Below are 144,179 nucleotides of genomic sequence, written 5' to 3'. Positions count from 1 at the left end.
AGAAGGGTTTTATCACAGTACCTTTTTTCCTTGTGAGGAAAAGTAGAGAGGGTACAATAAATTAGAAGATTGCTTGCCCTACTGAAATGTTTAGTAGAATCAATGGGAAATTGTAGAACACTCAGGATTTTTGTAATCATGTGTGGGATTTGATGCGTTTGCTTCATTTTCTGTATGCTTACTTATAAAAATTTAGTTATTTCTTTTATTTTATGATGGAGATGTAAGTTTGCATGTTCTAATAGAAAAGAAATTTCTATATACCAGAAAAACTGATTACAGAATGGTTTATAGAATGACTATGAAACTAATTACGGAGCAGTTTTTACATTTTTGCAGCCAGAAGGTGACCAAAAGTACTTTGAAAAATGTCATTTGGAAGGAGTCAAGTAATATTTTATTGAGTCTTCAAATTATAAAATATTATTTAGATGTTAAACCTAAACTTTTATACTTTTGTATAAACATAATTGTATACATACATACATCCCTAGGAAAGCAATTTATTTTGGTGTGGTTTTACTGGTATAGACTCATAAGTGTGTGTCATAACTGCTTTCATATATATATGTACATATATGTATAAATATTTAGTATTTCCCCAGCATACTTTGGACAATTTATTGATATCTTAAAGGTTTAGTTCTGTCATTTGGGGTGCATTGGTGAGGAGTACCAGAAATTCCTGTCCTTCCTTCTGTCAAGGATCACAAAAATCTTTTTACTTTTAATTTTTTTTAAATGAATTACCCTGAGGTACAGTTACAGATTTACAAACTTTTGTGCTTACATTTCAGTCATACAATGATGGAGTACCCATCCCTCCACCAGTGCCCATTCTTCACCACCAATGGTCCCAATATCCTCCCCATCTCCCCATCCTCTACCCCCCGTCTCTGTGGCAGGCACATTCCCTTTTACTCTCTCTCTCCTTTAGGGTGTTGTGGTCTGCAATGCAGGTATTAAGTGTTCATCATGTTCTGTCTATAGTCTACTTTCAGCATTCATCTTCCATCCCTAGCAGGTCCCTCAAGCACCCTTTACTTGGTTGTCCCTTCTCTATCTGAGCTGCTTTTTCCCCCAGCATGTGAGGCTGGCTTCCAAGCTGGAATCACAAAAATATTAATGGAAGCATATATAGTCTATAATGTTGATATGTTGAATACTGTACAAATGCACAGCTATTTTTAAAAATTTACTTTGCATGTATGATCTTATTTACCTCGTTTACCATCTCTATGAAGATGTGATTATTGTCAACATGCCAACATGAAGAGAAATAGACATGGATTGATGGCATGAATTATGCAAGACCTCTCAGTTGGCAAGTGATGGAACCAGGTAATTCCAACTCTCAAGTAACTATACTGTACATCTGACCATTACTCATGTTTTTTCATGGTGTATCTTATCTTGCTATGACTTGAGAATCCCACTGGGCATGTAATTTGTCATACCTATAGTCACTCTTGAAAATTGTATAAACATTTATTTACAGCATAACATTATAAACACAGTCTGGAAGACCTGGACAGGAACTCTGTAATCTATCCAACTCACTGCCTTTCTTACAAAACTGAAGCAAGATTGTGACTTCTCTTCTTGCTCTCTATTTTAGGCCATCCTAACTGTATCTATGGATTTTGTATTCTAGAAAATGTTTAACAATTCACTACATTATTTAATTTAAATACCCTGATCTAAATCAAAATAGAAGGAAGCTTAAAATAATCAGCATTATTTGCACTGCTGGTTTTACATAAGTATCTGCCCCCATTTCTTATTTCTTAACTGCCTTCTCGAAAATTTTTCTTACCATTGCAGGAATCACTATGTTTCCTTTCTGAGAACATTTCACCGATTTTATGCTTGAAGAAATCATCATAAATCTCTATTGTGTTAACAAGAGTATTCTCAGAGTTTGGTAGATGATCAAAACAGCATTTTTTGAAGAGTAAGAGAATAAAAATTTTTTTAAAAAGGAAGAAAATAAAATAATAAATGGCAGCTAGTCATAAATAAAACAGAATAATGATAAATGAATAACACAGTTATTATGATTATGCCTTCATCCTGGACTCTTGCTCCACTTCCTTCTAAATCTCTGCTTTTAATTTGCAAGAAGATCATCAACCAACACAACAAAATGACCATGTGAATTAAGTAAATGTGGGTACTGGGTGGTTGATATGGAGCTCTCAATGAATAGCTCCAACAAATTTAACTTGTCTGGCTCTTTTACAATAATATTTCTCTGAAGTCATTTGTGTTAATGAATGAATCTAAGATCTACGTAACATCACTGCATTTAGTTAATTTTCTCAATAGGGTTATTCATCACAAGTATTGTTTGTAGATTGTTACATGTATATATGATGTCCTCTTTTATATAATTCTTTAATTTAAATGGTAGACATTTGGTTCTGTCATTTTAATTTCATACATAATAGAATCATCCATTTTCTCCTGGCATGAAGATGAGGAAAAAGGAGAATGCGAATGTAGTGTGAACCATGACTATTTAGGTTTTTCCTTTGGTTATTGTTATTGATGTCCAAATCTTTTATCTAGGGTGTATGTGTCTAATCTCTGGAAGGTTACCCTAGGATGATATGGAAGAGACAAGTCACTGCTCTTGTCCTGTAGATTAATACAGGGCACATGAAGCAATTCCTTTTACTTCTTTTTGAGATGCCTGTTTTACATGATGCTCTGTTGCCAGGTACAGGATAAAACCATAACTAGATCTTTTTGAAGGAACTAGGATGAAATCATTCTTTAAAGAAAAATATGTGGTTTAGTAAGATATGAACATACATAAAATACACTGAGATTTTATAATTACCCCCAAAATTATTAGCTGGACTCAAATCGACTTTTGATTTTGAAATTCTTATTTTCATTCAGAGATTTCCTCTCAGAACTGTGGCATATGGGGCATTTGATTTTTATCTTTATAACAAATAACAGTGGACTGTTATTTGAGAAGCACATGGCTTGAAAAAAAAATGGATACGACAAAACCCAATTCCACTGTGACTGAATTTGTGTTCCTGGGGCTCTCATCTCAGCCAAGGACACGGCTCATTCTTTTTATTATGTTCTTATTCTTTTATTTACTAACGGTGGCTGGGAATATTATTATCATCACTGTTATCCAGATAGAGCCTCGTCTTCAAACTCCCATGTATTTCTTCCTTACTAATTTATCCTTCTTGGATATCTGCTATACTTCCACCAATGTCCCACAAATGCTGTACAATTTGGTGGGGAAAAAGACCATCCCATTTTCCAGCTGTGCTACACAGATGTATTTCTCCCTCTCCTTTGGTATGATTGAATGCGTTCTCCTGGGTGTCATGGCTTATGACAGATATGTAGCCATTTGCCATCCCCTCCACTACACTGTTATTATGGACAGAAGCACCTGTGTGCATTTGGCAGCTGTTTCTTGGGCCAGTAGCTTCCTGAGTTCTATGGTTATCAATGTCCTCACCTTGACTTTGCCTTACTGTGGACCCAATGTTCTGAATCATTTTTTTTGTGAGGTACCTTCAGTTCTGAGGTTGGCTTGCACAGACACCTCATTCACGGAGATGGTCGTTTTTATCTTCAGTATCATCATTGTCTTCATTCCTTTCCTTCTCATTGTCATTTCTTATGCTCGAATCCTTCTCTCAGTGCTCAGGATGCGGTCTGCCTCGGGGAGGTATAAAGCACTGTCCACCTGTGCTTCCCATTTGACAGTGGTGGCCTTATTCTATGGAACTGCTATCTTCATGTACATGAGACCTCAGTCAAAGTCCTCGAGGGCTGGAGGCAAGATCATTGCAGTGTTCTACACTGTGATCACTCCCATGCTCAATCCCTTGATCTATAGTCTAAGGAACCAGGATGTGAAAGGAGCTTTAAGGAGAGCCATAACAAAACAGAGGACATGACAGCTACTGATAGACCCAGGTTGACTGTAATTAGAAATCACTGACTTTTGAACTTGATGTGGCAGTGCAAAAATAATTTCATCTCTTAATATCTGCCTATCCATTTAAAATAGTCACAGAAAAACAAATGGCACCTTAATACAGCTGCCAATTCAGTAGCAAATATCTCTAATAAAGGACAAACAAGAGACTTAATGTATAAATCAACCCAATAGTCAGTTGTGACTACTGTTTTCTTCTGTCATGAAAAGTCTTTCTTCTTTAAAATTGCTCTAACTGAAATGGTTTGAAATTATATCAGAAAAAAAGACATTTTACTGATGCAGGGAGCATCTAGAGAATTTGTTAAAGAGAAATATTTGGGCTGGGGACTTGGGTCACACCCAGTGATGCTCTGGGGCTACTCACAGCTCTTCACTCAGGAATTACTCCTGGTAGTACTTAGAGGAACATATAGATGTCATGGATTGAACCTGGGTTAGTCAAGTACAGTCAATCACCTTCCCACATGTACTATTACTTCAGCCCCAGCCTTCTTAAATTCTAACTCAAAATAGAATTTCAAGTGAAGATTTTTTTTTCTTTTTGGGTCACACCTGGTGATGCACAGTGGTTACTCCTGGCTCTACACTCAGGAATTACCCCTGGCGGTTCTCAGGGGACCAAATGGGATGCTGGGTACTGAACCCGAGTCAGCCGCGTGCAAGGAAAATGCCCTACCTGCTGTGCTATTGCTCCAGCCCCAAGTGAAGAATTCTTGTATGAAACATTTATACCTATCTTAATCTTGCAGTTTCTAAGAACACAGATTCCTTCATCATTTAATTCGTTGTCCACATCTTTACACACAAGGCTGCTTTGCAATAAATCTCTCATAATATAACCATTAAAATTTCATCAGAATGGCACCCTTCCCCCAAATCATGGTGTATTGTATTGAGATTTTGCATTGGATCAATAAATCTAATTTAATCCAATCACAATTTTTTTCTGGTGGTTATAGCATGTGTGTGTGGAGACAAGGATGAGAAGTATGTGGTTTGGTTAAATCTGCATTTATTACTATATGTTTTTGAGTTACTATAGAAAATTATATTAAGTAAAATGAAATTATTCTTTCTTCATAATTTTATAAGCATACAATTTTAAATATAAATATGTATAATTCTATTGATAAATTCATGATACATATAGTAAAGATGACAATTTTTAAGAGGAGTGGCAGATCTTTTGAGGAAGAAACCTATGAATAGGATGCAGAAAAGAAGTAGAGCAAGGGTTGAGAAGAGAATGTTGGTGGCAAGTTATGATCAAGATCATGGAGGTGAAAGGGAGTTAGGAGGTAAGAGGGAATTAAGGAGCCTAGTGAGATGAAGAGTATCAGGCAGTGATGCTCAGGAGGCAGCATCAGTCAGACCATATAAAATAGATTTTACTGTACCAAAGATGATAATATGTACACAGAAAATTATGTGTGTATACTACAAATGTGCATAAGCCAATCAAATTCCTGTCTTTTGAAGCTTTTCAGTGGTTAATATCTTTGAAAAAAGGCATTATTATTTGCGTGAAAAGAATAATGGTCTATAATTTACTAGACTCATCACATTTAAAATTTAGCTGGTATTATATAAATTTATTTAGAGATAAACTTTTATAAAATGATTTTTACTTGCTCATTTTAGAGTATAACAACAAGCATTTAATTCAACTTTGGATTTATTGAACAACCAAAAATGCATCCTTTACTTCTACTTAAATATAAAGGTTTTAATATACATATATGTATATTCATTAATCAGGCATTTTGATAGACTAGGTGGAGTCTATCACAGTTTAAAGTGGAGAAAAACAAGACAAGATGAATTTGTGACATAGAAATAAACTTGATGATAGTATGCTAAGTGAAATAATTCAGAAGAGACAAATTCGGTATAACCTCAGGTACATGTGGAATTCTGAAAACCAATGAAAATTAAGAAACTCTCCAGCAACTGAGATCAAAAGTTCAAAAATAATTAATTTAGTTTTATTTGTGGGCCGTAGCCAGCAGTGCAACAGAGATACTTCTGACTGTGCTTCAGATTGCTCCTGGCAGTCCCAGGTGTTATACTAAGGTCAGCTTCATTCAAGACTAGTGTTTTAACCTGTGTCCTCTCTCTCTAGGTCTATATCTTATTCACAATTAAATGATTGTAGACTGGAGAACATGCAGAGAGGAGATATAGCCTCTGTTCATTCGCCACAGCAGAGCAGGGCTAGTAGGACTATTCCTCAAGAAGGATTGAAAACTATAGCCAAAAGTATGAATGGAGACCCTTGGCATCCAAGGAAAAGACTGGGAAAGAGAAAGGAAAAACACATCGGGGGGAATTTTGGGAGGTAGTACAACATAGAACAACTAATCCTGCTAAAATGACATTACAACCCTGCGAATATTCATCACAGAGAGTAATTCAGCTGTATGTTTCTTCGGGTTTCACAGATAGAAGGTTTTTTTTTGAACTGCAAGGATATCAACATATGAGTTTGACCAAGATTCTGATGCTCACCCTTTTGAAGAGTAGACAGAGAAACCAACGGAATTCAGTGACTGAAACTTACGGAAGATAGACAAAACAGGTTTCAGCCATGCTCACATACTTTGTTAGTAGCAGGCCGGCTACTACTTCTTAAATCTTTGACTTTACGTAGCTCCATTAGTGGCAGCAGTTCTAGAGAAATAAAAAAGTAGCCAAAGCACATATGCTGCCTGAGCCATGTGCTACCTGTGCCCATGTGTTGCTGCAGAGCACATGTGGTGCCTGAGAGGTGTCTCAATCGCATCTCCTCTCTTGAGATGTGGACTTTCATATTTTCATATTTAATGTTGGGATGTGTACATTCTCTTTACTCTAGAGAAACCCACATTTTTTTCTTTTTGCTTTCTGGGTCACACCGGGCAATGCACAGGGGTTACTCCTGGCTCATGCACTCAGGAATAACTCCTGGTGGTGCTCCTGGGACCATATGCGATGCTGGGAATCAAACCTAGGTCGGCCGCATGCAAGGCAAACACTCTACCGCTGTGCTATCGCTCCAGCCCCCACATTCTTTTGTAAGCACATTATGTCTCTGTGCTTCTCTCCATCCCTCTCTCTCTCACTCTCTGTCTTTGTCTCTGTCTCTCTCTCTATGTCCCATGCACAAAACTTCCAAATAAAAGCTGCTTTAACTTTAAAGACAGTTAACAAGAGAAAATCTTCTTGTTACCAAGCTTGTACCTTAAGTGATTCATACAGTTACAATCTGGTATGTGTGTTGGGTTTATTGCTTATATTCCAAAATATATGAACAATAAATTCTGAGATTATTAATTTGATATATAGCCCCAAACCTCATGTGTTTAACTTAATTTTCTCTGACTTCTTTCAGGTTAGAGAAAATTTCATCATCTGAGCTTTCATTTCTCATGACCCTGGCCAAAAAGTATGTTTCAGAGTGGTTGTTGATTTTCCTTTCAAGTCCTATCTGTTTTCAAATGATGTGTGAAGCCAATTTTAACTTAAAATCTAATGCATCTTCTTTCAAAAATATAATCTATGCTTCCTTCAGATCATAGATTGTAGGATTGTAGAACACCCTACACAAATTAAGTTCACTAAGTAAGGTAGGTACTATTTATTGTAAACTTACTTGCATTTTATATGTCTTGGTGCCATCCATCTATCACTGTCATATACCTGTGATAATAATAGATAAACATCTTTAAATAATTATTGGGATTTTCTTCCAATGAGTTTTTTAAATGCACCTTTCACATCCTTGTTGCGTAAACTGTAGATCAAAGGATTCAACATGGGAATGATAATAGTGTAGAACACAGATGCCCACTTGTCTTGGTCCAGGGAGTAGCTGGAGGTTGGCCTGAGATACATGAACATAACTGTGCCATAGAACAGGGTGACACCAGTCAGGTGAGACCCACAGGTGGAAAATGCCTTTAGGCGACCTTCTGCTGAGCGCATACGGATGATTGCGACGAGGATAAATGCATAGGAGATGAAGATAATAAGGATGGTGCTGAATTCGATGAAACCACACAGGCTAAAGAGCAATATCTCGCTGATGTAGGTGTCCGAGCAAGAGAGGGCCAAGAGCGGTGGTATTTCACAGAAGAAGTGGTTGATGATGTTGGAACCACAGTAACTCAAACTGAAGGTGAGGGATGTATGGGCTACTAAACTCACCAGACCAGCTAAGTATGAGCCCAACATGAGAGCCCAGCAGACGCGCTTGGACATGAGCGTGCTATAGTGGAGGGGCCGACAGATGGCCACGAAACGGTCATAGGCCATAGCAGCCAGGACATAGCACTCAGCATCGACAAAACCAACAAAAAAAGCAAACTGGGTGGCACAACTGGAGAAAGAGATGACTTTGCGTGTTGTCAGGAAGTCAGCCAGCATCCTGGGAGCAATGGCTGAGGAGTAGCCCAGGTCGACAAAAGAGAGGTTGCAGAGGAAAAAGTACATGGGTGTGTGGAGCTGAGTGTCTGTTATGATCAGGATAATCATGCCAACATTCCCCACGACGTTGATCAGGTAGACGAGGAGGAAGACCACAAAGAAGATGATCTGTAGCTGAGGGTCTTGAGTGATACCCATAAAGATAAATTCAGTCACCACCGAGTGGTTTTCTTTATTCATCTTTTCAATGTGTGTGCTGGAATTTGCTTTATTGCTTGGAGTTATTCCTAAAGATCCTCAGAGTAACGATTCTGTGACCAATAGAGTAACTCAAATGATCCTGGTGAAGGTGATGGTGGTCCTGTGTTCTCTCCAGATAGCCAGTTCAAACAGAAGATATCTCCGGGATGATGAGCTCTATTTCTAAGATGTCTGTGGTACTCTGAGGTTTTAATCACATGTTTGAGCTGATCTGTGCAATTATTTATTGTACTAATTGATTAAAAAGGGCAATGGTCATTGTCTTTTTTTTTCTATCTAAAACATAGAAAATACAAATACAGATTATGAGTACATTAATTTCATTGCATGGAAGTGCAGATTGGAAAAAAAAATCCCCAAGGTTTGTAGTTCATAACTCATTACCACACACATACAGAAAAGGAAAAATTGGAGAATATGGTAAATAATTGAGAAGGAAGTATGTAAAAAGTACTTTGGAGGTATGTAGGGGTCACACCTAACATTGCTCAGAGTTTTGACCTGATTCTGAGCTCAAGTATCATTCCATGCTTGTGGGATCAGATGGGGTTCTGGACACTGAACCCAGGTTGGTCACTTACAAGGCAAACTACACTTTCAAAATTAAAGAGCTACTGAGTTTTAAGTATATGACAAAACTTTGGGTGCTTTCAAATTATATAATTTCTCCACAAATCTATGATGGAGGTGACCCCAATGATGTCTATCCTATGTCTATGAAAGTTAAGGTTAAATTTTTTTTCTTTATTTAATGTAGAAATACTTCTATTTATTCAACCATTGATTAATCTGATTGAATTGGGCATGAACTTCACAAGGCTAAATTCAATGACCTCAACAAAGTCAACAGCCAGTAAGTAACACAGTTTGTCTGTCTGACTCTAGGGTTTATTTCACTTTGTTTTCTTCCGTGTACATGTAGAAAATTTTTATTTGATACAGGTTTTATCTTTGTTCTGGCTTTTCTTTTATTCTGTCTTGACTATCATGCATGGAATTTCTTATTTTTAGAAATAACCAGAATGAAGCATGAGGTGTTAATAAGGTAAAGACACAGCTTTGTGTGCCTTTGGACAATTCTAATGCCTAGCCAACAGGTTTATCTATAACTTGGCTCAGAGTTAAGATTCAACATATTTTACTCAAGGAAAATTTTAAAAATGTTATTCATCTCTGTGGTTACACAGAAACATGAATTTATTTATTTATTTATTTTTGCTGCTTGGATAGGGACTGGGCCTCTTCCACCCAGATTCCCCATTTTCCAGTAACTAGGCAGTCACACCCAGAAACTGCCCCCGGCACAGTGTAATCCCATCATGGGCCAACATCCAGACTATAAAACCAAGCTCCCAGAAGCATAGCCATCTAATACATCTAAGACATATAATTATATCCTAGTTCTCCCTCTTGGAGAACCTGAGAAGCTACCGAGAGTCTATTGCCTGCTTGGGAGAACGTAGCAAGCTTTCTGTATAAAGTAACAGTATGGGAGACTAACACCCAAGAGTAGTAGAGATAAGGACCAGGAGGTCTGCTCCACGGCTTGGAAACCAGACTCACATGCTGGAGGAAAAGGCAGCTCAGATAGAGAAGGGAACACCAAGTAAAGGATATTGGGAGGACCCATTAGGGTTGAAAGACGCATGCTGAAAGTAGACTATAGACCAAACAAGATGGCCAGTCAATACCTCTATTGCAAACTACAACACCCAAAAGTAGATAGATCAAAAGGGAATTCTCTGCTGCAGAAGTGGGGTGGGGTGGTGGGGGATGGTGTGTGGGTGGTGGGAGGGATACTGGGAACATTGGTGGAGGAGAATGGGCACTGGTGAAGGGATGGGTAAATGATAATTGTATGACTAAAATGCAAACACAAAAGTTTGTAAATTTGTAACTGTACCTCACAGTGATTCACTAATAAAAACTTTAAAAAGAACTTTAAGAAAGCAGTATTTCTAACTTATTCATTTTCTTAGGATATAATTCACTAAACAAAGAGGAAGGTCCAATCAAGAATAATTAGTATGCATATTTGCCCAGGAGTTTACAATTTACAAAGTACTTACATTTACTCCTACTCAATGCATTCTTAATATGTTGTGATTGTGTGATTCATTTCATACAACAAGCCAATTAGGAACCAGAATAAAATACAAACACTGGAGAAATTATTAACAAAAATATTTAGGACAAAGATCACGGTGCTTGTCTTGTATATAGATGACCCCAGTTTGATCCCGGGCACTGAAAAGCTCCCCTGCAAACTACCAGGAATGACCCCTGAGCACAAAATCATGAGTAAGCCTTGAGCCTTGATAGGTGTAATTCAGCCTCTCAATAAAACATAGAATCTAAATATATTTATCATAAAGAATTTGTTCTCAATACATAGTTTTAAGACTCAATATTAATCAATCAAATATCACAAAAGAGTGAACCAGAGATTTGAACTAATTCTTCAACTAAGGATATATATTCATTTCAAATTCAGACATGAATTCGCGTATCATTTGTGGTAGCACCGCAGCACTGTCGTCCCATTGTTCATGGATTTGCTCAAGCAGGCACCAGCAACATCTCTATTGTGAGACTTGTTACTGTTTTTGGCATATCAAATACACCACGGGTAACTTTCCAGGCTCTGCCATGTGGGAGGGATACTCTTGGTAGCTTGCTGGGCTCTCTCTAAGAGGGATGGATGGAGGAATAAAACCCGGGTCAGCCATATACAAGGCAAATGCCCTACCTGCTGTGCTATCATTCCAGTCCATTTCTGGTAGGGGCATAAAAATAAAAACAACAACAAAATAAAGTCACACAACTATTAGCATGGTTAAAACTAGAAGAAACAAACCATAGAAAAATCTCAGCATAGAAGAGACAAACTGTAGAAAAAAGTCACAAAGAAGTTGAGCATTTGGAAATCTCAGCACTGGAGCAATGTAAAATATTATAAATACTTTGACAAAGCACTTTGGCAGTATGAAATTAAACACACACACACACACACAAACACACATGCACATGCATACTCCTTATCTACCTGTCTCTTCAGTTATTCAAGAATCTCCTGGCACTATCACGCAGACCTTCATAGGTGATAGGATAAATTATGAAATTTATATATTTTATAAATTTGTTATTATTATATTTCATATAATTCACATATTAAATTAATCACTGTATCACTGTTATCCCATTGCTCATTGATTTGCTAGAGCAGGAACCAGTAACGTCTGCATTGTGAGACTTGTGACTATTTTTGGCATATCAAATACAGAGCTTGCCAGGCTCTGCCATGTGGGCAAGATACTCTCGGTAGCCTGCCAGGCTCTCTGAGAGGGACAGAGGAATAGAATCTGGGTCAGCTGCATACAAGACAAATGCCCTACCCCCTGTGCTGTTGCTATGGTATATGAAATTAATACTAAATGAAATAATACTATTTCATACTATAATATATATTCATATATTTCATTGAGAAATCGTATTACTTCATTTTGCCTTCATGTGACCGACTTGGATTCAGTTCCTCCATCCCTTGTTGTTAACAGTAACAACAAGTCTCACAATGGAAACATTACTGGTGCCCACTCGAGCAAATCGATGAGCAACGGGATAACAGTGATATAGGGATAGTGATACAATTCTAGGAAATGAAATAATGCAATTGATATCAAGGACATTATGGATGAATAAAGAATCTTTTATGCATATCAAAACAAGGAGATATATAAAAATAGGTTTAAAAAGAAGACTATACATTCTATAATTACATTTGTGAAAATTGAAAATAACTCTAGATGATCAAGACTGATAGAGTGCAGGCTGATGACCTGGTTAGTGGTATACAGGAAAGGGAGACCAAAAGAGAGAGACTTTTAAGGGGCATAAGAAAACTTTCTAGGACGGTGGGTCAGTTTACTATGTTGTTATAATGACTTCTCAGAATACATTAAAATCTAACATTTTATACCTTAGTATGCTAAATCTATTATATATCAACTGGGCCGCAATAACTAAAATTGGTTTGAAAGGAAGAAAAGTACTTGCTCCTGTCCTGTTCATCTTATTTTCCCTACATGTGAATTCACACATAATTGCATAAGTTATATTGACAGAGAAGCAAAAACTTAGGCTGAGAGGATTTGCGAAGTCCACCAGTGACTTAGCAGAATATCAGCATCTGAATCTGAAAGAACCAATTTAATTTCTTTCTTATTTTGGGGGGGTCACACCCAGCGATGCTCAGGAGTTACTCCTGGCTTTACACTCAGGAATTACTCCTGGCGGTGTTTGGGGGACCATATGGGATGCCGGGGATCGAACCCGGGTCGGCCGCGTGCAAGGCAAAAGCCCTACCCACTGTGCTATAGCTCCGGCCCCCCAATTTATTTATTTATTTATTTATTTATTTATTTATTTATTTATTTATGTACTTATTTATTTGTGGTTATTTCTTGATTTTATTTTAAAACAAGGTAGGGATTTTTTTTCAGTTGAATTAGAAAATTTGAGATATAAAACATATATATACTTACATATATTTAAAGAATCTATTTCAATTTAGTATAGCATAAAATTATTTAAAATTAATGGAATGTATAAAATAAGAATATGAAATCTAGCTTAAGGAACATCAAATTAAGTATAATGAATATCATTTGTGTTACTTGTTTATGCATTACAAAAATGACTTTGACAATCAAATTTGGCACTACCCATGTTACACATAATAGATTCTGACATTGATTCATAAATGGCCAATCTACATTAAAATATCAATTAATTCAGTAATGGTAAATATCATTTAGTATTCTTCTTACTATTATTATTTTATAATTATTAAAAGTAAATTTTCTTTTGGCCAGGGATATGACATTACATATGACATTTATATATAAATCCCTCAGATTACTTATGAAGTCTTTTCTGGAAAGTGTTATTTATTTATTTATTTTTTAAATTTATTTATTTTTAATTAGAGAATCACCGTGAGGGTACAGTTACAGATTTATACACTTTTGTGCTTATACATCCCTCATACAAAGTTCGGGAACCCATCCCTTCACCAGTGCCCATTCTCCACCACCCGTAAACCCAGCGTCCCTCCCACCCTCCCCAATCCCATCTCCCCCCCACCCCACCCTGCCACTGTGGCAGGGCATTCCCTTCTGTTCTCTCTCTATTTAGCTTCTACGGCCCGCAATAAAGGTGTTGAGTGGACCGGCCCCCCAATTTAATTTCTATGGTACTCTGTCCTTCCATCCCCCTCTCCCTACTGCACATGGGAATCTGAAAATAAACTACAATGAAAAATAGAAAAGGTTCATCCTAGTTGCTCTCATTTTAATTTTTTCCCCCTGCTGTAGCGAGTGAAAGCAATTTTGCTGTTGAAACGGAAAGACTTGCTCCGTCCATCTACAGGGCATTGCTGATAAGAGAATGGTCCCGGGGATCAAGCTTGAAAATGCCGGCGTGAAACCCCACCGTGGTGGTCACAGAACTCTGTGATGCCTGAGAAGAACACAGAAACAGCTCATTCCATCCAGAAATGAGGACAGAGCTGCAGCTCAGCACATGCTGATTAACTCTCTTCAGTCCATTCAAAAATGTCATTGGCCTTCTCAGGCTCTTCACGGAAATCAAAGAAACAGAAATCTTCCCAGTTTCTATGAGGCAACCATTACCCTGATGCAAATGGAAAACGGAGACATCACTAAAGAAAGAAATCTATAAGACCTGTATACCTGATGAACATGGATGCAAAGATACTCAAAACAAACCAAATTCAACAGTACATCAAGATCCACCAAATAATCATAGACAACAACTAAATAAGATTCATCCCAGGGATGGCAAAGATGATTTGCAATATACATTCCAGCCAACAGAACACAATCATGTTAATACGGAGAAAATAAAAATCTTATATTGATGTAGAGAAAACATTTGACAAGATCAAATACCCATTTATGACAAAAACTCCCAATAAAATGGGGACAGAAGAAATTTTACTCAATAAAGAAAAGCCCTTGACTATGAAAAATAAAAACAAAAATATCATTGGAAAGCCATTCTTTTCCCTCTTATAGGTTTAAGGTTCTGGTTAAATGAGAACGTGTGAAAAGAAGCTATTTCACTGATCACAAAGGACCCTGCCCATTCTCTCTACCCCCGCTCCAAATATCGTGTGTGTGTGTTTGTGTTGTGTGTGTATGTATGACAAGATAAAATTTACAGCTTACAGAACACAGGGGTTTTCCTGAAATTTGAGTTTCAGACTTGTCCTTTGTAATTGTTTAGAAGGTTCGTAAACTTATTTAATGATGCACAATTTAATTGCTAAAAGGTTTTTTTTTTGTCTTGTAGGCAGTTCCACCTTTTTATTTGTAAATTAAATTTATTGGCTACCTCATTAACTTGATTAGCATATATGTAAATGGATACCTATACATATTTGTACAAAATGATACTTTAGTGTTTTATTCTGTAGCTAATGTGTGATAACTACTTAGGCAGTGCATTTGGCAATTTTTTTTTGCCATATAGATCATTTATTCAGTAGATGAATGGGCATTGTTCACTCTGGGAGTGTGAGGAGAGCCTGTAGGACTTATTCCCATAGAAGTGGTACAAATGATATACATAGATTAGATTATCTTAAGCCTTAAGGGGAATCTATTTTAATCTTATAACAATTATATTACTTGAAAAGAGCAGGCAGAACTAGTTCTATGACATTCCAAACCAGAATTTGACAAAGACAAAAGAAATATTTACTTCCTTTTGGATTCCATCCATTTGACACTTAAAGGAATGGTGGAGAGCTAAATAAACAAGCATATTCCATGTAGAACAGTAAACTTGAACGTTTGAAAAAATATCAGCAATATTAAAACGTGATGTAAGCAAATATAAGCCAAATATATTTTAGATATCTGTATTCTTTGCTTCCAAAAATTTATACAAAAAGCATACTGGTGAGTCTGGAATTGTGATTTTAAGTCTTTACTCCCACTAATTAATTATTCCACTTATTGTTTTATTTACTTATTTATTTTAACTCTATAAGTGACAGATTTAGTGCAGCTCTTTTATCTGTGAAGTGAGTAGAACAGAAAATGTAAACTCCTCAGAGCACTCAAATTCCACTATTTTCTGAATTGTGGTTTATCATGTGGGATTTACAAACCAAATGGATAGTCTGTGCTTCTCTTAGGAATTTTAAGCTGACAAGGACTGGGTGCCCAAAAACGGAAGAACAAAGTATAGAAAGTACTAGAAATTACTAGACTAGAACAATATAAATGTTCTATTTCTAACAGGTGGCATCTCATTTTCCCTTCTGTCCCAAATACTGACCTATGACTTGATCTTTGTCTTTCTTTCTCTTTGTTTTTTTAAAAGTTCCAGTTGGTAAGAATTTGAATGTCTTCTTTTCTCTTGATGAAATATTCTAGAAAAATATCCAAAGGTGGTGACTCGCTCTTATAGCTGAGCGGCTAGCCCATTCTTCCTTTCCTCTTGCCTGTCAGTGGTATTTAAGTTTTAGAGTTAAGCAGAATTCCCCAGAACAAACATGATGAAATGATTTCTGAACCCACCAGAGACAAAAAAAAATATAGAACCATGACTCCCTTAGGAATTTCACCCTTTTCCCTACAACCTTATGATGAAAAGGGAATTCACAAGGGAATAACTTTATACAACTATAGTTATAATGAGTTAGTCAAGTTTAAGTGCTGCGTAAGGGACGAACATAGCAATTTACAAAAATAACTACTGAGAATTTTTTTTATCTTGTATGGTGGCAGAATTCGGTGAGAAAAAAGGAAACCATTAAAAAAAAGATTTATTTGCTAGTCTGGGCATTTTTGCATATGAGACCAATCGAATGTTTTGGAAGGGGGATTGGGGTACACTGGCAGGGCTCAGGGTTTTGACTTGGCCCTGCACTCAGTAATTACTTTTGGAGGTTCTCTCTGGAGCATACTGGATGCCAAGGGTAGGCCACCTTCAAGGCAAATGCCCTACCCACTGTACTGTAGCTCCAACCTCAAATGGAATTTTATGATGCCACTTTTGTCTCCGGTTGCAGATGAAGTGAATAACTTATAGGTTTATGATAAGATGAGTGAATAAGAAAAAATTAACTTTTTCAGGATGACCAAACTTAAGAATTGATAGAAACAGAAGGACATTTCTGAGATTCAACTGAGGAAAAAAAGAAAGAAAAGAAAAGGCTTTTCTTTCTTTCTTCTTTCTTCTGGTCAGAAGACTGCCATCTGTTTCAGGAAAATATCGACAAAGATTTACTAAAATTAAAAAAAATTTAAAACCACAATAAATATTTGTAGTGGAAATAGATAAAGGAAAGGGAATATTAAAGTATTAAATACAGGTTTAATTAGTACCATTACATGCATTACTTAATAATAAATAAAATCACTGTCATTGTCATCCCATTGCTCACTGATTTGTTCGAGTGGGCACCAGTAATGTCTCTCGATTGTGAGATTTATTTGTTACTGTTTTTGGCACATCCAATATGCCATGGGTAGCTTGCGGGACTCTCTGAGAGGGGCGAAGGAATTGAACACGGGTCAGCCGTGTGAAAGGCAAACGTCCTACTGCTGTGCTATCACTCCAGCCCAATAATGAGGGCGAACTGGCTGTGACAGCTATCACCCCATTGATTGCCAGAGTTGATTCTGCTGATCTGGTTGGCTAAGAGGGTGTCCCCTTCATCCCTCACCGCTCCATGTGCATCCCTCCCAAAGCTGAGCGCTCGGTCAAGAGGATGGCCTTCCTCGAATAGAGACGCCGGTCTTCAGTCGAGGGTATAGGAGCAGCTGTGGTCCCCTGCTAGAACCTCCCAACAAGCTCTCTCAATAAATAAAATATAAAATATAAATAAAAATAAGTATATATTTTATTTTGATTATAATCATACAATGATATAATTTTGATTAAAATTATACTTTTAATTTTCATTGTTCTTTGTGGAAAGTGAAGAATGAGCAAAAAATGACAGGATTTTGTTTTCACACTTTAAAAGAAATTAATTTATATGTTTGATTTGACCTGAGATATACTTTCATCTTAATATTTTTCAGCTATGAAGAAAGATGAAATCTTGCAGTTTGCTGTAACTTGGATGAAATTGGAGGAAATCAGACTAAGTGAAGTGATTAGAAAAGAAAAGGACAAACATCAGATGATCTCATTGAAATGCAGAGTACAAAGAAGCAAATCAAGGGATTAGACAGCTGCCAATGGAAATATGGTCAAGAGAGCTGTGAACTGGCAGTGTTGGCATGTTGAAAGGGAGGGGGGCTTAGGATAATCATGGAAAGATTCTTCACTTTGGTAATGGGCATAGTATAAAACATTGCAAGTATAAAACAATGACATGAAAATATTGGACTATTCAAAAAATAAATAAAATGTCTGTGATATATATAAAATAAAATGAGAGAATAATCACTATGTAATGGTAACATTATAGCATCATTATAAACATGTTACTAAACTATAATAAAATCATACAAATCACAAAAAATTATGCCTCGTTATTCTAGACTTTACATTTCTTGAAAGCAAGAATACTTTTAGTGATTCATTCATCTTCAGTCTGACATACACTATCTGGAGGGTTTTTTTTTAGGAGGGTTCACAGCCCAAACTCGAGCACCTTTTATTCTTTTAAAAAATGTTTATAGATTTATCTCTTTTATTCATTATAGATTTATGCATATAAATCTATAACATAAAAAAACCCAAACTCTAGCACCTAGAGAATATCAAGTATAGAGCACATATTCAATAAATATTAGTTGGGCATTTAAAAAATTAGAAAAAATATTAAAGTAACAAAAGCATTTTATAATCTATTTTTCCACATTTTCACTTTCAGCCAACGTATACCCTTAAATCTAAAATGAATTATTGTAGATAGCTTATAGCAGGATCTTGTCTTTATAATTCAGATTATTTAATTTTGATTTGTCATGAACGTTAATTTCTAATAAGTGTCAGAGAGGAAAAATATCCCCTTTCCAAAAGTGCACTATTTGATCTAGTAACGCACTTTTAAAACCATTCATGATTTCAGTATTTAGTGCAAATTATAATATTTGATATGGAGGTAATTCTTTTTTTTTAAACTTTTTATTAAATCACCATGTGGAAAGTTACAAAGTTCTCAGGTTTATATGTCAGTTATACAATATTCAAACACCCATCCCTTCACCAGTGCCCATATTCCACCACCAGAAACCCCAGTATACCCCCCGCCCCCCCCTACCTCCTACTGTATAACTAATGAATTTCACTTCATGTTTTCTTTACCTTGATTACATTCCATAATTCAACACAAAACTCACTATAGTTGTTGGAGTTTCCAACCAAGAGAGACAGACCTACTACATTTGATAATTAGTTTTTCATTGCTGGAAATGAAGAGATATGTAGCCCCACTGCTACAAGTACATAACTCTCTCTCTCTCTCTCTCTCTCTCTCTCTCTTTTTTCCTTTTTCCTTTTCCCTTTTTTTTTTCTTTTCCCCCCTCATCCCCCTTCCCGCGCCTCATAGTATGGTGTACGCCACACCGCATCGGCGGCCAGCGTGGGGCTTTTACTTAGTTCACAGTCCAGAGAGGTGGCTGCTACATTAACAACCTTCAATATTTCAACAAAAACTTACTGTTATTATTTGGAGTTTCCCCCTCAAGTCAGACCTGTTCAAAAGGAACCGTTTCACATTGCTGACAATTATAAATGCTAAGTCCGCTGCCGCGTCCGCGCGGTTTTGGATTTCTGTATAAAGTCCAGGGAAGATTCTGCCAGAAATTGCATAGCCCAGCTCACAGTCCCAGTGCATTGCTGTAAGAAGTCTCTGAATCCAAAGTCTTTAGCCGCAGATGGTCCGATTCGTGCTCAGTGGCTCCGGATTTATCTGGGCCGAGGGCGTGCCTTGATATGGAGGTAATTCTTACTAGTCACTACAAACATACATTGCAACTTTTCAATAGGTTAACCCTTATGTACCAAGTTTACAGCTGTGTCCAATTTTCCTCAGACTCAACAAGGAGATCACATTGAAACTTAAGTTCTCATAGAACCCCTCCCTGTGGTATGGAGATAAAGTATCCTCTTGTACCTTTTTGAATAATGCTTAAACTAGATGTGGAAATGAACTCTCAATCTGAAGCTCTATGAGATTTCCCACGTCATAGTCAGGGCCTGATTGGGACCTATCACTGATCCTGTCCATGATTAATAACTCCTTCTGTCCCTCAGCTGTTTCAATTCTACCATTCTTTAGGAATGATTTAGGATTCATGTATTTTTGTTTTCTTTGCCAATGACTTCTTTGTGCCCTAAATATTCCTTCCAAATTCAATCATATTCCAGTTACAAAAAATTTAATAGCACTATTTAGCCTAATAACACACTTTTTAATCATTTATTACTTCATTATTTAGTGCAGATTATAATTTTTGATATAAGAAGCTAATTTGTCTTCTGAAAAGTGGCCTAGAGGATACAGAGATCATTAGCTATTTTTTTTTGCTTTTTGGCTCACACCCAGCGATGCTCAGGGGTCACTCCTGGCTCTGCACTCAGGAATCACTCCTGGCTGTGCTCAAGGGACCATATGGGATGCTGGGAATCGAACCCGGGTCGGCCGCATGCAAGGCAAACACCCTACCCACTGTGCTATCACTCCAGCCCCAAGAGATCATTAACTATTGATATATCTGCTTTAGATTCCATAGTTTGTTTCTTAAATTGATTTATTTTTTTCCCTTGGGCCACACCCAGTGGTGCTCAGGGTTTATTCCTGGCTCTGTGCTAAGAGATTAGTCCTAGCATGACTGGGTGTGGTGAGGTGATTGAGCCTGGATAGGGCACGTGAAAGGCAAGTGTGTAAATTCTACACACTCTATCTCCACTCCTCCCTACTCTGTCTTTTATATGAAGGATATACTTGGATCAATGGGGAGTCATGTAAATCTTCTAGATTGCATAGGCTAATAACTAATTTTTACTCTGGACAGTAGGTAAGAACATCAGAGCAAGGAGGAAAACATCTATTAAGATAAACATCTATTAAGCATATATGCATATATGTGATATATATGTAGCACTATAGCACTGTTGTCTCATTGTTCAACGATTAGCTCGAGAGGGTACCAGTAGCGTCTCCACTGTGAGACTTGTTATTACTGTTTTTGGCATATCGAATATGCCACAGGTAGCTTGCCAGGCTCTGCTGTGCAGGCGGAATACTCTTGGTAGCTTGCTGTGCTCTCCAAGAGAGACGGAGGAATTGAACCTGGGTTGGCCACATGCAAGGTAAATGCCCTACCCACTGTGCTATCACTCCAGTCCTCTGTGTGTATGTGTGTGTGTGTGTGTGTGTGTATGCATATATATATATATATATATATATTTGGCATAGTAATTTGCATCTATTTATGTTTTGAGTTAGGTATTTATATTATCTCTTAGTCTTGATAAAGCTAAAATATATAAATATCAGTGTCTAACATAAAGAAACTATATCTAAAATATATAGACATCTTAGTATAATAAGCTGTGAGGCACAGAATAATGATTGCAAGCGCAAACAGCCTTCGGCCTTCTACTCTTTACCCCCACCCCCTGCATCTCCCTCGTTTCGATCCAGGAAGCATAACTTATATTTACTGAAAGTCCTTGAACGTACAATCACAGGTAACATCTTCTTGCTATTTTGTGTGTACTCTTTGAAAGCTCCCAAAGAGATAAAAGCAACAAGTATCAGGGGAGATATGTAAAGAATATTTAATGATGTTTAGAAATAGGTGACAAAAATACATTTTCCCCTGGGCTCAAAATAAATGAGAGAAATATGAAAGGAACATAAGGTTTTCTTAGCTTCAGAGAAAGAAATATGAAGAGTAAAGTGGGGAGCATAGGAGCTGCAATTCCCAGAGGCTACAAAACAAGAAATATATCCTAGTTAAAATAATTCAAGATGCTCACTCCAGTGTCTGGTCTATAACCTAGACAGAAATAACTAGCAATAATATTTGCTTACCTACCATTGCAACCTATAGAGTCTGAAATTTCAACTATCTATTCAGTTTAATCTGGGAGAATTACAGTGAGTACTTTCTGAAGGCTATGCTGTTGTTTTGTTTTTCTTCTCTTTTCATAGAAAATTAGGTCATTGGAGCAACATGCAAATAAATAGATGTCAAGGAAAGCTAAAGAAAATTATTTTGGAATACAATTAAATCTAGAATTTTTTCAATGATTAGTGATTATATTGACAAATTAAAATTAAAAACATAAGAAAGTAATAGAGCTATGTAAAGGTTTTTGTTCATGTAATTTATAGACTTACTGAACAAAAAACTTACAATTTTTTTGAAATCTTTCATATGCTCGAAATCTGATGATCAGTCATCAAAAGAGTATGTTAAAAAATGTCTGGTCCGTGTTTATAATCATAATATTTCTGCATAATTATGAGAAATATGAATAACAAAAATTATAACTTTAATGTGTTTTGAAACAACAGAATCATCTCAGAAAATCACACAATTATTTTCACAGATTCTGAGAAATTCACAACCCAGATTAGAATTTCTGAACCACAAGGGTGACTATAAAATCTCTTTTTTGGTAGGGGAATGTTTTTAAAAAGTCAGAAATTGAAGCATTGGAGCTTCATATGTAAATTTCAGTAGTATAAATGTAAAAGAGGTTGAAGTTTTGCTAATTATGAAAAGTAATGGAAGTGCTAAGAAAAAATTTTCCTCCATATATAAACAATACATTTATATATCTATTCCATTTAGTTAAATTTATTCTAGAGTATTAATGACAATTAGGGGATTTTATCAATGGTTCCATATGTTTGTGACACATTTATTATTTATGATTTATTCCCAATGACATCAAATCTCAAAAGAATGAAAATTGCATTTGCTGTGTATAAAATGTCGTTAGGCTAATTTTGGGCAAGATTCAATTATCTTGTGAGTATCTTCAATTTTTTTCATGTGCAAAAAATAGATAAGAAAATAAATTAGGGGCAGGAGAGATATAGCACAACCAATAGGGACTTTCTTTACATTAGGGTGACAAGAATTCAAACCCCAGCACTACACTGGGTCCCCTCAGCACTGCCAGAAATGATCCATGAGCTAAGAGCCAGGAGAGAGTCTTAAACACCATTGATTATAGCCTCAAATAACAAGAAAATTAAAATGAAATTAAAGAAGGTTTAGTGTTGCCTACATTTTTGACTTTAAGTAAAACTATTCAGGAAAATATATTAATCCAGGACTTGTACAACACAAAAAATTCAAGACTTATTTTAGTTCTTGTTTTTTATTACTCATTAAAACCATTTTTATGTGTGCAGGGTACAAAAATGTGCAATCTATTCTTTTCACTAGTTGTCATAACATAATCTTTCTTAGAAGTTTCCTGATTATAAATGGAAAAAAAAATCCTTCCTTTTTAAAAAATTCCATTTGGAGAACTTTTCTTTGTAGTGCAAAGAATGAGATTATTTGAAGGAAAATGTAGTAGTTTGTACATCTGTCTAATGAAATAAGGAGAGTGGCGATGCTGTGTTGAGGAAGATGTATCTTGGCCTCAAAGGAGCTGTGTTTTCTTCCAGAATCCATCACTGACCAGTCAAAAAAGTTTTATATTTCACTGACCTCTTCTAATAAGTAAAATGTTACACATTCTCATAGTTTGTATACAGATATCTGTTTTACTGGTTTGTAAGATTGATAAGATGATAGGGCCATGCATTTTTATAGTACAATAATGCCCAACAACAACTTTTGGGTTTATTTTGTAAGGTTGTTTAACTTACATCTTTTTTTTTCTTTAGAAAAGTGTTTATTTATTTTTTTTAAATAAAAATTTTATTTTATTAAATCACCATGTGGAAGATTACAATGCTTTCAGGCTTAGGTCTCAGTTATACAATGCTGAAACAACCATCCCTTCACCAGCACCCATATACCAATATACCACCACCAAAAAAAAAAAAACACAGTACACCTCCCATCCCGCCCCCAATCCCCCCGCCTTGTAACTGATAAGTTTCATTTTACTTTCTGTTTACTTTGGTTAAATTCAATATTTCAACACAGACATCACTATTGTTGTTAGGAGTACCCCACTAGATTCAGACCTACTGTGAAGACAAATGAGGTTGCGCAGCCGCACTAGAGGCCGCGCAGTTTTGAATTTCCGTACTTTAACAACTAAGTCCAGGGAGATTTCTTCCAGATATTGGATCATTGCAGGCTTGAAAATCCAATCTGTGGTCGTCATAATATGGCGGACACCGCGACCTTCATCCCTGGAGAGAAAGAGGCGAGAGAGAGAGAGAGAGAGAGAGAGAGAGAGAGAGAGAGAGAGAGAGAGAGAGAGAGAGAGAGAGAGAGAGAGAGAGAGAGAGACAGAGAGAGAGAGAGACAGAGAGAGAGAGAGACAGAGAGAGACAGAGAGAGAGACAGAGAGAGAGACAGAGAGAGAGACAGAGAGAGAGACAGAGAGAGAGAGACAGAGAGAGAGAGACAGAGAGAAAGAAATACCTTTCCCCTCCTGGTCGGGCACGGGGCCGAGGCTTAGTTCTCAGGCTGGAGACATTCTGCGAGGAGTTACCCATGCCAAAAGAGGTTTTGCTAGGTCTGGATTCACACTCATGCAGCTGCGGAGAGGCGGCCCCCGGGATCACATCTCGGCGGTGGGAGGGGTAACTTAGATCTTAATGGAAAATAGATGGTACACAATATGAGTAGACACTTTGTATTTGAAGTATCTTCATTATTGGCATCAATTTCTCTCCATTCTTTTCTTTAGTTGTACCAAGTAGCTCCTTCATGTCAAATAAGTTTTGGATTATTTTGCTCTGATGTTTCAATTTCGGACTATATCAAATAGCTTTCTGCTGTGAGTGATAAACGATGTAGCATAATTAGATTTTTTATCTGCTAGGCTATAATAAATCATTCAGAACAATAATAAGGGGTGCTGGTGATTAGAATAGACATGGAGAATTCCACTGGACCTCTTGCCTATCCTTTTATTTGGAAGATATAGACTATATATCTATTTTAATTTCTTCTTTTACCTTGTTTTGGTTTTGTTCCTTCTTTAAAGTTGATAAATCTTATTTACATTTAGTTGGCATGGTGTTAAAATTTTTCCCTGGATTCCTTAAGGCAATTGAGAAATTCTTCATGCTGCTAATGTATTTTAGTTCTGTGGCAATTCTGTAAATAAGTCCTTACGGATTTTCACTGTCACATTTGGTGTAAAAGACTTTATATAGGGATTTGTACTCACTCTTAAATATTACCATGCAGTAGCTAGTGTTCAAAAATTTTAAATATAACTGACTTCCTTCTATTTTTTGGTAGACATTGTTACATCTATAGTATTTTTTGATGTTGAAACTAAAACAATTACATCAGAATATCTCTGCTTTTTTTTTTTTTACTGATCATTGACTTTTAAAAATCTTTGTGCTTCCAGGGCATGCAACTCATTTTTAGTTGATAAGTCTCCAAAACTCCATTAATTTTTCTTTGCCATTAATACTGTGGAAGAATAGTCAGTAGACTGAGTTCATTTCACAATCTTTTTTAAGAGGTTATGTCTAGATTTTATGTTGCATCTTACTTACTTTTTAAAATCACAAATGATGAATAGCGTTGCATTTAAAGGATAAGCTTCTGTAATTAATCAGTGAATAATGAATGCCAGAAGTTATTTTTATTCAGAGGGGTACTATATTGTTTGTTTCAAGGTCATTCACCAGTAGGAGGCATACCTGGATCTTAGATATAGAATCTCGTGTCTTTTAATTCGACATCAAGTCTATCACACATTTTATGCTTCCTACACTACATGTTTCTGTTAGAATTTGTGTACATGTCAACGAAATGGTCTGGAACCTTATTAGTTGTTTGACCACATTCCATATTTCATCTTTATTATTGCAGCTCAAATGACCAGATACATGAAAGAACTCGAACACAGGAATCAGACGGAAGTGACAGAATTTATCCTCCTGGGACTCTCGGATAATTCAGAATTACAAGTTGTCCTCTTTGTATTGTTTCTTTTGATCTATATAGCAACTATGGTGGGTAATCTGGGCATGATCATACTAATTAAGATTGATCCTTGTCTTCACACTCCCATGTACTTCTTTCTCAGTAGTCTCTCCTTTGTTGATGCCTCATACTCCTCTTCTGTCACTCCTAAAATGCTGGTGAATCTTGTGTCTGAGAATAAGGCCATTTCTTTTAATGGATGTGCTGCCCAGTTCTATTTCTTTGGCTCCTTCCTGGGGACTGAATGCTTCCTCTTGGCTATGATGGCCTATGACCGCTATGCAGCTATTTGGAACCCTCTGCTCTACCCAGTTCTCATGTCTGGCAGAGTTTGCTTCTTATTAGTAACGATCTCATTCCTAGCAGGTTTTGGGAATGCAGCCATACACACAGGAATGACATTCAGATTGTCCTTTTGTGGTTCTAATAGAATCAACCATTTCTACTGTGACACCCCACCGTTACTCAAGCTGTCTTGCTCTGATACTCGCATCAATGGCATTGTGATCATGGCTTTCTCCAGTTTTAATGTCATTAGTTGTGTTTTGATTGTCCTCATTTCCTACCTCTGTATCCTCATTGCCATTTTGAGGATGCCCTCCACAGAGGGAAGACATAAAGCCTTCTCCACCTGTGCCTCCCATCTCACGGCTGTTACCATCTTTTTTGGGACAATCCTCTTCATGTATTTGCGCCCTACATCTAGCTACTCAATGGAGCAGGACAAGGTTGTCTCTGTCTTTTACACAGTTGTGATACCCATGCTAAATCCCCTCATCTATAGTTTAAAAAATAAAGATGTGAAAGGGGCCCTTAAGAAGATATTACGGAAAAACATGCTGTAAAGTCACGTTGAATATATAATCCTATTACATAGAAGAAAATGATTTTTGAATAATATTATTGTTGAATTGCTTAAATATTTTGTATTAAAATAGATTCTTTAAGACAAAATCTACATCTTAATATCCTGGTGTCTTAATCGTGGTCAAAATGTATATGATAAATTTTCTCAGTGAAACCTGATACAGTATTAGATCACTTGGAATTGACTAGTCTGAATTTAAATTCTAACTGCAGTATCAAGCATCTCTCTCTGAGTTATATATATATCTATCAGAATCTTTGACAGGGACCTGGGCTAATATATTTTGAGTCAGATAATTGTATTTATAAACACAGATAAAGAAGTTTGTTGCAAAATATTCCCAAGAACACTGTCTTTGAGTGAGGAATGCAGCATGATGAAATTAGAACCCAGCCACCTCACAAGGATCTCTAAAGCTGAGTGGATCTTTCAGATATACACAGAATAGAGAAAAAGGAACAATCTGTGTTCCTAGCATGACCAATTTTGGATGTGGTTCCTTTTTTTTGGAAGGAGACATTAGCTAAGCTATAAATTTCTCTCAGCAAGACCATTGCCTACACATACCTGAAAGTTGGGAAAAAAGATCTGTGAGAGGCAAATCTAGAATATTTCATGGGATTAACTATAAATAATGACTCACATGGATGTCAAGGGCTGGAGTGATAACACAGTGGGTAAAGCGTTTGCCTTGCACGTGGCCGACTGGGTTCAATTCTGTCATCCCTCTCGGAGAGCCTGCAAGCTACTGAGAGTATCCCACCTGCATAGCAGAGCCTGGCAAGCTACCTGTGGTGTATTCAATATGCCAAAAACAGCAACAAGTCTCTCAATGGAGACATTACTGGTGCCTGCTAGAGCAAATCGATTAACAATGGGATGACAGTGCTACAGTGCAGTGCTAATGACCCACATGGATGTCAAGTTAGCTACAAAGTTTCACATAAGAGGTCTTATTAATTATTATTGGACATCACTATGATTATAGGGTTTGGTAAAGTAATATAAAGTCTTTGAGGAGAGTGATCAAGTTACTTTAATATTTTTATCTCCCCATTTCCAAAATTTTATAATTTTCAATAAGCACTGATATAATTACATTATCTAATAAATATTGTAGTGTGGGGGGAATTAATATTAGAATGAGGGGGGACACAACCTACTTTAATAAGATATGTTGAAAGGGAACTAAGTCAATTTTGGGATAAGGCAGATTTGATTTCTGGCAATCCTGTTTTTCATGCAGATCACGAGGGAGAATAACTTTTCTCTTATACTCTGAGTGAGACTGCCTCATCCTTTAATGATTTATCGTAGAACCCCAAAGGGGTATTAGCAGATCCTGTCTACCCTGAACAGTCCTTCCATCTTTTTATATTTTTTTCTTTTCAGCTGTTAACCAAGGTTTCTTTAAAGAAGCATTTTACATTGTAGCATATCTGGTCTTTTCCTTACCTTTTATTCTAGCTCCTCTTTTATCATATATTGCTTCTTATTTACAACTCTTAGAAAAGCAGACATTTTTGTCTTTAACGCTGATTCCTCTGCACATTCACCTCTTCTATGACCAATTTTATTCCACAATAAAAAGTTTTTGCACATTACGCACAAAAACCTCTGCACAGTCTCCCCCTCTACGACCAACTTTATCCCACATCAAAAACATTTTTGGACTTGACTTTTCTCATCACTATGCTATCACTGTTTCCTTGCAACTACAGACTACACACTGAAGGAAAGAATTGAGAAGATTATTTTTATTGACCATCTATCAGGACCAAAAATATTGCCTACTTCATAAAATACATTTAATAAATATTTGTTAAATAATCTACTAATGAAGTGACTAAGCAGTGTAGTTAGTACAAATGTTAGAGATTATAGCTTAAATGGAATTCTGAAGTTTGGAGGCAGGGTCTGGTCAAATTTGCAACATTTAATTCATTTATTTCATGGGGTCTCAACGTCATGAACACTGCTTGCACATCTCTAAATGCTGTTGACTCTCCAGGGTATGAAAGTTCACTGGGGAGAATAAAGCATAGTGAAAAACAAAATCATGTAATTGTGTACTCACACAATTCAAACTTTAGACTTCCAATGTTTTGAAAAGACTAAATCTCTAGAGAATGATGATAAATAAGGCTGGCTCTCAGTCTTACAGTCAGAGGCATCATTTTCTTGCAGTATTGAATGATTTTCCTTATTTTTAGTGGTCATAACTTAAATTATTATGCCACTTTTATTTTACTATATCATTTTATTTCCATCTTTGTCCACTTACAAATTTCATGTTTTAAGATAGAAAAATTCTCTCTTTTAAATAATACCAGCTAAACTAATAAATATTGCTGTATTACTGTTTTCATTATATATTTCTTAAGGATAAAAGGTAAGATTATTTAGTTTATATCAAATTATTTCAGATATAGAAAATTTTCAAGAGAACTGAAAAATTTCTTTAGGCAACCAAGGATAAGTATTTCTATCGCAATATGTATGAAATGTTGGATTTAATGCTACCAAATAAATATGGATTTTTTAAAGGACAGAGGATTTATGACACCAATAGTAGATAAAATTTTTATACATATTTAACATATTCATATAAATGAATAAATGGATGAATATTAATATATATTCATGTCTGTGTGTTTTCTGTATTTCTACATGAAAACTGAGAATTTGGTATTATGAATAAATACCTGATTTATCTTTATTTTTATCTACACATATTAAAAATGATGAATTTGGAAAACCACACATAAATATACACATGACTGTCGTCCCATTGCTCGTCAATTTGCTCTAGCAGGCACCAGTAAGTCTCCATTATGAGACTTGTTGTTAGTGTTTTTGGCATATTGAATACTCCACGAGTAGCTTGCCAGGCTCTGCCATGCGATGGGATACTCTTGGTAGCTTGCCGGGCTCTTCAAGAGGGATGGAGGAATTGAACCTGGATTGGCTGCATGCAAGGCAAACGTCCTACCCGCTGTGCTATTGCTCCAGTCCATAGACATGACACCAAATACAATTAGACTTATGCAGATTAAATGATTTAGTGTTATACAATGTAATTGTTTTAGTATATAAATGCATAAAACAGAGTTCTAAAAATGACTGAAAATTTTAGCTATGGTTACTTTTGAGATAGAATTTTAGCTGATTTCAGATAAAAAAAAGTTAAAGATAGGATAAAGAAACTAATGTCATACATACACAACAGAAATTAGGCTATAAGAAAAATTAAAGTCATATACTTTGTCCCTACATAGATGGATCTTGAAAGTATCATGTTGAGAGAAGTTACATAATGTGCTCTCTCATCTGTGGGATAGACAGAAGAACAGTAAGGGAGTAACAAATGGTCAAAGGCAACAGAAAATGATAATTAGTTCTCTAAAATGGAACTGAACTCAGTAAAGTTCGTGAGGTGATGATGGGGGAGAACTGAGCTAATGGTGGAGGGAAATAGACACTCTGGTGGAGGGTGTTGGAACATCATATATATAAAACCATATCATAAACAGTATTGTTAGTCAGGATGTCTCAAAAAATATAAAATTTAAAAAATGAAGACTACTACAGTAATCTAAATATGTTACTGATTTAGTCCTTGCTGGCAGCAGCAAGGTTGTAACAGTGGGCAGTTGGCATATTTATATAGATATTTTGAAGACAGAGTCAAATAGTCTATCTGATAGACTAGTAATAAAATGTGTTATAAAGAATAATTTTTCCAGTATTTACTTGACTCCAACATCATCTGATAAAATGGAAGTACAGATGTCACTGATTTGAAGTAGGAAATGTAATGTTTGGAGAAAGCTAGAAAATTAGAAAGTGTAATGTTTGGAGAAAACTAGAAAACTAGAAAAGGGTGCAAAGAATGAAAAATTCAATTTTGGTACATGTAGAATTACTATTTGATATCCATGTGGAGGTAAGAGCAGAAAATTTAATTTGATGACTTATTTGGAAAAGATTTCGGGATGGAGATATAAATCCAGGCATTCTAAGTATATAGATGACATTTCAAGTCTTAAGAAGGAATGATATTATGAGGTAGAATCGAAATAGAAAGTATATGAAAAAAAGATGTAAAATATCTGGGATATTTCAACACTGAGTCATAGAGATGGGGAGAAGTAGCTTAGAAGAGAAGGCGAAACCTACTTGTTAGGAGAGATGTTCAAGTTTGGTTCTCTGGAAGACTAGAAACCAAAGGTTTCTAATCAAAAGGCTGCAATAAACTGCAAATGCAATTGAAATGTTAAAAAATGATGCATGAGAGGTGATAACTGGATCCGGAAGCATACAGACTCCTGATGAGTATAACAAGAATAGTTTCTGTGGAGTGGAGGAGTGAAAGCCTGATTAGTATGACTTAAGAGAATACAAGTAAAACAGAACTGGATACAACAAATATGTTCAACCCTAATATATGTTTAGCTTCCAAGAAGAATGTAAATGTATTTGGTGACAGGTGGTATAGAATTAAAATCAATGGAGTAGGAAAAAAATGTTGATAGGCATGATTGGATATGAACAAGTGATGTTCACTCATCAGACTTCACAGACAGATACGCACATTCACTTTATTTATTTATTTTCCATGTGAGATTTTGTGTTTTTATTTTTAATTTTGTAGTTCAATTTTATTTTAATAAAATTGTTCACAGTGATTTATTACATTCGTTATATTCCAACACCAACCCTACCACCATTATAGCTTCCCACCATCATGATTTTCTATTTTCACAATCACCACCCAAGCTTCTCCAAATAGCTGACAAAAATGATTTAATTTGTGTTGCTTGTTGTAATTAATTCACTAAAAATGATCAAAAAAGACTTCCTTAGAAGAAAGTATTGTGGAGGTTATTGTACCTCACCCTCGTGCCATTGAGATCTTATATAAGAGATTACTAATCTTTGTTACAGTTACATCCTTGTGTGTTAACATTTTCTTAATTGAAATTGGTTGCCTTCTACTTTACATTCCATCCAATGTGGGCACATTAATTTTAAAATTGAAATAGGTTGCTGAATTGACTTATTCGTCAGTGTAGTGAAAGCACATGTTCTCAGAATATCACAGAAACAATTATACAGAAGAGAATGATAGTGTGATTTTGTCTGGTATTTTTGTTATAATTCATTTCTTCTGTTTCCTTGTTATCCCAGAGAAGGAATCATCTATTCTGAAGAATATAGATATGAGGAACCATACTACAGTCACTGAATTTATTCTACTAGGATTCCGAGACCATCCAGAACTACAGTGGATTCTTTTTGTGGTATTTTTAGTTATCTATATGATCACTTTCTTTGGAAATCTTGGCATGATTCTATTAATCAAGATTGACTCACATCTCCACACTCCAATGTACTTCTTCCTCAGCAACCTGTCCCTCGTTGACTTCTGTTATTCTTCTGTCATTGTCCCTAATATGTTGGTGAATTTTTGGGTAGAGAATCCAGTTATTTCATTTAATGGATGTGCCACACAGTTCTTCTTTTTTGGTTCCTTTGCTGGCATCGAGGGTTTTCTGTTAGCTGTTATGGCCTATGACCGATATGTGGCCGTCTGCAAACCTCTCCTTTATACAGTTACAATGTCCCCCCAGCTCAATGTCTTCCTAGTGTTGGCCACCTACCTTGCAGGATTTGTGAATGCTGCCATTCATACTGGCCTCACCTTCCAACTGTCTTTCTGCCGCTCAAATATTATCAACCACTTCTTCTGTGACACTCCGCCTCTCCTGAAACTCTCCTGCACTGACACACATATCAATGAAATCATCATTTTTGCTTTTGCCAGTTTCAATGAACTGAGTTGCCTCCTGACCATTCTCATTTCTTATCTCTACATCCTGATGGCCATCTTGAGGATCCGTTCCGCCGAGGGGAGGCTCAAAGCATTCTCCACCTGTGCTTCTCACTTGATGGCTGTCACCATCTTCTTTGGCACTATCCTATTCATGTATCTGCGCCCCAGCTCCAGCTACTCCATGGACCAAGACAAAGTGGTGTCTGTATTTTATACGGTGGTCATCCCCATGTTAAACCCTCTCATCTATAGTCTGCGAAATAAGGAGGTCAAAGCCTCTGCGCGTAAACTTTTTCAAAAAACTTCTCTTTGATTTTGCTCTTGGAGTCATCAAAGTCTGAGAATTTCATGACTTTGATGGAACCAAGAAAGACTACATTCTCATCTCTTCATTCTCATTCCATTTTAATCAGTCTTAGAACATTTTTCCTCCCAATAATGAATGGAGCTGGAAACTGATGCCCATATATTCTGGGGAAGATGGTCGCTCCCTTTGTTTAATTATAACTGCTCTGTGAATTTATATGCTTGCAAGTAACCAAATGTTGTATTTTTAACTGCCTGTTCATTGATACATAATCTAGCACAAAGATAAGATAAAGGTTGAATGGCAGATGACCTAGTCTTCCCTGTTATGTTCTCAGGATTAGATCGTTGTATGTGCCACAAGAATGGTAATGAGGACTTAGCTGAGCCAGAATAATGGCAGAGGAGTGACTTATGGCTAAGAGATGTAGAACTAAGTCTTTTAAGAGCGGCAGAAGTTAGACTTTCTATCTATAAAAAGTCAGCTAGACCTCTGAGGGAACAATGAGGAAAAGCTTTAGGATAAATGTAAGGGAGAATCACAGAATAAAAATACCTTGATCACACAGCAGAACTTTTAGAAAAGATTTGTTCTTCATAATGTTGAAAGACAAAGTGTCATATTCTTTGGTCTTTGTACTTGTTAGTTTAGAAATAAAGAGCAAAGGAAAGAAATATGGGCTTCCTTTCTCTTATGCATTAGTTCAGACGGCAATGAGAATGAGCAAATTAAAAGTTCTCAGTGGGATAGACTAGAGAAGTTTCACAACAGAGATATTTGCCCAGTAGAAATGTTCTTTTTTTCCTGATATATGTGAGTAAAAAATGTCCTAGACTGGTTAGAATTGATTAAGATATAGGTGCAATCCTATTGTATCTCTTTGTCATAGAGGGACTGTCATCTTAATGAAAATATACACTTAAAGGAGGCTAGTAGTTTTTTAGTTATAACCTATGATTCTGGATAATAAATCAAACTCAAATGTTATATTATTATCCTATATTATCTTTAGAACCATTGTGTATTAAAACCACATATATTTTTGTTTATTAACCTTTTTTTGTCCATTGTAGCATTCTTTTCATGGAAGGTCTTCATATTTCAAGACACAGTACACTTATCTCTTCATTCCCCTGACCCTAATCCTTCCTAGAGTAAGACAGTGACAAATGCTCAAGCTTCAGATTCTATAGTTGCAGCTATTCCAATCCAGCACTAAGTCAAGGAACCAAGTAATAGCAGTATAATATAATATTTCCTAACACACTGAGAACATCTTAGAAGCATAACTTCTCTCTTTATATACCTTCTTATCTTTATCCTTCCCAGTATGACATCATAAGCATCTCAAGGTTAAGAATCAGTCCAATTGAAGGTACAGGTTTGTTGAAAAAAAGTATTGCTTCTAACACCTGGAACTAAAAGTACTCAATAATCACAATTTCAAAAAGTCAATGATAGGAAGGAGATGGATTCATAGTACAGCAGATTGGATGCTTGTTTTATACATAATCAACCTGGGTTTGATAATTGGCCCCCAAGATGGTCCCCAGAGCCCACCAGGAATGATCACTGAGCTCAGAGCCAATAGCAAGCCCTGATAATGCACAGGTGTCATTCTCCCCACACCAAAAAACATTAGAAAGTCAATTGTGGAATATAAAGTAACAGAATGGGAGACTAACACCCAAGAATAGTAGAGATTAGTACCAGGAGGATTACCCCACCGCTTAGAAGCCGGCCTCACGTGCTGAGGGAAAAGGGAGCTCAGACAGAGAAGGGACCACCAAGTGAAGGGTACTAGGTTGACCTGCTCAGGTTGGGAGATGCATACTTAAAGTCGACTATAGACTGAACTTGATGGCCACTTAATACCTCTAGTGCAAATCACAACACCCAAAAGGAGAGAGAGAGAGAGAGAGCAAGAGGGAATGCCCTGCCACAGAGGCAGGGTGGAGTGGGGTGGGAAGGACCGGGGTAAGGGTGGTGGGAGGGATGCTGGGACCATTGGTTGTGGAAAATGGGCACTGGTGGAGGGATGGGCACTCAATCATTGTATGACTGGAACGCAAGCAGGAAAATTTGTAAGTCTGCAACTGTACTTCATGGTGATTCACTAATAAAAAAAAAAGAAAAAGAAAAAAATGAATACATCAAGCCATTCACATTTTAAAAAATTTAAACAAGTAGAATCTTATGGCTTTACTATTTAAAAAAAAGAGTCAATTGTAGGATAACATAGCCTCAGGTAGTTTAGGTTTATTGGGTTACTCCTGTTACAGTGCTTCTATTCCTCTTTGTTTATTTGTAGCTTCTTTCTTAGTGTTCTGTTGACTTGTAAATAATGTTTTTCTCTTCTCTTTGAGTCCTTTGCATAGTTTATTCAGAGCAATGTCCTTTTTGTATGGACACAGGAAGACTTAGCAAATGTTATGCTTTTGTAATCTGGGAGTCATTTGACTCTATGTGATATTTTCCTCCTGGGCATCTGTTCTCTCGACCTAAGCTTCAGCTGCCCTTACTTCCTAGCACCCCCAAAAGCAGGGTTCTGACGAGGGACGAGACGGACCCAGGGCAAGTGGTGAGTTGTGTGCTACCCTGGCATCAAGATGGGCCTGGCCAAAGTGCTTAATGCTTAACTATAAGAGCTTGATCATGGACAAATGTTGTCATGATCCAAACAGTGATAACTAGTTTTGGACCCTGCTAGGGTGAGGAATGATTAATCTGTCCTGAGTGCTGTGGTCTGAGCCTGTGGCAAGATGTTGTCAGGAGAGCTGCCTTGCAAACCTCAATGTATCTCTTGCTATGTCCATGCAAAAATAACTAGTATTAAGATGTTAATGAGTGTTTAGAATGGGGAGAGGAGAAAAGACCCTTAAGAGGTATTTTGTCTAATGGCAGTCAGGAAGGGCTTTGGATGGCCCCTAGGTTGTGTTCCCTTTAAACCTGACAGCCCTCAGGAAGGGCTTTATTATGTTGATTTTGCTACCTGGTAGTGTATAACCTAGGGGCAAGGGCGAGGGAGGAAAAAGGGAGGAGAGAGATGGAGAGAGGCTGGAGTAGATCCAGAGAGAGGATAGAGTTGGGAGTGTGGGAGATGGGAAAGATGGAAGATTGAATAAACGGTAACTAATCAGCAACCAGCTTGGTCCTCTTTCTTCCTTTGCCTGTCCTTTGCCAACGGCCGTCCCGATCCAGTCCACACACTGCGGTTTCAGAGCACCGAACGCAGGTGGTGAGACAGAGCTGCCCGGAGAACCCATGAGTGCACGTGCCCCTCGGCGTGCTTTAGTTTTTTACAGTCAATGACAGGAAAATTTAGATTATCTGGGGGGTATAATGCATTATTCTTTTTAAAACAAGTTGTGTGGTCTTAAAATAACATTTTAACATATGTGCTATATATCCTCCATATAATATACTGTATTACTGTATCACTGTCAGTCATTCCGTTGCTCATCGATTTGCACAAGTTGGCACCAGTAACATCTCCATTGTGAGACTTGTTGTTACCATTTTTGGCATATTGAATATGCATGGGTAGCTTTCCAGGCTCTGCCATGTGAGCGGGATAGTATCGGTCGCTTGCCGGCCTCTCTGAGAGGGATGAAGGATTCGTACATACAATATGCAATATGTTTAATTTCAACATAAGGCAAGAGTGTTCAGTGAAAGAGCATAATATTAATTCAAAGTAACACACGGTTAAAGTTCTCCATGCTACTAGGTCTCTCTGTCTCTCTGTCTCTCTGTCTCTCTGTCTCTGTCTCTCTCTCTCTCTCTCTCTCTCTCTCCATCATTCTGATTGGGATGTGTTTTACAGTATTTTAGGTTTTTGATTTTTTTTTTTGGAAGGTACTCTCCGGGCCTCCTGGATCTGGGTGCATGAACTCTTGAGCTCTGGGAATTCCTCAGCAATGATAACTTTAACTATTGCTTATTCATCAGGATTGTCTTCTTGACCCCCTGTGCCGGTGATTCGTGATTCTTATATTGTTCCTCTTGAATTCATTCCAACGTTCTCTTGTCTTCAATTGTTTTATTTTGAGGCTCTTTTCTATCTTTTGTTGTTGTCTGAAGATTTTGCACCTCATCTTGGAGCTTACCAATTCTGTCCTAAGAAGCTCTTACTGTGCTGCTGAATCCCTCCTCCTGAGAAGATTTGTTATTTCACCTCCTACCAGGCTTTTCAGATCTTTCATTTCTGTTTGTTATTTTCATTTGTATTTTCCTCATTTCTGATCTCATATTCTCTTGGTATATTTTGAACCCCTTGGTTCCTTTGAACCCCTTATGCATCCTCAACAATTCCATTCTAAATTCCTTATCAGAGAGTTTATATAGCTCATTAATACTGGTTGGGCCATCCGGGCTAGCATCTTCACTCACTAAGCCTGGTGGATTTTTGCATTGCTTTACCATTGTGCCATTTGCCATTTGGAGTGGTTTCTTGTGTGTTGTTGCATGATTAGGAAACTGCAGTTAGGATATCTTTGTGTGTTTGCAGTGAGTTATGGATAGGTGAAGAAATGTGCATCTGCGGAGCGCCCCTGACGACAAACTGGAGCCTGATGTCTGGCATTCTCGCAGCTTTCAGGGACTGGGATGGGCAGAGCCAAGGCAGAATGGCTCATCAGCCCTCCCTTCCTTCGAGGCCAAGGTGTGATCCTGACCTGGGGAGCAAGTGACTCTCCTGAGTTCAATTCAGAGCCCTGGCACTTGACCTTTATTCACCCTTCAGCAATCTGGGTGGACTATATATATCTTTTTGAAGTGTTTTTTTTTCTCTGTGTGTGTGCGTTTGAGAGAAGAATCTGGGTGGACTACATATATCTTTTTGAAGTGGTTTTGTGTGTGTGTGTGTGTGTGTGTGTGTGTGTGTGTGTGTGTTTGAGAGAATCCCAAAAAGTGGGATTGCTAAATTTTGTGGGTGCTCTATTTTTACTTTTTGAGAAATCTCCTTACTTTTTTTTAAAATAAGGTAGATGAACTTTCAACAGATTATTCTGATATTCACTTTGCTATGTCATCAATTTTGTGATATGATGATATATCAGAATATATTTTGTAATGATATATCAGTTTGATTTGGCATATCGAATATGCCATGGGTAGCTTGCCAGGCCCTGCATGTGGGCTAGATACTCTCAGTACCTTGCTGTGCTCTCCGGGAGAGGCGGAGGAATCAAACCCGGGTCAGCTGCATGCAAAGCAAGCATCCTACCCACTATGCTATCACTCCAGTATTCGATATGCCCAAACCAGTAACAAGTCTCACAATGGAGACGTTATTGGTGCCCACGCAAACAAATCGATGAGCAATGGGATGACAGTGACAGTGACAGTGATATCAGTTTGATACAGCACTCTGAACATCTTTGCATGTTCAGGAAATAAACACATGGGGAAATTGGTTTCAATTAAATTCATAATGGTGACCTTCCACAGAATGTTTTTATTGATCATTACTTCCTAAACTTGCTTATGTAACACTGCTCAAATCTCATTTGTTTTACTTTCCTGCCGTTCGATTTCATCAGGTGAATTCATTACAACATTTAAACTTCTGATGAAAATATTTCGACTTTGATTAAACTAAAAATATAAAACATAACCCCTATATATTTCTCTCTCCAAAGTATTTTGAGCTATGGTCAGTTTTTCTGTGTTAATGGTCTCATGCTTTCATTACTAGCATGTTATATAGAAATTGGATGTGATTTTAGCCCCTCAGAAAATTCTAGGACCTCAAAGCAACAAATTGATGTTATGCTCAGGGGAAACAAAAAAATTTAATTGGTTCTTGAAAATTATCTTAAAAATACATTAGGGAATATGCCCATACCATGTGTTTTATATATATATACATACTGTTTTCTTCTAGAATATGCTAAGTTCGCTTTACAGGTAGGTTATTTTCTGCATTTCTGTTTATTTATTTCTTAATATAAGTTTGTTCTTCCATGTGAAAAATAGTGCACATTGATTTTTTTTTTATGGTGGAAAAAAAAACCTGTATTTAGGATTAGCCAGCTGGACTGTTTAGATGATCCCAATTTTGTTGGCAACATCCAAGGCGTCATAATCAGGAGCCAGCCAAACATATGCCTTTTTCTCTCCATCAGGCCTAATCAGGGTGTTGACCTTGGCTACATCAATATCATAGAGCTTCTTCACAGCCTGTTTAATCTGGTGCTTGTTGGCCTTGACATCCACAATGAACACAAGTGTGTCATTATCTTCTTCATGGCTGACTCAGCAGTGAGAGGAAACTGGATGATGGCATAATGGTCAAGCTTGTTTCTCCTGGGGTCGCTCTTCCGAGGGTATTTGGGTTGCTTTCTCAGCCGCAGGGTCTTGGGTCTTTGGAAGGTGGGTGACATGCGGATCTTTTTCTTTTTCTGCCTGTGGACGCCTTTCAGCACTGCTTCTTGGCCTTCAAAGCTTTGGCTTTGGCTTCAACTTTCGGAGGGGCAGGGGCTTCCTTCTTGGCCTTTGGCACCATCTTCGTGAAAAGGTGCCCATTGATTTTTAACAACATTACATCATCCAATTTTACTTTACTTTCCTATGTATATTTTAATATTACATGGAGTCTACACAAATCATTGCTTATATTTATGCTTCCTATATTTGAGAATTGAATAAAGAATGACTGTGGGTGTACTTTTCAGAAATTTGTTTACAATGACCTGAGAAAATATGGTTCCCGCTGACAGCTAAGAAGAACAAACATTGACTATTGCCTTTTTTCCTTTAACAATATATTTTTTATATGTGATTGCTAGTTGCAGGGAATAATTATACACATCATGCCACAGTGTTTTCCCCATAAACATCTTTTAAAATATATAGTTAAAATTCTATTGTCTTCAAAGAACTTCTTTGAAATGCCAGTTGAAACCTTGATCTGTCTTTATAGCACATGATCCTTAGTGGTATATGTCATATCTCTGTATTTCACCTGTTATAGCTTCTCCAATGCATGCTTCATGAGGTTGGAGAATTGGCTCACCATTTTATCTTCAGATCATGGAATAGGAAAGAAAATCCATCTTTGCAGTGCTCCTGTGAGAAGGTAAAATTATATTCATCCATAATTCCCCAAATTCTTAGTAATATATCAAGAGATGAATGTATTAATTCAATGTGTTTGAATAAAAATTAAGACAAGCAACAATAGATTTTAAGTGAAAATGCTGCCCTGAATATTTACTTTTTGTTTTCAGTTTGTGAAGGTAGGATATCAAGCTGTAGGGATCTGGACACTCAACTTTCTTCATTTGTCTGTTTGAATGATGCAAGTGGACTTCTGCTTTCCTTAACTGTTTTTTTTTTTAATTCTTGTGAATTGTCCACACGTTTTGGAAAAAAAGTACCTAAATAATTTGGAATTATACCCCAAATTGTATATACACATATATTGTAATAAACTCCCAAGAGTATCCTGTCTGCACGGGCAGAACCTGGCAAGCTACCCATGGTGTATTCGATACGCCAAAAACAGTAATGATAGGTCTTATTCCCCTGACCCTGAAAGAACCTCCAATTGTTGGGAAAGACAAGGAGAAGCTGCTAAAATTTCAGGGCTGAGAGGAATAGAGACATTACTGGTGCCCGCTCGAGTAAATCGACAGACAATGGGATGACAGTGATACAGTAATATATTCATATATCATATTTATATAAATTTATAGTACTATATAATATATTTATAAATGCACAAACATGTATTTTATTAATAAATAAAAATTATTATTATTTATTAACAAGATATACTTATAATCACAATAATATAATATAATACAATTTTTTATCAATAATTAATAATATTTTATTATTGTTAAATAAGAAATTAAAATTTTTTAATAATTAAAAAAAACAGCCAGTGTTGGCAGAAGTGTGGGGAAAAAGAAACCCTCATCTACTGCTGGTAGGAATGTCATCTAGTTCAGTCTCTTTGGAAGACAATATGGACACATCACCAAAAAATCTAAGAAATTCCTTTTGATGAGAATGAAGCTGAACTCTGGCAATGAATGTCTTCCTGTATGAAGTGTGTGTGTTGGTATAACCACTCTGGAAACAAGTAGAATTTTCCAAAGTCAGTGATCAGTAGTTCCTTCTGAGGTCTGACTCTAATGCAAATGTGTGTGTGTGTGTGTGTGTGTGTGTGTGTGTGTACAAAAGTTTATTATAAGGCACACATTGGAATATTCATAGCAGCTTTGTTCATAATATCTAAAAATTTGAAAACCAAATCTCCATCAATTTTGGAATAAATCTAATATTGGTATTGTAAAACCCAGAGTGTCAGCTTCCCTCAAGCTGCATGCACACACCCCAAAGTTCCACCTAGTTAAGAATTTAACTTTAGCTGTGTCACTCCATTAAAATTTTTGGATTTCCTAATGTCCCACGCCCCCCACGTCTACTTGCCTCCAAACACAGTGGCATGCTTTCTGGTTCTCAGTTTCTGTTGCTTTTGTTGTTTCCTTACGGTGTTTCTACCACATATGAAGGATATGACTGTGCATGTCCTTCTCCTTCTGACTCATTTCACTCAGCATGGTATGTGCAGATCCATCCACATAGCTTCATATTTCATGCTTTAGTCTCTTCTTGGGAGACACAATAGCACAGAGGGTAGGGCATTTGTCTTGCATGCAGCTGACCCAGGTTCGATTCCTTCGTTCCTCTCAGAGAGCCTGGCAAGCTGCTGAGAGTATCCCGCCCACATGCAGAGCCTGGCAAGCTACCCATGGTGTATTCAATATGCCAAAAACAGTAACAAGTCTCACAATGGAGACTTTACTGGTGCCTGCTCTAGCAAATTGATGAACAATGGGAAGACAGTGCTACAGACAGTGCATACACACACACACACACACATATGAGAGAGAGGTATATACTTGAAATGAGAAAAAGAGAAATATAAAAATCAGATAAAAATTCCCACATATTTCTTGCAATGAGAAATTGGCCGTATTGACGACCAGACCTTTATTTGAGAAAATGGATAGAAGAAACACAGCATCGTGGATCAGGATGAATTCACTTTCGCTGTCACTTTCTTTTTTCAAAGGTTAGGGGTTAAGAAAATGTGTTCTGGAAATGTCACTGTCGTGACAGAATTCGTTCTTCTGGGACTCACAGATGATCCACTGCTAGAGAAGATCCTGTTCGGGGTGTTTCTGGTGATCTACCTGATCACGCTGTCAGGAAATCTCTGCATGATTGTGCTCATCAGGACCAATTCCCACCTCCAAACCCCCATGTATTTCTTCCTGAGTCACCTCTCCTTTGTAGACATCTGCTACTCTTCCAACGTGAGCCCCAATATGCTGTATGACTTCCTCTCGGACACGAAGACCATCTCCTACGCCGGCTGCTTCACGCAGTGTCTGCTCTTCATCGCGCTGGTCATCACGGAGTTTTACATCCTCGCCTCCATGGCACTGGACCGCTACGTGGCCATCTGCAGCCCGTTACACTACACCACCAGGATGTCCAAGAACATCTGTCTGTCTCTGGTCACCTTCACTTACGTCTACGGCTTCCTGAACGGACTGTCGCAGGCCCTGCTGACCTTTCACTTGTCCTTCTGTGGCCCCTTTGAGATCAACCACTTCTACTGCGCGGATCCTCCCCTCATAACCCTGGCCTGCTCTGACGCCTCTGGCAAGAAGATGGCAATGTTCGTGGTGGCTGGCTTCACCCTCTCCAGCTCGCTCTTCATCATTCTGCTGTCCTACCTTTTCATCATTGCCGCCATCCTAAGGATGCGTTCTGCAGAAGGAAGGCGCAAGGCCTTTTCTACCTGCGGATCCCACCTGACAACTGTCGTCGGGTTCTACGGGACCCTCTTCTGCATGTACCTGAGGCCCCCTTCTGAGAAGTCCGTCGAAGAGTCCAAAATCTTTGCAGTCTTTTACACATTTCTAAGCCCCATGCTGAACCCCCTCATCTACAGCCTAAGGAACAAGGATGTGATCCGTGCCTTAAAACAGCTGGTGAAGGGAAATCTCATGCACAAAACTGTAGCTTAGGCCTCTGTTTGCCTGCATTCATCGAGATGGTGCAGGGGTGAGAATCTAGAAATGTTGAGTTGCACAGTGTCTACTGATGATCATGTCCCAATTTCTCATTTGAGGAATCAGCATCATTTTAACCTCTGAGCCTTTTCCTTGACTTGTGACAAAATTTTCTTTTCCTTGAGGAAAGAGCATGTTTCTATTTCTGTCATCTCCACTCTGTGAAAATAGCCAGATTGATGATCCTATTTGGAGAAAATGTGTATTTGGGTTATTACCCAAGTACTGTACATTTTGCCCTATTAATAATATGTTTCTTTTTATAACCCACTGACTCTGGAAAGAAACACAAACTTAATCCTGGCAAACTTTTGTTAATTTTCAAAAATTTTCTGTAGTGTAGGTAACATGGTGACAATAGTGTTAATGTTTGTGGTTTTGATGTGTAAATTTACTGCACTTTACCTCCACCAAAATGCCTCAAACCTTTCAACACTGTCGTATGTTAGCTCTAATTCTGGCAAACCGATCCAAATGCCTTACCTTGGTAGTATTTTCCTTATATTCAATGGATTATTTTTCTTTTATTTTTCCACCGTGTTAGTCTTGAGCAAAAGAAATGCTTAGAAAAAGGATCGATCATATCAACATGCATAAAAGAATTTATGTTCATGGCATTTGCTCATAGTTTAAAGCCTCCATTTCACTGTTAGGCTAAGAATGAGAACACTTATCTTCATTAAAATGTTTTCACTCAGGCACAGAAATTTAGTGACTCCCTAAAGTCATTCTGCCAAGGAAAATCTTTTGATTCCAATGCTCTCCCTTTTCATTTTGAGCTGTAATGGTTAAACTCAACCTAACGAATGTTATAGTGGAAAAATAATGTGCTAGGGTATTGGGGATACTGAAGTGATAAGATGTGTTTTATGTAAAATCAGAGTTATTGTGATAATAGTAATATAACAACTGTGAGTTTTCCTTTTAAATTTTAATTTAATCTGATAGTCGTGTATAGTATAAATAGAATTGTCTTAGTGTTCCATGCAAATCAGGTGGGAATCAATGCATTGTACATCAATTTATACTGCATTTTATTAATAATTTTTCAAAATCATAAAGGCACACATGTTCATGATAAAAATAGAAATGCAGACAAATACAAAATGACATTTTCAGTGACAGTTCTGAACTACACTTTGTTATTTTTATTTTTTTAGTATTTCTTCTCATGTATTTTGTATGCGTATACATTTTATAAAATAAAATTGAAGTCAAGTGTCATAAACAAATTTGAACTTCTTTTACTTGATAATGTATTTGCATTTCATATGAACTTAATATTTTTGATGAATAGCATTTGTAATATGATATTTAATAGGTCAGTTATTTGAATGTAATTTAAAAATAAACATTAATTTTAGAAAAGAACTGAAAAATAGAGAGACATAAGGATAAAAGTAAAATTTACTCATAATCTCCTGCTTGAAGATGATACCAGTATTTTGGTTAGCATTTCGTATGCTTTAAGTTATTATGTCTGTCAATTGTAGATTATTTTTAAAATTTTTTATTTATGTCTCTAGGGACATAGCCTTCTGATGAAACTCTTTTAGGTATATTCATTGAAGTATTATTGCTGAATTAAATATTTGAACATTTTTAAATTTCTAAATTTCTTTTACTGAATTTCTTTTTCTTTTCATTCCCCTCCCTTTTTTCCATAGGAGCACACCAAACTGTGAAAATTGGTTACCTAACTCTTTGTTCAGAGGTTACTCCTGCATTACAAACTTTTTTTATTATCTGGATTAATTGGGCTGGAGCGATAGCACAGCAGTAGGGTGTTCACCTTGCACGAGGCTGATCGGTGTTCGATCCCTCTGCCCCTCTCGGAGAGCCCGGCAAACTACCAAGAGTATCGAGCCTGCACAGCAGAGTCTGGCAAGCTACCTGTGGTGTATTCAATATGCCAAAAACAGTAACAATAAAACATTACCAGTGCCTGCTTGAGCAACTCGATGAGCAATGGGATGACTGTGACTATGACTATATGTGTATATATATATATGTGTATATATATGTGTATATATGTATATAGAAAGAGAGAGAGAGAGACACTAGTTGCTTTTGCATTAGCATATAAACATGTTAAAATGAAGATGGTTCAACAGAACAAAAAGATATATTCTTTTTAGTTAGATTTGTTTGTTTCTTTGTTTGTTTATAGCCACACCTGGTTGTGCTCAGGGCTTACTCTTGGCTTAGCACTCAGGGATCGTTGCTGGCAGGGCTTAAGGGACTATAAGGGGTGCCAGGGAGTTGAACCAGAGTCAGCTCACGCAAGACAAACTCACTATCTCCTGCACTATCTCTCTTCCTTCCCCAAAGCTTTTATGAAAAAATAATTGTACAATAGTATATACTTTACTATAACTATAAAATTCCTAAATTAAAGGTATAAAATGCATTTAAACCCATTCTTTTATTTTGTACCCATTTTTCTTGATAAACTATTATGATTTTATAAACTGCATATTTCATATGCAGTTTTATAGACTGCATATTTTTAGTATAATCTATATCTGAAAGTATAAAATTGAGACAACTCTTTGAATGCTAGAACATAAATATAAAAGTAAGAAAAACCAAGGGTTCAAAGCCATTCTATAACAGGATTGAACAGAATGACTGATAGGATATCGTTATGATTCAGGATCCTGTTAAATTTTCTCCCTAGAAATATTGTGCTTGTGAGTATATTGAGTGTTATCTGTGTCAAGTAAAGTTAGGTGTTTTTGTTGAGGGTAAAAATTAATTAAAAACAATTTGTTTTATTCAGAAAATTATTTTTTGAGAGAAATATTCTACAAATGGAAGCATTTTTCCTTTCAAACATTAAAATTGTTATTAATTTGCTAGGAATATCATTATTAATTTCAATGTTATAGTTATGACATTGGAAAATTAAATACAATAAATTGTATCTTATATATGAGTGGTTTCTGTGTTCAATTTATATTTACTATATTCACATAAACAAAATAAAATATCTAATGTTCTAAGGGAAATAGGTGCCCATTAAGGGATTGTTATTTTGCACATCACTATATTAAAAAATCACTTATACCACTTGTCATCCCGTTGTTTGTCGATTTGTTCGAGTGGGAGCCAGTAATGTCTCCATTTGTCCCTATCACGTGCTAGTATAGCCCAATGGCGTCTGCTCGCTCCAGAAACACGAAGAGCCTCAAACCGTTCATTCAGGGTCTTGACAAAGAAGTCTGACCATCTTGTAGGTGGGCAGCCAAACAGTCTTTTGATGTCCCGTAGAATCCACTCCATAAAGCTCTAGTCCAGCGGTCATCTCTAAATCACATTACGTGTCTGGCCCATCTGATTTTTGATGCCTTGGCAAATGAGACAGCATCCCTGAATCTTGATTGCTGACGAAGGTCAAAACTCCAGATTCCTTCTCTCACTTGGGTGAATGTGATACTCCAAGCATAGCTCTTTTGATTCCTCTTTGGGATACCCGAATAGCATTCTCATCCTGTTTTCATAGGGCCCAGGTCTCTGAGGCATATGTTAATGCAGGAAATACAGTGGAGTTGAAAAGATGTGCCTGGAGTCAGAGGTTCTTCGTCCTCTTAACACTTCTTTGATGCTCTTAAAGGTGTTCTACGCAGCTCTCGTCCTCCTGTGCAGTTCAGGTGCCAGGTCATTTGTCATGTTGAGTTCTCGACCCAGGTACACATAGCTGCTGCATTTGGAGATGTTCATTCCATTCAGGGCAAATGGAACATTAGGAACTAGTTTATTTCTCATGAACATTGTCTTGGTGAAATTCAGCTGCAGCCTGACCTCTCCACTCTCACAGTCAAAGTCAGCCAGCATTCGTGCTGCTTGGCTGATATTTGATGTTATGAGAATGATGTCATCATTGAAGTGGAAGGGGTGTAGTTGCTGACCGTCTATCTTCACTCCCATCCCTTCCTATTCCAGTTGTCCCATGATGTTCTTGTCCCATGATGTTCTCGAGGAAATAGTGTCACCCTGTGAGCTGAACCCCTGTCTTTATGTCAATGATCACTTCCTTGTAGAATGGTGAGATCCTGGTGGTGAATCAGTAATACGGTTCATGGAGGATCCTGATGTACTGAGTTTGAACATCCTGTTTGGCTAGGGCTTCTGTCGATGACTGCTTCAGTCTCAACAGAATCAAAGGCCTTCTTTAAATCAATGAACATTAGACAGAGCGGCATCTTGAACTTTCGTGAAACTTCAATGAGCTTGGTCACGGTGTGGATATGGTCAATCGTGCTGAATCCTTTTTGGAACCCGGCTTGCTCGCATGGTTGTCCTTTGTCTAGTGTTCTGTTCATTCTATTCAGGATGACTCGAGTGAATAACTTGCAGATGACGGACAACAGGCAGACTGGACAATAGTTTCCTATGTCGTGGATGTCTCCCTTGTACAACAGAACGGTCCTGCTGGTTTTCCATTGTGATGGAACCTTGCATTCAGACAGGTAGTGTGTGAAGATCTGAGGCAGTGTATTGACAAGTATTGGTGGCAGATTCTTTAGGTATTCGGGTCTGACCTTATCTGGACTGGGTGCTGTACACGTCTTTACTGATGAAATGGTGCGTCGGATTTCAGAAGGAAGAACAGTGGGAATGACATATCCATCCTGCGGAATTTGGTATGTGGGCAGGTGGACGTGACTATCAGAGAGATCTGAGTAGAAGTCATGGATAACCTAATCCATTGTCCTTCTGGAAGAAGTGATAGATACGTCAGGACGTCGGAGGGCAGTCATCTTGGTCTTATAGTTGGCAAAAGATAGGCGGGTGTTGTGAATACTTTTCCTGGCTTCTGCCGCATCGGCCAACACTGCTGCTCTTCTCTCTTTGATGTCTTCCTTTATCGCTTCTCTGCACAGCTTTGCGAGCTCGGACATTAGCTTGTGATTACCTGAGGCTCGTGCCAGACCATGCTGGTGAATGAGCTCAAGAGTTTCTGAAGACAGGCGACTTTTTGTGGCTTTCTCTCTCACTGCATTCCTCGAACAATCATGGACGTGCTGAACCAGTGGGTCCTGTTTTCCTCGTCGATATTGTCAATGATGGCATCTTCCTATATTGCTGCAATATTAAAAATATTATAATATAAAAATATGATAGACCAAAGCTATGGAAGGTTATTTTATTTTTTATTTATTTTTAATTTTTTTGCTTTTTTAATGGGTCACACTTGGCAATGCACAGGGGTTACTCCTGGCGGTGCTCAGGTGACCATAGGGAATGCTGAGAATTGATGAACTTGGATCGGCCATCTGCAAGGCAAATGCCATACCCGCTATGCTATCACTCCAGCCCCTGGAAGGCTATTTTAATATAATAAATGTCCATAATAAATGTTCAAAAACACTATTTGTATTTGTGAAGAATTTTTAAAGTACAACTAAAAATAGTTTATGTATCAAGGAACTGACACACTAAAATACCTCATACCAACGTTAACTTTTTCTATACACATAGTAAGTCAACTTTGAAGAGTATTACAAATGTGAATATTATTGTACGATATTTTTGTTTGTTTGAGAGCCATACTTGGCTGTTCTTAGGGCTTACTCCTGCCACTGTGCTCAGAGATAACCCTTGCAAGTGCTTGAAGGACCATGCTAGGGAATGAGCTGGGCTTGGCTGAGGACAAAGAAAGCAGGTTAACCCCTGTACTCTCTCTCACACACTTCTTGTGCCATTTAATTATAAAATTAAAAGGCAATATTCATGTAGATTGTCATACTGAAATTGTGAACAGACAAAAAGATACTATGTAATATTAAATAAAATACATGTTAATAATGTTGTAGGGATCAAATTATATGCAACGTCTGAAAGAAGCGTTCTAAATTCCTTTTTTTGAGTATCTATCAAAAACGGGATTGGAGCAATAGTACAGCGGTAGGGCGTTTGCCTTGCACATGGCTGACCAGGGTATTATTCCTCTGTTCCTCTTGGAGAGCCCAGCAAGCTACCGAGAGTATCCTGCCCACATGGCAGAGCCTGGCAAGCTGCCAGTGGCGTATTCGATATGCCAAAAACAGTAACAAGCCTCACAATGGAGACGTTATTGGTGCCTGCTAGAGCAAATCAATGAACAAAGGGACGACAGTGCTACAGTGCTATCAAAAAAGGAATCTGTTTTGATTAAAGAACACTAGAGAAATAAGTCTTGAATGAGAAATCTAAGAATGAGAAATCTCATCTAAGACTGAGAAATCATTCAAGCACATGGATTATTCTTATGGAAATTATAAGCCATTTTAGAGGATCATCCAGCAGTGTTGGGGAACCAGGGTCATTCCTGGTAATTCTTGGCCAGATTGTGTGCCTGATGTTCGCCTGTTCTGTTTGTCTCTGAGATGGATATGGTGCTGGTGGGGTCAAGAGGTGATGGAGGCCACTAGGGATATATGTGATGCTGATGTTCAGTGATGAGCTAGGGATGAAACCTGGGGTACATGCAAGACATGCACTCCAGCTCCACATACATAGTTTTATCACGATCACAAAATCCCATAAGTCATCGATTTCTCGAGCGGGCTCAGTAACCTCTCATTTCGTCCTTTCCCTGAGATCTTAGAAGTCTCTCTCGACTCAGCCCTCCCAAAAATGTCGCACTGGGGGCTCTTTCAGGGTCAGGGGAATGAGATCCTGCTTATTACTGGATTTAGCATATAAATACACCATAGGAAGCTTGCAAGGCTGTCCCATGTGGGCAGGAAACTCAGAAGCTTGCCAGTTTCTCCCAGAGGGAGAAGTAGGCTACAAGATATACATAGTTTTATACGTCAAATAAATAGATGAAAGTGCACTAAACAGATAGAAAGAAAATCGTTGAAATTAAGCATCTCAATTTGAGAAGATAATCCACTTTTATCTAAGAAATATTTGTGGCTAAAGAAGAAACAACTAATCCAAGTTCAGCAAAGGTAATTTGACCTTCCTGCTGATTTTACCAACTCCAAATATTTTTGGTTGTACCTCAGAATATTATGTATTACAAATTATAAATCAGAGAGATGATTGTTTTCCCCCATTATCAACAAGTATTAGAAATTCAGAAATAAATTAAAAATAATAAGTCCCACTGCTTTATTCCTCTCATGGGGATTGTTTCCCTGATGCATGTAGGTATCAAAAGAAAATACCTATTCCTCCTTAAATTTGGATTTTGGAGTGATTAAAAATAGTACTTATCATACTATGAATGACTTTATGCTAGAAATAATTGCACCCCAGAGATTTGGTTTTGTTGGTTGATTGTGTTATATACTCTTCAGTTTCTTCCATTCCAAACTGTTGGTGGGTATTCTTCTATTTTCACAGGTAGGAGTAACTGTTGTTAAAATTATTTTGGAACATAGAAGTTAATATTTCAATTGATAGAAAGCAACTTTCAGCTGATATAATAAATAAAGTCTTGATTTAACTTATCCTGTGCCTTTCAGAGCGAACATTCTAGAAATGCTCAATGGAGTGGTATAACGAAAGAGAACTATATCAAATAACTAATCATTCTGTCAATGATTATTGATTGCCTTTAGATATAAAAGCATTGTTCTATATGTCATTGAGGATTAACTACAGAAAAATTTCTTTTCCTCTGCTGCTCAGTCTTTGAAGCTGAGTCTTTAGACTAGACATAGATTTTCACCAAATAATGATAATAGCTTACATGTACGAAATGATTGCATATCAAATAAAAGTTCTTATATTAATAAGCACATCACATGGAATAGATATTAGTAACCAAACTATATAGAAGGAAATTTAAACAGAGAGCAATGATTAATTTGCCAAAGTACAATGACTAGAAATTAGAGGCTAAGATATTTCCAGTCACAAATTTTGCCTAGAATCTCTAAGGAACTGCTATGCTTATTCTATTTGTAGAATAATTAAAATTCTACAAATATAATTTTATTTATATAACTATAAATAAAAAGATTAATCTTTATGATTCCTTTTGAGTTAATTAAAATGGTTCTCTAGAATTAAATGTATAGAATCATGTAATATTTCTTTTTCCCTTCATAGATTATTGTCTACTTGTGGGCTTACAATTATATTAATTATTAAAATTTAGGTAAAATACATTTTTTGAAGAAACTGTCTCTACATTTCTTTCTATACTTCAAACTGTAAACCAATCCCTGCACTTTGCCTCCCCCTCCTCCTGCCCCCCTCGCACACTCACATGTCTTGTTAAAACTAAAGAACTTGGAACAGAAATACTACAGGGGTTCAGATGTTTGCCTTGAATGCAGAACCACATATGGTCTGCTGAACCTCTCAGCCCATAGCAAGGAATAAGTCCCCAGCTCATCTTAGTGTGGCCCAAACCCTCTGTCCACGTTGCCAAATCCAAGGAACAGCTTTCTGCACCTTTTTAGTGGCTGGGTATGGTGACACACATCTCTGTGTTAGGTCCTCTTAGAAGGATGAATGTCAGGAACACAAAATCCTAGTTGTCCTCACAGTTACCCTTTCTTTGCAAATGGTAAATGGTAAATGGTCTCCTTCATCAAACCTTGATCAAAACCCACAAGGTATTGCCATACTAAGCTTAGTAGTTCCTCTACAGAAACACTAATAAAGTACTTAGTGATCTGGAATGATCCTTGCTTTTACTATTTCTCCACAATAAAATGTCTGTTAAAATACTAATTCAGCACCAAAGAACTATCCACCCATTATACCAGTTACTAGATTCTCAAAAAGTAAAAAATGTGAAAATTGCAAGATGATCATGCTTCCTTTGACTTAGGTGACTTAGATTTATTAGCTCACTCAGGAAGTTGCAAGTCCTCAGTGCAGAATTGGATAATGCAATTGTCAAAAATGCTAGAGTAGTGCATTCATGTGTTCACAAACTGAGAGAAGAGTCGGGGAAGGATTTGATAAAGGGGAAGGGATCTGGGGAAACTGGAAGAAGAGATTGGAATATGCTGTGATGGAGGGAGAAATGAACTTTGGTGATGGGTGTAGTGTGGTCACACATATATTTTATTTTGTTATTTTTATTTTTTTATTTTAAAGCGATATGAAATTGTACTCCTAAAACATATTAGTCTTACAAACCAACATATCAACAATAAAAATGAAAATAAAATATAAATGAACAAATATGGTAAAGACTAGCAGAAAATACAAAGGCTTCAAGAAGGAGATAACATGCCAATAAATACTTATAAATATGGCATGTTTTAGTATGAGGACCCCTATTTTAATTTAGATATTAAAACCATCAAGCATATGCTTCTATGCTGTTTCCTATGTTACATGTATTTACCAGTTTGGCTGATCAAGTATCAAGTTATATGACGTAGGTAATGGATAAATGACAGAAGTATGTCTCTCCCTCCCTCTCTCTTTTTAACGCTAGACTTCATTTTCAAGGCCAGTAAATACCATGTTAAAGCACAACTACTCAGTCGTGACCGAGTTCATTCTCCTAGGACTGACTGACCGAGCAGACTTGCAACCTATCCTTTTTGTGATCTTCCTCATCGTCTACCTTATCACCATAGTCGGCAACGTGAGTTTGATTTTCCTAATCCGAACTGACTCCAAGCTTCATACTCCAATGTACTTCTTCCTCAGTCACCTCTCCTTTATAGATCTCTGCTATACGACCAACGTCACTCCCCAGATGCTGGTCCATTTCTTATCCAAGAGGAAAACCATTTCCTTCACTGGTTGCTTTATACAATTCCATCTTTTCATCTCCCTGGTGATCACAGAATATTATATGCTCACGGTGATGGCTTATGACCGCTACGTGGCTATCTGCAAACCTTTGTTATATAGTAGCAAAATGTCCAGATGTGTTTGCCTCTCTTTGGTTGCTGCTCCTTATATTCATGGCTTCCTTAATGGTTTGGCGCAGACAATTCTCATGCTTCATCTGACCTTCTGCGGACCCAATGAAGTCAACCACTTTTATTGCGCTGACCCACCTCTCCTTGTCCTGGCCTGCTCAGATACTTATGTCAAAGAAACTGCCATGTTTGTGGCGGCTGGGTCCAACCTCACCTGCTCTCTCACCATAATCCTCATCTCCTACGTTTTTATTTTTGCAGCTATTTTGCGTATCCGCTCTACTGAGGGGAGGCTCAAAGCCTTCTCCACCTGTGGCTCCCATCTGACAGCTGTCACCATCTTTTATGTGACACTGTTTTGTATGTATCTGAGGCCCCCTTCTGAGGCATCTGTAGAGCAGGGAAAAATTGTGGCTGTATTTTACATTTTTTTGAGTCCTATGCTAAACCCTTTGATCTATAGCTTGAGGAACAAAGATGTTAAGATGGCAATAAAAAAGGTTATCCAAAAGAAATTCTCTGCTAAATAAAGCAGGTATTGTCGTCATAGGCATGCAATATAGCATTGTTATCTAGATAATTAACAAGAAATTGAAATAAGCAAGTTATTTTCTATCATGGATAAATCTTGGCTTTCATAATTTGCCTATGGGACTTGAAAGAGTCAGGTGAAATTTAGTTTCATTGTGCTATCACAGTTAATAAAATTAAAAAGATCTTGATGGAGTTTTTTCTAAAAAGAGAGATATTGTTATTGTTCTATACAATCAATAAAAAGCAAACTTTCTCTCTGTAGAACTTATTGTTATAAAACTATAAAACATAATTACCAGTGACAGTATGGCAATCACAAATCACTTGATTTTTACAGTACTTAATAACTTACAGACAATTTTTATATACTTGTGTCCATTAAAGCTGAGTTTTTAAAACTATTTTTTATACAAATTATTTTACAATTAAAATCTTTGGAAATCCTTAACATGAAAGTACCAACTTTAATTTATCAGGATTTCCTTTCCTCTTTCTTTTTAACTGCTGTGTAAATACTCCAATCATAAAACTGACTTTGAGATTCTGCTTGCTATTTAAAAAACGTTTATATTTTATAAAGTAGTTCACAATATTTGGTTACATGTAATATTTGAACACCAACCCCACCACCATTATACCTTCCCACCACCATATTTTGGATGTTTTCATTCTGAACCCTGCACCAAAGCAAAACTGAAATAATTTAATTTGTATTGTTTGTTATGAAAAACCTCTGAAAATGCTACAAAAAAGTTTCCTTAGAGGAAAGAGTGTGAAGATTGTTGTACTTCACCCAGGGGCTATTAAGCCCTTTTATAAGAGATCACTAACACGTTACTAAAGGTTGAGCCTTGTGTGCATGTGTGTGTGTTTTGTATGTGTATCTGTAAAAAAATATTTCCCTCTAAGATTGGTTGCTTCCTACTTTAAATCCCATCGTATGTGGTGCGGTACTTTTGGAGAATGGGTGGTGTGAGGTATGCGTTGTCTCACGAATGCAGTTGCATCTTCTAGGGATAGTTCATTAGCAGGAGAGGTTCGGTCCAAGTGTGTGGAGAGAGGCCGTGAGCAGGGTGGCAGTTGAGTTCTAGAGGTTTTAGGCTGCCGGGGCTGGGTTCCTTGGGATGGGGAGGGGTCTCATTCACCCCCTTCCGGGGGGCCCAAAATGAGACAGCCTGGTGCAGGTTATGGTGGCATGGTTATGGCGGGTGTCATGTTATGCTCCCTGATGGTAGACAAGGACATGCGACTCTGGATGGTAGAGATGTACAATATTGATATTGTAGAAAATATCAATAGCCACTTCATATTTTATGATGAACTATGACCAATGGTAATCCAAAATTAGAAAATAGGACCATGTCTGGAAACATAATTAATTACATGCTAACGCTTTCTTTCAGATATTTCAGATATTCTAAAATTCTGCCTAATCTTCTCATCACCCCATTTCAAATTGTGTCCATTAAAGCTGAGTTTTTAAAACTTTTTTTTATACAAATTATTTTACAATTAAAATCTTTGGACATTCTTAACACAAAAGTACCAACTTTAATTACCTCCATCAAATTTAATATTTTATGGATGATTATGTATGCACAGAATTTTTTGCACAAGTAATTTTACAGAATTACTTGATTTAAAACTTTATAGAGGACCAGAAAGATGCTACAGCAAGTGGGTTGCTTTCATTGCACACAGTGACCAGGGATTGATCCCCAACCCCACACCTGGTCCCCTGAGCCCTACTAGGAGTGATTCAGGAGTACAGAACCAGGAATAAGCCCTTACCAGAGTCAAGTGTAGTCCCCAAACTAAGCAAACAAATTCTTCTCCAGATTTTATAGAAATAAAAACATATTCTTAAATACATTTTATGTTCAATAAACAAAGTTAGGTTTTCTTATGCTGTTTCATGAAGCTTCAATTTCCACTGATATATCCTTAATTAATATATAAATGTCTCATTGTAGTTACCTTTTGGATTACTGGTAGACAAATATAATTTTCTAGTTCCTGATAATATAAAAATTCATCCACAAAGTGCTTCAAGAATTATGAATGCAGGTAAGTTCACCATCTACTCTTTTAAAAATTTTTCTCATATTGCTTTATTTTTTGTTTGTTTATTTTTAATTGAATCACCTTGAGATATATAGTTCCAAAGGTTTAATGATCGAGCTTTAGTCATATAATGTTCCATCACCCACCCTTCTATCAGTGTACATTTCCCATCACCAATGTCCTCAGTTTCCCTCCAGTCACCCTTCACTCCAGCCTACCTCTATATCCTTTTTGGCATTATAGTTTGCAATAGAGATACTGTGAGTTTATCATATTTGGAGATTTACCAATTCTCAACACACAGTTCTTATCTGGAGTGATCATTTCCAACTATCATTGTTCACAATCTACTCTTGTGTATACACCTTGAGAAGCAATTTCTGTATCCTACAATATCGCCATCTTTAAATTTTATAGAGGCAAAATGCTTAACAAATGACACTTCTCTCAATAATGTGTGAAGGTTTCTTTTACATTTTTGTCAATTCACAATTCGATTAAACACATTTTCCAATCTGATGAGTGAAAAACAGATTTTCATTCCTGTTGAAGTTTTTAGATCATCATAGGAGTGAAATAAGATATTGTGAAGTATATTAATGTTAAATATTTCAATTTTGCTAAGTTTTATGTCCATAACTATGTTTACATTTCATGTGGGTTATTTTCTATTTCAGATGTTTGAAATAGCTCTTTATGTTGCACTGCCTTAATCTCTTAATGTCATATTTAATTTATGTATTTTCAACTTATCTATAGAATCATTTTAACACAGTTCAAATTTATTGGTATTTTAAAAATTGGGTTTGTAAGTCCTGTCTAATTATGATTTCCTGTTATTGGGGCATTTTAAAATTTTTCTTATTTTTTCCCAGCCATATCAGGTGATGCTTGGGGATTTCTCCTGGTTCTGCACTCATGAAAGTCCTGAAAGTGCTTGGACCATATGGAATGCTGGGATTGAATCTGGGTCTGCCAAGTGTAAGGCAACCTGTTTACTGTTGCTCTGGCCCTTATTTTTATCCTTTTTTTTTTATTGAATCACCATGTGGAAAGTGACAAAGCTTTCAGGCTTAAGTCTCAGTTACACAATGCTCGAACACCCATCCCTTCACCAGTGCACATATTCCACCATCAAGAACGACAGTAAACCTCCCCCCACCCCCCTCTCCAGCCCCCCACCCCACCTGTGTAGCTGATAAATTTCACTTTACTTTCTCTTTACTTTGATTACATTCAAACAAAAAACTCACTATTATTGTTTGAAGTTTCCCCCCCAAGAGTTGGATCTGCTGGAAAGGAAGCATTTGATAATTTGATAATTTGTTTTCCATTGCTGAGAATGAAAAGATATGAGGTCGTGTGGCCACAATAGCGGCTTTGAGGTTTTGGATTTCTGTATTTTAGTATTTTAGTAACAAAGTCCAGAGGAATTTCTGCCAGAAGTCGCATCATTGCTAGCTCATATCTCTCTGCTACTTTATATTCCACATATGCGTGTGATCATTCTATGTCTGTCTCTTTCTTTCTGATTTATTTCACTCAACATGACACTTTCCATGTTGATCCACTTATATGCAAATTTCATGACTTAATGTTTCCTGACAGCTTCATAGTATTCCATTGCGTAGATGTACCAAAGTTTCTTTAACCAGTCATCTGTTTTTGGGCACTCCATTTTTTTTCCAGATTGTGGCTATTGTAAACAGTGCTGCAATGAACATAGACATGCAAATGTCATTGCTACTATACCTTTTTGCCTCTCCGGGATATATTCCCAGGAGTGGTATTGCTGGGTCAAATGGGAGCTCAATTTCTAATTTTTTGAGAATCGTCCATTTTGTTTTCCAAAAGGACTGAACAATTCGGCATTCCACCAGCAGTGAAGAAGAGTCCCTTTCTCCCCACATCTTGGTTTCTCTTCATATCGTATAAATCTTTCGCCTTCCATCCTTGTTTTAAAGTTTTGCTTTTGCACATGTAAGTCTGTGGTTTCCTCTGGTATCAAAAGTGTTACCAAACAATACAATTATATTTTCTGTGAAAAATTTCCACTTTTGATGAAAACAATTTTCATTTGGAGGGAGTTTGGGGCACACCTGGATTTGCTCAGGGCTTAATCTTGACTGTTCTCAAGAATTCCTGACGGTGCTTGAGGGGCCATAAGTGGTTCTGGGGATTGAACAGGAGTTGGCTGTGTGCAAATCAAATACCTAACACTTTGTATTACTTATTGACACCTAATTTTCTTTGTTTAATGCTCTTTACATTTAAAATTAAATGCTTAATGCTACACAATATACTTATAAATAAGTATTTTTTAAATCATGAACAACCTTGTGTCTCACTGTGATTCAATTAAAATATTAAATAAGTTGTGCTGTTTCTGGATTTTCTATTTTGGAGTCAGTTTGTTAATTCCTTATAAGATTAGCTTTATCATCCTTATATGTATTCTTGAAACATTAGTGTGTTTTCTTAAAGAATCTCTGACATGAATCCATTAAAATACATAAAATCCTTGTACCCTCTCTGGAGTTCATGGTCGTTTTTTTCTTGGAAAATAATGGAAACAATGCTGGGCCAACTTCATTGGTCCAATGGTGGTGGCTATGATAATGAGAAAGGAGGGAACAGACTTCCTTATAAATATATTGAGTCATGTATCTGCCCCATTATTTCAGTAATGTCTCTCATGTGGTAGTACACTTTCTTGATGGTTGAGCCTATTTTGCAAGAATCTATTTTACAGGATCATCAGTCCTGTGTGCCTGGATTACATCCTTTTGCTTCTTGCGTAAACTACCGCACTGCCCAGCTCTCAGACTACTGTGTCTTGATGTTTCATCGAACACCACAGGGAATGAGTAATGCGAGCATGGTGTCATGTTATTTTCCTCTCTAGTTGCTACAGGTGGTACAGTCCCTCATAGAGAACTTGCACACGTCTGCTGGACTCATCCTACTGTGTATCTGTGATGGTTCCTTCTGATATATACAAACGATAGTAGTACAGAGTGTAGAAAGGAATGGTCTACCTGTATCACAAACTGTAATGTCTAAAATGAAAGAGAGAAAGAGAAAGGGATAGGAAAGAGAGGTGCCTGCCATAGAGCATGCTGAAGTGGGGGATGGCTTGAAGGGGTGGGAGGGAAACTGGGGACACTGGTGATGGGAAATGACACAGGTGGAGGGATGGGTGTTGGAACATTGTATGACTGAAATGCAATCATAAACAACTTTGGAATGCTCTATCTCACAGTGATTTAATAAAAAATAATCTTCAAATATACCTCATGGAGACTTTTGTAGATTTTGTTGGCTATAAGTGATAACATAGTTATTTTTAAATGATTTCTAAAGTAAAAGTAATTTTTAGATAATCAGTCATTAGGCTTTGTATGATTCCTGCTTTATAATAAGTATTAGTTTCTATGAGAAGAAAAAGGCACACTAAGATATGAAGATGGAGCAAACAGGATTTATTCAATCAATGTAGTTGATTTTTTTGAACATTCGTTATCCCTACAAATGTTTGTCTTATATTAAAAAAACAATTTGAATTTGTCTATGTAAATTTGAAGTTTTTTTCTTTACTTCTGATTTTTATTAAAAGCCACCATTATTTAAAAAGTTCTTCATTACACAGTTGTTTTAAGCATTTAGTGTCCATCACTACCTGTGTGACCTCCCCTCTCCCCCAATATCACCAGTTTCCCTCCCAGTACCAACCTGTCCCCTTTGGCACATAACAAATTTACTTTATATTACTTATTTCAACAAAACTTTTAGAACTTGCCAATAAAATGATCAGAAAATAAACCAATAAGGTCCAATTAGTTATTACTATATGATTTTGACCTATGTGAATAAGAAAATTAAAACCATTTTAAACAATATTAAATAGTGCCTATTATCATTTACATATATACATTTCAAATCTGGAATCTAAAGTATATTACATTACATTTTATTTTATACTTGGATCTTGTTATGGTAATAGTCATGTCTCACCTGTTATTAAGAATAAAATCCCTTCTGTTTGTTTTTTGAGCCACACCCAGTGATATACAGGATTTAATTCTAGTTCTGCACTCAAGGATCACTCCTGGCAGATTCAAGGGACCCATGGGCTGAGTGAGAGTACAGCGGGATGGGCATTTGTCTTGCATGTGGACACCCTGGGTTTGATCCCCACATCCCATAGGGTTCCCAAGCACCGCCATTAGTGATTTCAGAGTGTAGAGCCAGGACTAACATATTAGCATCACTGGGTGTGGCCCTCAAAAGCCAAAAAAATAAATAAAGTACAAAGTGTACTTTTTTAAAACATTGAGTCTGTGGCACCATATTATTTTAAGTAATGGAATAGTATTATGGAATTTTTTGTTTGTGTGTGGTGGGGTGCCATAACTTATATGCTAAGGGCTTACTCTTGGCTTTCTGCTAAAGGATCACTCCTGAAGGGACTTGGGAAACCATTTGCATTGCCCGAAATCCAATCTGAGTTGGCAGTGTGCAAGGTGAGTGCTGTAATCCCAGTTTCCTCTATAATCCCTAAAGGATTTTTTTTTTCTTTTCTGGTCACTGGTATGCAGTGATATCCTATTGTCATTTTGATTTCCATTTCCTTGATAACAGGAGACAATGAACACTTTAAAAATATGTCTAGTGGCCATTTGTGGAATATAAAGTAACGGAATGGGAGACTAACACCCAAGTATAGTAGAGATAAGTACCAGGAGGATTACTCCAGGACATAGAAGCCGGCCTCACATGCTGGGGGAAAAGTCAGGTCAGATAGAGAAGGGACCACCAAGTAAAGGGTGCTAGGGGGACCTGCTTGGGATGGAGATGCATGCTGAAAGTAGACTATAGACCGAACATGATGGCCACTTAACATGATGGCCACTTAATACCTCTATTGCAAACCACAATACCCAAAAGGAGAGAGAGAGAGCAAAAGGGAATGCCATGCCACAGAGGCAGGTGGGGTTGGGGGAATGAGGTGGGGGTGGTGGGAGAGATGCTGGGACCACCAGTGGTGGAAATGGGCACTGGTGGAGGGATGGGTACTTGATCATTGTATGACTGAAAGGCAAGCACAAAAGTTTGTAAGTCTGTAACTGTACCTCATTGTGATCCGCTAATTAAAAAAAAATATGTGGCCATATTATGTCTTCTTTGGGGAAGTGTTTGTCATTTTCTCTCTCCAGTGTTTGATAATTTATTTTCATTGTCATTGAGGTTTGTGGTTCATTTTTTATTATTTTGGAGGGGCTTTTTGTGCCACAGGTGGCGATTACTCCTGGCTCTATACTCAGGAACTACTCCTTGCAATGCTTGGGGAACCATATAGGATGGCGGCAATTGAATCCAGGTTAGCTTCATGTAAGGCAAAAGAATACCCTACACGCTGTACTATTTCTCCAGCCCTGAACTTTGTGGTTTAGACATCTTAGATATTAGTCCTTTATCTGATCTATGGTGTGCAAGTCTTTCCTTGAATTCAGTAGGGTGTTTTATAATTTTAGTTTGAGTGTTCTATTTTTTGACATGTAAGAAGTTCGATGAAACCCCCTTTGCTTGTTTTTGTTTTTTGTTGTCTTTGTCAAATTCAATTTCTGAATCAGAAATTGAAGATATTTTTGAATTTTTTACCCTGCTAAGTACTGTACATGATTTTTTAAAGGCTTTTTATGGATTCTCGTCTAATAATTGTCCATATGTCTGAAGGTTTATCTCTGGGTTCTTAATTCTATTTCATTGATTGATCTGAGAATCTGTCTTCAGTCCAGTGCTACACTGTAGTGTTTACTACAGTTTTGTGGCATAATTTAAAAACCAGGAATACTTCCACCTTTTGTCTCCAAGTGGCTTTGGTTATTCATGGAGTTTTTCTCATGCTATACAAATTCTATACAAATTTTAGTACTGTTTGATAACAGAGTTTTAGAGAGAATAGAGAGGTTTGTAAGATAGAATTCAGGAAGATCAAACTCAATGCTATGGAGACAGAGAATCTATCTTTTGAAATTTCTGTTTGAGTTTACCTTAGTGTGAGGAACCACCTGAATACAAAAAGAAAAAGAAAGGATTTACTATAGAGAAGCTAAAGCTAATTAAAAAAGTAGTGAGAGCATATATTGGAAGACTGTGCAGGGGTTTAAGTGCATGTCCTGATTTGATCCCTGTACCACATAATGCCTCATTTCTGGGGCACCTTAAGGCCCCAAGCACTCAAGGATGTGACATGGGGACCTCTTTATCATTGCCAGTGTGACCCAGGTAATCCTGGGCATCCCAGAACCCAAGAATCATTGCATTCTTGGTTCCTCACAACGGATCACTAATTTATTTGGCTTATAACTACAGGTAGTGGCTTCTGATACTGTGAGCACTATCTGAGAGTCTCTAAATTAAAAAAGGTAAAGTAAGGAGACTACAACTTTAACCTCTGACACTGCCTGAGTGCCTGAGTACCTCCAGATTGGCCCCTGGTGACTTCTGGTCCTTGGGTCCAAGCATCACTGGATTGTCAAATCCTAGCCTTAAACCATCTAACTTAGCTGGCGGAATACTGCTGGGGTGGGGCTCCTGCGCCTTTGTAGCATTGTTTGGGAACAACTCCCCAAAATAAAAGAGATGGAAGAACACACTGGAGTCACAAGCTGAGGTCATTAGTATCTACACTTAGATTTGTAATCTCCTTATGTGAAGTCAGCCTGGCAATCCTCTGAAACTTACTCTTCTTACCACTATTTACTTCTGATCTGCTACCTACTGCTATGACACTGGGAGAATTAGTCTGCCATGTACCTCAGCCTGTTTCATGAAGTTCAGGATGAATTCATACCACACAAGATGACGCTCAGCAATTATTCAAATTACCTCTGTGAAAGTTCCCACACATACAAATTACTCATGAAAGTGACAGCAGTCCTCTCAGTGTAATGTCTCTGCATATGAGTGACCATAACCAAGACTTGGACATTCAACAGAGAGGACACTGATGAGGCATTTGCATCTGGAGAGTCAATACAGTCTTTCAAAGCATCACCATCAATTTCAAGGTGAAATCTCCTGGTCTACCTTCTACAGTACTCTTCAGGAAAAAAGTAAATTTTGAATGACTAACACAGATGATTAGTTTTCTTACCACAGATGGTTCTAATTAAACCCGAGAGGATGATTCCTGATGGAAGACTCATCACCACTACTCTTAAATTCTTCTGAGATTTGCTTTACATTTTATCTCTACCTCTTTCATCTTGGTATAATAATGTCTTCATTTTATACCTGAGAGAGGACCCAGAAGTTCCTTAAACACAACTCGGTAAAATAGGTATATTTTGGAATTGGAAGTAAGTCTGCAATTTTTACTTGAGTTTTTGTTAAGAGAAAATTGTATTAAAAGTCTCACTATGAGGCTAGAGGATTTTATGAAAACTGTTACTTAAAATAGGGCTTCTGTGACCTTGAAAATCAGTGAGGCTCATGAATATTGAATTTCAGCTTTGAAAAAGGACATAACCCTCACCTAGTGGCTGTGGGCAATAAAGAGCTGTGGACAGTGATAAAACATCAACTTCATTTCTTGCAGCACCAATTACCAACTTGTTTCTTGCAGGATGTTTGCCTGTATCTGTAAGTGGATGCATTATTTTATACTAAAACAATTCATTTACAATTTTATAGCTGGGGTAGTTAAGCTTCCCCATGACTAGCCAGAGACTTGTCATGGTTATGGAATTCCTATCTGAAAGAGTCTACACCAGAATCACTGATCGGAATTAAGGCCATGAAATGCTGATGTGCTGAACAGTAAAGGACTGAATCCTTAGATAACTTGCATGTTATGGCAGTCTCTGAGTAATTCTATTTGTAGAATTTTAAAACCTTCCCAGCCCAGCAGGTAGGATGTTTGCCTTGCATGCAGCTGACCAGGATTCGATTCCTCCGTCCCTCTCAAAGAGCCCAGCAAGCTACCGAGAGTATCCCACCCGCACAGCAGAGCCTGGCAGGGTACCCATGGCGTATTCGATATGCAAAAAACAGTAACAACAAGTCTCACAATGGAGATGTTACTGGTGCCTGCTCGAGCAAATCAGTGAGCAACGGGATGACAGTGATACAGTGATAAAACCTTTCAGTTGACTTATAATCAGTCAAGTACTTCTAGAGAATGAGTTGGCAACAGAAATGAACATAGTTTGAAACCCATCAAGATTCTATTTGCTTGATGGAATACTCTGAACATTGGGAAAAACTGAGTGGCTGAAAGAGGGGATCCCTCCTGTTCCTTTGACCTGGAGTTCTTCTAGTGACAGAGTGGACATTGAGGTGTATCTATGTCACTCAGCATGTTGACATTTATACATGACATTCTCCTAGCACCTGAGATTCACCTGCCGGTTGGAACTCATTTGGACCCTTTTTTATCCCTTACTTTCACAAGAAGATATTATATTCTTTCTTATCTTTTTGGCTTGGGATCCCATACCCAGTGGTGGCCAGGCCTTATTTCTGGCTCATGCTCAGGGATCATTCCTAGCAGGGCTTTGCGGACCATATGGAGTGCGGGGGATCAAACCTGGGTTGACCACCGGCAAGGCAAACACTTTACCTGCTGTACTATTGCTCTAGCCTCCAGAAAGTATTTATTTTTTGCCTCTAAGCACCTTATTCAATAGGGACAGACATTGAGTGATTGTACTTATTTGTGGGATACCAATGATGGTTGAAACAAGAACCGGGAGAACTGGCCCATGGCTGGAAGCTTGCTCCAAGTGGTGGATGGGGGATGGCAACTAGGATATGAGAGCTGGAAATGAGCACTGTTGGAAGCAGGCAGAAGGATAAATATGATAATCTTTCGGTACCTGTATTGCAAACCATAATGCCTAAAGGAAAGAAAGAGAAAGAAAGAGCAAGAGAGAGAGAGACAGAGACAGAGAGAAGAGACAGAGGGAGAGAGAGAAGAGACAGAGAGAGAGAAAGAGAGAGAGAGAAGAAAAGTGCCTACAATAAAGACAGGCTGTGAGGGTGGGGGAGAGTGAAACAGGGGACATTAGTGGTGGGAAATGTACACTGATGACAGAACAGATGTTGGAATGTTGTATGACTAAAACTCAATCATGAACAATTTTGTAACTGTGTGTATCTCATGGTGATTCAGTAAAAAAGCAAAATGCTTAAAAATACATAAATAAAAGTAAAAGGATTGTGGATAATTAAAAAAATTAGCACCTTAGTAAGAATTTCCATTATGTTTTCTTTTTATTTACTAAAATGCATCAAAATTATTATTCCAGGCAAAAGGAAGAGGGGACGATGAACAGATAAAGATAACCCCATCCATTTTCTTTATGGTAAATGGAAAATACATTTGAAAAATTATTTACATTTTTCATTATCTTTAGCTAGTACCGGATGCAGCTTTTTACAGTGTTGAATACCAAAGGGATATCAGCTTCAGCGTCAGTTTTCTCCCTGGCATTTACACATTTTAAGTGAATGAGGCAGTGAGTATTTATTCAAGAGTGTAAGACAATTTGAGAGTTGGTTCTTTCGGGCCAAAAAAGATAGTATGAGGTTAAGGCACATGCCTTCCTTGTATCTGGTTCAATTCCTGGCACTACACAGTCTGTTGGGGGCAGGCAGGTGCTGCCCTGGCACAACAGTTACTGGTGCCCACTCAAGCAAATCATGAGCAATGGGGATGATAGTGATACAGTGATACAGTATTTTCTAGGGAATGGATACCAAGAGGGAAAAAATTCAAAGGTTTTGTTTTTTTATGACATCTTCAGTTACTGACAAAAATATACAATATGTAACCATTCAATACACAATGGTATACTTGTTTATGGATATCTTAACTTGATATACTTAAAAGTGAGGTCAAATATGATCACCATGATGAGGAAATACAGTGGCCCAAAGTGCAATTATTCTAAGTTATCAATGAGTATTATTAGTGCACTTAGTAAAAGTTTCTTACAAATTATTTTCCAGGTAAATTAAATTATGGTGCAAAAGCGCTGTGCTGGGCTGGAGCAATAGTACAGCGGTAGGGTTCCTGCTTTGCATGCAGTGGAATCAGATTCAATTCCTGGCATCACATATGTCTTCTGGAGCCCTCCAGGGGTGTTCCTTGAGTTCAGAGTCAGAAGTAAGGACTGGGTTAAGAAAGGGGAAAATTATGCATCCTGAAGAATGCAAGAGGTGATTCAGTCTTAAGACATAAAAAGAGAAAAATTCATAAAGTGTAATACCATAAGAGATCAAAGTTCAGGAGCCAGAGAGATAAAGGAGCATGCAGGACACTTGACTTGCACACTGCCGACCCAACGTGGATTCCCCAGTATCTCTACGAACCCCTGAGGCCCACCAGGAGTGATCCCAAGCACAGAGCGAGGAGTAAGCCCCGAACATAGCCAGGTGTGGCTCAATGGTTAGATACTCACTGTGTAAAGCATTTTCCCTTCCCTCTGGCTACACCAACATATTGTGTCATTACTGTCACCATACTCAAAGTACTTAATGAATTTATTGGATCTCAGTTATCTACTTCTTTGTTCCATGTTTCTGGCTAATACTTTACGTTTTTGAAGTAAGAATAGTTGTTAAGTAGGCATCTTTCAACAACCCCATTAGAATTTTCTGGAGTACATCTTTTACGAATTTGTTTGATTAAAAAGTGGTTGCTTTATCCACTTTAGATCTAAATTCACTTAGTTTTGAAATTATATACATTATGAAAAGTATTGTCTTGCCCTTTTGTGGTGAGAAAGTTACAGATAAAAGGCATTAGAAATGGTAAAAAATCCCAATTACTTATTCTGAAGTGCTCATATTGTATTCAGTACACAAATGAATAATTTGCTATTTATATTTCTTATAATATGTTCAGTATATAAATTATTCATTTACATAATGGAGAGCCTGGCAAGCTACTGAGAGTATCGAGTTCACGCGACAGAGCCTGGGAGGCTACCCGTGCATATTGGATATGGCAAAAACAGTAACAATAAGTCTCTCAATGAGAGACGTTATTGGTGCCCGCTAGAAAAAATCGATGAGCAATGGGATGACAGTGACATAATGAATAATTAAAGTATCAAAATATTTGAATTAAAAACTTGTATATTAAAAGCTTGCAAAATATTCAATATATAAACATATGTTTAAGTCAAAACATGGTAATGAATTAGATTTTTGTCTGCTTCTGAGCAACTACTAAAAGACAATGAATAGATTATGGTGTATATATACTGGAATATGTATAGATATAGAGAGTGTATGTGAAGCACTGCCACAGAGAATTAATTCAATTTCTATACACTAAGAGATCTTGAAGTTGCAGTTCTCAATATGAATATATGTATACTCTAGCACTGTCATCCCTTTGTTCATCGATTTGCTTGAAAGGGGACCAGTGACATCTTCATTGTGAGGCTTGTTACTATATTTGGCATATCGAATATGCCACAGGTAGCTTGCCAGGCTCTGCCATGCCAGCTGAATACATACACCATATATACTGCATAAATGTAGATAATGAGTATGAATTTTGTCATCAATATGTTTTCATACAATTATTATTGTAAACACAGGTTATATGATTAAAACTCTGTAGAAATGCAAATATAATAAAAGATTATCATATATATTGTTATAGTAGTATATGTTTTGCATGACAAAAGATAATTTAAAGAATAATAATACAATGACTTGTCAACTCATGATTGCTTCCTTTCTGTGTTTCAAGTGCAGGCCCAGAGTTTGAGAAAATGACCATCACGAATCACAGCACAGTGACAGAATTCATTCTCCTGGGCCTCACAGACCGCCGGGAGCTGCAGCCTCTGCTCTTCGTGCTGTTCCTGGCTGTTTACCTCGTCACCCTCATAGGCAACCTGGGCATGATCGTGCTCATCAGACTGGACTCTCGCCTCCACACCCCCATGTACTTCTTCCTCACGAATTTAGCCTTCGTGGACGCCTGCTACACCACCAATGCCACCCCCCAGATGCTGGTTAACTTCTTATCAGAGAGGAAGACCATCACCTTTTCCGGATGCTTTATACAGTGTTATATTTTCATCGCGCTGCTTCTCACGGAGTTTTACATGCTGGCGGCCATGGCCTATGACCGCTATGTCGCCATCTGCAACCCTCTTCGCTACAGTGTCAAAATGTCCAGGGGCGTCTGCATCTGCTTGGCCACCTTGCCTTTTGTCTATGGCTTCTCCGACGGGCTGTTCCAGGCCATCCTGACTTTCCGGTTGGACTTCTGCAGGTCCAATGTCATCAACCACTTCTACTGTGCTGACCCACCTCTCATCAAGCTCTCCTGCTCTGACACTTATCTCAAAGAACACGCCATGCTCGTCTCAGCAGGCTGCAACCTCTCTGGCTCCCTCACCATCATCCTGGTGTCCTATGCTTTCATTATTGCGGCCATCCTCAGGATCAAGTCCGCAGAAGGACGACGCAAGGCATTCTCCACCTGTGGCTCTCACATGATAGCCGTCACCCTCTTCTATGGGACGCTCTTCTGCATGTATGTAAGGCCACCCACAGATAAGACTGTGGAGGAATCCAAAATAATAGCTGTCTTCTACACCTTTGTAAGCCCAGTACTTAATCCACTGATCTATAGTCTGCGGAACAAAGATGTGAAGCAAGCTTTGAAGCATGTCCTCAGACAGAAGGTGGTCACTTAGCAACGCTTTCAATTTCTGTCTCCACACATCTGGCTCAAAAGCCATGGATACTTTTGTTTGTTTGTTTGTAATTTGATATTCTCTATGAGTAAATCTCAAGTAGCACTGTCACAAAGTCGTCCCATTGGTCATCGATTTGCTCAAGCGGGCACCAGTAACATCTCCATTGTGAAACTTGCTGTTGCTGTTTTTGGCATATCAAATACGCCACAGGTAGCTTGCCAGGCTCTGCTGTGCGGGTGGGACAATCTCAGTAGCTTGCCGGGCTCTCCAAGAGAGACAGAGGAATCGAACCCGGGTTGGTCGCATGCAAGGCAAACGCCCTACCTTCTCTGCTATCACTCCAGTCCAAATCTCAAGTACTTCTGCTAAAAAGGCCATGCTCTTCTATTTCCTTGTGATCTTAGGAGTATGGGAGAAGTGGCTTAGAGTACTAAATAATCATTCTATTTGCGGATTTGTGAGAGCTAACTCAGTGTATGAGTTTTTGGGCTCTACCCATCTATGTTCCCTCTGGCCCGTGGGTTTGGATACATGAAAATCAGTTCTAAAAAAGCATGAGTGTTACAAATTTTCTTGGGCTAATATTATGCTCTTTTTTATGTTAAATAAAAATTTAAGAATCATCTGAATATTGATTTCTTTCTTGTGTATGTGTGAAATTTCTCCACAGGATTGCCTTTACAAAAAATTAATTTTTATATACTTCGTCATTCAGCATCATTGTATCACTGTCATCTCGTTGCCCATTGATTTGCTTGAGCGGGCACCAGTAACATCTCCATTGTGAGACTTTTTGTTACTGTTTGTTACACATCCAATATGCCACGGGTAGCTTGCCAGGCTCTGCCGTGTGGGTGAGATACTCTCGGTAGCTTGCAGGGCTCTCAAAGAGGGGCGGAAGAATCGAACCCAGGTTAGCAATGTGCAAGGCAAATGCCCTACCTGCTACGCTATCGCTCCAGCCCATCATTCAGCGTGTTATATTTTAATTTTTCCAGTGATTTTTAGTTTTATTCATTGAAAATTTAAAAGAGGAGGTTTAATGACCACATAGTTAGAATTTAAAATTTCCGTTAGTATTGCCACTGTTACTATCATCCCGTTGCTCATCGATTTGCTCGAGCGGGTACCAGTAACGTCTCCATTGTGAGATTTGTTGTTACTGGTTTTCGACATATCGAATACACCATGGGTAGCTTGCCAGCCTCTGCCGTGTGGGCTAGATACTCTCAGTAGCTTGCCGGGCTCTCTGAGAGGGGCGGAGGAATCAACCCTGGGTTGGCTGCATGCAAGGCAAATGCCCTACCGCTGTGGTATCACTCATTAGTATCATACTTTTGAAATTTAATCTAGAACTCAAATCTTATGACATTAATTTTGAAAAAACCTAGCTGCTTTACCATACAATTAGGTTAAATAATAATTTTCATTGAACATTTGAAATTTTGCCATAACAGAAATAATGTTACACACTTATGAAATAATCACAATAAAGTCACTTTACACTTATGTTATCCTATATAGCTAATTTTATTTTGTTGAACTGTTTCCCCCCTCCTTATTTATTGATTTACCATGAGGTACAGTAATAGAGCTTTCACGTTTGAGTTTCAATCATCCAATCATCAAACACCCACCCCTTCACCAGTGCACATTTTTGACCACCAAAATCTCCACTATCCCGCACCCCCCCTCCATTTCACACCTCCCCCTGCCTGTGTGGCAGACAATTTGCACAATTGCACAACTCTTTTTCTCTACTTTGGTTACCTTCGATATTTTGAGCCCAGCCCAGCAACCACTCATACTGCCTAAAAGGCAATGCTAGACAATGTGTTTTCTATTGCTTATTATGGATACAGTGTAATGTCGGATGACTGCGAGAGAGGCCGCATGCTCTAGGAATTCTAAAATTTTAATCATTAGGCTCTGAAGCTATTGCTGCAGCAAGTTGCTCAGGTCTGAGATTTGTTTGTGTGTCTCTGGATCACGGCCGTGTGGGAGCTTAAGTAGACGGTGGTTGCATGTGGGCTTCATCCCAGAGTCCCATGTGGGCAGGGGGAAGGAGAATGGCCAACTCCTCCCCTGTCCGTGAGGCCTGGCCTTTGAAGCCACCACCACCTGTACTTGGAGATTTTTGCTGAGTTCTAGGAGATGGCGGCCGCCGGGATTGCAAGAGGGCAAGAGGAGGGACGGCACCTGGCCCCATCTGGAGTGGCCCAGAGAAAATGGCCCATTGCAAAGTTCAGAGCCATCTCTGCAGCAAGTTGCTTGGGTCCGAGATTCATTTATCTGTCTCTTGTTGAGCTATTTTTTTTTCTTGTTTCTTTTTCCTTGTTGCACTACAGATGAAAACATCTATCAGGCATTCTCTTAGAGCTTTCAGGGATAAGAGACCACACTCATATCTACAGGTAAATACTATGCATTGATTAGCTTTCCAGAAATCATTTGCCTTGTTGCAAATGCATACTTGGTGGGAGACCTCTGCTGAAGTTCTCCCTGGCACGACCACTAGAGGGCGCTGGGTCTGTAGGGAGTACTCTGGCTCCTGACTTCTCTGGAAACCCAGATATTAAGGGAACTTGATATTTCTAAGGACAACATATATCGATCAGCCTTAATTTGCAGGTGACCGATGGCCTGAGACATGAGAAACAGACATCTCTGGGTGTCAGGAATACTTCAAACTGGTCTCTGCCTTAGAGCATCAAGGACAATGCTCCAGCAGCTTCTTAGTCAGAGCAATACCCTGCCTCCCTTCACTACCTGCTCCCTAGTGAAATTAGGCATTCTCCATCAGCCTCTATTTAGTATTTTCGTTTCCTAGTAAACATTGTCATATGATCATCATTCCGTGACCCACATGGATAGTATCTCCCAGCTTACCTATCCCATGCATATCTTTGAACCACCAGCCCTAGATCTCATGATAATCTCCATGTTTCCTGTTGGTACAGCTACAGACCTCTACTATTTTACACAAACTTTCAGCCCTATCAACCACTTATGACTCTGCATTTGCAAAATAAATTTATTTATGTTAAGCATAAGAGATATAATAGATTATTTATTTTTGTGTCCTTAAAAAATTTTAAAACTTGTTTTATTATTATAAAGAACTGACACACTAAAATATGTTCTCTAGATATTATTTAATTATGTATTAAATAAGCAACTTCAATGAATATGAAGCAATCATAAGTATTCTTAAATTATTGATTACATGTAGAATAGCAACAAACTTTAGTAGTCAACTAAGCATCTGTTGTTAGTATTATTAGCAGATAGTCAATAAATGGAAAGTTAATAGGCCAAATTACATATCAACGTTGTCAATAGCGTGTAGAGACAAAATGATACAAAACTCTTCAGTAAGAAATTGAACTTGTAAATCAGAAGTAGGAATTTATAAGCAAAGTAACATGTTCTGATTTGATGAAACTGAACAAATCATGGAGTTCTAAAACAGTAAAATATTCAAAATTCTTTGTTAAAGCATAATATAAAACACATGAACAGGCATTAAGATAAGTACATCTAAACATGTAGAGAGGAAATGAAACCCCTCTAAATCAGATTTTTTGGTTCTTTGTTTTACTTTTTTAATATGAACATTAAATTTTATCTAAAGAAAATTAGACAATATAATCATATAAAAATAAAGGATCTTATTTCTCAAAAATGTGCTGTAAAGCATTTCACTTTGCAGATAAGTACTTCAGTGACACTCCATGTTGATGACTTGGCTCTGAAATGAATAACTTATCTGATGGCAAATCAAGGGATGGCACCTATTTGTTCAAAAACTGTTCTCTTCCACTGCCCCTTCAGAAGTACAAGGAGCTTGCTTCTCTTGGTGAGTTTCCTAGAAATCATTATTTCTAAACAACCGCTCCCTTCATATTGCCATTAAACTCCTATTGATGGCAGTAATTAATGAATCAACATTCACGATTGCTCATTGAAAGAATGTACACCGGCAAAAGCCACTAGCAAAGTCTTAAATTATTTTGGAGACATAATTTTGAAATTTTCATTTAAAGATTGTTGTAACAGAACCTTTCTCCTTTGTACTAAATTTTCTCAGAAATACTTGTCTTAAGGCTTGTTTCACATCCTTGTTCCTCAAGCTATAGATAAAGGGATTCAGGAAGGGACTCACAAAAATACAGAATACAGATATGATTTTCCCTTGCTCAACTGACTTCTCATTGGCGGGCCTCAGATACATGCAAAAGAGGGACCCATAGAACATGGTGACAGCGGTCAGGTGGGAGCCACAGGTGGAGAAGGCTTTCCGTTGCCCTTCAGTGGATCGGATCTTCATGATGGCAATAAAAATAAAGACATAAGAGATGAGGATGATGAGCAGGGAACCAGTGAGGTTAATCCCTGCAGACACAAAGAGGGCAGTTTGCTTTATGTAAGTGTCAGAACAGGTGAGCATTAGGAGGGGTGGGTCAGCACAATAGAAATGGTTGATGGTGTTGGGGCCACAAAAGGACAAGCGAGAGGTCAGGATCACCTGCATCGTACCCACCATAGAGCCCCAGATATAGGGGAATGTGACCAGGCAGATGCAAAGGGGCTTGGACATTCTGCTGGTGTAATGCAGGGGATTGCAGATTGCCATGTACCTGTCATAGGCCATGGCGCCCAGCATGTAATACTCAGTAAGGAGCAGAGTCACAAAAACGAAACACTGGGTCAGGCACCCGATGTAGGAAATGGTTTTCTTCTCAGACAAGAAGTTGATAAGCATCTGGGGAGAGATATTTGTGGAATAAAAAATATCCACGCATGCTAAATGAGTGAGGAAGAAGTACATGGGAGTTTGCAGCCGAGGTGTAAATCTGATTAAGAATATCATCCCAAAGTTCCCTGTCAGGGTGATGAGGTAAATCATGAGAAATATCACAAAAAGAAGAGGCTGCAGTTCTGGTCGGCTGGTGAGTCCCAGGAGAATAAACTCGGTTGCCTCTGTGCCATTGTGCTGGGGAATTGGTTTCGTCTTCATATTCTCTAGTACGAAAAGAATAATTGGTCTTGTAAAAAAGAGAAACAAATTATATGCAAGTCATGAGTCAGCGGTTTTCACAACCATTAAAGAAATGGATTTTATAAAGAGAGGCATTTATATATTTATCAGTTATTCAAGTTGCTGCTGTGACAATAGAATTGAAAAAGGGAGTTTTGAAGTCCCTCTGGTATACTCGCTTATTGCTTTGAATGCCCACTGTGATTCAGCTATCACAGTTAGAACTTGAGTTAACGCATCTGTATCGGTAGTTAGGTTATGGAATATAATGATCATAAGGAATTCATACAATGTGAATGATACAACCTGATTTAATGTAAATATTAATAAGGAAATGTGAGAATGGTGATTTTGTCCTATGATTGTATCATAATAACAATGGCTAACCTTCAATACTTGAAAAAGAATGTAGTTCAAGAGTATATTATGAACACACATAAAAAAGGGAGAAAAAATGTTGCAATCAATAATATCAACATTCTATTATGTATTCCATGTAGTCTGGAGTTTAAATCTGAAATACTCATAGTCCCAGCTGTGGAAATGGATTTGATTTCTATTTTAAGTGATAAGCTAAAGTAAGAACAGGGAAAGTTATGCTTAACACTTTCACTGAAGTATCAGAGTGTTAAAAACATCAAAGAAATATATCTAAAAACTTTTCAGTCATGCATGATATGGTCTTATCCAAAACACCATGAACATCTGTCATGTGGATATATTCTAAATTGTTTAGAGACCTTTTTCTTCATTTATACTTCATTTATATTTCATGATGAAATTGAGTGATTAGTGAGAGAAATCAGGGTGTTCCAAGGGAAGACAATAAGCAAATTCATGATGTATTACAGATTGTATGAAATTATTGAAAACAGTTTTTGTTGTGCATAGGAATAAGATTGATGTACACTACAGGTGGGAGAAACAAAACTTTCAGGCCCTATAGGAAGACCCATGTTTGTGAAAACACTGGAGTGCTTTAGTTGAAAGGTCAGTAAAGTCCCATCAATTTTGAGCAATGACATAAGCAGAGTCAAGTGTTTTCACTTTCAACAAAATGGTATTCCATCATTAACCTTCTTATTGCACATATCAATTCATATAAAATTTCACCAACATATATGGAATGTGTTCTATATTTTCATTTGTAAAAACATTAAATGCCATATATATTTCAAGTGAAATAAGTGTCATGAATGCAGATAAAATTCTTAACGTGTGTAATTATTTTCTGTGATGAGAAATATTAAGGCATATCTGATTGGTAAATTTTCATTAACAGTGGTATCCACTACTGTCACTAAGTGGTAAATTCTGTTACCTGACTTATTATTTTATAATTAGATGTTTGATACTTAATTCAAGCCCTCAACTTTAAAATCCAATAAGTTCTATCTCTATCTCTATCTCCTCTTATCCTCCTCCTCATCTTTCTCTTCCTCCTCTTCCTTGTTCTATTTGTTTTTTCAACTTTTTGAATTCCTCATTCTCCTCTTTCTCCTTGTCCTCCTCATCCCTCTGTCCCTCCTTCTCCTTCTCTTTCTTCTATTCCTTCTCCTCATTCTCTTCCTCTTCTTCTCTTCTTCCTCTTCCTATTTTTTATTACTTTTCTTCTTCTTCTTCTTCTTCTTCTTCTTCTTCTTCTTCTTCTTCTTCTTCTTCTTCTTTTCTTCTGCTTCTCTTCTCTTCTTCTCTTCTTTTCTCCTCCTCCTCCGCCTCCTCCTCCTCCTCCTCCTCCTCCTCCTCCTCCTTCTTCTTCTTCTTCTTCTTCTTCTTCTTCTTCTTCTTCTTCTTCTTCTTCTTCTTCTTCTTCTTCTTCTTCTTCTTCTTCTTCTTCTTCTTCTTCTTCTTCTTCTTCTTCTTCTTCTTTCTTCCTCCTCCTCCTCCTTCTTCCCCTCCTTCTCCTTCTCCTTCTTTTTCTTCTACTCCTTCTTCTTTTCCTTCACCTTCTTCTTTTTCTTCTCCTTTTCCCTCTACTCTTACTCCTCTTTTTTCCTTCCATCTCCTCCTCCTTCTCCTACTTCCTCCTGTCTTCATATTTGCCTATCCCTCTCCATTTTCAGAAATCAGTCTGAACATATTAGAGAAAACTCACTATCATCACTTATTTCACATATATCTGATTTTGAAGGCTATGAAAAGTTCTTTTAAATGAGGAATTAAAGATATTTATACTTATAATTTTTAAGTGAACCTTATAAATATTGGCCCAAATCTCTCTCTTTTTATTTTTTGCTTTTTGGGTTTACACCTGGCAATTCACAGTGGTTATTCCTGGTTCTGCATGCAAGAATTACTCCTGGAGGTGTTTGGGTGACCATACAGGATGCTGGAAATGGAACCCGGGTCAGTTACCTGCAAGGCAAACGCCCTACCTACTGTGCTATCACTCTGGCCCCAACCCAAATCACCTTAATCTTGTTTTACTAAGTCTATGAAATCTTTGAAAGCATTAATGCATTGCAGTATATTATCTCTGCCAATTTCTAACGCTGTAGGCTTTGAGAAGAAAAGCATGTTAAAAAGAAAATTATATGTATGCACTTTTTGAATTCTAAGAATTTCTAATCCACCCATATAAGCCTAAACCAATATAGCTGTGAAATGGTTTACAGCTAATGTCAAAAATGCTTCTAAAATCTGGTCAGCTTGTTAGTATATTGTACATCACACACAGCCTTTATCAGAAAGTCCTGGAGTCTATCTGTTCCTGTTTTTTTTTTAAAAAGTGAGATTTAAAAAAAATTTTTGTACTGATTTAGCTTTGGCTTGTTTAAGACTTACACACCACCAAAATTATAATTCCATCTCACCACCTATAATTCCCTTTAACCCTTCTTTTATCCCCCACTAGTTTTCATTCTCACAACCCCTGCAATTTTAACCACATCTCTATATTATACAAAATAACTAGTAATATTATTTTTCCAATTTGTTTTCTTTAGTTATCTTTATTCCACATATGAACAAAACCATTCTTTGTCTTTTTTTTTTCTTCCTTATAGCTTAATGTTCATAGGGATTTTTAAAACTCCATTTCATGCTTAGCAGAGGAAGGAAAAACATGAAACACCATTTCTGTATTTTCTTTTTTATTTTCAAAACAGCAACACTCACCTGTGGAGGGGCAGTGACTTCGTAGCTTCCCTGTAGGTCTCCAAACTAGGGAGATTTATACCCTGAAAGCCTAACCAAGGGAGAATTCCCCCTGAAGCTTTCATCCAGAAATCACCTATGGGACATCCGCAGGACTCCCCCTGGTGGTGTTTACAGTATTCGCATGCTAATTGGATCGCTCCCAGTTTACATGGGGTAATCAATAAAGCAAACCTTAAAACATCCTTTATTCACTGGGAAAAGAAAAGTGTGCCCATTTTTTAATGCATAGTTTTAGGGTAGTAAGCAAGGTATACCACTTCTTGTCATTGGAAGATTTTAGCTATAACTATTATCACTTCAACTGAAGTATTCCTTTCTATTTTTTTTAATCATCCTTGGTGGTTTTCACTGGCCCTCTTTTGTCATCTGTCTCTTTAACACAGGCGGGCTATAGAGATTTATTAACTAATGATTCATAATAAATCCATTTATTGAGCTCATTTCAACATTAACTTAAAACAGTTTCTTCTCATTGATTAAAATACAAGTTTTAGGGAATCAGATTTGAGACTCTAGATCTAATTGAAAAGTTGGTTTATATGAAATTAATTAAAGAATTCTTATTGCCAAGGCTCAATTCACTAAAAAATGGTATGCTTTTGAATATGTACTAAAATAGCAGTTGATCTCTGAATTAATTACATTATATTTAAATATCTGCATAATACCTTTGAGATGGAAAAAATTAATTGAATAAGTTTTAAGGCCTTAGTAAAAGTAACTGACACAAATCGTTCCATCTATTTATTATACACTTTGCCATATATTGGACTGGACCAACAGCACAGCAGTAGGGCATTTGCCTTGCATGCTGCCGACCCGGGTTGGGTTCCTTCGTCCCTCTCAGAGAGCCTGGCAAGCATTGAGGAAGAGGTGCATGAAAGTTTGCAGCCGAGGTGTAAATCTGATTAAGAATTTCATCCCAAAGTTCCCTGTCAGGGTGATGAGGTAAATCATGAGAAATATCACAAAAAGAAGAGGCTGCAGTTCTGGTTGGCTGGTGAGTCCCAGGAGAATAAACTCAGTTGCCTCTGTGCCATTGTGTTGGGGAGTTGGCTTCATCTTCATATTCTCTAGTAGGAAAAGAATAAGTAGTCCTGTGAAAAAGAGAAATAAATTATATGCAAGTCATGAGTCAACGGTTGGAACAACCATTAAATAAGTGGATTTTATAAAGAGAGGCATTGTTATATTTATCAGAGTTATTCAAGTTGCTGCTGTGACAATAGAATTGAAAAAGGGATTTTTGAAGTCCCTGTGTGTACTTGCTGATTGCTTTCAATGTCCACTTAGACTCAGCTATCACAATTAGAACTTGAGTTAATGCATCTGTATCGGTATTTAGGTTATGGAATATAATAATCCTCAGATATATATTCATACAATTTGAATAGTACACTGGATTTAAATTTAAATAAAATATAAATATTTAATAAGGAAATGTTAAGGCATATCCGATTGTAAATTTTCAATAAATAACAGTGTTATCCACTACTGTTACTAAGTGGTGTTGAAATCTCCTACTAGTATTGTTTTGCTATTGATGTCTTTCTTCAGGTCTATGAATACTTGTTTTGAGTACTTTGCTGGTCCCTTGTTAGGTGCATGTACATTTAGTAGTGTAAGTTTTTCCTGCTGTACAGATCCCTTGATCAATAAGAAATGACTGTCACTGTCTGTGTTTGCTGACTATTGAGATGTGTTTCTTCCAGGCAGAAGAATGTTGGTTTCAATTTTCTGACCCATCCTGCCACTCTGTGTCTTTTAATTGGTGTGTTTAGCCCATTGACGTTGAGAGAGATTATTGTTATGGGCCTTTGTCCCATCTTTCTGCCAAAATTTGATGTTTTTGAGGGGCTTTTCTTGTCTTAAAGTAGCCGTTTATTTGTTCTTGTAACCATGGTATTGAGTCTATGAAGTTCCTGAGCTGTTATTTGTATGTGAAACTGTGTGTTGTTCCTTCTGTTATGAATGAGAGTCTAGCTGAAATTTTTTTGGTAAGGCATTTATTTCATTGAGTTTTTTTACTATATCCCACCACTGTTTTCAGATTGTGAGAGTTTTATCAGAAAAGTCGGCTGTGAATCTTAAGGATGCTCCTTTATAGGCAATTTCTTTCTTTGATCTTGCTGCTTTCAGAATTTTGTCTCTATCTAAAGTTTTGGTCATTTTGATCAGGATGTGTCTTGAGGTATTTTTATTTGGATTTCTTCTAGCTGGTACCCTTCGGGCCTCCTTTATGTGGTCTCCTGTGTTCTTCAGCTCTGGGAATGTTGTAGCAATGATGTGTTTGATGTTTTTTTTTTTCATCAGGGTTTTCTTCCTGTCCCTCTGGGACTCCAATAATTCTTATGTTATTCCTCTTGGCTTCATCCTGATCTTCTCTTGCCATCTGTTCTCGGATTGAGAGTGTCTTTTCCATTTTCTTCTGTTTGGAGAGTTTCTGCACTTCATCTTCGAGCTCACTGATTCTGTCCTCAGCAGCTGTTACTCTACTGCTGAGGCCTTTAACTAAGGTTTTCAATTCGCCTACCAGTTTTTTGATCTGACATTTCTATTTTTAATTTTGTTTGCATTTTCTGCATTTCTACTTTCAAGTCCTCTTGCATTTTATTGGCAGCGCGTTCCATTGCTTCTTTCAGCTCCTTGTGCATCCTCAGTAGCTCCCTTCTAAATTCCTTGTCAGAGAGATTGTCTAACACGTCATTACTGTTGGGGTCTTCTGGGCTAGTCTCTTCAGTAACTAAGCTTGGTGGGCTTCTGCGTGGCTTTACCATTGTGACCTGTGTGGTTTAACCCCAAACACTCACTGTTACTCTTGTGTTTTTGGTGAAGTATTAATTGAAGTGAAGCTAATGACTAATTGGCCTGATGTGTTTCTGGTGGTTAAGCTGCCCTAGTGAAAGTTCCACCTACGAAGATAACTTACGGTTCTTCTGGGATATAGAGGTGGAGTATAATTTTTGGCAGCATCAATGGGCTCGGCTCTGGGAAGGAGTCCTGGATACTGGGTGAATACCTGGATGGGAGGCAGAAGGACGTTCCCTGAAATGTTGCTACTATGGGTGTGTGAGATCTGTCTCCGTTCCCATCCCCTGCAGTTCTAGGTTAAAAACCAGCTGGGGAAGTTTTGACTAGGTCCTTCGGTACCGGAAAGGAGCCCTGGATACCGAGCGGGCACCTGGATGAGATGTGGAAAGCAGCATGTTGTATTTTATTTTTTCCAGTGACTTTTCATTTTATTCTTCGAAAATTTAAAAGAGAAGGTTTAACTACCACATAGTTAGAATTTAAAATTTCCATTAGTATTATACTTTTGAAATTTAATGTTCTACAACTCAAATCTTATGACATTAATTTTGAAAAACCCTAGCTACTTCATCACACAATTTTTCACGTAACATTTGAAATTTTGACATACAGAACATAATGTGACATACATATGAAATAATTTTCTTACTGTATAATTGTATTATTGTATAATAATTATCATAGCACAGTGGGTAGGGCATTTGCCTTGCACCTAGCCGAACTGGGTTCGATTCCTCCATCCCTCTCGGAGAGCCTGGCAAGCTACCAAGAGTATCTCTCCCACATGGCAGAGACTGACAAGCTACCCATGGTGTATTATATATGCCAAAAACAGTAACAAGTCTCACAATGGAGACGTTACTGGTGCCCACTAGAGCAAATCGATGAACAACGGGAAGACAATGTTAATCTCCCTGTTTCCTGGTTTAGTAGCTGTACTAAACAGCTACAGAACTCTGCTATTTTCCCACAAACTTTCAGCCCTACCAACCACTTATGACTCTGATTTGCAAAATAAATTTATTTATATTAAACATAAGAGATATAATAAATCATTTATTTTTGTGTCCTTAAGAATAAATTTTAGTTTGAGATAGTCCCATTTATTTATCTCTGTTTTCACTTGCTTGGCCAACCTTTGAAGACATCGTTGGCTTCAATGTCAAAGTGGAGGATTTTGCCGACCTTGTCTTCAATGTACCTTAGGGATTCTGGTCTGATGTTGAGGTCTTTAATCTGACATTTGTACATGGTGATAGGTGGAGGTCTAAGCCCATTTTTTTGCATGTAGCTGTCCAGTTTTGCCAGCACAATTTGTTAAACATGCTTTCCTTGCTCCACTTCACATTTCTTGCTCCCTTATCAAAGATTAGATGATCATATATTTGGTGGTGTGTGTCAGAATATTCAACCCTGTTCCATTGGTCTGCAGCTCTGCCTTTGTTCCAGTACCATGCAGTTTTAATTACTACCTCTTTGTAGTAGATTTTGAAGTTGGGGAGGTTGATTCCTCCCATTTTCTTTTTCCCAAGAATTGCTTTAGCTATTCGTGGGGGCTTATTTTTCCATAAGAATTTTAGGAGTGCTTCCTCAGTTCTTTGAAGAATGTCAAGGGTATCCCTATAGGGATCCCATTGAATTTGTACAATGTTTTGAAAAGTATTGCCATTTTGACAGTATTAATGCTTCCAGTCCATGAGCAGGTGATGTCTTTCCATTTCCTCGTGTCTTCTTTTATTTCCTGAAGTAGTGTTTTGTAGTTTTCATTATACAAGTCCTTCACCTCCTTAGTTAAGCTGATTCCGAGGTACTTGATTTTTTGAGGCACAATTGTGAACAGGATTGCTTTTATCATGTCGCTTTCTTCTCTCTCATTATTTGCATATAGGAAAGTCATGGACTTTAGGGTATTGATTTTGTAGCCTGCAACTTTACTGTACGAGTATATTGTTTCTAGGAGTTTCTTGGTAGAGGTTTTAGGGTTCTCTAAGTATAGTATCATATCATCTGTGAATAGTGAGAGCTTGATTTCTTCCTTTCCTACCTGAATGCCCTTAATATCTTTTTCTTGCCTAATCGCTATTGCAAGTACTTCCAGTACTATATTGAACGAAAGTGGAAAGAGTGGGCATCCTTGTCTCGTCCCTGTTCTTAGAGGGAAGGCTCTTAGTTTTTCCCCATTGAGGATGATGCTTGCCGTAGGCTTCTGATAAAAAGCTTTGACTATATTGAGGAGAGAGTTTTCTATACCCATTTTGGAGAGAGTTTTCATCAAAAACAGGTGCTGGATCTTGTCAAATGCTTTCTCTGCATCTATTGATATGATATATGATTTTTATCTGTTCTTTTGTTGATATGATGGATTATGTTGATTGATTTCCGGATGTTAAGCCATCCTTGCATCCCTGGGATGAATCCCACTTGGTTGTGGTGTATGATCTTTTTTGATGAGTTGTTGAATTCTATTTGCTAATATTTTGTTGAGAATTTTCGCATCTTTTTTCATCAGGGTTATTGGCCTGCAGTTTTCTTTTTTTGTGGTGTCTTTGTTTGCTTTTGGTATTAGGGAGATGTGAGCCTCATAGAAACTGTTTGGGAGGGTTTCTGTTTCTTCAATTTCCTGGAAAAGCTTGAGAAGAACTGGCAATAAGTCCTGTTTAAATGTTTGGAAGAATTTGCTAGTGAATCCGTCTGGATCTGGGCTTTTGTTTTTGGGAAGACTTTTGATTACCGTTTCAATTTCCTTGACATTAATAGGACTATTCAGATACTCCAGGTTTTGTTGGTTCATCCTTGGGAGATTATAGGAATCCAGGAAGTTATCCATTTCTTCTAGGTTCTCTTGTTTTGTGGCATACAGCTTTTCAAAGTAGTCTTTGATAATCTTTTAAATTTCTTTGGTTTCTGTTGTGATGTCCCCCTTTTCAATTAGAAATTGAGCTTCCATTTTAGCCAGCAATACCACGCCTGGTAATGTATTCCAAAGAGGCAAAAAGGTATGGTAGAAATGACATCTGCATTTCTATGTTCATTGCAGCACTGTTAACAATAGCCACAGTCTGGAAAAAAAACAGAGTGCCCCAAAACAGATGACTGGTTAAAGAAACTCTGGTACATCTACACAATGGAATACTATGCAGCTGTCTGGAAACATAAAATCATGAAATTTGCATACAAGTGGATCAACATGGAAAGTATCATGTTGAGTGAAATGAGTTAGAAATAAAGAGACAGACATAGAAAGATTTCACTCATATGTGGAATATAAAGTAGCTGAGAGGTACAAGCTCGCAATGATGCAATTTCTGGCAGATATTTCTCTGGACTTAGTTACTAAAATACTAAAATACAGAAATCTTAATCCATGCAGCTGCTAGTGTGGCTGCTCGACCTCATATCTCTTCATTCTCAGCGATGGAAATCAAATTATCAAATGCTTCCTTTTCAGCAGGTCCGACTTTAGGGGGGAGAGCTCCAAACAATAATAGTGAGTTTTTTGTTGAAATATTGAATGTAATCAAAGTAAAGTGAAAGGAAAGTGAAATTTATCAGTTACACTGGCGGGGTGGGGGGCTGGGGAGGTGGGGGGTGGGGGAGGTATACTGTGATTTTTGGTGGTGGAATATGTGCACTGGTGAAGGGATGGTTATTTGAGCATTGTGTAACTGCGACTTAAACTTGAAAGCTTTGTAACTTTTCACATGGTGATTCAATTGAAGAATAATTTTTTTTAAAAAACAATAAATTTGAAAACTGGTTTTATTATTATAAAGTACTGACACACTAAATATATTCTATAGATAATATTTAATTATGTTTTAATTAAGAAAAAACTTCAATGAATATGAAGCAATCAGGAGTATTCTTAAGCTATTGACTATATTTATAATAGCAACAAATTTTAGTAGTCAATTAAAATCTGTTTTAAGAGTTATTAGTGTATAGTCAATGAGTGAAAAGATAATAGGCAAAATGCATATCAACATTGTTAATAGTGTGTAGGGACAAAATGATATAAAACTCTTCAGTAAGAAATTTAACTCGTAAATCAGTAGTTGGAATTTATAAACAAAGTGACATTTTCTGATTTAATGAAACTGAAGAAATCATGCAGTTCTAAAACAGCAAAATATTTAAGGTTTTTTCTAAAATCATAATATAAAACACATGTATAGGCATTAAGATAAGTACATCCAAACATGTAGAAAGGAAATGAAACACATTTAAATCAGATTTTTTGGTTCTAGGTTTTTCTTTTTTAACATGAAAATTCACTTTTATTTAAAGAAAATTAGACAATATGGGGGCTGGAGCAATAGCACAGCAGGGAGCGCATTTGCCTTGCACACAGCCAAACTAGGTTTAATTCCCAGCATCCCATATGATCCCCCGAGCACAGCTAGGAGCAATTCCTGAGTGCATGTGCTAGGAATAACCCTTGTGCATCACTGGGTGTGACCCAAGAAAAAAATTATAGACAATATAATCATATAAAAATAAAATATTTGATTTCTCAAAAATGCGTTGTAAAGCATTTCACTTGCAGATGTTACTTCAGTGACACTCCATGTTGATGACTTGGCTCTGAAATGAATAACTTATCTGATGGCAAATCAAGGGATCACACCATTTTATTCAAAAACTGTTCTCTTCCACATGCCCCTTCAGAAGTATAAGGAGTTTTCTTCTCTGGGTGAGTTTCCTAGGGATAATTATTTTTAAACAACCTCCCTCTTCATATTGCCATGAAACTCCTATTGATCTCAGTATTTACAGAATCAACATTCACGATGGCTCATTGAAAGAACGTACATCACCAAAGCCACTAGAAAAGTCTTGAATTAGTTTGGGGACATAATTTTAAAATTTTCATTTAAAGATTGTTGTGATAGAACCTTTCTTTGTACTGAAATTTTTCAGAATTACTTGTCTTAAGGCCTGTTTCACATCCTTGTTCCTCAAGCTATAGATAAAGGGATTCAGGAAAGGACTTACAAAAATAAAGAATACGGATATGATTTTCCCTTGTTCAACTGACTTCTCATTGGCTGGTCTCAGATACATGCAAAAGAGGGACCCATAGAACATGGTGACAGCGGTCAGGTGGGAGCCACAGGTGGAGAAGGCTTTCCGTTGCCCTTCAGTGGATCGGATTTTTATGATGGTGATAAAAATAAAGACTTAAGAGATGAGGATGATGAGCAGGGAACCAGTGAGGTTAATCCCTGCAGACACAAAGAGGGTAGTTTGCTTTATGTAAGTGTCAGAACAGGTGAGCATTAGGAGGGGTGGGTCAGTACAACAGAAATGGTTGATGGTGATGGGGCCACAAAAGGACAAGCCAGAGGTCAGTATCAACTGCATCGTACCCACCATAGAGCCCCAGATATAGGGGAATGTGACCAGGCAGACGCAAAGGCGCTTGGACATTCTGCTGGTGTAATGCAGGGGATTGCAGATTGCCATGTACCTGTCATAGGCCATGGCGCCCAGCATGTAATACTCAGTAAGGAGCAGAGTCACAAAAACGAAACACTGGGTCAGGCACCCGATGTAGGAAATGGTTTTCTTCTCAGACAAGAAGTTGATAAGCATCTGGGGAGAGATATTTGTGGAATAAAAAATATCCACGCATGCTAAATGAGTGAGGAAGAAGTACATGGGAGTTTGCAGCCGAGGCGTAACTCTGATTAAGAATATCATCCCAAAGTTCCCTGTCAGGGTGATGAGGTAAATCATGAGAAATATCACAAAAAGAAGAGGCTGCAGTTCTGGTCGGCTGGTGAGTCCCAGGAGAATAAACTCGGTTGCCTCTGTGCCATTGTGCTGGGGAATTGGTTTCGTCTTCATATTCTCTAGTACGAAAAGAATAAGTAGTCTTAAAAAAATAGACAAATTATATTCAAGTCATGAATTGACAGTTTAAACAACCACAAAATAAACTGATTTTATAAAGGGAAGTTATCTTTTTCAGTTATTCAAGTTGCTGTTGGTAAAAGTGATAATAGAATTGAAAAAGGGATTTTTGAAGTCCCTGTTGTATACTTGCTGATTGCTTTGAAATACCCACCTTGATTCAGCTATCACTGTTTGAACTTGAGTTAACTCATTCATATTGGTAGTTAGGTTATGGAGAATAATGATCCTGAGATATTCATACAATGTGAAATGCACAATCTTATTTAAATTAATAAAATTAATTAATAAAGAAATATATGAAATGGTGATTTTGCTCTACTATTCTATCATAATAACAATGGCCACTTGAAAAAGAATGTAGTTCTAGAATACATGTATGCACACATATTAAAAAAAAGCGAGAAAAGTGTTCTAATCAAGAATATCAACATTTTATTATGTATTCCAGGTAGTCTGGAGTTTGAATCTGAAATACTCATAGTTCCAGCTGTGGAAGTGGATTAGATTTAGTTTTTATTTAAGTGATAAGCTAAAGTAAGAACAGGGGAAATTATGCTTAACACTTTCACTGAAGTATCAAAGTGTTAAAAATATCACGGAATGATATCTAAAAACTTTTTAGTCATGGATGAGATGGTTTTATCCAAAACACCATGAACATCTGGCAAGTGGATACATTCTAAATTATTTAGAGACCTTCTTCCCTTAGTACTTCATTTTTCTTTCAAAATGAAATTGAGTGAACAGTGGGAATAGTCAGGGTGTTCCAAGGGAAGACAATAAGTAAATTCATGACTTATTACAAATTGCATGGAATTATTGAAAACATTTTTTGCTGTTCGTAGGAATAAGGTTGATACACACTACAGGTGGAAGAAACAAAAATTTCATGCCCTATAGGGAGATCCATGTTTGTGGGAACACTGGAATGCTTTAGTTGAAAGTTTAGTAAAATCCCATCAATTTTGAGAAGTGACATAAGCACAGTCAAGTGTTTTCACTTTCAACAAAATGGTATACCATCATTAACCTTCTTATTGCACATTTCATTTCATATAAAATTTCACTAACATATGTGTAATATGTTCAATATTTTCACATCTACAAAGGTTTAATATCATATACTTTTCAAATGAAATAAATGTCATGAATCCAGATAAAATTCTTAACATGTATAGTTATTTTCTGTGATGAGAAATTTTAAGGAATATTAGATGGGTAAATTTTAAATAAGTAACAGTGTTATCCACTATTGTCACTATGTGGTATATTCTGTTACCTGACTTATTATTTTATAATAGATGTTTGGTTACTTTTGGTACTTAATTCAAGCTCCAACACCTTAATATCCAATAAGTTCTATATCTATCTCTATCTCCTCCTCCTCCTCCTCTTTCTCCTCTTTCTCCTCCTTCTCCTCCTTCTCCTCCTTCTCCTCCTCCTCCTCCTCTTCCTCCTCCTCCTCCTCCTCCTCCTCCTCCTCCTCCTCCTTCTTCTTCTTCTTCTTCTTCTTCTTCTTCTTCTTCTTCTTCTTCTTCTTCTTCTTCTTCTTCTTCTCCTCCTCCTTCTCCTTCTCCTCCTCCTCCTCCTCCTCCTCCTCCTTCTCCTCCTTCTCCTACTCCTCATCCTCCTCCTCCTCCTCCTCCTCCTCCTCCTCCTCCTCCTTCTTCTTCTTCTTCTTCTTCTTCTTCTTCTTCTTCTTCTTCTTCTTCTTCTTCTTCTTCTTCTTTTTCTCTCCTTCTTCATTTTTCCTTATCCTGCTTCTTTTCTCAATCCTCCTTCTTCTTTTCCTTCTCCTTTTTTCTCCTTCTTCTTCCTCTACTCTTTCTCTCCTCTTTCTCTTCCATCTCCTCTTTATCCTCCTCCTACTTCCCCCTTGTCTTAACCTTTGCCTATCCTTCTTGACATCTCATAAATCAGTCTGAACATGTTACAGACAACTCACCATCATTATTTATTGAACACACATCTGATTTTGAAGTCTCTGAAAAAGTTCTTTCAAATAAGGAACTAAAGATATTTATATTTATTATTTTCTTTTTAGCTGAACCTTATAAATTTTTGTGCAAATCACTTTCAACCTTTGTCTTACTGACTCTATGAAATCTCTGAAAAGTTATGGAATTGTAGTATATTATCTCTGCCAGTATCAAAAGTTGTAGGCTTTGAGAAGAAAAGCATGTTAAAATGGAAATTATATGTAAGCACTTTTTGATTTCTAAGAATTTCTAATCCTCACATATAAGCCTAAACCAATATAGTTGTGAAATGGTTTACAGCTAATGTCAAGAATGCTTTTAAAACCTGGCCAACTCGTTAGTATATTGTACATTACACATAGTCTTTATCAGATAGTACTGGAGTCTGTCCCTGTTTTTTTCTAAGTGAGATTTAAAAAATAACTTTTTACTGATTTAGCTTTGGTTTGTAATAAGACTTACACACCACCAAAATTATAATTCCATCTCACCACCTATAATTCCCCTTAATGCTTCTTTTATCCCCCACCAGTTTTCTTTCTGACAACCCCTGCAGTTTTAACCACATCTATATATTATACAAAATAATTAGTAATATTATTTTTCTAGTTTGTTTTCCTTAATCTTTATTCCACATATGAACAAAACCATTCTTTGCCTTTTCTTTCTTCCTTATAGCTTAATGTTCATAGGGATTTTTAAAGCTCCATTTCATGCTTAGCAGAGGAAGAAATAACATCAAAAACCACTTCTGTATTTGCCTCTTTATTTTCAAAACAGCTACACTCACCTGTGGAGGGACAGTGACGTCGTAGCTTTCCTGTAGGTCTCCAAACTAGGGAAATTTATACTGAGCCTAACTAAGGGACAATTCCCCCTGAAGCATTCATCCAGAAATCACCTATGGGACATCATCAGGACTCCCCCTGGTGGTGTTTACAATATTCACATGCTAATTGGATCGCTCCCAATTTACTTGGTGTAATCAATAGGGCAAACCTTTAAACATCCTTTAGTCACTGTGAAGACTAAAGTATGCCCTTTTTAATGCATAGTTTTAGGGCAGTTATCAAGGTATTCTATTCTTGTCATTAAAAGATTTTAGCCATAACTCTGATTATTATCACTTCAGGTGAAGTAGTATTTTTTTTTAAACATCCATGGTGGTTTTCACTGCCCCTCTTTTGTCACTTGTCTTTTTGACACAGACAGGCAATAGAGGTTTACTAAATAATAACTTATAATATACCCATTTATTGAACTCATTTCAATGTTAACTTAAAATAATTTCTTCTCATTGATTAAAATACAAGTCTCAGGGAATCAGTTTTGAGACTCTAGATCTAATTAAAAAATTAAGTTATGAAATTAATTAAAGAAAGCTTACTGGCAAGGTTCAGTATACTAAAAAAATGTTATGATTTTTAATATGTACAAAATAGCAATTGATCTTTGGATTAATTACATTATATTTAAGTATCTGCATAGTACCTTAATACTGTGCAACCAGGTCAATAAAACTTCTATTGTGCATAACAAAATTATACATTTTCATATAATTAAGCCCATCTTTCTCTTCTGAACTCCATCTACTACCAATGCATGGCATTACAATAGTATAGATTTTGACAGAGAAAGAAAGCTGTTTGATGTTTTATTTCAGCATAAATATAAATAAGATGAAAAAATTAATACGATAGGTTTTAAGGCCCTAGGAAATGTGACTGATGCAGATTATCTCATATATTTTATTGTACACTTTGCCCTGTATCATTTAAATTCAAACAGTTCTCACTGGAAGTTGAGTTACTGTCTTCAGTTTTGTTTTGGTTTGCATTTTTAGTTTTCATGGTGTAAGGACAGAATTTCCAAATGTATAGTATGTCCTTAATTTCATATATTGTAAAGGTCAAACTTGATCCTGCAATATTTCTACCAGTTAAGCACCTTGCAGAAAACTTCCTGGTGAATCCTGGGGGAATACAACAGGTCAACTTAAGAGTTAGGGTCCAATATGACAAAGTGAAGCTACATCAGCAGGAAAGATGATAAGGTCTCCTCCCCCCCTCCCCCAACACACACACCAGATTAGAGTAGGGTTCCTGTGAAAGTTAGAGAGCAGCACGGGATAATTGATGAGATTGAATTTCTCTTTCCAGTACTGTCATAAAGGATGGTAAAGGATTTAAATATTGAGCAGTGGGCATTTACAACAAAAGAGAAGCATCAACCCAATGTTTATTTTATTGGCTCTTCTAAATCTAAAATCATTTTTTAAAAGAGAGTCAACCTGGGGCCGGAGCGATAGCACAGCGGGTAGGGCGTTTGCCTTGCAGGCGGCCGACCTGGGTTCGATCCCCGGCATCCCATATGGTCCCCCAAGCACTGCCAGGAGTAATTCCTGAGTGCAAAGCCAGGAGTAACCCCTGAGCATCGCTGGGTGTGACCCAAAAAGCAAAAAAAAAAAAAAACCAAAAAAAAAAAAAGAGAGTCAACCTTACAGGTTCATATCATCATATTTAGGATCATTAAATACATGTGATCTAGAATGTACATTTTGGGGCTGGAGCAATAGCACAGCGGGTAGGGCGTTTGCCTTGCACGTGGCTGACCGGAGTTTGATTCCCAGCATCCCATATGGTCCCCTAAGCATGGCCACGGGTAATTCCTGAGTGCAGAGCCAGGAGTAACCCCTGTGCATTGCTGGGTGTGACCCAAAAAAAAGCAAAATAAAATAAAATAAAAAATAAATAAATAATTAAAAAAAATAGAATGTACATTTTGTCATGACCATCTACTGAGCAAGTAATCAACTGCAATATATTCTTTGGTTATTTGAGTGCAAGTGTTACTCTGTCATTTTCCAATTAGATCTTCATAACATCTTAACATTATAAACATCTTAACGGCTCTCATTACGAAGCTGTGCATATGTGTGTTTCATCGCTTTCTCCCAGTTCAGCTCAACCACCAAAACTCTTTCAGGATCCAAACCACCTTATGACTTTTGCTTATCTTCTCTTAAATTAACAGTATAATGCTTAAATGAAAAGTTTCCTCAAACATTGATTAATTATGTGGATGAATAAATAGATGAATGAAAACAGACATAGCCAGAATCATTAGTTTAAGCTTTTCACATTTCTTTACTAAAGTATCAACGACTAAATATCAAAACGATTAATGTATTTAAATGAAATAATCACATTGCTATCAGTTGCATATACCAGGAAAAATTTTTTAAACCCCTCTTTGTATCTATTTTCCCATTTCTACAGTAAATGTACAGTAGTTTTAACAAATATGCTTAAAATATTTTTCTCTAAGATTATCAAGTAGACCCTGGTTTTGGCATGTCAATTGATAAAGCCAATTGAGACCGTTTAGGTTACAGGCAAATTCTTTACGTTCCTCAACTAGAAAAGGGTGGCTACTACTTTGATTACCTGTAATGATAACATGTTTGGAAGTAAGAACATTTCTAGAAATGACTATTTACATTTTACTCTATTTGTAGAGTTAGTAGGAGTCACCATCCCCAAGTCACAGCATGAACTCCTTCTTTCCTATCACTGATGTCTCTGATCCTTGACCCAATAATTAGGTCAAGAATAAAACCCCTGTCTGTTCCTCATTTATTTTAGAATTTATAGTCAGATAAAATCTCCATAGGCATGTAATTAAATTTACCCTTTTCCTCCTAACAACCTGCATATGAACACATTTCCTCTTTCTCTGAGAGAAGACCCAAAGAAGGAAAGGTAGTTTTCATTTATGCCACAGAATTAGAAATACTAGATCTTCCAGAGAACTCTTAGAGAAAGGGGTAAGTTTGAAACAATGAAGAATTATTTTCATAAAACGTTTTCAATTTTTTTTTGAAGTAAACAGATTTTTATTTAGAGGTTTTCTGAGGGAAGGAGGAAGGGAGTGAGAAGAGTAAGAGTAACACGCTCAAGAGAGAGTGCGGGCTTCTCCAAGCGTGGAGAGAGCATCTACACACATCCTAGCACTAGACACAAAAGCATGAAAGTACACATATCAAGAGGGGAGATGTGGGTGACACATGTGCTCAGGCGCCACGTGGGCACAAGCAACACATGGGCTCTGGCAGCATATGCGCCATATTCAATTATTTTTATTAAGAAACATGATTAGTCTTCTCAGAAATTCTTCTTCTTCTTCTTTTTTTTTTTTTTTTTTTGCTTTTTGGGTCACACCTGGTGATGCACAGGGGTTATTCCTGGCTCTGAACTTAGGGATAACTCCTGCCAGCCCTCAGGGGACTATATGGGATGCTGGGAATCGAACCCCGGTCGGCCTTGTGCAAGGCAAACGCCCTACCCACTGTGCTATTGCTCCAGCCCTCAGAAATTATTCTAATTGAACCCAAGAGGATTAATTCCTGATGTATCTTTTGTTGTTGTTACTTTTTTTTAAATTTATTTATTTTTAATTAGAGAATCACCGTGAGGGTACAGTTACAGATTTATACACTTTTGTGCTTATACTTCCCTCATACAAAGTTTGGGAACCCATCCCTTCACCAGTGCCCATTCTCCACCACCCGTAAACCCAGTGTCCCTCCCACCCTCCCCAATCCCATCTCCCCCCCACCCCACCCTGCCACTGTGGCAAGGCATTCCCTTCTGTTTTCTCTCTCTAATTAGCTGTTGTGGTTTGCAATAAAGGTGTTGAGTGGCCGCTGTGCTCAGTCTCTAGCCCTCATTCAGCCCGCAACTCCCTTCCCCCACATGGCCTTCGACTACAATGTAGTTGGTGATCGCTTCTCTGAGTTGACCTTTCCCCGGAACGTGAGGCCAGCCTCGAAGCCATGGAGTCAACCTCCTGGTACTTATTTCTACAGTTCTTGGGTGTTAGTCTCCCACTCTGTTATTCTATATACCATAGATGAGTGCAATCTTTCTATGTCTGTTTCTCTCTTTCTGACTCATTTCACTCAGCATGAAACTTTTCATGCCCATCCACTTAACTACAAAATTCTTGACCTCCTTTTTTCTAACAGCTGCATAGAATTCCATTGTATAGATGTACCAAAGTTTCCTCAACCAGTCATCCGTTCTGGGGCATTCGGGTTTTTTCCAGATTCTGGCTATTGTAAACAGTGCTGCGATGAACATACATGTGCAGATGTTGTTTCGATTGTACTTTTTTGCCTCTCTGGGATATATTCCCAGCAGTGGTATTGCTGGGTCAAATGGGAATTCAATATCTAATTTTTTGAGAGTCGTCCAAATTGTTTTCCAGAAGGGCTGAACCAGTCGGCATTCCCACCAGCAGTGAAGAAGGGTCCCTTTCTCCCCACATCCTCTCCAACAGCGGTTGCTTTTGTTCTTTTGGATGTGTGCTAGTCTCTGTGGTGTGAGGTGGTATCTCATGGTTGTTTTGATCTGCATCTCTCTGATGATTAGTGATGTAGAGCACTTTTTCATGTGCCTTTTGGCCATTCGTATTTCTTCCTTGGTAAAGTTTCTGTTCATTTCTTTGCCCCATTTTTTGATGGGGTTGGATGTTTTCTTCTTGTAGAGCTCAACCAGTGCTTTATATACCATTGATATCAACCCCTTATCTGATGGGTATTGTGTAAATATCCTTTCCCATTCTGTGGATAGTCTTTGTATTCTGGTCACTGTATCTCTTGCGGTGCAGAAGCTTTTTAGTTTAATGTAGTCCCATTTGTTGATCTCTGTTTTTACTAGATTGCTTAGTTCCGTGTCACCTTTGAAGATACCTTTATCTTCAATATTGTGGAGGGTTTCGCCGACCTTGTCTTCAATGTACCTTATGGTTTGTGGTCTAATGTTGAGGTCTTTAATCCATTTTGATCTGACTTTTGTGCATGGTGTCAGGTCAAGGTCTAAACCCATTTTTTTGCATGTGGTTGTCCAGTTGTGCCAGCACCATTTGTTAAAGAGGCTTTCCTTGCTCCACTTCACATCTCTTGCTCCCTTATCAAAGATTAGATGGTCATACATTTGGGGTTGTGTGTAGGGATATTCCACCCTGTTCCATTGGTCTACGGCTCTGCCTTTGTTCCAGTACCATGCTGTTTTAATTGTTACTGCTTTGTAGTAAAGTTTGAGGTTGGGGATGGTGATGCCTCCCATCATCTTTTTCCCAAGAATTGTTTTAGCTATCCTTGGACGTTTGTTATTCCATATGAATTTTAGGATTGCTTGATCCATTTCTTTGAAGAATGTCATGGGTATATTTATAGGGATCGCATTGAATCTGTATAATGCTTTAGGGAGTATTGCCATTCTGACAACATTGGTTCTCCCTATCCACGAGCAGGGTATATGTTTCCATTTCCTCATGTCCTCTTTGATTTCATGGAGTAGCGTTATGTAGTTTTCTTTGTAAAGGTCTTTTACTTCCTTGGTTAAGCTGATTCCGAGGTACCTGATTTTCTGGGGCACGATTGTGAATGGGATTGCTTTTTTCATGTCCCTTTCCTCTGCCTCATTGTTTGCATATATGAAGGCCATGGATTTTTGGGTATTGATTTTGTAGCCTGCAACTTTACTGTATAAGTCTATTGTTTCTAAGAGTTTCTTAGTAGAGGTTTTAGGCTTCTCTAGATATAGTATCATGTCGTCTGCAAATAGTGAGAGTTTGATTTCTTCCCTTCCTATCTGGATGCCCTTAATCTCTTTTTCTTGTCTAATAGCTATCGCAAGTACTTCCAGTACTATATTGAAGAGGAGTGGTGAGAGTGGGCATCCTTGTCTTGTGCCTGATCTCAGAGGAAAGGCCCTTAGTTTTTCCCCATTGAGGATAATGCTTGCCGTAGGCTTGTGATAGATGGCTTCGACTATCTTGAGGAAAGTTCCTCCAAACCCCATTTTGGCGAGGGTTTTCATCATGAAAGGATGTTGGATCTTGTCAAATGCTTTCTCTGCATCTATTGATATGATCATATGGTTTTTATCTTTACTTTTGTTGATATGCTGGATTATGTTGATTGATTTCCGAATGTTAAACCATCCTTGCATCCCTGGGATGAATCCCACTTGGTCGTGATGTATGATCTTTTTGATGAGTTGTTGGATCCTATTTGCTAGTATTTTGTTGAGGATCTTCGCATCGGTGTTCATCAGGGAAATTGGTCTGTAATTTTCTTTCTTAGTGGTGTCTTTGTTTGCTTTTGGTATTAGGGAGATATGTGCTTCATAGAAACTGTTTGGGAGAGTTCCTGTTTTTTCAATGTCCTGGAAAAGTTTGAGGAAAACAGGCAATAGGTCTTCTTTAAATGTTTGGAAGAATTCGCCAGTGAAACCATCTGGGCCTGGGCTTTTGTTTTTGGGGAGGTTTTTGATTACAGTTTCAATTTCCTTAACATTGATGGGTCTATTCAGGTATTCCAGGTCTTCTTTCTTCAGTGTTGGGAGATTGTAGGAATCAAGGAATCCATCCATTTCTTTTAGGTTCTCCTTTTTTGTGGCGTAAAGACTTTCAAAGTAGTCTCTAATGATCTTTTGAATTTCACTGGTTTCTGTTATGATGTCCCCCTTTTCATTTCTGATTTGATTTATTAGAGTTTTCTCTCTTTCTTTCTTTGTGAGACTTGCTAGCGGTTTATCAATATTATTTATTTTCTCAAAGAACCAACTCTTTGTTTCATTGATCTTTCGGATTGTTTTTTTGGTTTCGATGTCATTAATTTCTGCTCTAATTTTTATTATTTCTTTCCTTCGGTCTGGTTTGGGGTCCTTTTTCTGGTCCTTTTCTAGGGTCTTGAGTCGTGAAGTCAAGCTATCTATGTGGGTCCTTTCTTCCTTCCTGAGGAATGCTTGGAGAGCTATAAATTTTCCCCTTAACACGGCTTTAGCTGCGTCCCATAGGTTTTGGTAGCTCGTGTCTTCATTCTCATTTGTTTCTAAGTATCTTTTGATTTCTTCCTTGATTTCCTTCTTGACCCACTCATTGTTCAACATGGAATTGTTTAATTTCCAGGTGTTTGATTTGATTTTCCGTATTTGTGGGTGGTTAGCTTCTATCTTCAGCGCATCGTGGTCTGAAAAGATGGTTGATACAATTTCTATTTTTCCGATTCTATTGAGGTATGTTCTGGGGCCCAGTACATGGTCTATTTTTGAAAATGTTCCATGTGCACTGGAAAATAATGTGTATTCTTTCTTTTTGGGGTGTAAGGCCCTGTATAGGTCTATTAGGCCTCTCTCTTCAATTTCTTCATTCAGGGTCAGTGTTTCCTTGTTGAGTTTTGTTCTTGTGGATCTATCTAGAGGTGATAAGGCCGTATTGAAGTCTCCGACTACAATTGTGCTGTTAGTGATGTCCTCTTTGAAGTCTGTTAGGAGTCGTTTTAAATATTTAGCCGGTCGTTTATTAGGAGCATATACGTTTAAGAGTGTGATTTCTTCCTGTTGTACATATCCCTTGATAAACAGAAAATGACCTTCGCTGTCCCTTTTGATCTTTTTCATCCTGAAATCTATGTTGTCGGATACCAGGATGGCCACTCCAGCTTTTTTAAGGGGGTTGTTTGCTTGGAGGATTGTTTTCCATCCTTTGACTTTGAGTCTATGCTTACTCTGTTTGTTCAGGTGTGTTTCTTGCAGGCAACAGAATGTTGGGTTTAATTTCCGGATCCATTTAGCCACTCTGTGTCTCTTGATAGGTGCATTTAGGCCATTGACATTGAGAGAGATTATTGTGATGTGGTTTTGTGTCATCTTTCTGTGGGATTTGTTGTTCTTATGGGGCTCCTCCTTGTCTTACAGTAGCCCCTTTAGACCTTCTTTCAAGATTGGTTTTGAGTCTATGAAGGACCTGAGCTGTTGTTTATCCGAGAAGTAGTGTATGGTTCCTTTGAGTTTGAGTGAGAGTTTAGCCGGATAAAGTATTCTTGGTGAGGCATTCATTTCGTTGAGTTTTTTCACTATGTCCCACCATTGTCTTCGGGCTCGGAGGGTTTCTTCTGACAGATCGGCCGTAAATCTGAGGGGTGCTCCTCTGTATGTGATTTCCCTCTTTGACCTTGCTACTTGTAGAATTGTGTCTCTATCTACAGCATCCGCCATTCTGACTATGATATGCCTTGGAGTCTTTTTATTTGGGTCTCTTTTTGCTGGCACTCTTCGGACTTCTTGTATCTGGACGCCTGCCTTCTCCAGCTCTGGGAATTTCTTGGTGATGATGTCTTTGACTATGTTTTTTTCATTGGGGTTACTTCCCTGTGGTTCTGGTACTCCAATGATTCTTATGTTGTTCCTCTTGAAGTCATCCCCCAGGGCTCTGATTCGCTCTATAGCCATTTTGAGGTCTTTGGCCATTATTTGTTGCTGTCTGTAAGCTTTCTGCAGCTCATCCTCAAGCTCGCTGATTCTGTCTTCGGCTGTAGTCATTCTGCTGTTGAGGGCATCTAGTGAGATTTTTATTTCATCTACCGATTGCTTTATTTGTGAGACTTCCGTTCGAAGGTTTGAAATTTCTGCTCTCATTTCTGCTCTCATTTCTTCCTGTATTTTCTTGGTAGACCGTTCCAGCGCTTGATTCATCTCCTCCCTTAATTTATTGGATGTCTGTTCCATAGTTGCTTGGAGTAGGTTGACTCTCCTCCATATTTCCTCTCTGAATTGTTTATCTGAGAGGTCGTAGATGTTGGGAGACTCTTTTGAGGTTTCTAGTATCTTTTCTTCTCCCTCTCTTCGTGGAGGGGATTTTCGCTGTTTCTTCATATTGTCACGGAAGTGCAGAGTTGGCACCTTGTAGTTATTTATTCCTCTTCCTTTTTGTGGGAAGAAGGGGCTCCGATTGTGCTAAACTTCCCTTATTCACTGATAGCTTTTATACTGTCAGCCTAAGCTAATGGCTATTTTGCGTAAATGTTTGAGATCGCAAAAGTGAGTTTTCAAAGGAATACACAGTACGGATTGAGCTGAGGTAGCAAAGAATAACTGCGGCCGCGTTAGCGTTGGCCGCTCTGAGAGGAGGCCACGCCCACTTTAGGCCACGCCCACTAAGACACAGGCCACGCCCCCAGTGTCTTCCTGTTGATGGGGGGGGACGTGCGCAGTTACAAGCCGGTTCGGGAGACGGGGTGCGCAGGGCGAGCAGGGAGTGACTTCAGAAATTCGGGAGACGCAGACGGCAGCGGGAAGTGGGGGAAAGGGAGGGCCTCAGGGAGTTCTTTGAAGGAATGAATTCTATCAATTGTGGCCAAAGGAGAAGGCATGGAATGGTAAAAAAAAAAAAAAACTGCGGCCGCGTTAGCGGCCTGTGCTCCGGAAAGAGGCCAAGCCCACTTTTTAGGCCACGCCCCCTGAGATGAGGACACGCCCCTAAGCAGCAGAGTGGGGATTGGTCAGGATCCGACGGCGGCTGCGGAAAGGTGCCAGGCAGGGGCTTCAGGAGAAGCCCCGAGCCGCGGCGGGCAGGGGGCGGGGACCTGTTGTTGTTACTTTTAAATTCTTCTGAGATTTAAGTCACGATCCCTACTATCACATTATAAGTTTGCATTTATGTTGCAGCTTGAAAAGCTAACAAGATCCTTCCTCCACCAGACCCATCACCAAAGTAAGTCTTTGCTTTTTTTTTCAATGCTCTCTTTTATTTAAGAAAATAACGAATGAAAGTCTCAAAATAAGGCCCAAAGGCCCAAGGATTACATGAAACTTCTGTCTTTAAAATTCTTGTTTTCCTGGCTTTGAAAATAGTGAGACTTGCGAAATTTGAGATTTTACTTTGGAAGAAGGCAGGACCTTCCATCAGTGACACTGGGGAATGAGGTAAATGGGATAGCAAAGGGTTGGAATGGGATTATGAGAAATTTTTAAGCACTTGTGATACATTTAGAATTTTATTTCTCATGGCAATCTCATTTCTCTCTTTACAGCTTTGGAAACTAAGTTAGTAACCTAGAGACTACTATCAGAAAAACTTTGGACTTATTGTACATGTGATTGGAATTCATACTTGGTCAATGCACATGCAGAAAATTTTCACTGTTGCCAAAATTTCCATGGTCCCAGATTCATTGTGTGCCCCCATTGTGGTTGTTCCCCACAATGAGAAGCAAAATTTTTTTTTGCAGTTAGGACAGGACATCATGTCTACATTTATTCTCAACATACTGTATGACTCTTAATTTGGTTTCAAGAAACTATTCACTTGCCCTGTTATTTTTTTCAGAAGAAATTTTATTTAAAGAGGGGAAATGGTTGGGAAAAGTTCAGAAATCCTCTCACAGTGAGAAGGGCGTCTCCTGAGCAGAATTCTGATTTGCCATATCTAAGATTTTGCCACTGGGGGTGTGATACAAATGTTTATACTTGCATATTTGGGTTCCTTTTCAAATTTGTCATAAAATTTTCTGGAGCAAACTTTTTGTGAACTTGTTTGATCAACTGTAATCCCCATTGATTGCTTTGTATACTTTGTTTAAAAACACTGTGGTTCTACAAAACATAAAGTATTAGAGAAATGTTCCATTTTAGGTTAGGAAAATTATAGCTCTAGACAAACCAGACAGAGAGTAAAAGGGATATTTTCTTTTTAGTCTATACTTGGAGTATAAATATGTGTTTAGATAAATATAGTGTAATGAATTGAAAGTTTCTTTACCTTGAAAAACTAATATATCAATACAACTTTGATACATGATGTGTTTCATAGGTGACTGAATTAGATAAAGATTATGGGATGCACTGCACATGTAAATAAAAAAAAAGAATAAAACAATCTGAAGAAGAGGAGATGAGAAAAATGATCCACAAAGGACAATCCTTAAGTTTGGTCATTAAAGGAAACTAGATGCTCAGAGACTAGTGATTAAGAGAGAGAGGTGCAAATTATTTAAATATATAGATGGAGCTAATGAGTATGAGATTACTTGTATCTAGGTATAGCAAGAATATTGATTATAGATACCTTTATAGAGATACAACATTGATTTGTATTATTCATTAAAATAGCCATAAGTTATAAACATCATAATCGTTATAAAGGTAAATGAAATAAAGGCTTCCCTAGGTACAATGTTCCCTAGGTACAATGGTAGCGATTCATTTGCATGGCACAGGGAGGTATAGGAACATGCTCTCGTTAGTAATCAATGTGATTGACACCTTCACAACACTTTTATTTCTATATTTTTAAAGCACAAGGAACAGAGTCTAAGAAAATGTCCATCACAAATCACAGCACAGTGACAGAATTCATTCTCCTGGGCTTCACAGACCGCCGGGAGCTGCAGCCTCTCCTCTTTGTGCTGTTCCTGGCTGTTTACCTCGTCACCCTCATAGCCAACCTGGGCTTAATTGTGCTCATCAGACTGGACTCTCGCCTCCACACCCCCATGTACTTCTTCCTCACGAATTTAGCCTTTGCAGACGCCTGCTACACCACAAATGCCACCCCCCAGATGCTGGTTAACTTCTTATCAGAGAGGAAGACCATCACTTTCTATGGATGCTTTACACAGTGTTGCATTTTTATTGCACTTCTTCTTATCGATTGTCACTTGCTGGCGGCCATGGCCTATGACCGCTATGTCGCCATCTGTAAACCTCTGCACTACAGTGTGAAAATGTCCAGGGGCGTCTGCATCTGCTTGGCCACGTTGCCTTTTGTCTATGGCTTCTCCGATGGGCTGTTTCAAACCATCCTCACTTTCCGCTTGGACTTCTGTAGGTCCAATGTCATCAACCACTTCTACTGTGCTGACCCACCTCTCATCAAGCTCTCCTGCTCTGATACTTATCTCAAAGAACACGCCATGTTCGTCTCATCTGGGTTCAACCTCTGCTTTTCCCTCACCATCATCCTGGTGTCCTATGTCTTCATTATTGCTGCTATTCTCAGGATGAAATCAGCTGAGGGAAGACACAAGGCATTCTCCACCTGTGGCTCCCACATCCTAGCCGTCACCCTTTTTTATGTGACTCTCTACTGCATGTATGTAAGGCCACCCACAGATAAGACTGTGGAGGAATCCAAAATAATAGCTGTCTTCTTTTCCTTTGTAAACCCATTGCTTAATCCGTTGATCTATAGTCTGCACAACAAAGATGTGAAGCAAGCTTTGAAACATGTCTTCAAACAAAGGTGGTCACTAAGATGACAGTGCTTCAACACCTCAATAAGCCATAGTCCACAGATTTGGTCCAAATGCCTTTGCCTTTCAATTATTGGTATTCAAATACATTTTAAATATGTATCAATGTTCTCAACTGGAGCTCTTATCTAGGACTAAATGAGTTATGCTTGTTAATTCAAGTCTTAAGTTTCAACAAGTAGTCTGTAGAACAGTAGCAATACCACTAAGTGATTTGATTGTTGGAAATGTACTATTGAATTTTGCACTTCCAAGATGTTATATCAAATTTTCTATTTTAACTATAGCCTGGGTGGTTTTTAAGCACATTAACTTAAGAACAACTACTCTCCTTAATGTCAATTTTTATGTCTTGGAATACTAGTATACCGTTATTGGCATGATATCAGTCAGGATATCATGTTCTTAGTTTAATTTCTTAAACTTATTTTTTTATTTATTACCATTTTCTTATTGGTATCTGCATGTCTTTAAAGCCCATTATCCTCTGTACTCCTTCTTCCCTTAGTAATTATAACCTCAAAGCTCTGGGTCATGCTTTTATAATGGAGTGTATGGGGAAGAGAATAATCATTCTTGTCGTAGACTTGAGACTACTGATCCAGTTTTGGCTTCTACATTTTACCAATTTATTTTCTCCCTCTCACCTGCAAGTTTGCATCAACAAACAATGTGTAGGAAAGTATGATTTTATTTGTTTATTGAGTTTATTTAAATAAAACATTAGATCAATTCTCATTTTCTTGTCATGTAAATGTAAAATTTTATGACAAAACAGTTACAGCTAAAACCCAGTAATTTTGATATTTTTCATCATTCAGGTTATATATTTTTATTTTCTCAGCAGGTTTTCTCTTTAGATTGCTTCTAAAGAATAGTTAACAATAATTACAAATTAAAAGTAATTGACATTATATATTTCAATTTCTTATTTATAAGGTATTTAGCCCTTGGAGTTTATTACTGAAAATTTATTGACAATTTTTCATAACTTCATTGCATAATAGTGTTCAAATGACACTGTCAAGTTATATTGCATAGCATGATAGAATACATATTTTATGTAATGATTCTTGCAATAAATTTACTTAACACAGCTCTACATAATTTTGGGGGGGCTTGTCCTGTTTATGAAAACATTTAAATTCCACTTAGCACTTTCAAGTACACAAATAGTATTATTTTATAAAGTTTAATGTTTTTAAAGAGTACAGTGTCATTGCTTTAAATTTGCCTTGCTACTATGTTATACCCATCACCAGGGTTTGAAGGATCCCTCCACCAGAAATCCCAGATCTCACCCTCATTCTCTCCTTCACTCATGACATCCACTAGCTGTAGCAAAATGTAAGATTTTATTTTTTTCCCTCATAACTCAGTAGTATTCTATTTATATAGCATAATCTCTCTACCCATTTAGCTATTGTTGGACATTTGTGTTGTTTCAGATCTTGGCTATTGTAAATAAGGCTTTGCTGAACAAATACATGGATATGTCTTTTTGGATTAATTCTTATTAACCTAAAATAAATTTTAGAAGTACTTGTAAAATTGTTCCATGTAAATTTCACAAGGATTTGTCCTATGTCCTTGAATAATTTTATAGGATTTTGATGACATTGTATTTAAATCGATTGTATACTCTGATCATTTTTAACAATGACAATTCTTCCAATATATGGAGAAGGGTAATTTAAAGTAAGACTTTTTTAATGTATCTGGCATGTAGTATAAATTAATATTTGGTAGGTACTACTATTACTTGATAAAACATCCAGGTTTAGTGTAAAGCAGACTAAATATCAAAGTGTGAATACAGGGACAAAGTTTGTGCAACAAAGAGTGGACAGAAAGGACAGGGATGGTGATATTTATATAAAGCACAAAAGGCTTAAATCTGAAAAAAAGGTGATAAAAGATGTAGGTGAGTCACTGTCACTGTCATCCCATTGCTCATCGATTTGTTCAAGCGGGAACCAGTAACGTCTCTCATTGAGAGTCTTATTGATACTGTTTTTGGCATATCCAATACGCACGGGTAGCTTGCCAGGCTCTGCCGTGCGGGCTCCATACTCTCAGTAGCTTTCCGGGCTCTCTGAGAGGGGCGGAGGAATCAAACACGGGTTGGCCACATGAAAGGCGAAAGCCCAACGCTGTGCTATCGCTCCAGCCCTGTAGGTGAGTATTATATAATAATCAGAGGATCTAAATATCAAGAAGACAATACACGTTAGAATATATGTACCAAATGAAGGCTCATTATATATATATATATATATATATATATGTATGTATACATATACATATATATGAAATAACCATCCACAAATTCAAAGGAAGATATCAATAATAACACAATAGCAATAGATTTTAATAGCACACTATAACCACTGGACAGAGAGACCGACTAGAGAATCAGTAGTGAGTGAAGAGTGCCGTTAAGGAAGATACAGAAGAAATAGGCTGAATAGACATGGTTAGAACTCTCTATTCTCCCAAATAATTCTTCTCATGTACTCATGGATCAGGCTCAAGGATAGGCCACATACTGGCACACAAATCAAATCTTCCTAACATCAAGACAATAGGAATCATATCAGATACCCTCTCATATAATAATCCTCTGAATTCAGAAATAAACCACAAACAGCAAACTGGGTAAAGTACATACACTTGGAAGTTGAACTCCTGAGCCACCACTGGGCTGAAGTGGAGTCAAAAAACCACAAAAGATACAAAAAGATTCATGATACAAATGATAATGAAGCATGAATTACAAGAACTCATGGGACACAGAGGAAGCTAGGGAGAAAATGGGCTGGTCTTTAGAGTCGCTAATGTCTTGTGCAAGCATTGGAAGATATGTTTCTTATTATATTATTTACTGATATTTCAAATGGAATCAGACCACGGTCTCCTTCATGTGAAATTCTACTTCACGGGGCACGGAGAAAGGGCTGCAAAGTATAAGAAAACTCCCAGAACAACCACCAACTGGGAACTCTTTGGCACTACTTCGGCAATATGGGAAGATGCCATCATTGACAACATTGATGAGGAATACAATCGACTGGTTCAGCACCTCCATGACTATGTGAGGAACACCGAGAGTGAGAAAGCCACAAAAAGATGCCTGTCTTTGGACCTCTCTAGCTCATTCGCCAACGTGGTTTAGCGTGAGCTTCAGGCAATCAGAAGGTAACGTCTGATCTTGAAAACCTGTGCAGAGAATCGATAAAGGAAGACCTCAAAGAGAAAAGAACAGCAGTGTTGGCCGATGCTGCAGAAGCTGGAAAAAGTATTTGCAATGCCCACCTGTCCTTCCCTAACTATAAGACCAACATGACTGCCCTCTGACGTCCTGATGGATCTATCACATCTTCCAGAAGGGCAATGGAGAAGGTTATCCACAGCTTCTACTCAGATCTCTTTGATTGCCACATCTACCTGCCTACATACCAAATTCTGCAGGATGGATAATGTCGTTCCCAGCGTTCTCCCTTCCGAAATCCAGGGACTTGAGCAAATCCCTGAACAATTTACTTTTTAGTAAGAGATGTTAATCAACTTCAGTACTTGTTCCCAAGTTAGAATGTAGAATAAGTCAGGTCACAATATTAAGACTTAAAAAAAATTCTCTTCAGTTATGCTCAGGGTCTTGACATTAAATCCCGGTGATGCTTTACTTAACAGTGTGGGCTTAATGTTTTCATGGTCAGAATTAGTGTTCGTGTACATGTCAGGTCAGTGGTGCTGATGGGCTTGGGGAAAATAGGGCCACTCCAAAGATGCTCAGGGTCCATGTTATGTCAGAGATCGAACTTGAACCTCATGCATGGAAAGCATGTACTCCATCCCTTTTAGTTATTTTTTGAACCAGATTAATTTTGTTTTCTCAAAAAATATGGTATATTAAACATATTAATACATATTTTTCAAGTTGAAGGACTATGTGAACCAAAACAAAGAACTTTGAGAACAATTTTCTGCTCTAGTTTTGCTAAATAAATTAATTCAATACACTTCACTTGTCACTTGTCATCCCGTTGATCCTTGATTTGCTCAAGGGAGTGCCAGTAATGTCTCTATTTGTCCCTGTCACGTGCTAGTGTAGCCCAATGATATCTGCTCACTTCAGGAACAGGAAGAACCTTAAATTGTTCAATCAGTGTTTTGATGAAGAAGACTGACCATATTGTTGGTGGGCAGCCACGCGGTCTTTTGACAATCTGTGGAATCCAATTGGTAACAGCTCTAGTCCAGTGGTTATCTCTAAATCGAATTACATGTCCAGCCCATCTGATTTTAGATGCTTTGGCAAACGAGACAGCATCCCTGATTCTTGACCGTTGACAGAGGTCAGAACTCCAGATTCCTTCTCTCACTTGAGTGAGATGTGATACTCCTAGCATAGCTCTTTCTATTCCTCTTTGGAGTAACCTAATAGTATTCTCATCCTGTTTGCATAGGGCCCAGGCATATGTTAGTTCAGGAAGAATGGCAGAGTCTAAACGATGTGCCCAGAGCTAGAGGTTCTTTGTCCTGTTAACCACTTCCTTGACTCTCTTGAAAGCGTTCCACGCTGCTCTCTTTCCTGAACAGTTCTGATGCCAAATCGTTCCTCATGTTGAGTTATTAACCCAGGTACCCCACGAGCTGTATTATGGATTCACCAGCAGAATCTCACCATTCTACAAGGAAGTGATCATTGATGTAAAGAGAGTGGTTCAGCAGGGTGATACCATTTCACTGAAACTCTTCAGTGCCACCCTCGAGAACATCATGCGACGGCTGGAATGGGTAGGAATGAGTGAAGATAGATGGTTGGCAACTACACCACCTCCACTTCGTTGATGCCATCATTCTCATAACACCAAACATTAGCTAAGTGGCACAAATGCTGGCCAACTTCGACCTCGAGTGTGGAAAGATTGGACTGCAGCTGAATCTCAGCAAAACAATGTTTATAAAAAAGAACTAGTTCCTGACATTCCATTTACTCTCAATGGAACGAACACCTCCGAATGCAGCAGCTATGTGTACCTGGGTCAAGAATTCAATATACATTCAAGAAAAAGTGTTTCAGTCTGTGATTTGATGGTCATATAGAGAATAAAATATAATAGCTCTAAGCCTTTTGGAATTAACAGACTGGAGGAAAGAAAAATCAAAACAAAACAAATCACCATTATAATTAAGATTGTTCAAACTAGTATAAAAGAAACAAAGATGTGTAATATAAGTTAGAACTATTACAACTATGAGTATAAATTTCAGTAGAGGAATATTTCTCTTAGAAATAACTTTTCAGAGGCTAGAGTGACAGTATAGTGTGTAAGATGCTTGCCTTGCATGCAACTGACATGGGTTTGATCCCTGAAATCTCATATGGTTTCCCATAAACCATCAAAAATGATTCCTGAGTGCAGAGCAAGGAGGAACTCCTGAGCATCACTGGGTGTGGCCAAAAATATTTTTTAAAAGCTGATATTGAAATGCTGAATGTTCAAAGCAAGGACAAGGTCAGTGGGAAGGTTTTAGTTTGGTAAGATAATGTCATAAAATAAAAATGATTAGATAAGAGGATGAAGGAATAACAGAGAATATAGAATCACATCATGGCACAAACTTTGATTTCTGTATATTATTTGGAGAATAATTATAAATATTATATATACTGTGTATTCATATGCAAAATCTAGTAACAAGCTGGATCTCATTCCCCTGACCCCAAAGAGCCTCCAGTGCAACATCGTTAGGAGGGCCAAGTCGAAATAGACTTCTAAGATCACAGGGAAAGGACGAAATGAGATGTTACTGAGCCCGCCCGAGAAATCGCTGATTAACAGGATATTGTGATTGTGATATATACTGTATTATTCTATATGCAATACTATTTTATACTTGTGAATCATTCATAAGACTCTGACCCTTCACAATTAGACTAGGAAGGAGTTTTCTCATATGGAATAGCTCACATTTATGTTCATATATCTTAAATGAGTTGAAAATTGTGGATTTAGTAAATGGGAATAAAAAGCAGACAAACTATTTCCTTATAACTTTGTTTTCATGGGAGGAAAATAAAAAAATGTTAAATTCTATGCTCTACAGTGAAATATTACTTTCTAATGCAAGGACTTAAAACTCAACTTCTTTTACTATGGCTCATTGTAATTTATTGCTCAAATGATTTTTCTTACTGAGATTTATAATTTAATATATTTATTCTCAATTTAAAAGTCCTTTCAACAAAATTTATTTGAGGTGCGGAAAGCACTTCACAAAGCACAATTCAAATTGTAAAGATGTCACGAGAACATCAAAGTTTATGAATGATGTTATTATTTATATCCATTTATTATTATTTATATAGGATTACAAAAAATAGTAATTTCTGATGCAAAAATCCCAAGGAAATAAACTGATCACCTAAAGCAATCAACTCACAAAGATAACAAACTGATGCAATTAGGTGGCATAAATCCCAAGGCTCTAATGCAAATAAATCTATGAAAGTTTACAATTTCCCTGGAGTTCTTTCTTCTAGTAAAATTGTAATTGTTTCTTCAGGGTATTTGAAAACACTTTTGGGATTAAAAAATTTAAATTACAAATTGTGTATAAATAATCTCCTGTATCTCATTTCCTGGACTACTAGTGTCTCTGAGAGAATCTTTTCTGTGGCAGGTAGGAATGAAAATTCTGTTTTTTTTTTTTCTTGTCTTAGTTCTCGAAGTTCTCTTTTTGTCTTCTGTTTCATAATGCTGAGCATTATATCCTGTCTGTAACCAGATTTAATAATGAATGGGCCTGTTGTAGGGAGATAGAACTTTGAAGTTCTAACTAGAACTTTGGGTTACTTTGTCTCACAACTTTGCTGTAACGTGCTAAATTTTAGTCCAGAATTGTTTCTAGGCCTTGCCTCAGACATTTGGGCATAGCTATGTCTTAATAAGTGGGTAGTACTTTTTTTTCCTTCTTTTTGGATCACACCTGGCATTGCTCAGGGATTACTCCTGGCTCTGTACTCAGGAATTACTCTGGATAGTGCTTGGGGGATCATATGCGATACCAAGGATCAACCCTGGGTCGTCTGCGTGCAAGGCAAATGCACTGAAGTACATCATAGATACTTCAGTGGGTTGTAGGGTTAGACCTAAAGGCGGAAAGTCTTAAGGACTGTAGGGAATGACTATAGAAAAAGATAAAGGATATGTTTTCATTGATTCTATTAAAGTAGATAAACGCCTTCACAGGATATAGATCTATGTTAGAGAATTTTGCTTGGTATCAGCTTAAAGTTTTCCTTGCAAAGTTGAGAAGTGCCAATATTCTAGGTATGATGATAAAGTAATTCTGCGGGGTGCTATGTATATGTTTTTGTCAACACACCTGCATATGTGTGGATTGTAATAATGCCAGAGAGAGTGTGTTAATTGGATTAGGTTCTATAGTTAGAGTGTTTTGGGAAATAAGCATGAGAGTAAAGATTTATGAGTAATTCAAATAAATGGGTAGAGAATATTTGGAAAAGTCATTGTCATGTTATTAGGGCATGCTTAGGAAAAGGAGTTCTTAGTTGGCCAGTAGTTGATCTTTTTGGTTGATTTAGTTGATTGGCGGACTGGAGCGATGGCACAGCGGGTAGGGTGTTTTCCTTGCGGCCAACCCGGGTTCAATTCCTCCGTTCCTCTATCAGTAGCCCAGCAAGCTACTGATAGTATCTAGCCTGCACGGCAGAGCCTGGCAGGTTACCCGTAGTGTATTCAATATGCCAAAAACAGTAACAACAAGGCTCACAATGGAGACGTTACTGGTGCCCTCTCAAGCAAATCGATGAACAATGGGACGGCAGTGCTACAGTCTAAGTTCTCAGGTGACATCAAAAGCAGTTTTGAATGTGAATTTAACTTAATTTCTTTCCATTAAAATGAGTTTCCATATATTTAAATTCCTTAATTGGAATTGTGTTTAGATTAATTTAAGATGGCAAATGTTACTTTGTTCACTCATTTAAAACATAACTGCACATACTGAATAAATAGCTGATAATTTTATATATTTTATTGTAATCTTATTAAAGAACACTTTCAAAGAAAAACTATTAACTAATTAAAAAACAAGAGTATTGAAGCAGAAACTATTATAATACAAAAAAATTAAGGCCCATTGGCTTTAAATATATCTATTTAAATTATTAGAGGAAAATTATATTTAAAGATAATTATTTGCAAGCTAACTAAACTTAATAAATATAATTAAATTTACATTAAATTGACTATTAATAGATACACTGCTTTTAATATGTGAAGAATTTGTAACTACATAAATGCTGGCTTATCAGGATTGTACATAATAACTACTTCAGATTATTTTGTCAAAGATTGATATGGAATGGATGAGAACTCAGAAGTCCATAATTATAGCCATTATATCAAGGTAAAATGAGTTTTCTAAATCAACAATAAAGAGATTTTGCTGATATGTCTTTGGTCCTTTACAAAATCATAATGGCAACATGAACTGTAATTGTGACTACTGTATTGTGACACAGTAATACATTCTACTCTTCTGTTTGCCAGGCTTGGAGTGGAAAATAGCAGGAAGTAGCAGGAAGACTCTGGAATTTAACATGGGAGAGTAGACCATGAAATTGAGTTTTCCTAGGAAATTTATATTCACAGGAAATGCATCACTTCATTTACACGATTTATCGACATGTTTTTAATGCCTACCTTAAAATACCAATCTTAGCTTGGTCAATCTTGAAAGTTTATTTGGGTTGTAATGAACCAATTGGGGTAGTTCCTACAAAGAATTACTAAAACTGAATTTCAATTTAAATTTTATTTATATATTTATTTCGTTTTGGGAGGCCAGCCCCTGGTGGTGTTCTGGGATTACCCCTGGCTCCCCCGGACTCCAGGATCACTCTTGGCGGGCTTGGGAGACCATCTGGGATGTGGCATTGAACCCCGGTTCACCACATGTGTTGTAGCTCTGTCCGTAAGCTCACTCACCAACCTTTACTTCTACGTTGTGTGGTCCTTTCCTTACCTTCAAACATCTCTAGTCTCCTACTCATTGTTTCTTTGTTTTTGTTGTTTTGTTTTGATTTTGAGGGCAGACCCCCGAAGCTCAGGACTCTTGACTCTGTGCTCAGAGATCACTCCTGACGGGGCTCAGGATTGTATATACTGAGGACCATCAAACTGGGTTGGCCTGGTGTAAGGCAGGCACCTTAATGGATGTACTATTGGTCCCCTGCCCTGATGCGTTTCCCTGCACCCCCCCCCCATATCTTTTATCAGACTTCACAATAATGACCTTATGCACCAGATACAGTTAGTAAACACGAGATCAATTCCTTGTTATTTTGCTATTTGGACATTATATTTTAGCTCTATCCTGAAAGTTTTCCTCAGATGAAACTTTGAACAAGTGGTATTTCAGGTACTGATGATATTTGTAGAGGAGAGCTTTGTACCTTCATTGACTGACTCCTTTTTAATTTTAAGTTAAAAGCAAATCCTTGGAACTCAACATTTCAGTTAGTGCTTACTATGTACTAAAGTGCTCTAAATGGCTCCTCTGATGTTTTTTCTCAACAAGCTGTACTTAAAGACAAATAGGGTTTTGATTTTGCATCTTTGCATAATAAAAATAAATTTGCATGTTAGGATCAGTCTTATCAAAGTCATTTGCATGAACAAATCTGTGTTGTCTCTGTTTTCTAGTTTATTTTCCATTATTCCTCTCTATGGCAAACAAATTAAAGCTGTTGAAACAGTAAACCTTATGTGGGCTTTGTTTCAGATACATGTTTTTATAAACTCATCACTACTTATATTGAACCCTAATTTCCTTACTATTTCCAACTGAATTCCAACATTAACAGAAACTCCTGATTTCAAGGATGTCCAGTTTTCTGCTTCACTAAAATTTAATTATTTTTTTATGTAAAATTTTTTAAAAGAGAGCAAAATACTATACCTATTATGAAAATGGTTCAGTCATCAATCTCTCTAACAATTTAATGTAAATGCTTATGCTGAAATATGAATTAGAAAATAATGAATCTGAAATTTTGTGCATTTCAGGAACATTTCCCCCTAATATTTCTTACTCTATTCACAAAATTCTAATAAAAATTTCATCATCAATAATTCATGTGACAATTTTTATTTGAACTCTTTTTGTTCATTAAAAACTTTTTATTACAATAATGAAACCATGCTTAGTTTTGGGCATATCTTATAAAACAAAGTATTGCTCCATTAAAAAAAAATATGATTCAATCATTCCACCATCTAAATAAACCTTACCTTCTGAGACAATTATACAATTGGTAGCACTAAAGGTTGCAAATATGTGATAATCTGGCCAAGTACTAGGTATATGGAAGGGGATTCTTTGATTGTATCCATACTTCCCACCTTCATTGTATATGGTGATATTATTTTTCTTCAATATATAGTAATATCTATTACTACATTAATACATCATAATTTCCCTTATATTTGTGTGTCTAAATGTATATACAATTGGAAAATATACATAGGAATACCATAATCTTCTTATTTTCTTCAAACAACTATTGTTTGATATTCTTTTAATACAGCAGGTAGGGAGTGAAATTCTCAGTGATTGAGCTTCTAACTATGAATACTCTGCTAATGAATGTAAAAGCATTTCTGAACATTTTGACATTTTTTCCAGACCCAGTCTTGGGGTTAATGAGTCAATGATGAATCCCATGATGTTACAGGGAACTATAAAGGTTCTAGGCTCAGATTATTTTAAAATTAACATTAGTTTATAATTCCCCTATTCTAAAAGAAGTTGGTGGCACAGGAGTTCTCTCTAAGATTTATCTGCAAACTCTATACCTTAAATAAGATATCAGGGGCCACTGCCTTTATAAAAGCGTAAACCCCTACATTCTCAGGTTCTGTTTAATAATAGTTATATGTGAAGGTGAATGACCGTGAAGAACAAGAGAACCAACGAATGAGAGAAAGATACATGCTGGAGTTCTCATTCCCTTCTTTGTTTTAATTCATCTAAGTGATCAATGCTGGCATCTAAGAAAATGAACAGAAGAAATTCCACCTTGGTGACTGAATTTATTCTCTTGGGATTAACGGACCGACCAGAGCTGCAGCCCGTTCTCTTTGTGCTGTTCTTGGTGATATATTTGATTACCGTTGGGGGGAACCTTGGGATGTTGGTATTGATTAGGATAGATTCACGCCTCCACACGCCCATGTACTTCTTCCTGGCCAGTTTGTCCTGCTTGGATTTGTGTTATTCCACTAATGTGACACCCAAGATGTTGGTGAACTTCTTGTCGGAGAAGAAAACCATTTCCTATGCTGCTTGTTTAGTCCAGTGTTATTTTTTCATTGCCATGGTGATCACGGAATATTACATGTTAGCTGTCATGGCGTATGATAGGTATATGGCCATCTGCAACCCATTGCTTTATACTAGTAAGATGTCCAAAGGGGTCTGTATTCGTCTGATTGCCGGTCCATATATTTATGGGTTCCTTAGCGGCCTGATGGAAACCATGTGGACATACCGTTTGACCTTCTGTGACTCTAATGTCATTAATCACTTCTATTGTGCTGACCCACCCCTCATCAGACTCTCCTGCTCCGACACTTTCATTAAGGAAACCTCCATGTTTGTAGTCGCAGGATTTAACCTTTCCAACTCGCTGCTCATAATTCTCATCTCCTACCTCTTCATTCTCGTTGCTATCCTGAGGATGCGTTCCGCAGAAGGCAGGCGCAAAGCCTTTTCCACCTGTGGGTCCCATCTGGTCGCAGTGACAATATTTTATGGGACCCTGTTCTGCATGTATGTTAGACCTCCCACAGACAAGTCAGTAGAGCAGTCCAAAATCATTGCTGTCTTCTACACTTTTGTCAGCCCTATGTTGAATCCCATCATTTATAGTTTGAGGAACAAGGATGTGAAGCAAGCTTTCCGGAAACTGATCACAAGAAATGTACTTGGAAAGTGAAACCACAGTGTATCTTTTTTTTAAAAAAATATTTATAAGAGGAATTGGACCAAACATTAACTACATTATAAGTCAGCTTTGGTTATAATCTAACAACAAAATCTAAAAGGCGAAGGAATAGAATATGTGTATTTTACAGATCACATGAAAATACAATTTTGTATCAAGTTTGTAGATGTAGCTAAAGAGATCATTTATTTTCTGTTATGTATTTTGCATTTGTAAATGTGTTACTTTATATAATAAAGATATATTCTAGACTAAAAATTTATTATCTAATAGGGTATGAAGCCAAAAATGTCAACTGTTTTTTTTCTCTCACTTATCTTCCATCTTCACGTCTCAAATTTATTGCCATTGTGTTTTTTTTCTGAAAATTAAATATATTTACAAAACAGTGCATAAATTTATATATTGACACAAACTTTGCCAATTCATGTTCTTTCAGTAATTATTTTTTAGCATTGTATAATTATGTGATGTGTACTTTATAGCGACTTAATGCCATGGCTTAGAACATTGTTTCTCAATATTTTCCCCAGGTTGACCCATTTCTGATTTTGTTTCCTTTCTGTAACCTCCCCCTTTCCTATCAGCTGATCTACTAGTTTCAAGTAATGGTACCCCATTAACACAATTTTCACCCTGGGGATAATCTGAGGAATCACAGGAAGCCAGATTGCCTTTTTTGAGAAACGTGTTAGACTAGGTGACAACAACTGTTGATGAGATCTGCTACTACCACTTGAAGAATTTATGATAACTCTTCTTGTCCATGCATGACTTCTACTCCTCTCCTGTGATCGATGCCTTCATTTAGATATGTTCGATTTGTTCGAGTGGGCACCAGTAACGTCTCTCATTGAGAGACTTATTGTTACTTTTTTTTGGCATATCCAATACGCATGGGTAGCTTGCCAGGCTCTGCCACTCGGGCTCAATACTCTCGGTAGCTTGCTGGGCTCTCCTAGAGGGGCAGAGGAATCGAACCACTGTGCTATGTACCCATAACTATTATAACTGTTATATAAGAAAAGTATAATAAATAAATCTTAAAACCTATTTGTGATAAAAAATAGAATTACTTTCACAACAAAGGAAGTTTCATACTCTGCAATTAGTCCCTCCATCAATTGGCATTTTCCTATTGCACTTCATATAATATAATTACATTTAATATAAAAGAATGTTTATTTTTTCTCAGTATTTCTTTATAGTGAGATATCTTAAAATTCATCAATTTGATGTTATGCAATTGTTTCAATATTCGTATTACTAAATGCTCTATATCTCTCTTGAAAACCAGATTGCAAACTCATACTGTTAGAAAGCACATAAGTTACTGTTTGAACGTTTGATTATTTGTAGAATTATACTTAAATATGTTGAAATCTATTACTCTCTAGGCATACACACATTCAGTTATGAAAATTGGCCCCCATATCATTTCATTTTTTATATATTGATCCTATATTTCGATATCATATGTTGATAGTAAAATAGATTCAGTGAAAATTGCAGAATAAAAAATAAATGAACCTTAGGGTCTGGAGTGATAGTATAACAGATAGAGCACTTGATTTTCATGCATCTAACCCAGGTTTGATCCCTGAAATCCCAAGCTGGCTTGGACTAGTCCTTAGCACAGAACCAGGAGTGAGTCCTCAGCATTGTTGGATGTGGTTCTAAATCAGCCAAAATATGAAAAGAAAACAAATAAATATTCATTTTGAAAATTACATATGTGAATTTTTACATATATTTTTACATATGTAAGAATGATTTATGGAGTCAGAATGATAGTATAGTGGTAGGGCATTTGTCTTGCATGAGACCTACCAAGGTTTGATCTCAGCATTGCATATGGACCCCCAAGCACTGCCAGGATTAATTCCTGAGTGTAGAACCAGGAATAACCCCTGAGCATGGCCGAGTGTGACCGAAAAAAAGCAAAAAAATAAAAAAGAATAATTTATTTAGATTGGTTAGCAAATGATTTAAAAAAATATGTATCCAACAGGTCTATTCAGAAATGAGGTAATCAATAATTTTATTATTGATATTTATGATAGAAATCAATAATATAAACCCACATTTATGCCCCTGTGCACATGTTTAAGAATAAAATATGAATTTCATTAGAGGTCAGAATGACTGAAATTATACCTTCAGTCTATTTTTAGCTCATATATCACTGTCAGATGTCTATTTGGTATGTGCTCATTAGTGCTTTTTGTCTTAATGTTAGTTTAGTAGTTCCTGACATGAAATTTAAGCAATATTTTATTAATGACAGTCTCTCATGAAGGATTTTAAAACAAATTTCTAAATCCTGTTCTCAAAGTGAAGTGTGCTGGATTCTATATTCATTGATCAAATACAGCCATCTCTTTATAACAGAATAAATACCAATGAACAATAATTATGATAAAAAATGATGACCAGGCCACTCTCCGCTGAGATGTGACCCTAGTGGCTGCACCAGAACGGTTCCTCTGCTCCTAAAAGACCATGATCCTGGAGGCCCACTAACTACTTTCGGCACCCAGCGGCTTCTTGCAGAAATGCCTCTAGACTGTGAACTAAGCTATGGCCCCATACCGTTCCAGGAGGGGAAAGATTTTTCTCTCTCAACTTTTCCTTTCCCTGGTGGCGGCGTGGCGACCACCATCTTATAAAGCCCACTAAACAGAAATTTCTCTGGATTTAATTACTAATATACTAAAATACAGAAATCCAAAGCCACACGGCCACTATCGCAGCCATGTGACCTCATTTGCTCTTCATTCTCAGCAATGGAAAACAAATTATCAAATGTTCCCTTTTCAGCAGGTCTGATTTTTTGGGGAAAATTCCAAATAATAATAGAGAGTTTTCTGTTGAAACATTGCATGTAATCAAAGTAAAGAGAAAGTAAAGTGAAAATCATTAGCCACACAGGCAAGGAGTTTGGGATGAATGGGAGGTATACTGGGGTTTTTGGTGGTGGAACATGTGCACTGGTAAAGGGATGGGTGTTTGATCATTGTATGACTGAGACTTAGGCCTGAAAGCATTGTAACTTTTCACATGGTGATTCAATAAAAAATAATTAAAAAAATGATGACCAGAATATAAAGACACCCCAAAGACTGAGAGAAAATAGTTTCCCACCATTCATCTGATAAAAGTTTAATATCCAAGATTTGTACAGCACTGGTATAATTTTTTCAGAAAAAATATCTCAGCCCAACAAAAAACAGGAAGATGAAATGAACAGAAAATTCTTCAAATAAGATGTACTGATGGTTAAAAGGAATATGAAAAAATACTCAACATCACTCATAATCAGGGAAATACAAATCAAAACAATGAGATATCACTGACACCCATAAAAATGAACAAAAACAAGTAGTGTTGGTGTGGAGGTGGGAAAAGGAACCCTACTGACTACTGGTGGGAATGTCAACTGGTCCAGCCCTTTTGGAAGGTAGTATGGACCCTCCTCAAAAATCCATGCATGGAGTTGGTATGACCTAGTAAATCCATTTCTTAGAATATGCCTCTCCAAAATATAGATTAGACATCTGAACTATTTTCCTTGCAGCACTGTTCACAGTAGCCCAAATTTGGGAAAAACCAAAGTACCCAAGAACAGACAACTGGATAAAGAAGCTATGGTACATATACACAATAAAATACTACTATGTCACAAGAAATGATGAAATCATGCAGTCTGCTAATGGATGGGTAGACCTTGGAGAGTATCATGCCCAGTGAAGTTAGTCAGAATGAGAGGGACAAGGATGGTCTCTTTCAGATGCAGGATATAAAGAAACATAGTAGGGAAATAACCAATGCCCAGAGGCAATCAAAATAAAAACCAGGAGAACTAGACTCTAGTAAGAAGCTTTCAGGGAGTAGGGAGACTTAGGCTAGGCAGGTGCGGAATGCTGGATGGAAGTGAACACGTTGGAGGAGGAGGGGCTTCTGGAAAGTGATAAAGCATTTTATAGGAAACTCTATTAGTAACAGTTTTGTTAAACACAGTGCCTAAAAAAAAATTAAGGTGCAAATCCTAGAGGCAAGCCGGGAGGTATGGCAGGAAGATTGGGGTTATTGTCCGAGGAAAGTGGACATTGGTGAAGGGATTGGTGTTGGAAAACTGTATGCCCTAAAACCAAATCATGAATAAATTTGTAAACAATGGTGCTTCAACAACTATTTATTTATTTATTTATTTTGCTTTTTGGGTGACACCTGGTGATGCACTTGGGTTACTCCTGGCTTTGTAGTCAGGAATTACTCCTGGCGGTGCTCAGGGGACCATATGGAATGCTGAGAATTGAACCTGGGTTGGCCATGTGCAAGGCAAATGTCCTACCTGCTGTACTATTGTTTCAGCCCTCAACAATTATTTTAATAAAGCAATAGCAATAATTCAAAAAAGCAAAAAATGGGCTAAGACATGCCTTTTTTTCTCACCTCTTTTTTAATGACCTTCAGAATTCCATATTTAACCCTCCATACCATTCCGAACATTCACCTTTTGCTTCAATGGGGGTAAATGCCATTTCATGCCAGTTAGCTAGTGGGGTAATTTATTATATTGTTTACATGTTTTACTAGAGAACAGAGAAACTTTATATTGTACCTTTCTTCAAAGTTTTTAAGTTCTATTCTTATATCCTGCCTTGCTTAAAAGACCTTTCAAATATGTAGACACGTTTTTTACACATATGATCTCAAATTCCTAATAATATTAATCTTATAAAATCAACTCATAGGTTTTGAAACTGAACTGATTTCATTTGAAAAATTACAACTATGCTATAAATTGCTCTTCCATTTTGTATGCCTCCTCTACCAGTGACGAGGGAAAATTAAGGAAAACGCTTTTTAGACTGCTGTTTTTCTTTCTCCTTCCTTCCTTCCTTCCTTCCTTCCTTCCTTCCTTCCTTCCTTCCTTCCTTCCTTCCTTCCTTCCTTCCTTCCTTCCTTCCTTCCTTCCTTCCTTCCTTCCTTCCTTCCTTCCTTCCTTTTTCCTTTCCTTCTCTCCTTGATAGGTTTATGTCACCAACATAAGGCTGGCAGTAAGTAAAGTTAACTACCAAGAGAGATAAAGAAGAAAATGCATTAGAGACACTTACGTCATTTTCAACTTCCAAGTTATAATTCCCTGAGCAACCTTCAAAGAAACTTTGATTTGTACAATAATTGTTTGTGGTTTTTTTAAATGCCACAGGGAAAATGAATGTATCTTATAAATGCAAGTAAATGTTCTCTCTTGTTTTTGAAGAGCCACTGATTTTCCTACTTATTTATAAGTAGAGTTTGTTTATTTTCTGTATTAATAATGATGATAGTATTACTTTGATACTTTGACTCAAAATTATTCCTTGATAACAGTAGTTGACTAGTTAGAAATATCAGTACAGCAATAAAAATTAGGTTTAATTATACTGAAAGCACAAATGCTCCTAATTTGGATTTTTATTTCTGGTAGATATTAGAGAAAGGGAAGATTATAAAATAAAAATAAATTGTGCTGGCCTTTTACGTTTGACAGACTGTCAGATATTTTCATAGACCATAATTTTTTAAATCTTCAGAGAAAAAATACTACAACAGCATTTTCAAGGTAAGAACATCAAGACTGATTAAGATTTAGCTGTCTACAATAATCGAAGAGATATTTGTAGCATAGTGGTAATTTTTCAAATGAAATCAGTCCAGTTTCATAACCTATGAGTTGATCTTAAAAGATTAATATTATTAGGAATTTGATATCATATGTACAGTAAAAGTGTCTGTGTATTTGATTTTTTTTTTAATTTTTTTTCTTTACTTTTTGGGTCACACCTGGCGATGCACAGGGGTTACTCCTGGATCTGGACTCAGGAATCACCCCTGGCAGTGCTCAGGGGACCATACGGGATGCTGGGAATTGAATCCGGGTCAGCCGTGTGCAAGGCAAACGCCCTACCCGCTGTGCTATCGCTCCAGCCCCTGTCTGTGTATTTGAAAATTAAAGATATCTCGGTAGTCCGTCTTCCAAGCAAGGCAATATATAAAAATAGGGCTTAAAAACTTAAAAGGAAGATACAATATAAAGTTCCTGTGTTCTCTAGTAAAACATGTAAACAAGATAATAAGCTACCCCACTAGCCAACTGGCATGAAATTACTTGTACACATAAGAATGATTTGGAGGGTTAAATATGGAGTTGAGGCCATTCAAAGAGAGGTGAGAAGAAAAGTGGCGGGGATGAGCAGTGTAAGTATAAAAGAAGCAGGGAGCATGTTTAAAGCTGAGATTAAATTCTGCAAGGTAGCCAGTGGAGCAGCTTCTGCAGTTAGGGGATAGAGGGAGGCTTAAAGAGTAAACAAATGTGATCACTGTCACTGTCATCCCATTGCTCATCAATTTGCTTGAGCGGGCACCATCTCCATTGTGAGACTTGTTACTGTTTTTGGTATATCGAACATGCCATGGGTAGCTTGCCAGGTTCTGCCCTGCAGGTGGAATACTCCCAGTAGCTTGCCAAGCTCTCCGAGAGGGACTGAGGAATTGAACGCGGGTCGGCTGCATGCAAGGCAAACACCCTACCTGCTGTGCTATTTAATTTTATTATTTTTGCAACACATACTATACTATCTTTATCTGAATTATATACTTTCAATGTGCTTGTGTGCATGATATTTATGTGTAAACAGTTAAGATTTCTACATTTTATGGAATGAAATAAAAGTTGTTATATAAGTTTTAAAAGACTCAAGAATTTGACAACAGGGTTATATAAGCATTACCATCAGATGTCTAAGTTATGGAAGGACCTATGGACCTAATCTCTTAGGGGTTAATTAATTTTAATAGCACAGTGGTTGGGCTTTTGCCTTTCACGAGGCTAACCTGTGTTCGATTCCTCCGACCCTCTCGGAGAGCCCGGCAAGCTACTGAGAGTATGGAGCCCACACGGCAGAGCCTGGCAAGCTACCCATGTGTATTGAATATGCCAAAAACAATAACAACAATTCTCTCAATGAGAGATGTTACTGGCGCCCGCTCAAACAAATCGATGAGCAAGGGGATGACAGTGACAGTGACAGTGAGTTTTCACTTGATAACTCTGCATAATCATCTGCATAATCCTAGATAACAGTGCATTACTGATTTTACACCTTGTGTGGAGGCAGAAAGAGTAACCGAAGTAAAAATCATATAAAAGGGAGGATTGAAATTTTACATTCATCACATTGTCTGAGTTAGAACATACTGACGGGAAATCTAGTTGTAGTGTAATGATAAAAGGATGTTTTTGTGATTGTTTTCTTGACTTTAGCTTTGCTCATTTTAAAAGTGCTGGTTCACAACACACACACACACATACACACATACACACAACCACTGTACCTCAATTGGGTGAGCATTACAGTGCATCCATACAGAGAGCTAATACAGGGGTTAAGGCATTTGCCTTGCAAGTGACTGACTCCAGTTTTATCCCCGCACCACATACGGTCCTCTGAACACTGTCTGGAGTGATCCTTGAACACAGATCAAAGAACAAAATCTGAACAAGAGCCAGCAGTAATCCCTATCCACTGCTGGTTGAGGCACAACCTTCCCCAATAAAAATAATAGCGCATAAACAATAAATAAAATAGAGTGCATCTGAGGAACAGCTCAACCTTTGGCTCAAGATCTGTCAAATTCTTCTCTCTGGCCCCAAGATATCACTTTGCTCTTTGGTCTATTTTTAGAATTGAGAATGTTCAAGTCGGACTAAGTCATTTTTATTTACATAGGGAAAATTAATGTATATATGTATATGTTCTAGTTTATATTTATAATGTAATATTCTTCAAAAAAGAACAGAGGGATTTAATTTGATTTATTTTATCTTATAAACAAAACATTAGTTTAGAAGTGTAACTCTACATTCATTAAAGTGTATGTTATCATAATAAAATACACATCACCAACTGGTCACTTTCCCAATTATCTGACATGGGCTTAAAAAGGACGTATGAACACCATGATTTATTGCTGCACTCAGTGCAATAGTCAAGACGTGGAATCAACCTAGATGTCCAGTGACATATGACTGGATTGTGAAGATGTGGTATAGATGTACAATGGGATACTATGAAGCTGTAAGGAATGATGATATCGTGCAATTTGCTGCAAAGTGGTCGGACTTAAGATACCATATTGAGTGAATTAACCCATAAAGAGAAATAAAAACACAGGATGATCTCACTTATCTGTTGAATATAAAATACTGAATAAAGAAATGTACTACAGTCCAAGGGGAATGCCTAGATCATCTTGGTCCCCACTGTATAGAGAGGAGAAGGATAGAGAAGGAAAGAAATCAGGGGAAAGAAGAGAACAGAGGAATTAGGTGAATAGACATCAGGGCTTCAGTTATACTGGTGGTATAGCCATATACCCAAAACAGACTCAACACTGAAAACATGAGGGGTAAGCTGCAACGATTGGAACTTTGTAATGTGCCTGTCAGGTTGAGAGGTGGGGATGGAGTTGGGGTTGGGGTGAGAGAAAATGTGGGAATACTGGTGGAGGGAAGTTGACATTGGTGGTGGGATTGGTGTTGAAATATTATATGCCGAAAACTCAACTGTCAATATCTTTGCAAATCACGGTTCTTGACGGATCTTTAATCAAAAATAATTAAAATAAAAAGAAATCTTTATTATTAGAAAAAATTCTGGTTCTAAGTTCTTCGTTTCTAGTTATTTGGTAAATTTATATATGTGTGATGAGTGTTCAGCTATTTATTATAATAGAGTAAACAAATTTGGGCAGAAAACTTGAACCTGAGGTTCATTAAAATGTGTAGCATAGGAAATAGGAATGAAAATGGGTGAAAAATCAGATGACTGAGTGAAAGAAACCAAAGGAAATAGAAAAAAAGAAATATAGGACAATTAGCAGAAACAAAGGCTGAGACCCAGAGCCAGGTTGAGTGTTGTTGACATCTAATGAGATCATATACCAAACTATTTTCAGAGTCTCCTTCTTCTGCACAAAATAGTCATAGGAAGAGAAGAATATCGAGAAGGGGAAACAAAGAACACAAGAATGTGCTGAGAAAATGTTCATTTATTTGCTATTATTCTGACAAAAAAATTTCCTATTTTCCCTTCAAAGAAATCATGAAAAGAAACTTCACCTCAGTGTCTGAATTCATTCTCTTGGGACTAACCAACCGCAAGGATCTGCAGATAATCCTCTTCCTGCTGATTCTGGTCATTTACCTGGTCACAATAGCAGGAAACCTTGGTATGATTGTACTCGTCCAAGTCAACGCCAAACTCCACACTCCCATGTACTTTTTCCTGAGCCACCTGTCCTTTGTGGATCTGTGTTTCTCCACGAATGTCACCCCGAAGATGCTGGAGATTTTCTTAGCCAAGAAGAAAACGATTTCCTACCCTGCATGTTTGGTGCAATGTTACCTTTTCATTGCTTTGGTCCATGTGGAGATCTATATCCTGGCCGTGATGGCCTTTGACCGGTACATGGCCATCTGCAACCCTCTGCTCTATGGCAGTAAGATGTCCAAGGGGGTATGTACATCACTCATCACAGTGCCTTATGTGTACGGGGCACTGACCGGCCTCATGGAGACCATGTGGACCTATAACCTGGCCTTCTGTGGTCCCAATGAGATTAACCACTTCTACTGTGCAGACCCACCCCTCATCAAGCTGGCTTGTTCCGACACCTACAACAAAGAAACATCCATGTTTGTGGTGGCTGGATGTAATCTTTCCTTTTCTCTCCTCATCATTCTGGTGTCCTACCTTTATATTTTTCCTGCAATCCTGAGGATTCGTTCCACAGAAAGCAGGCGGAAAGCTTTTTCCACCTGTGGCTCCCATCTCACCGCTGTCACCATATTCTATGCAACGCTTTTCTTCATGTATCTCCGACCCCCCTCAAAGGAGTCGGTGGAGCAGGGGAAAATGGTGGCTGTGTTTTATACCACAGTGATCCCCATGTTGAATCCTATGATTTATAGTCTTAGAAATAAGGATGTGAAAGAAGCACTAACCAAAGAGTTATTAAGGAAAAAAGGACTTTCTTAAAGAACAGTTTCATTCGACTTTGGGCCCTCAATTGTTTTTCACATACTTGAGTTCCTGGATAGAATTGGTAGGAAATACATATATATGTATCTATGTATATATGCATATATATATATGTTACACCGTACAACAATGAGAAATACTTCCTTTAAAAATAGTTTTAATTATTTTTATAGTCCAAACATACAAATAAAGCTCATTGTCAAATTCATAAATTTGAATTTTTCCAGTTCTGTTATTGATATAATAAATGTTCTATATGATTGTTGTTTACTTCCAATGCTAGTACACCTCCACTAGATCATAAACAACCCTATGTATGTTCTGTCTCAAGGTCTGACTCCATCTTCAAAACCTTTGTAGCCTCAGTTCACTCTTCTGTGGGAACTATGTCAGGATTTGTTTCCATTGGGGATTTTCTATTCCCTTGCTCCGTTTCTGTTTATACCATGTCATCTGGCATGTGTCTTTTTCAATCTGAATTAATTCCCATAACAATTCTTCCCAAGTTGCAGTGGACTGCAAGATTTCATCTTTTCTTATCAATGTGTATTATATATGTATAAATGCATATAAAGCAATTATCTGCTGACGTGTTTGTGTTTGGTTATTGGGCTGTACTAAGATCCCTGTCATCATAAGTAAGGTGATGAACACAGCTATGTAGGTGGTTGATGTTTTAGAGTTAAGTGATGCGATGAACAAAACTTGTAGGTTAATGTTTTAGAGTTCCTGGGATAGATGTCCAGAAGGGGAATCACCTGGGCATATGGCAACTGTATCCATAATATTTCAGGCAATATCCACACCATTTTCCCTAACAAATGAACTACATAACTGCACTTGACATTTGTTTTGTCACCAGTTATTTAATTTCTTTGCTTTATGCATGTAGGATTTCACTGTACTCACCCCTAGGATCCACTGTTAAGTTTAGGTGGAAGTATATGGTTATTTCTGGAAAAGAAGTTAGAATAGAAGTTAGAGTAGACGTTAGAATCTTAGAGGTTCTTAGTTATATCTTTTATGTTATTATTGGTGAAGGAACCACTCAGCTGGCCTTATTTTTTTTGAGGGAGGGTTTGGGTCATACCCGGCTATGCTCAGGGGTTACTCCTGGCTTTGCACTCAGGAATTACTCCTGGCGGTACTTGGTGTGCCATATGGGATGCTGGGAATCGAACCCGGGTAGGCCATGTGCAAGGCAAACGCCCTACTCGCTGTGCTATTGCCCCAGCCAAGGCCTTAATTTTTGTCCCTAACCCCTGACAACCCCTGGCCCCTGTCTTGCCCAAGGTGACTAGTAAAATATAAGATTAAGCAATCACTGCGGAGTAAGGATTAGTACAATCTATCCCTCAGCCAATTTATATTATTAGTGGTGGCTAAATGAGAAATTCTCCCTTTTACATATGTAACTCTATTCTGTGCTATTCCTTATTTCTAAACCATAAATTAGTCTTTTCTGAGTGATAGAGTATTAATTCTCTAAAATTTAAACATATGGATGCATATGATAGAGACAGGAAAAATAAAAGAAATCATATTTGAAATATGATGTTCTAGTCTTTTTTCAGTTTCCCCATATATGTGTAGATAAAATGATTATAATTACTAAATAAAATTGCTAATTAAAGCACACTATTGTTTTAAAACCCAACTCTCATTGAAAGGCCTATAGAAATTTTTGCCTCATGTCTCACTATCCCTCACACTTCATAGATAACCTATTCTCATTTTCTTTCTTATATATCTTATTTTAGGTATAATCTTACTCATGTCTTCTATAATGAATGTATATAGATTGGCATCTTCTAATAAAATATTAAGATTCTTATACTAGCCCTTTCCTCTCCATCAAGGAACCACCATTTGTTTTCTTTGTCTTCACACTAGAGTCACATTTGAAAATCTTTTGTTAAAATTTTTAGGAACATGTTACTTGTAAATCCTGAATAATGTAACACAGTGAATGCCACTAATATTAGTTAGCATCAATCACAAACACTATGACAAATATTATGACTCAATGCTCTTCCACAATTAGGTGATTTTTATGGAGCTAGCTATTTTCGTCTTTCTGTTTGTACCTCTCTTGCCAAAACTCCCACAGAACCATGAAGCATCTTTTCAAGCTGGAAAGATGAGCTATACATTCCACATTTACTCTTCTTTTTTTGTTTTATTATTATTTTTAAAAATTTATTTATTTATTAATTAGTGAATCACCATGAGGGTACAGTTACAGATTTACACATTTTCGTGTTGTGTTTCTCTCATACAATGTTCTGAGAACCCATCCCTTCACCTCAGTGTCCATTCTCCACCACCAATGAACTCAATACCCCTCCACCCCCCAATCCCATCCCCCACCCCATACTATCTCTATGGCAGGGTATTCCCTTTTGTTCTCTCTCTCCTTTTGGGTGTTGTGGTTTGCAATAGGAATATTGAGTGGCCATCGTGTTCAATCTATAGTCTACTTTCAGCACGCATGTCCCTTCCCGTGTGGGATCTCCAACCACATTTTACTTGGTGTTCCCTTCTCTATCTGAGCTGCCTTTCCCCCCAGCATGTGAGGCCAGCTTCCAAGCCACGGAGCCAAGCTCCTGGAACTTATTTCTCCTATTCTTGGGTGTTAGTCTCCTATTTTGTTATTTTATATTCCCAGAAGAGTGCAATCTTTCTAACCACATTTACTCTTGGAGTCTTTTCTTATTGAGTTATATACTAATTTGTTTTCTGAATCCCTTATGAAGCTATTCAGAAACAGAACTGCTACCATAGATTACAATGCATGATTTTGTTGATTAATGAACAATATGTTACATTACAGAGATTTAGCCAAGACATGAGAGAAAAATCTCTATGTTACATTTAAAAAGTGGAGGGGGATTTTGGTGATGGAAAATGTGCACTGGTGAAGGGATGAATGTTGGATGACTGTATGATCAAAGTTCAAACATGAAATTTTTGTTACTGTATCTCACGGTGAATTAATAAAAAAATAAAAAAATAAAAAATAAAAGTGGAGGGGGTTTGATAACAAGATACTAAGCAACATGGTTAAATTATTTTTTCAGGTATTGGTAAAAGTGATGGAGAGGATAAAATAAGGCAATATGGAAAGCAAATGTCTGAAGTATTGCCCCTCTATTCTTAGGATAGTTATTAGTTTCTAATGCAATGAGGTATGAAATAATTAAAAGTAGAGCTTGATTTGAGACAGTATACTAATACTAATTAATTCGTCTCTCTATGAGACTATTTTCCACTGAGATTACACTTTTAATTGGTTTTTGAAACGTTTGGGGATTTGCCTGTGATTAAAGCTGATGTCAATAACTTGGATATAAATCCTTCAGCAATGGCTAGAATTTGGCCTTTGGGGTCATTAAGAAGACACTTATTTCAGAGGTAGGAAAAGTGAGTTTTCGTGTTAGTTTACAATATTAAGGAAGTAGTTCTCTACTACCTTAATCTTTTTATGAAAGATGATGTGATAATGAAATAGGGAGCTTTAGAGGAATTGTGCACAAATTTTCCATGAAGAGAAATATATAGTTATTCAGTAATTTCTCTTTTATACTCTCAGTGTTTCTTAATCATCATGGTAGAATAACATAGACGATTGCACAGAGATTTCACTATAATTAGTTTCAAAAAATATTATATTTTGTGTTTTCTTTTTTTCAATATTTTTGTGTTTGCTATCATTACTCTATATATGGAAAACAAAATTTAGGAATTGGAAACAATTTATATATATTTATTATGTTAATGGTTCAGAATGCTCTTGATCTTTTAGAAGTAAAATATATGTTCATAGATAATTTGCCTTTGACCACAAAACCTAAGAAAAAGTCAGTTCAGTATATTGAACTTAAGCATATAGATTGCTAATATGTCTAAACTCCTTTTGGTTCTCTTAGTGACCAAGGAAAGCACTGTCGTAACACTGTCGTCCTGTTGTTCATCGATTTGCTTGAGCGGGCACCAGGAATGTGTCCGTTGTGAGACTTGTTACTGTTTTTGGCATATTGAATACGCACGGGGAGCTTGCCAGGCTCTGCCGTGCAGGCGGGATAGTCTTGGTAGCTTGCCAGTCTCTCCAAGAGGGATGGAGGAATCGAACCCAGGTCGGCCGAGTGCAAGGCAAACACCCTGTCCCTGCCCACTGTGCTATAGCTCCAGTCCCTTGTCTGATTTCTTAGTTCTCTCATTTAGTACCATGTCTCTTAGTGATAAAATTCTAAATTATTTTCCAGTATCGTATTTCTGTCTAGGACTTGGCTTTTACATGCCATACTTTTGTTGCAAGGAAAATTTTTTTGGAGGGAATTTTATTCTTCTTTTGCTTTGTTTTCAACTAAGAAACTGAATTATGTGTCTCTGATAATAACCAACAAAATTAGATATGGATTTTGCACCAATAAATGATAAAGGGAATAATTTTCACCCTTCTTTGCCAGTTTGTACATGTGGACTCATCATGAAAGCTGACCGAATCGTCTAGCCGTCTAAGTGCTCATGAAATCTTTGTTTATTATACTTGCCTCTGACAGAGATCCACAATTCTTTATTAATATAGTGTTTGTAATACCATTTTACACAAAAGCATCTTGTATTTAATGATCAATAACGCATGTGAAAAGTTGTAAAATTCACTGGAGACAAAGTTCATTACCAAGATTGAGTACCAGGGAAGTTTTTGATTGGTAGAATTAAATTCAGTGCCCTGGTGACAATACCCAGGTGCTTGATTAGACTCTTGTCTAAGTTTCTTCCTACTTTGATGTGATCAGACTAATTCCTCCACCAATTGCATCTTTTTTTTTCCCCTGCTCTGCCACTTCTTTGTTCCTATTACCTGCACCTAAAATAAAGCCCTAGTTTAAGATCATATATCATTCATATATGCTTCTTTTGGTAGTCCATAGAACAATATTGGAATATATTAAAGAGCTATGATTTTAAACAAATTGAATTTTAACATTTTTCAACACTTTTCTTTTTTTCTTCAAGTCTATTTAACTGAAAGTGATAGAGATGTTGCATGTTGTAGGAAAGGGTTCACTCCTCTGTGACTCCTCCCTGGTATTTTCTGGTCTGAGCTGCAATCAAGGATTAATTTTTCTGAGATAATATTTCTTGTCTGATATCTTTTTGTTAGTTTTTTGCTTTTTGGGTGACACCTGGAGATGCACGGGGGTAACTCCTGACTCTGCACTCAGGAATCACCCCTGGCAGTGCTCAGAGGACCATATGGGATGCTGGGAAGCGAACCTGGGTCAACTGCGTGCAAGGCAAATACCCTACCCGCTGTGCTATCACTCCAGCCCCTTATCTGATATCTTAGTTGTTCTCTTATTCAGTACCATGTCTGCAAACGGAGAGATAACCAACAATTACTTGCTATAAATTGGTAAACATAAAGAAACAAATTTGTACACAGGAGTTTACAAAGTGATTCAAGGTGCCTTTTAGATTATAAAATTTCACATTCAAAAGTACAACTATTGAAAGATCCTATGATACGTGGTAAATAAAGAATAAATTTTGAATTCAGGAGACCCGAATAACCACTTGTGTTTCTTGACTGTGAAATAGACTAAGACTATTTCATAAGATTGTTGTTGGGATAAATAATGCTTGTGAAGTACCTTAATGTATATATATATATGTATATATATATACACACATATATACATGTAACATAAAAAAATACCACAAACATTGCTGTTATTGTTATCCCACAGGTAACACATTAAGCAGTGCTATTATTTTCACTTTCTTAGAGCAGCTGAAAAATAGTGTTACAAGTAACCTTGAATTTTCATGGAGGGGATGAGGACTTTCATATAACTTATGACAAGTTCTCTGATAATGACATTTGATCATTTGACAATATCAGAATTGCCAATGGAAAGAATATTTATATGTAAAATTTATCTTATGCAAGTTTCTGTTATATTAACCTTTGTAACTAAAAGTTAGAAATGTATAAACACAATTTTATTTTACATGATATATTTAACTTTTATAAATGTAGTAAAATATATATAATTTATATTAACTATGCAGTATGTAAAATAAAAGTCAAAATTAGACTATCAGTTTTAATTTTCAAGAAGGATGTTTGGCCCATATCTGGCCCATATCTGGTCATATTATACCAGAAACTGAATCTGGGTCAGCCTTGTATATCAGACACCAAACATAAAATATTTCAGTAAAGATGCAGTTAAATTATTTGCCTATTTAAGTGATGAATTATGCCAACAGTAATTTTTGAAATTACTCATTTACCTTGTGAAATCTTTTATATAAAGCTATATTTATCATATATATTTTTTCATGTGTCTAGATCCTTATCTTAATTTCTATTCTGTTATATTGGTTATTTTTTCCCAATTTTATGTGAATATCACTGTTTTAGTAAATCCAATTTTATAGTAAAATTTGATATCTGGTGAGAAACTTCCTGCTTGCTATTATGAAATGTATTAATTCCTTACCAACCTTTATTTTTTGATAAAATATTCAGATGATCTTATCTACAAAATTCTTATTAGGATTTTTATTAAAATATAATTGACTAGATCATCCTGGGATATTTGTAACTTTATAATTTTAGTCTTCCCCTGGATAGAAAATCTAGTTTAACTTTTTCAACAGAACAAGATGATTTTACACATAAACATCTTATATTTCTTTTCTTTTTGCTTCTTTTTTCGGGGTCACACCCTGCGATGCACAGGGGTCACTCCTGGCTCTGCACTCAGAAATTACCCTGGCTGTGCTCAGGGGACCATATGGGATGCTGGGAATCAACTCGGGTCGGCCGCATGCAAGGCAAACGCCCTACCTGCTGTGCTATCACTACAGCCCCAACATTTTATATTTCTTTTGTGAGACATTTGTTTGTGCCATATCCTTTCTGCTACCCTTACACATGTTCTTTTAAAAACCACTTTTCAAAGTACTTTGAAAAAATAAAATTAAAGTTTACATATTAGCTTTGAAGTAAACCATTTTGCTAATTCACATTTTCTTTCTAACAATATGTGCTTCGTCTTTCATTTAGAAATTTCTAGATAGTGGTGAGTGCTGAATATTTATTTTAAGGGTTACTCTGGAATAATAAAGGAAAATGGAGATTGAAAACCAACTGATGTAATTCTGGAAAAGCAATTAAAGAGTTGCCGAACATGTTAGGAAAATAACTTGTTTTTTTGAAGGCAGAGTTGAATCTGAATTTCAGAGGGCACAGACAAAAGATGTCCAGGGGTAGACAGAGGTTAGCAATGAGATCAGAAAACGAGAACCTTTAGAAGATTAGTGTTAGAGGAGATTTGGAATAACATGGGAGACAAAGCATCCTGTTTGATTGATTAAAGATAAGAACTGAGGATTGAGATGTTATAAGACTTTGAAGATTCAGTGTGTATCTTGACTTTTATTGAGAAATTTGGAAAATTCTTAGGAAGTTAGCTTAAGGACATGTATTTGTTATTAGCCCCTTTAACTAGTCCCTTTTCTTTTTAAAATATAAATATTTTAGATTAAATCATATATATACATTTAACTGATTCTGTCTTTGGAAAGAATCATAGAATCTTATTCTTTCTTTGGAAAGAATTGAAAAAATGGTTTTTCACATTATCATCTGCTGATAAATTGGTCATTCTGACTATTGTCGTTTGCATTTAAAGTTATATTTGCACACAGCTTCTTTTATTTCAGACAATTAAAAAGGGAGATGTTATTATCCTTTTTCTTTATATATACTTATGAGGACTTAATTCTCGTGTGCTGTGCTCATTTTTATTTGAAAATATTTTTACTTTCTGTTGAGATTTTGATTTAAAAGAAACAATCAATAGATATTTACCAAATAAATAGACAGCTGACACAATAAAATCTTTTTCCTTTTCTCTTTATAGTTTACATAATTTATGTTTTTGTATCAATTACTATCATTCTAACTATTCATCCACATGTCTAGATATTTAGTAAACCTGAATTTGTATGGTATGAACATTGAATCAGATATGATCACTGAATCTATTGCATAGATTTATAAGGAGTCAATAATATAGACTGAGATTCTAAAATTGTTATATATTTATTGCCTTCAAGTGTTTAAGAAGTATTTGAATCCTTAGTGTCTAATATCAGAATATTCTAATAAGGGAATAGATATGATTCTGGTATAAAAGTGTTTCATATAACAATATTAATTAGAATGCAAACTTCAGGTACAAAAAAGGTGGCTTTGTTTAGCATATGCAGTATTAAAATTGTAAAAAACTTAATAAGGCCACAATAAAAATATACTAATATCTAAAGACAAATGACAAGTAATATAAAATCAGAGTATTATTGAAGAAACATAAATGCACTCTTTCAAACTAGTTGATACATTGACTAAGTTGTGGTATGGAAATAGAACGTTTACAACTATGTTCTATGAATATGAAATACATTAAGTAAGTAGAAATACATTTAGAGGTTCTAGATAATGTATCAGACTTCTTGTTAAGGTATCAGCAGATCAGCAAACTGCAAAATAAAAGATGGGTGTCTGAAAGTTCTTTTTTTTCCTTGGCATTCAGGTTTTTGAGAATCAGGGTGAAGAAGCATGCTTATGTTACCTTGAAAGTTTGCTTTGATATTCTGTCTAAATCTGAATTTATATGAACTGTTATAGAGATCACTGGATCATTGTCACTGTCATCCTGTTGTTCATCGATTTATTTGAGCGGGCACCTGTAATGTCTCTATTCCTCCCAGTCCTGAGATTTTTAGCAGCCTCTCCTTACTCATCTTACCAATGATTGGAGTCTCTTTCAGGGTCAGGGAAATGAGACCTATCATTACTATTTTTGGCATATCGAATACACCATGGGTAGCCTTCCAGACTCTGCCGTGCAGGTGGGATACTCTCGGTAGCTTGCCGGGCTCTCTGAGAGGTATGTATGTATCTGTGGATAGATAGATAGATAGATAGATAGATAGATAGATAGATAGATAGATAGATAGATAGATAGATAGATTGGGCTGGAGTGACAGCACCATGGTAGGGCGTTCGCTTTATACACGGCCGACCCATGTTTGATTCCTCTGTCCCTCTCAGAGAGCCTGACAAGCTACCGAGAGTATCCTGCCAACATGGCAGAGCCTGGCAAGCTACCGATGGTGTATTCGATATGCCAAAAACAGCAACAAATCTCACAATGGAGATACTACTGGTGCCCGCTTGAGTGAATCGATGAGCAACAAGATGACAGTGGCAGTGATATAGATTACTATCTATGATTTGTTGCCTACTATCTGAACTCCATCAAATATGCTGTGGTAATTATGGAAAATGGATAGGAAGTGTCTTATAATGTGTCACGCAGTGTGGTCTGGAAAGGGGCCTGGAGCATGGCGGCAGTTGGGCAGTGGAGGTCGGCTGCCAGGGTTGGGTCCCTTGGGGCGGGAAGCGTTCCCACCTGCCTTCCTCTGGGGCTCCCCAAGTGAAAACAGTCGGGCGTGGAGTCCCACTACAGAGATACTATGAAAAATTTTTAACCTCCCAAATATTAGGGATTCTTTCATTTGTAATTGGTCTCTAATCTCAACTCAATGGCATTGTGAAGTTATTTTTAATTATTATCAATATAACAATAAGTCTCTCAATGAGAGACGTTACTGGTGCCCGCTCGAACAAATCGATGAGCAACGGGATGACAGTGACTGATCAGTGACTGATCAATATAATTTAATGAAAAACCTTTATTGAAATGAGGTTTCATTAGGTAATGGTTAACACTGAAAAATGGGTTGAAAATCTTTGAGATTGCTCTTATGCTCCATCGATTTATTAAGTAATTATGAAGCTGCTTCTAAATTAACACAATAAAAGCCTTTGGGCTATTTAAAAAAATTATATTTTATGTGATATCTAACACAGTACAACTTAACCAAGGTTTCAACGAGTTCAACGTTTCTTCTTTTGCCTTAGATGTTTGAATCAATGGCCCACAAATGAGACAGAGAAATGTTCAGAAGAAACTACACTGAGGTGACAGAATTCATCCTCTTAGGCCTCACGAGTCGTCCAGAATTGCGAGTGGTTTTCTTTGCGCTGTTCCTGGTGGTCTACATCATTACTGTGATAGGAAACCTGGGCATGATCATTTTAATCAAGATCGATTCCCGCCTTCACACGCCCATGTACTTCTTCCTCGCGAGTTTGTCTGTGCTTGATCTCTGCTTCTCCACCAATGTCACTCCCAAAATGCTGGAAAACTTCTTGTCGGAGAAGAAGACCATCTCCTACGCAGGTTGTTTGGTGCAGTGTTACATCGTCATCGCCGTGGTGCTCACTGAGCACTGCATGCTGGCCGTCATGGCCTATGACCGCTACATGGCCATCTGCAATCCCCTGCTCTACAGCAGTAAGATGTCCAAGAGTGTCTGTGTCCGCCTGGTCATTATCCCCTATGTTTACGGCTTCCTCCTTAGTGTCATGGAGACCTTGAGGACCTACAACCTCTCTTTCTGCGGTGCCAACGAGATTAACCACTTCTACTGTGCGGACCCCCCTCTCATCAAACTGGCCTGCTCCGACACCTACAGCAAAGAGCTGTCCATGTACATCGTGGCCGGCTACAGCAACGTCCAGTCCCTCCTCATCATTCTCACCTCCTATATGTTCATCCTGGTGGCAATTCTCAAGAGCCGTTCTGCAGAGGGGAGGAAAAAGGCTTTCTCCACCTGTGGCTCCCACCTGACCGTGGTCACTATCTTCTACGGGACCCTCTTTTGCATGCACCTGAGACGCCCCACTGAGGAGTCTGTGGAGCAGGGGAAAATGGTGGCTGTGTTTTACACCACCGTCATCCCTATGCTGAACCCCATGATCTATGGGCTCCGGAATAAGGATGTGAAAGAGGCGTTGAGAAAAGTGTTAGGAAAACAGAAAGTAGGGGACTAAAAGCACTAAACTGCCATTAGGATTTATGCTACAGCTAGTGAAAAAATAATATTATTGGGTGATCATCTTACATTTTTTTTTGTTCTTTTTTTTTGCTTTTTGGGTCACACCCGGCAATGCACAGGGATTACTTTTGGCTCATGCACTCAGGAATTACTCCTGGTGGTGCTCTGGGGATCATATGGGATGCTGGGAATCAAACCTGGGTCGGCCATGTGCAAGGCAAAAGCCCTACTTGCTGTGCTATCGCTCCAGCCCCTTATCTTAACCGGTTTGCACATACATTTCTATTTAAGTAGATAAGTAGATTTCAACTGCTAGAAGCAATGTTTGGAAAGGGAAGAATAGAATTTTCATTTTATTCATCTAACCCTGCTGGCTGGTGGAGTTTCTGAAAAACATTGTCTTAAACAAATCTGAAGTTTTCTTGGTGTATTCTTCTCTCAGACAAAGGAAGTCGAGGGATTAACAGTTCCTGACATTTTGCAATTTTATTTAGTTTGGGACTTGTTTTAACTGGATCATGTTGACTTACAAACTTGAGCTCCTGTGATAATGCAAATGACTGCAAAAGAAGCCAGCCCACATCAGATTTTTCTGCTTAGTCTGGGGAGAAAATCCACATTTATTTGTAATTTAGTTTACATATGAATGACGTAGAAGGGGGCATTTGTGCATAAAATTTTGCTTTTAGATTATAAAATAATCCTGTAAACTATTCTGAGAATGAATAACTGTATTTCTTTTCAGACTTTATACTCCTTAATACTACCTCCACCCATTTTATTTCCCCAATGAGTCCACTGCAGCCACTGACTTTAACCCAGACCCCCACCTTGTTCAGAAAATCTTGTATTTTACTTGTGCGAAATACTAACATAGTCATCTTTAAATCCTATGTTTTTCTGAGTTCCTAAAATATGAAGTCAGATATTAATTTCCAAGTAAGAATCTCTTGATTACTAATATATTAAATAATCTATATGGATAAGAAATATAGGCGGTTATATTCTCTGTTGATCTAAATATAAGCATGACTTATTTACATGTTTAATCCTTTAATAGAATCTCTCTTAATTCTTTATAATGATATCTAAAATGTGTTTTCAAGGAATCAGGGCTCTCTCTCTCTCTCTCTCTCTCTCTCTCTCTCTCTCTCTCTCTCCAGTGTCTGGAGTCAGAAGTTCTAAAAGTACAAATCTCCACTATAAAAAGAATATGACTACCATCTACCATGATTCCTACAGTGTGAACGTTGCTAGGAGTATAGTAGATCTTAAAAAAATGACAATTTTCACATATTTTCTGTTTACCTCCCCTCCTATTAATCATTAATTTTTACCATTGTTCAGGTTTATTTATAATTTCAGAAGTATAATTTAACACTCCTATATGTATATAACGTTAAAAGGACTATCATCAAAATTCCTGTGCCAGTCAAACACCGAAAAGAATCCCCTATATATTCAAACTCTTTTTCTGTTTAATAAAAGCAGTTTTTAAAGAATCTAGGAGTTAATATTTTTGTTTTGCCAGATCATTTATTTTAGTTATTTATTTTGTTTCACATCTGAGTAAAAATATGCACTTTGTCTTCCTAACTTCCATTTTTAAAATATAATGCAATCATTTCACATTCTAATCCTTTTGTTCCAAATGGCAAAATTTTATCTTTTACAATGGCATGTATATCACTGTCACTATCACTGTCCCCCCCTTGTTCATTGATTTGCTCGAGCGGGCACCAATAAAGTCTCCATTGTAAGACTTGTTGTTGCTATTTTTGGCATATCGAATACGCAATGGGTAGCTTGCCAGGCTTTGCCATGCGGGCGGGATACTCTTGGTAGCTTGCCAGGTTCTCCGAGAGGGAAGGAGGAATTCAATCTGTGTCAGCTGCATGCAATGCAAACGCCCTACCCACTGTGCTATAGCTTCATATATATTTCATATATATATGAAAATATATATTCCAATGAGTAATATACCACAGTTCTTTTAGTCATCTATCAAAGGCTATTTAAGTTGATTCCATACTTTGAGTATTGTGAATAATGCAGAATTTTACGGATGTGACAAAATTTCATCTTCTGGGGTTGACCAGTTATCAGAAGCTCCAAATTCTTTTTACATTGTATTCTTCATAGTTTTCATAATCACTCAGTTAGGCTATATCAGTATCATCATTTTTTTTTGCTTTTTTTTGGGTCACACCCGGCGATGCACAGGGGTCACTCCTGGCTCATGCACTCAGAAATCAACCCTGGCGGTGCTCAGGGGACCATATGGGATGCTGGGATTTGAACTCGGGTCGGCCGCGTGCAAGGCAAACGCCCTACCCGCTGTGCTATCGTTCCAGCCCCAGTATCATCATTTTAATCTAAATCAGTGACCTGACTTCTAAATAGCTACATACTTTTTCATGAGTCATTTTACTTTTGTGGATGTCTGGTTCTCTTCCATTGTCACCCCAAAATGCTGTAAAACTGATTATCAGAAACAAGATTTATTTCCTATGTTAGATGTTTACATTTTCATCAATGTACATTTCTATTGCGCTTGTCCATGTGGAGGTGTTTATCTTGGAAGTCGTGGCCTCTGATCAGTTCAAGGCCATCTACAATCTTTTGCTCTAGGGAAGCAAAATGTCCAGGACTATTTATATATGGCTCATTTCTGATCCTTATGTCTATGGGTTCTCTTTTAGTCTAATATGCACACCATGGGCATATGGATTGCATTTCTGAAGAAATTTTGAACCCAACCAATTCTATTGTGCAGACCCTCCTCTCATCAAGAGTGCCTGTGGGCTGGAGCTCCACATCAAAGAATACACAATGATTGTTATTGCTGGAATTAATTTTGCATACTCTCAGTAAACATTCTCTCCCACACCCTCATAGTAGTGGCTGTACTACACGTTAGGTTTGATGCTTGGAGGAAGATCCTGGGAGGAAGAAGGCCTTTCCACCAGTAGGACCCACGAGACGGCAATTAACATGTTTTATGGAACTCTCAAATTCGTATCTCTTGAGAGTCAGTGAACAGTCTGTGGAGCAGAGGAAGGTGGCAGCTCCACTTTAAACCTGGGTCATTCCTATGCTGAATTCCATGAAACAAAGATGTGAAAGAGGCAGTCCACGAAACAATCGTCACAGTGAACTTGGGGACACAAACATTCAATAGAGGTTTCTGTGATGCATTGCTATCCAGTACACATGTATGGGCATTAAAGTTCTAGTTCATACAAAACTTCATATATAAATTTAACATTTACATGCACCTAAAAGATCTCACATGGGAATGTTTTCCCCAATGGTGGTTTCAGATTAAGAATCCTGCTTTTCTCTATGTGTAACGTCTCCTTCAACATTTACTTACAACTCTTCTTTCCCTATTTCTGCTCTAAGACTCTCAGGTCCTGGGTTCACTGTTCTCACTGTCATCCCGTTGCTCATCGATTTGTTCGAGCGGGCACCGGTAACGTCTCTCATTGAGAGACTTATTGTTACTGTTTTTGGCATATCCAATACACACAGGTAGCTTGCCAGGCTCTGCCTCTTGGGCTTGATACTCTTGGTAGCTTGCCAGGCTCTCCGAGAGGGGCAGAGGAATTGAACGTGGGTCAGCCGAGTGAAAGGCAAACGCCCAAGTCCTGGATATTATGACATTTCCTTGTCATTTCCTAGTTTCCTATGTATCTGGCCTACTTAACCTGACTAAACTCATGTTAACCTTACACTTCTGAGTCCTTATGATTGGCTCCTACATTGGTTCTTGTATGGGCCCTATGGTATCACACTTGTGAAGAAAGGGAAGAGATATTTTTAGTTTTCCAGCTACCCCTGTTTTAATCAAATTGCAGTGAGACATACAGTTATAAGGTTATTCGTGATTGGGCTTTAGACATATAATGTTCTGACATCAATGCCCATTCCCTTCATAAGTGTACATTCCCACCACCAATGCCCCCAGTTTCTCTCCCAGCCCCCAGTCTCCAACCCCCAACCTGCCTCTATGACAGGTACTTCTCTCTCTTTCTCTCTCTCTCTCATTCGCTCTCTTGCTCTCATTCTCTTTCTTTCTCTCCTTTTAGGTACTGTGGTTTGCAATAAGGTACTGAAAGGATATCATGTATATTACTTTATCTTCTCTCAGCACTCAGCTCTTGTCAGGCGGAATTATTTCCTACTCTCTGTCATCGTGATTCCTTCTCTGTCCTAACCGTATTCAGCCTGCCCAGCTCCCCTCCCCATCCCTTACTTGAGGGCCAGGATACTGGCCCATGTTAGGAAAGAATGACGTTTAGAATTACTAGGGTAGCAAACCCACATCCCACAGCTGCTGCCATGTAAACCCATGGGACCGGTTTTACAGATTCACAACTAACCTCCAAATTGATGCCCTCTAAGCTGCTGAAATTCATGAGTACACTGACCTTCTAGATGAAAATTCTGGGGTGTCCTTGGGATAGAAGTAGCATAAATTCCTGCCCAGCTGATGCCCCAGAAGCCACACCCATACTCCACAGCCACTTCCATCCCAACGGTCCAATTTCACTGCTTCAAAACTAATCATTTAGAGACTCCAAGCAGACAAAGGTTCCAGGGATTATCAACTCATAGATTTTGAAACTGGACTTATTTCATTTGAAAAATGATAACTTTGGTATAAATTGCTCTTCCATTCTGTATGCCAGGTTTAGAATATGCTCCTACCCTACCAGTACTAGGGAAAATTAATAAAAATGCTATTTAGAATGCTGTTTTCCTTCCTTCCTTCCTTCCTTCCTTCCTTCCTTCCTTCCTTCCTTCCTTCCTTCCTTCCTTCCTTCCTTCCTTCCTTCCTTCCTTCCTTCCTTCCTTCCTCCCTCCCTCCCTTCCTTCCTTCCTCCCTCCCTCCCTCCCTCCCTCCCTCCCTCCCTCCCTCCCTCCCTCCCTCCCTCCCTCCCTCCCTCCCTCCCTTCCTCCCTTCCTTCCTCCCTCCCTCCCTCCCTCCCTCCCTCCCTCCCTCCCTCCCTCCCTTCCTTCCTTCCTTCCTTCCTTCCTTCCTTCCTTCCTTCCTTCCTTCCTTCCTTCCTTCCTTCCTTCCTTCCTTCCTTCCTTCCTTCCTTCCTCTTTCCTTCTTTTACCTTTCCTTTCCTTCTTTTACCTTTATTTCTTTCATTGATATATTGATATATTGATGTCATAACATAAGGCTGGCAGTATGTAAGGTTAACTACCAAGAGAGACAAAGAAGAAAATGCATTAGAGACACGCCATTTTTAACTTCCGAATTAAAATTCCCTGAGCGACTTTCAAGGACATTTTGATTTGTACAATAATTGCTTGTGTTTTTTTAAGTGCCACAGGGAAAATAAATCTATCTTATATAAATGCAAGCAAATGTTTTCCTCACTTGTTTTTGAAGAGCCATTATTGATTTTCCTACTTATTTATAAGTAGAGTTTGCTAAATTTCTGAATTAAAAATTATAATAGTATTACTTTGATACTTTGACTCAAAATTCTTCATTGATTAGTTAGAAATATCAGTACAGCAATAAAAAATTAGGTTTAACTATATGAAAAGTACAAATGCTCCTAATTTGGGATTTTAATTTCTGGTAGATATAGAGAAAGGGAAGGTCATAAAATAAAAATATTGTGCTGCCCTTTTATGTTTGACAGACTGTCAGATATTTTCATAGACCATAACTTTTTAAATCTTCAGAGAAAAACACTGCAACAGCATATTCAAGGTAAGAACATCAAGGCTGATTAAGATTTAACTGTCTACAATAACGGAAGAGATATTTGTAGCATAGTGGTAATTTTTCAAATAAAATCAGTCCAGTTTCATAACCTATGAGTTGATCTTATAATATTAATACTATTAGGAATTTGAGATCATATGTACAGTAAAAGTGTCTGTGTATTTGAAAATTAAAGATATCTTGGTAGTCCGTCTTCCAAGCAAGGCAATATATAAAAATAGGACTTAAAAACTTAAAAGGAAGGTACAATATAAAGTTCCTGTGTTCTCTAGTAAAACACGTAAACAAGATAATAAGTTACCCCACTAGCCAACTGGCATGAATTTGCTTGTACACATATTGAAGCAAAAGGTGAATGTTAGAATGATTTGGAGGGTTAAATATGGAGTTGAGGCCATTCAAAGAGAGGTGAGAAGAAAAGGGGCGGGGACAAGCAGTGTAAGTATAAAAGAAGCAGGGAGCATGTTTAAAGCTGAGATTAAATTCTGCAACGTAGCCAGTGGAGCAGCTTCTGCAGTTAGGGGATAGAAGGAGGCTTAAGGAGTCAACAACTGCAATATTTAAATTTATTTTTTATTATTTTTTGCAATGTATTTTGTATTATGTTTACCTGCATTACGGACTTTCAATATGTTTGTGTGGATGGTATTTATGTGAAAACAGTTTTGACTTCTACATGTTATAGAATGAAAGGAAAGTTTTAATAATTTTTCTAAAGCTCAAGAGGTTGACAACAGGGTTATATAAGCATTCCTGTTAGAATTATAAGTTATGGAATGACCTATGAACCTAATCTCTTAGGGATTAATTAATTTTCATGAGTTTTCACTTGATAACTCATCTGCATGGTCCTAGATAGCTTAGTGCATTACTGATTTTATCCCTTGTGGGAGGCAGAAAGAGTAAGGGAAATGAAAATCTTATAAAGGGCAGGATTAAAATTTTACATTCTCATTCATCACACTCTCTGAGTTAGAGCATTCTGGTGGCTAATCTAAGTGGAGTGTAAACAAAGAAGGATATTTTTGTGATTGTTTTCTTGACTTTAGGTTTGCTCATTTAAAAAGTGCTGGCTCATTAAAAACCACTGTACCTCAATGGAGCAAGCATTACAACACACCTATAGGGCCAGAGAGCTAATACGGGGTTAAGGCATTTGCCTTGCATGTGACTGACCCCAGTTTGATCCCCAGCACCATAACATTCCTCAGAGCACAATCAGGCATCATCCTTGAAAACAGATCAAAGAATAAACCCTAAGCAAGAGCCAGCATAATCCCTATGCACCACTAGTTTATTGTGCAGCACTCCTTTCCAATAAAAATAATAGCACATGAAAAATAAATAAAATAAAGTGCATCAGAGGGAGAGCTCAAATTCTTTTCTCGGGGTCCAAGATATGACTTTTTTCTTTGGTTTGTTTTTAGAATTAAGAATGTTCAAGCTGGACTAAGTCATTTGTATTTACAAAGGGAAAATTAAGACATATGTCTGTATATATATATATATATATTGTGTGTATATATATACACACATATATTCTAGTTTATAATGTAGTGTTCTTCACAAAGAACCAGAGGAATTTAATTTGATTTGTTGTATCTCATTAAGAAACATTAGTTTAGAAGTGTAACTCTACATTCATTAAAATGAATGTCATCATAATAAAATACATCACCACCAACTGGACATTTTGTCAATTATCTGACATGGACTTAAATAGGATATATGGACACCATTATTTATTGCTGCATTAAGTGCAATAGCCAAGATGTGAAATCAACCTAGGTGTTCAGTGAGATATGACTGGATTGTGAAAATATGATATATATGCACAATGGAATATTATGCAGCTGTAAGGAATGATGAAATCATGCAATTTGCTGCAAAATGGTTGGAACTGTAACATACCCTATTAAGTGAAGTAACCCAGAAAAAGAAATAAAAACACAAGAGGATCTCACTTATCTGTAGTATATAAAATACTAGATGAAGAAATGAGCTGCAGTCAAATGGGGGTGCCTAGATCATCCTGGATCCCAGTGTATAGAAATGAGGACAGAGAAGGAAAAAAATAAAGGGGAAAAAAGAGAACAAAAGATATTAGGTGAATTGACATCAGGGCTTCAGTTATACTGGTGAAATGAGTGATTGGTACAGCCATATACCCAAAACACAGACTCAACACTGAAAACATCAGATCTAAGCTGTAAGCACTAAACTTTGTAGAGTTCCTGTCAAGTTGACAGGCGGGAATGGGGTGAGGGTTGGGGGTGGGAGGGAATATGGGAATACTGGTGGAGAGAAGTTGACACCAGTGGTGGGATTGCAGTTGAAATATATGCCTAAAACTCAACTGTCACTATCTTTGTAAATAATGGTTACTTAATTTAAAATATTTAAAATAAAAAAGAAATATTTATTATTAGAATAAATTCTGGTCCTATGTTATCCATTTCTAGTTATTTGGTAAATTTATATATGTGTGATGAGTGTTCAGCTATTTATTATAATAGAGTAACCGAATTTGGGGAGAAAATCTTGAACCTGAAGTTCATTAAAATGTGTAGCATGGAAATAAAAAAAGGGTGAAAATTCAGATGACTAAGTGAAAGAAACCAAAGATAATAGAAAGGAGAAATATGGGACAATTAGCAGAAAGAAAGACTGAGACCAGTTTGAGTGTTATTGACATTTAGTGAGATCATATACTAAGCCACTATTTTCAGTGTCTCCTTCTTCTTCACAAAATAGTCATAGGAAGAGAAGAATACTGAGGAGGGAAAACAAAGAACCAAAAATGTGCTGAGAAAATGTCTATTTGTTTGCCATTATTATGATCCAAAATTCTTATTTCCTTTTCAAAGAAATCATGAAAAGAAATTTCACTTCAGTGTCTGAATTCATTCTCTTGGGACTAACCAACCGCAAGGATCTGCAGATAATCCTCTTCCTGCTGATTCTGGTCATTTACCTGGTCACAATAGCAGGGAACCTTGGCATGATTGTACTCATCCAAGTCAACGCCAAACTTCACACTCCCATGTACTTCTTCCTGAGTCACCTGTCCTTTGTGGATCTGTGTTTCTCCACGAATGTCACCCCGAAGATGCTGGAGATTTTCTTAGCCAAGAAGAAAACCATTTCCTACCCTGCATGTTTGGTGCAATGTTACCTTTTCATTGCTTTGGTCCATGTGGAGATCTATATCCTGGCCGTGATGGCCTTTGACCGGTACATGGCCATCTGCAACCCTCTGCTCTATGGCAGTAAGATGTCCAAGGGGGTATGTACATCACTCATCACAGTGCCTTATGTGTACGGGGCACTGACCGGCCTCATGGAGACCATGTGGACCTATAACCTGGCTTTCTGTGGTCCCAATGAGATTAACCACTTCTACTGTGCAGACCCACCCCTCATCAAGCTGGCTTGTTCGGACACCTACAACAAAGAAACATCTATGTTTGTGGTAGCTGGATGCAATTTTTCCTTTTCTCTCCTCGTCATTCTGGTGTCCTACCTTTATATTTTTCCTGCTATCCTGAGGATTCGTTCCACAGAAAGCAGGCGGAAAGCTTTTACCACCTGTGGCTCCCATCTCACCGCTGTCACCATATTCTATGCAACGCTTTTCTTCATGTATCTCCGGCCCCCCTCAAAGGAGTCGGTGGAGCAGGGGAAAATGGTGGCTGTGTTTTATACCACAGTGATCCCCATGTTGAATCTTATGATTTATAGTGTTAGAAATAAGGACGTGAAAGAAGCACTAACCAAAGAGTTGTTAAGGAAAAAAGTACTTTCATAAAGAATGGTTTCATTATACTTTTGGCCTTCAATTGTTTTTTATATACTTAAGTTCCTCGATAGAATTGTTGGGATATATACCGATATCTATTTATATTTATATGGTACACCATACAACAGAGGGAAATACTTCGTTTTAAAAATGGTTAAAATTTTTTTATAATCTAAACATACAAATAAAACTAATAGTCAAGTTCATGTGTTTGCATTTTTCCAGGTTTATTATTGATATAATAAAGATCCATCTAATTGTTTTTTAATTCCAATGCTAATACACCTTCATCAGATTGTAAACAACCCTCTGTTCTTTCTTAAGGTCCAACTCCTCCTTCAAAATCTTCTTTGTAGCCACAGCTCACTGTTCTCTTGGAACTATATCAGGATTTGTATCTATTGGGGATTTTCTACTCCCTTGCTCTGTTTCTGTACACACATGTCATCTAGCATTTGTCTTTTTCCACCTGACTTAATTCCCATAACAATTCTACTCAAGTTGCAGTGAACTTCAAAATTTCATCTTTTCTTATCAATGTATATTATATATATCTGCACATATATGTACATTGAAATTAGCTACTGATGTATGGTTGGGTTTGTGTAATCAGGCTGTAGTTAGATCCATGTCATTATAAGTCATGTGATGAACACAGCTATGTATGTGGTTAATGTCTTAGAGTTAAGTAATATGATAAACACAGATTAGATTGCAGGTTAATGTTTTAGAGTTACTGGGATAGATTTCCAGAAGGGGAATCACTTGGTCATATGGAAACTGTATTTATAATATTTCAGATAATCCAGATAATCTCCACACCATTTTCCCTAATGAAAGAGCTAAATAACTTTACTTGACATTTGTTTTGTTCACCAGTTATTTATTTTTTTCTTCTTACATATGCTGGATTTCACTGTACTCACCTCCAGGACCCACTTTTTAGGTAGAAGTATATGGTTATTTTTGGAAAAGAAATTAGAATAGAATCTTAGTTCTTAGGTTCTTAGTTATTTCTTTCATGCTCTTATTTTGAAGGAATAATTCAGCTAACCTTATTTTTTTTTGTCCCCCTTCCCCTGATGGCTCCCTCCCTGGCACTGCCTTTCCCAGTGGATTTTTTTTCCATACTCTTAGTGCTTTTTTCTCCCGCACCCCATAGGAGTGGCTGTGCTACACATGAGGTTTGCTGCTGGGAGGAAGAAGGCCTTTTTCACTTGTGGGACCCACTAGACAGCAATTGCCATGTTTTATGGAACTCTCATCTTCACGTATCTCTGGAGAGTCAGTGAACAGTCTGTGGAGCAGAGGAAGGTGGCAGCTCCACTTTATACCTCGGTCATTCCTATGCCGAATCCCATGAAACAAATATGTGAAAGAGGCAGTCCATGAAGCAATCGTCACAGTGATCTTAGGGAAATGAA

At 37.4% G+C, this 144,179-nt stretch overlaps 13 protein-coding genes and 2 pseudogenes across 13 annotated transcripts; 11 read left to right on the top strand and 4 right to left on the bottom strand.

The window, feature by feature from the left end:
• Window positions 1–3,008: 3,008 nt before the first annotated feature.
• On the top strand, window positions 3,009–3,941 carry LOC101549505 (putative olfactory receptor 2B8). The gene has a single exon (XM_004620384.2). The coding sequence runs from the start codon at window positions 3,009–3,011 to the stop codon at window positions 3,939–3,941; it is 933 nt and encodes a 310-aa protein (XP_004620441.1).
• Window positions 3,942–7,696: 3,755 nt separating this feature from the next.
• Window positions 7,697–8,629, bottom strand: LOC101549237 (olfactory receptor 1019). Its single transcript, XM_004620383.2, has one exon. It carries the CDS (start codon window positions 8,627–8,629, stop codon window positions 7,697–7,699), a length of 933 nt encoding a protein of 310 aa, XP_004620440.1.
• Window positions 8,630–25,691: 17,062 nt separating this feature from the next.
• On the top strand, window positions 25,692–26,645 carry LOC101548971 (olfactory receptor 5AP2). Its single transcript, XM_004620382.3, has one exon. The coding sequence runs from the start codon at window positions 25,692–25,694 to the stop codon at window positions 26,643–26,645; it is 954 nt and encodes a 317-aa protein (XP_004620439.1).
• Window positions 26,646–31,878: 5,233 nt separating this feature from the next.
• On the top strand, window positions 31,879–32,817 carry LOC101539472 (olfactory receptor 1020-like). The gene has a single exon (XM_004620432.3). It carries the CDS (start codon window positions 31,891–31,893, stop codon window positions 32,815–32,817), a length of 927 nt encoding a protein of 308 aa, XP_004620489.3. The 5' UTR covers window positions 31,879–31,890.
• Window positions 32,818–38,848: 6,031 nt separating this feature from the next.
• On the bottom strand, window positions 38,849–39,319 carry LOC101548712 (60S ribosomal protein L23a-like; annotated as a pseudogene).
• A 2,596-nt stretch (window positions 39,320–41,915) lies between these two features.
• LOC101539204 (olfactory receptor 5M10-like) lies at window positions 41,916–42,863 on the top strand. Its single transcript, XM_004620431.2, has one exon. The coding sequence runs from the start codon at window positions 41,916–41,918 to the stop codon at window positions 42,861–42,863; it is 948 nt and encodes a 315-aa protein (XP_004620488.2).
• Window positions 42,864–52,332: 9,469 nt separating this feature from the next.
• LOC101538948 (olfactory receptor 1030-like) lies at window positions 52,333–53,271 on the top strand. Its single transcript, XM_004620430.2, has one exon. The coding sequence runs from the start codon at window positions 52,333–52,335 to the stop codon at window positions 53,269–53,271; it is 939 nt and encodes a 312-aa protein (XP_004620487.2).
• A 13,863-nt stretch (window positions 53,272–67,134) lies between these two features.
• On the top strand, window positions 67,135–68,070 carry LOC101548441 (olfactory receptor 5M11). Its single transcript, XM_004620381.2, has one exon. The coding sequence runs from the start codon at window positions 67,135–67,137 to the stop codon at window positions 68,068–68,070; it is 936 nt and encodes a 311-aa protein (XP_004620438.2).
• A 4,039-nt stretch (window positions 68,071–72,109) lies between these two features.
• LOC101538682 (olfactory receptor 1030-like) lies at window positions 72,110–73,093 on the bottom strand. The gene has a single exon (XM_004620429.2). It carries the CDS (start codon window positions 73,091–73,093, stop codon window positions 72,110–72,112), a length of 984 nt encoding a protein of 327 aa, XP_004620486.2.
• A 10,860-nt stretch (window positions 73,094–83,953) lies between these two features.
• On the bottom strand, window positions 83,954–84,934 carry LOC129406022 (olfactory receptor 1030-like; annotated as a pseudogene).
• An 8,849-nt stretch (window positions 84,935–93,783) lies between these two features.
• Window positions 93,784–100,087, top strand: LOC101538412 (olfactory receptor 5M11-like). The gene is made up of 2 exons (XM_055143350.1): window positions 93,784–93,792; window positions 99,140–100,087. Exons 1-2 carry the CDS (start codon window positions 93,784–93,786, stop codon window positions 100,085–100,087), a joined length of 957 nt encoding a protein of 318 aa, XP_054999325.1.
• Window positions 100,088–111,158: 11,071 nt separating this feature from the next.
• LOC101538150 (olfactory receptor 1030) lies at window positions 111,159–112,115 on the top strand. The gene has a single exon (XM_004620427.2). The coding sequence runs from the start codon at window positions 111,159–111,161 to the stop codon at window positions 112,113–112,115; it is 957 nt and encodes a 318-aa protein (XP_004620484.1).
• A 9,158-nt stretch (window positions 112,116–121,273) lies between these two features.
• On the top strand, window positions 121,274–122,212 carry LOC129406021 (olfactory receptor 5M8). Its single transcript, XM_055143761.1, has one exon. The coding sequence runs from the start codon at window positions 121,277–121,279 to the stop codon at window positions 122,210–122,212; it is 936 nt and encodes a 311-aa protein (XP_054999736.1). The 5' UTR covers window positions 121,274–121,276.
• A 10,048-nt stretch (window positions 122,213–132,260) lies between these two features.
• On the top strand, window positions 132,261–133,199 carry LOC101537878 (olfactory receptor 1030-like). The gene has a single exon (XM_004620426.2). The coding sequence runs from the start codon at window positions 132,261–132,263 to the stop codon at window positions 133,197–133,199; it is 939 nt and encodes a 312-aa protein (XP_004620483.2).
• Window positions 133,200–141,825: 8,626 nt separating this feature from the next.
• On the top strand, window positions 141,826–142,764 carry LOC101548175 (olfactory receptor 5M8). The gene has a single exon (XM_004620380.3). It carries the CDS (start codon window positions 141,829–141,831, stop codon window positions 142,762–142,764), a length of 936 nt encoding a protein of 311 aa, XP_004620437.2. The 5' UTR covers window positions 141,826–141,828.
• The last annotated feature ends 1,415 nt before the right edge of the window (window positions 142,765–144,179 follow it).

Source organism: Sorex araneus, chromosome 6 (assembly GCF_027595985.1).
Source record: "Sorex araneus isolate mSorAra2 chromosome 6, mSorAra2.pri, whole genome shotgun sequence".
Lineage (NCBI taxonomy): Eukaryota > Metazoa > Chordata > Mammalia > Eulipotyphla > Soricidae > Sorex > Sorex araneus.
The sequence above is the reverse complement of the archived record's forward strand: the minus strand, read 5'-3'. Positions and strand labels throughout refer to the sequence as shown.

Excerpts from the sequence above, each read along its gene's own strand:
- LOC101548441 (XM_004620381.2), top strand. The coding sequence starts at position 67,135 with ATGACCATCACGAATCACAGCACAGTGACAGAATTCATTCTCCTGGGC.
- LOC101539472 (XM_004620432.3), top strand. The coding sequence starts at position 31,891 with ATGAGGAACCATACTACAGTCACTGAATTTATTCTACTAGGATTCCGA.
- LOC101548175 (XM_004620380.3), top strand. The coding sequence starts at position 141,829 with ATGAAAAGAAATTTCACTTCAGTGTCTGAATTCATTCTCTTGGGACTA.
- LOC101539204 (XM_004620431.2), top strand. The coding sequence starts at position 41,916 with ATGTGTTCTGGAAATGTCACTGTCGTGACAGAATTCGTTCTTCTGGGA.
- LOC101538682 (XM_004620429.2), bottom strand. The coding sequence starts at position 73,093 with ATGAAGACGAAACCAATTCCCCAGCACAATGGCACAGAGGCAACCGAG.
- LOC101538150 (XM_004620427.2), top strand. The coding sequence starts at position 111,159 with ATGCTGGCATCTAAGAAAATGAACAGAAGAAATTCCACCTTGGTGACT.
- LOC101548971 (XM_004620382.3), top strand. The coding sequence starts at position 25,692 with ATGACCAGATACATGAAAGAACTCGAACACAGGAATCAGACGGAAGTG.
- LOC129406021 (XM_055143761.1), top strand. The coding sequence starts at position 121,277 with ATGAAAAGAAACTTCACCTCAGTGTCTGAATTCATTCTCTTGGGACTA.
- LOC101549237 (XM_004620383.2), bottom strand. The coding sequence starts at position 8,629 with ATGAATAAAGAAAACCACTCGGTGGTGACTGAATTTATCTTTATGGGT.
- LOC101537878 (XM_004620426.2), top strand. The coding sequence starts at position 132,261 with ATGTTCAGAAGAAACTACACTGAGGTGACAGAATTCATCCTCTTAGGC.
- LOC101549505 (XM_004620384.2), top strand. The coding sequence starts at position 3,009 with ATGGATACGACAAAACCCAATTCCACTGTGACTGAATTTGTGTTCCTG.
- LOC101538948 (XM_004620430.2), top strand. The coding sequence starts at position 52,333 with ATGTTAAAGCACAACTACTCAGTCGTGACCGAGTTCATTCTCCTAGGA.